We start from the raw sequence: 144,179 nt of genomic DNA on the forward strand, positions 1-144,179 counted from the left end.
TAGCACTAGCGTGCCCATGGTGATGTGCTTGGCCTAATGAACCCTTTATCTGTTGGGTTCCTAGCACTAACTCAAATAAGAACTCGATCTCCCGAGGTGGAGGTAGTCTGGGTAATTCTTCCAAAAACACGTCCTCATATTCTTGTACCACTCGCAACTCATTGAGCTTCGGTACCTCTTTCTCTTCCAACTAAACATAAGTTATGTATCCATGAGTTCCTCGACTCAACAACCTTGCTGCATTCATTGCCGAAATCATTTTGCCAACCTTAAGGTCGCCCTGCCCCCGAAATATGACCTACCATCTCTCTAGTTTTCTTATGATCAATATTTTCCCTCGGCAATCTATATTAGCATCATACTTGGATAGGAAATCCATCCCTATAATTATGTCAAAGTCATATAGTTCTAACAAAATCAAATCAACCTGAAATCAATCATTACTCAGACCAACTTCGCATCCCCTTATCAATTCTTAGGACTTCATATTCTTACCCATAGGTGTTGAAATCCCCATCAGACACCTCATAAGCTCGATTTCTACTCTCAAACTCCCAACCAATGCATGCGATATAAAAGAATGAATAGACCCTGGATCTATCAATGCATGCACATGAGTATCCAAAATGAAGAGAGTACCTTGGATAACTGTAGGATTCGCCTCTACGTCCTCCTTGGTCAAATTATAGACTCGCCTCTGCCAGGTCCCCTTCCCTTTTCGATCTTTAGCTACTGCTCTTTCTCCTTCAGGCCAATTCCTCGAGATGTGCCCATGCTGGTTGAAATTGTAGCAGATCACGCCCTCTGGTGTTGCCGCTATGACCTTGTCCACTTAGATCGTGCCCTTCGGGTAATTTCTAGAAATATATCTAGGTTGTCCATAAATGTAACAAACAATGCTTTGGCCATCGCACCTTTTGCACGGGTGCCTCTTTTTGCATCTAGAGCATGCCTTGCAATTTTTTAGAGTTCTTCCATCCCGAGGTCCTGAGTTCGGGTTTGATTTCTTCGTCTGCCCTCCACTTTGAGCTGTTATGGCCTTTAGCTTTGCCACTCGCATCACATTCTCCTCGGCCATCATAGCCATGAAAACTATGTATGCGTAAGACTTCACGTGGACCAGGCTCATCAGTTGTTGGTATTCAATTCGCAAGCCTTGCAAGAATTTTCGTCCTTTCTCCACATCGTCCATTTGCGTCATATATATTTGATTAACCTCAAAAATTCAGTTTCTTATTGGGCCATAGACAAATTTGGCCCTTGAAGTAGGCTCATAAACTCTCGAGCTTTAGTCAATTTCACACAAGTGGGAAATAATTTTCCATTAAACAACTCCTTAAACCGATCCCATGACGTCTGGGGTAACTCCCCCAATTCTACGTCTGTTGTTGACCCCTGAGATCCTGCCAGGTTGGTATCGACTACTACATAGTCTTCCACTATTGGGCCACTTCCTTTTCTAGCATATAGGTCGCACACTTGACCTTGTCCTCATTCAATATTCTCAACCTATGTAGGATCTTCACGGTTTGATCCAACCAGTATTCACTGATTGCGGGGTTGTCTGCCAGTTTTCCTCGAAACACCGGTGGATTTTCTCTCAGATACCTCTCCAAAGCATCTACTCTTCTTTGCTCGGGTTGCAACTCCAAGATTAGCCCAGCCATTCCTTTTAGGACCCTCTCAATCCTATCCATTCGACCTTTACCGAGGTCAGTACTTGCATTTCTTTTCCCTCCCACACAACTTCCTGGGTGGGGGTTGGTGTTGTTTTCTTTGCCGTTGCCTCTCTCGCGCTTATTTCTTCTTGTATTCACCATCTAGTAAGAAGACAGGGCGAATTATTAAATCACCAAGTTATGGCACGATTCAAATTAAATAAGTAACTAGAGTATGCCACTAAATATTTCAAAAATCCTGACCTAATTCTCAAAGTTTACGATGGCTTTGCTCATCTAGCCACATGCGAACTTTTCGTTAGGTTCGCTCTAATACCAACTGTAACACCCTTGATTTCCTGGGTGTTAAATAGCTTACAAGAGGTTTACCTTAAGATTTTGGAAAAGCTTACAAGAGTGCAATCACTAAATCTTAGTACAACATACCACCCACATACCGATGAACAGTCAGAGAGAACTATTCAGATACTTAAGAACATGTTAAGGTCTTGTACCCTAGACTTCAAGGGTAGCTGGGAAGAACACATGTAATTGGTGGAGTTTGCTCATAATAACAACTATCACAGTAGTATAGGAATGGTACCTTACGAGGCTCTATACGGGAGGAAATGTCGCTCGCCTATTTGCTGGACTGAAGTAGTAGAGAGAAAAATATTGGGGCCCGAGCTAGTGCAGTAAACTACGCAAAAGATTTGGCAGATTTGAGAGAGAATCCGAATTGCGCAAAGTCAACAGAAGTCTTATGCGGACAAAAGCAGACGGGATTTGGAATTTGAGGTGGGAGATCATATGTAGCTAAAAGTGTCACCTTAGCACTTGGCAACTCAAGGAAAGAAAAAAGGGTAAATTGAGACCTTGATTTATAGAACCCTATATGGTAATTAGGTGAGTTGGACAATTAGTTTATCGTCTAGAACTTCCTCTAAGCCTGTCCAACATCCACGATGTTTTCCATGTGTCTGAACTTCGAAGGCATATATCAGACCCAACCCAAGAAATTTAAGTAGAAGTAATCAAGCTAAGAGATAATTTGACTTATCTAGAGTTGCCTGAACGGATCTTGGATAGTCGCAACCAAGCTTTGAGGAATAAAGTCATTATGTTGGTAAAGATTCAATGGAGAAATCACATCGAGGAAGAAGCTACGTGGGAGCTTGATGATACAATTAGGAAAAAACATCCCCAATTGTTCGAAGAAATGGTAATAGAATAGCAAATTTTTGTGGTTTTCTAAGAAATGTTACCAGAAATTTTGTGAAATGAAAAGGTGATTATGAATAAAGTATTTATTTTGAAAATGATATAAACTATTCTTGGTGCATGTGACCGATTGGTAAAAGCTACAATGAGAAATTCTAGGAAAGATACAACATGTCTAATAGGTATTTCTCATATAATGATGCGAATTTGGGTGATTACTAAGTACATTAGAAATAAATGTATGGCTAAGTTATTAGGGTAATTATAGTTGCAAGTTGTTCGCCAAATATGGATAAATTAGTCGGGTAAAGCAAAAATTTTGAGGATAAAATTTTCTTAAGGGGAGAGAATGAAATACCCAAAACTTTTGAGTTACTTTTGAAATAAGTGTATGGTAAGAAATACGTAGTTTCAAAGGAATCAGTATCAAAATAGCCGAATAATATGACCGAATCAGCCAAGGGAATGCCTGGGAGCTTAAATACCTAAATAAATAGGTATGTCCCTAATGAACATATTGAGATATGATTTTTGACATTGAAAGAAATCAGATTAGAGACAGTTTTCGGAACAGTTTCGGATCAGGCTGAAAAATCAAATTATCATAATGGCTTCCGAAAAGTCAACGGAACCCTTAAAAGAATCAAATTTGGCTTGATAAAGAACCCTTAAGTGGTTTCAGGATAAAACAAGGGGTTTCAATATCAAGGCATAATTCCGAGTCGAAGTGTAATTTTTAAAATTTCCCAAGGGAGGTCGAAATGACGTTATTTCTGAAACTTTAGGGGTCAAATGAGAAGTTTAGAACGTGAGGGTCTAAATGGAAGTGATGAAAAGACAAGGGGCTTCTTGGAAAGGGATGAAAGGGAATTTTTAATCTTGAGGCAAGGCAAAAGTGAGATTTTTGCAAAGCTTGGGCAACCATGGTCGACCAAGCTTCCGGCCACACATCTCATCACCGAATTCGGCCATTGGACACTCGAGGAAGTAGGCTAAGGGACCTTAAGGCTAGGACTAGGTAGACAATCGGTCATGGTGGCCACGGAAATGGCCAAACCTTCAGCCAAAAGTGGCCAAAATTTTGGGTCATTATAATGAGATTTTTAGGGCTCTCTTTGAGGTCTAGGACCGACCTAGGGCAAATGGGTGCTTTAGTGGCCTTGGATTAAGCGAGATTCGACGTTTGGAGGGTCAATTTTGAGTATAAAAGGAGATCAAAGTGGTCAAAATGTTTCAAGGTTGAAGCTTGAAATCGAGCACATTAGAAGCCAAATCTAGCAACAAGGATAAAGGGCTTTTAATCCTTGAGAGTTGTACAGTGTTTCTGGAAGTTTTGGAGAGCTTTCGTGTAGTGCGGAGTGAGAATCGGAGCCTTGCTGGAAAGCGAGGTAGTGGGTTTGGCTGAGGCTTTAAACCTCTAATTGAGGCACCTCCAATCAACGTTTCAAGTATCTAAGCACACCATTAGGATCGACTAAGGCTGTAGATCATCCGGGAGCAAAAATTCGGGAATGTCGGTGTAATACCCCAGATTTTTAAACTCAAATATGATGTGATACATGAGGTTATTAGGTTCTAATACTTGAGGAAATAGGTTATTTCAAGGAATTAAGGAAGCCTTGAGGGAAAAATTCAGTTTTTGAACCAGTGGCAAAATCGTAAATATTGAAGTCGGGTAAAAGTGTAATTTATTTAAAATCTTGGGGTGCTAAGTGTAATTTATCCATTTTCCAGGGACCAAAAAGGGCAGTTAAAAATGGCCAAGGGACCAAGTTGCAAGGGTCTAAGTGTAATTTCGTGAAAAGTTCGGGCTAAAGTATCGATTCTTGAAACTTTAAAAATATCTTGGATTTCAAACTCAAATCAAATGTAGTTTTGGGTAAAGTCCAAGTCCTAAGTCTTTTGCTTAGCCTCCAAGTTGCTTAGCCTCCAAGTGGGACACATGGCACATTTTGGTGATGCACATGGGAGAAATGATGAGCCTTATCCCTTCGCGACACATGGCGGATTTTGATTCGTTGGGAAACTCTATAAATATAAGGCCTTTGTAGCCTTCATTTAGACATTATTCAAGAGGGGAAAGAAGAGATTTTGGAGAGGTGAAATGCTACAAAAATAGAGGGAAGGTTCTGCCAAAATCGGGGGAGAAAATTAGAGAAAAAATGAGGCTTATGAGAAAGTTCAAATCTCTACTGTAAAGCATTCCATAAATCCTCAAAACTGCAAGGTAAGTTTGATTTCTTTCCATAATCTAGTATAGGGATGAAAGAGGAGCATGTAGGAAAAAATGGGGGTCAAATCGGAGTTAAAATGAGAAAGTTATGGGCGAAATACCAAAAGGAGGCGAAGTTGGGATTTTCCGAAGAGTGGTGTGTCAGCCACCTTCTGAAGGCGCATGAGGGCGCGTCCAGTCTCCGTTTGACCTGAAATTTTCACCATTATTCACCTATTTTAAGTATCTACAACTCTATATAAGAATATTTGAGGTTTGGTTCACTTTAACGCTTGATTTCTATAGAAACAGCCCTTAGTACTTGAAATCATGTTGTAAATAGTGCTATCAAAGGGAAAGCAATCAAGGTGAGTGATTCCTGCATTTTTTGTGACACTTTGAGCATTTGTTGCTTCACCTGTTTGTGGATGTTGGTGTAACGACCCATTAGAGGGTTTAGATTTTATTTAGAAATTTCTGAATTTCTTAATTAGTATTGTTTGGAGGATTTTTGCCAATTAATTGTTAATATGGCAATCTAGAGATTTTAATTGAGAAAATAGCTTTTAAATAGCATTAATTCTTTTTATTTATGAGAAATTAAATGCAAGGACTTGAGGGTCATTTGAGGATTTGATGTTAGTATTTAATTAGTACATAGAATTGTTGTGATTAAGGGATTGAAGAATCCATCCGTGAGACGATTGGGTTAGAAGACTCCTAGTTATAATAGGAGAATGAGTTATGGCGTTAGGGCTTCTTAGATCAGTGTATATATAGTTTCATAAGCCATATGTTCTTCACGCCGCAAGAACAGAGAGCCAAGAAGCAATCAGTGAGTTCAAGGATTTGCATAGAAGGCTCTCGGGAGATCATTGATTTGATTAAGGAGATCGTAAGGCAAGTTATTCTCCCTGTAAACCTTTCTTACAGGATCATATATTAGCATTCGATCATCAGTTTCAGCGGCTCTTTGTTTAAGTTTTAGATTTATGTTACAGTCAGTGTATATATATATATGCACGAGCAGTGAGTTCAAGGTTTGCATAGGAGGCTCTCGGGAGATTATTGAGTCAATCAAGAAGATCATAAGGCAAGTATCCTTCCCCTGTAATCCTTTCTTACAGGTCTTGATTGAGTTTGATATCAGATTCCCAGAATTGAATCAGTTCCAGTGCATGTATATATATATGTGCGTTATAGTGAGTTATATCAGTTCAGTGTATGTTATATATATATTTACATGCGTACAGTGAGTTCACAGCAGGCATGCATAATTTCTTTCAGCGATTCTCATCAATATTGTTGTTGAATCATTCTCAAGTTTGTTTGGAATCAGTTGGGATTTGTTTTCTCAAGTTTTCTTTCGGAATGGTGTAGTAATGTTAAGTTTGTAAATCAAGATATCATCTCTGTTCGTGAGTTATGTTTGATAAGATTCCACTCATTCGAATGAGTCTTGTGTCATTCGAATGAGTTCCAAAGCATCTGAATAAGTTTCAGTGTTATCGTAAGCTTTTCCCTTATAATATTCCAGTCATTCGAATGAGTTTTTTTGGTCATTCGAATGAGTCGTGTGATATCATATCATTCGTATTTGTTTTTGGTTTGTCATTCGAATGAGCTTCCTTGTCATTCGAATGAGTCCTTGAAGATGTGAGTAAGCTGTTGCTTTGTATAGTCTAGCATTCGAATGATCCATAAATTGATTCGAATAAATTAACTGTTGCATTCGAATGAGTCAGTTTTTGCCAGTTCAAAAGTTAAAAAATTCCAAAATCGATTCGAATGAATTTGGAAGTCATTCGAATGAGTCCTTGATCAGATCCGAATAGCCTTTGTTATACATCGTATATCATTCAAATAATGCCTCTGTCATTCGAATGAGCCTTTGTCATTCGAATGAGCCTTCTGCCATTCGAATGACCATGCTGTAATTCATTTTCTTCATTCGGATGAGCTGTTTCCCATTCCAATAGCTCCTTAGACTTTCTCAATCATCCCAAACAGTATCATATAGCATCCAAATAGCTTCCAATAAATTCTTGATTCAAGTCTCAAATTAAATATAAATATTCAATTATTCAAATATTGAATTTTTATGCCAAGATATGATAAAATCCAATATGCCATGCCTATACTTAGAAATTTTAGAATATTTGAATCTCAATATAGTTGATAAAAATCATATACCATGTTTAGCAGTTAATTATGACATAATCAGCATTATTTTGTGAGATTATGTGCATATATATTTGCTTGAGCATTGAGCATGACTTTATGTGGAGCACTACATATCGTGTGCCAGCATTTATATGAGCATTGCATTATGCGCGCCAGGCGGCTTATCCGCAGGGATCCTACTAGTATCAGTTCAATTAAATCTCAGTTATGAGTTGCTCGCCTGATGTCGACCAGGGAGCTAGGGGCATATTTCTCAAAGTATGTGCTTACAATTTTTATGTTTGTAGGACTCAGATCAGTCAAGTATGTGTTACAGTTATGTGGGCCTATGGGCCAAAGTTACATACCTGTATTTAGTTACAGTTATGTTCATTATATCTTATAAATGCCATTCAGTGATTATTATATCTCTCAGTACAAGTTCAGTAAGTATTTTTATCAGTATCGATATTCTTCGATTCAGCTTCAGTTATTCTTTCCAGTTTATTACTTGCTGAGCTTTGTAGCTCACCTTGTACTCTTCACCATTCCAGGTCCTAGTGGGGGAGTACTAGATATGGGGCCTAGCAGCAGTGTCCGGTAGTGTGTGTACGTGGAGCCGCTCAAGACTAAAGATGTCTGGGAGTTGTTAGTTTATTAGTTAGTGCTTGATCAGTTTAGATTTGTTTTATATTCCAGTTTAGGGATTTTCCCTTAGATGTAATTTATGGTTTCAGATATTGATTTAGAGTTTCATTTCAGTTGATTGAGATGTTCATTTTGGTATCAGATTTCAGTTTATCAGTTAATTTATTTTATTATCTCCAGTAGCACCTCTTCTCGGGCAGTTCTAAGAAAGGGGGTGTTATAGTTGGCTTGCATATCATGCCTTTGTGGCTTACATGTCTTATTTTCCCTTGGCTATGCCTATTCCTTCTGCTTTGTCATATATCATGTTTGTGTTGGTGACTGTGGTTAGTTGTTGGGCCATCATGGAAGAACTCATGCTCTTACGGTGAGTCAAGGAGTAACTATGATGACCACGGGGGGTGATTGCAACACCCTGGCATTGCTACCACAAGGGTGGATTTCATAATGGCATTATTGCATTTGTACGCACATACCTTTTCTTTTTTGAGTCACTCACTTAAATGTAATAATCTAACTCGGGTGTTTCATACCCCTGGGATATTCAACATCTCAGGTATATCAGACGTGTCAAGTGATCTAGGTTCCAGTTTGAGCAAGGGCAGAGAGGCGGTGCTGGACTAGCTTTGGGTTTTGCATCCAGCTTTGCCTTTATTTCATTATGTACCCTTGTAAGCCACAATGATGTATTGTAATAGCAGATAGGGTACTCAAGGTTGTAAAACGTGTGTGTGTGTGAGTGTCCTACAGTTGTTGTATTTATAGTGATGTGTTGTGTTTTTTTTAGAGTATTGAAAGTCGTATGCATTTCTTACGCTTGTAAAGGAAATCTAGTGGAAACCCCTTTATTAAGCTTTGATTAAGCTTGCAAGTTCGGTCCAACGCTTTCGTTGATTAAAGGTTTCCAATAACGCCCATAGGTGATGTTTTCTTATATTTCACATTGTTATGTATTTGAAAAAGTGGGGCGTTACAGTTGGTATCAGAGCTAGAATAAATGGTTCTTATTTAAGTGTGATTGATTAATTTTGAGGATATTATGGGTTGTGGTGGCTTTGCAATTTGAGTTGACTAACTTTGAGGATGTTTTGATTTAGGGCAGGTATAGATCCGAAACCAAGGAAGAATTATTTCTTATTTTGTGAGACAAAGGATTGTATGTAGATGTACCCGAAAGGACAAAATAGTGAAATGAGAAGTCTATATACGTGTACAAATGCGAATAAATGTAAATAGCATTGTATGATATTTTTTATTACTGATATTCGTGTTTTGATGACAGGATAGGCTACTCATTGTTCAAGGTTATCCCTAATTAGAACAACAGGATTTGGTGAGCACGAAAGTTGGATAAGATGCAAGTAAGTATTTGGTTATTTGGTAAATCTTGGGAGAGACTAATTAAATTACTAAAGGAAGATAAAACCCTTTATATGGGAGTTTATTTGAGGTCTATTGGGTGCAAAGGAGATCGTTTGATCATTTTGGGAGATAAGAAATTTTTATTAACAAATATTTTGCAGAAACTTGGTGAACCTAGGTCTCAAGGATTTCGAGATGTTATTTTGTAAGTCAAATTATTTATGAGAATTCTTGAAACTCGAGGAATGTATGGAATTAAGGCCATTAAGACCCTATGTCAAATTGAGGATCTTAGGGAACTATCTTCTTTCCTATAGAAATTTCGGGATTCAACAGATATATTTGATGTTACTAACTTTTACAGACTTTTGGATTTCAGGATAGGTCATGGGGCTACTTTTAGGGATTAAAAAGGATAAAGTAGCAACATGAGATGTCTATAATATGAGGGCGATGGGGTTCATTGTTACTAATCTTTAAGTTGTTTGGTGACAGGATATGTTACGTGACATTTGAGGTTGTTCCCGACGACTATGGTTAGTCCAACGGGTAAGTAAGCAAGGGAGGAAGTACAAGTATTTCTATTATAGTGGACTAAGACCCCATGCTATAATCTTGGGTAATGCACGAGATGTTTTGAAACATTTCCATAAATGGTTTGTTAGAATTTCTTATCAACAACTGTTTGTAGGAAATTGACGGATTTGAGGTCTCGGAAAACTAATTGTATTTGTAAGTATTCCCATATATGATTCATTAGAGTCTCATACTAATGGTTAGTTTGCAGGAGTTGATGAATTTGAAATCTCGAGGATTCTAAGTAATAATCGTTTAGGAGATGCCAATTGTCTTACAAGATGGGACTTAGATGAGTAAGTATTCTAGTCATTTGGCAAAATTAACCTATGCCAGAAAATCTTGAATGACTTACTAGATTTTTGGGGACATTTCCATATATGATTCTTTATCTACAACTTTTTGTAGAGGGTTGATAAGTTCGAAGCCTTGGGAGACTAACCAAGTTTGGTGGTTATTTTTGTAAATGGTTTATCAAAATCCAGTACTAAAAAAAAAAAAAAAAAAACTATTTTACCGGAACTTGATACATTTGGGAATCTTGAGGATTCTAAGAATTTTGGACTTTGGAATCAATGATTACGGAGTTGAGGTAAGTCTAGTTCATGGAATTCTCATGTCCATCTCGAGGATATTTGGGTAATGGGATCGATGGTCTACCCATTCACATCATCTAAGGTATGATGATAAATGTATCAACCTATAATTTGGCAAAAGAAGGGATGCCAAGTAGTAAGTTATGTAGTTGTGAGTTAATGAGTGTTAATTGTAACTTTGAGTATGATTTGTGGCTTTAAGGAATGTAATTGAGGATTAAAAGGAAGGCATGGCACGGTTGCTTTAGATCCTGCTATCAATTATTATGTCTGGTGATGATGTTTGAGTTAACCAACCTTTATGAATTTAACGAATCAATGGTTCAAACTATAAAATTGTGCTTGTATTTGTGGACTTATATCTAACTTGTTCTTCCAGGAAGATTCGAGAATAAGGAACTGGCAGTATTAGGGGTATGACTATTATATAGTATGTTGTGTGGGCTTGGGAATTCAGGGGCGATGGAATGGTAATTGCATATGTGGGTCGGGGTTAGTTGTAACTATGAGTGGTATATTTTCCCGATGTGGGCATATGATGTGTTGTGAACTTGTTTAGGAAATGTGTTTTCTTGTAATAGCAAGCAAAGGGATTGTGGTTCCCATACTTGGCCTTTAGGGAAGGGAAATTTTATTCCGGTTATCGACTTGACCTTCGGTTTGGTATGCAAATTGTTGTACACCCCAAAAATTGTGATCAATTGGCTCTGATTTGATTATCCTGAACTCTGCCCTTGTTGATGTGGATATTGATGCGGTAGTGAGTGTGCTATGGCAGCGCTATGTGAAAAGTTTGAGGTCTTCATGATTGCTTCAGGTGCATGTTCTATCAGAGGGATTCGAATGCAGGGTAACGCCAGTGGATAGAGTTTTTGAAGGGTTGTGGTTGTGTGATCCAGTACCATCCCGGGAAGATGAAGCTGGTGGCTAATGAGCCTGCTCTAATAGCCTGTTCTAGGTGAACGTGGTGGCTAATGCGGGAATGAGCCTGTTCTATTAACTCGAGAGTGGGATTGGATGTGATTCTTGATGGAACATCTATTTACGTCACTAGCCTGGCAAGCTATTCTAGAATACTCGAAGGTATGGTCATGAGTTGACAATCGGGAAAGGGTCGAAAACCTTGATACCGATTTTGGTACGAAACATTTCGATTTCTGAGTTAAAAATATGTGCCTTAGGCCATGAGTTAAGGCAAACCATATTGATCGGGGCATGCCAAGAAAGTGTTCGAGAGATACCATGATTTTGAGGAATTTGCTTCGGGAAATAGATTCTGAGGGAGCTATAAAGAAAAATTTTGAGGACGAAATTCTTTTAAAGGGGGAGGATGTAATACCCCAGATTCTTAAACTCAAATATGAGGTGATACCTGAGATTATTAGGTTCTAATACTTAAGGAAATAAGTCATTTCAAGGAATTAAGAAGGCCTTGAGGGAAAAATTCAGTTTCTGAACTAGTGGCAAAATCGTAAATATTAAAGTCGGGTAAAAGTGTAATTTATCTAAAATCTTAGGGTGCTAAGTGTAATTTATCCATTTTTTAGGGACCAAAAAGTGCAGTTAAAAATGGCCTAAGGACCAAGTCACAAAGGTCTAAGCACAATTTTGTGAAAAGATCGGGCTAAAGTATCGATTCTTGAAACTTTAAAAATATCTTGGATTTCAAACTCAAATCAAATGTAGTTTTGGGTAAAGTCCAAGTTCAAAGTCTTTTGCTTAGCCTCCAAGTGGGACATATGGCACATTTTGGTTGGATGCACATGGGAGAAATGATGAGCCTTATCCCTTCGCGACACGTGGCGAATTTTGATTCATCAGGAAACTCTATAAATATAAGGCCTTTGTAGCCTTCATTTAGACATTATTCAAGAGGGGAAATAAGAGATTTTGGAGAAGGGAAATGCTACAAAAATAGAGGGAAGGTTATGCCAAAATCGGGGGAGAAAATTGGAGAAGAAATGAAGCAAAGTTCGAATCTCTATTGTAAATCATGCCAAACGTCTGCAAAACTGCAAGGTAAGTTTGATTTCTTTCCATAATCTAGTAGGAAAAAACGGGGGTCAAATCAGAGTAAAACGAGAAAGTTATGGTCGAAATACCAAAAGGAGGCGAAGCTGGGATTTTTTGAAGGATGGCGCGTCAGACACCTTCTGAAGGCGTGTAAGGGCGCGTCCAGCTTTCGTTTGACCTGAAATTTTCACCATTATTCACCTATTTTAAGTATCTACAACCCCATATAAGAATATTTGAGGTTTGGTTCACTTGAACGTGTTATTTCTGCAGAAACAGCCCTTAGTACTCGAAATCGTGCTGTAAACAGTGCTATCAAAGGGAAAGCAATCAAGGTGAGTGATTCCTGCTTATTTTGTGACACTTTGAGCATTTGTTGCTTCACTTGTGTGTAGATGTTGGCTTACATATCATGCCTTTATGGCTTACATGTCTTATTTTCCCTTAGCTATGCATATTCCTTCTGCTTTATCATATATCATGTTTGTGTTGGTAACTGTGGCTAGTTATTGGGCCATCATGAAAGAACTCGTGCTCTTACGGTGAGCCAAGGAGTGACTATGATAACTGCGGGGGTGATTGCAACACCCTGGCATTGCTACCACAGGGGTGGATTTCATAATGGCATTATTCTTTTTGCACGCACATACCTTTCCTTTTCTGAGTCACTCACTTAGATGTAATAATCTAACTCGGGTGTTTCATACCCCTGGGATATTCAACATCCCAGGTATATCAGACGTGTCAACTAATACAGGTTCTAGTTTGAGCAGGGGCAGAGAAGCGGTGCTGGACTAGCTTTGGGTTTTGCAACTAGCTTTGCCTTTATTTCATTATGTACCCTTGTAAGCCACAATAATGTATTGTAATAGCAGCTAGGGTACTCAAGGTTGTAAAACTTGTGTGTGTGTGTGTGTGAGTGTCCAACAGTTGTTGTACCTATAGTGATATATTGTGTTTTTTTGGAGTATTGAAAGTCGTATGCATTTCTTACGCTTGTAAAAGAAATCTAATGGAAACCCCTTTATTAAGCTTTGATTAAGCTTACAGGTTCAATCCAATGCTTCCGTTGATTAAGGGTTTCCAATAATACCCATAGGTGATGTTTTCTTATATTTCATATTGTTATGTATTTGAAAAAGTGGGGCATTACAGCCGGTGTGCCGAAGCATGGGAAGAAAGCCGGAGCGTGGGCCACACGTACTGGCTTTACGTGCATAGGTGACACATGGCACTGAGGTATTTTCTGATTTTTTTTTAAATTCTTGGAAAATTATTTTAGGAATTTTGGTGTAAAAATATTTGGTGAAAGATTTGTGTAGGTATTTATTTTGGGATTTTTGAAAGAGAAAAATATGAAATAAATAAATAAATAATGTGAAGAAATTATGAAAAAATTAGGTCTAGTATTTATTGAGTAATAATGCTGTTTGGGGTGCCTTAAGGCCTAAGATTGGGTGTTAGTGCGATTTTCAAGGCTTTGCATGAAATTTGAGATGGTGCACGATTTTCGAGGAAATTCGAGTTTGTATCTAAAGGTGAGTGGTTTTTCCCAAAAGCATATATAAATATGGTATAATTGCTTATATTGAGCATGATAGTCACGAAAGTGACTAAATTATATGAGAATTTTGTTATATCTATGCATGTGTTGTTGCATCATTATTGTGATACTTTATTCGGCATGATATCATTGGCATATCGATACTTGTGTCGGGACGGGATGTCGCCCTAATAGTGTTGCCAAAATTCCCCAAGGGCAATTGATGGAACAATGTTGGCGTACCCTGTAAGCAGGTCGGGATTACTGCCTAGGGTTTCATACCGGGCTGGTGGATCAGAGAAGTTACACTGGGGTATATATTTGTTCATGTCCATGCATTACTCATTCATGATTATTTTAACCCTTTCTTAGAAGATTCATCTTCTAATGTTGGACATCTGTCCTTGGAATATTCCATGTTCCAGGTGAGACTAGTGGCCAACAGGGAAAAGGGGTGATCGAGGCATGAGTATGATGGAGGTTTTGTGGGCCCTATGCCGAGGCTAGGACCATGTATCAGATGGTTTTGTATTTAGTTTGCACCTATTGTCGTATGATTTTTAACTCTTATTGTAATATCATGTTGGGCAAACAATATGTATGAACTTATGTATGTTATGATTTTCGAGGCTTCTAAGGTTCTAATCTTGTTTCTGCTTATGCTTAAGTATATAATTTCCTTAGTTCCACTTTGGGAGTGTTATTCTTATAAGATATGTTGAAGATTTTAGCACGGTTCGTACATATAAAAAAAAATCCTATCATATATGAAATACAACGCCCTGGAGAGGCAGAGCATTACAATAATAATCTATAGCAAGGTCTAAGGCAACCTTACTACATCTTCTTTTTTAATCCTCAATGGGTTGTATCCTATCCCAAGACAATTTTCAAAGATATCCTTCATCGAGCCACCAATTCTTAGTAAATCATAAATTTGTTTTTTTTTTTTCACCAAAAGTTATATTTCACCCATAGTTGCCCACAACTTCCGAGTTTTCTACTAATAAACCATAGATAAACTATCACAAATCTCCAAATCCTCCGAACATTTGTAATTTCTAAATACAATAAGTTATCTCAACCGCTATGAATCCCCAAAATCATCCTAAATGGAAATACCACATATCTTTGTAGTCCCATAATAACCACAAGGGAATAATTAATCATCTTAACTACCTAATCCATCATTGGACATTCCATTTCCTGTCAAATTATAAGTTGACACGTCATATCATCATTTTTCAATAAAACTCATCAGCTCAAGGAAATTTTCTTTCTGGATTGCTAGGACATTTTTCTTATTCATAAATGTAGCAATTTTAATTATGTAACAATTTTAATTTCCCTTAGCTTCCTCAAACTACTAAATCCCTAAAATTTATTAGCAATTCATACCTTAAATACATAATTGCATAAATTTATTGACCATCATTTGTTCGTCCCGTTTTGAATGATTTTTTCCCCCCTTGCGGGGCAATCCCTAGAGAGATGGCCAATCTGTTGGCAATTAAAACACATGAGCCAGTTTGGACAATCTCGGGCCAAATGGTTTTTCCCCCCACAAGTGTAGCATTTTTGGCTTATCTTTTCACAAGGTTTTTCGATATGGGACTTCTGACATCTAAGACTACCTTTTAGCTTGAACTCTCTTGCTTGTGCTCCCAAGTCATATCCTTGGTTTCTTTCATTTAGCTGATTGACTTTCCCTTTCTGTGGACAGTCCTTAGAGAAGTGGTTGATCTGTTGGCATTTGAAGCACCTGGGTCCTTTCGGACAGTCTCGTGTGATGTGGTCACCCATCCCACAAGTGTAACATCCTTGGATTCTTTTCTCACATGGTTTCCCAGGGTGAAATTTCTAACATTTGGGGCAAGATCTTTTTGGCTTAAAATTTCTTCCTCAAACCCCCAAATCATGTTTCCTCCCAAAACTTTGAGAACGTCGAGTATTTTTCATCTGGAATAGCCACACTCAAAATCATAAGGTTAACAAGTAAACCTTAGCAATAAAATAATTCCAAAACATTCGTAACCAACTAATAAAAACTCAAAAATCTTAAATTTTCCAACTTCCACTACTCATGTGGGCCTAGCTGGTCACCAATTAACAAATTTCAAACATCTATATCCAAATTTTGTATGCGGATTTCATGAACTAAGTGCCTACTAGACCTTTATTAGGTTTCTAACCTTGATTCTAATAATTTTTCAAATTCCACAATCCCTGCAAAACAATTTGACAACAAAATAATCTCCCAAGCATTTATTGTTTAAAATCCTCAAAAATCTAATTGGTCTCCAAAATCTCACCTACAGGATTCCTCTTCCTAGATACTTACAAATCACATATCTCCCAAACGACTGATAGAGCGCATATTTTCATATTATTTAACCCTAATACTTAGTCTTTTTGCACGTTAGTTGTGTCATTTTATTCATCTTGATTTTGTTTTATTTTATTTTATAGGAATTGGGATTCATACTATTTTATTTTATTTTGGACAGATTAGGACTTCCTGGGTCATAAGGAATTTTGATGGCAAGAAGGGAAACAAGGAGATTGGAGACAAAGAAGCAAAAGTGCGCTGACAAATTTGATCTTCTGTGCTTCTTTCAAATTTTTGGCCAAATTTGATCTTCTGTGCTTCTTGGGATTTCTGGAATGGTATGGTTTGTCCAAATCAGAGTTCGTTTGGGCCTCCAAACATCGCTTCAAAGTCGGGACCAGATAGCTGGGTTAAATTAGGAAAGCTGCACAGACACTAATTCTTTAAAAGGCCATAACTTGGGCGTCCGATATCCAAATCAAGTGATTAAAAATTCCAAATTCATCTACTCTTCCTTATCTACAATTTTTATGAAGGGGCCAAATCCCATAACACAAGTTATCCTATTCAAAATCGGCTGTTAATTTTCGGTAACCTAGGGTTTCCTCCCTAAGCTCTATTGAAGCACATTAAGAGGCCATTAGGGCAAAACAATTCTTTTTCTCACGTGAACAGTAGCCAATTTTCCTTTTTCTCCATTGTTCTTGTCAAGATGGAAGGCTAAGGATTTTGTAACCGGTTGTATGCCATACTCCTTACCTAGTTTGAATCTTTGGACGTTTTTGTATATTTGTTTTCATCTTTAATCTTATGGTTTTGTTTCTTTGCTTCTTCTCAAGTGTGTATGTATTTTATGCGATCGTATGAATGCATGCATGATGCTTGGGCAGATTTGACTAATAGGCTTGATTGGGGTATTGGTTGCAAGAAATAAAATAAACTTAGTGGGCGATTGTTCATGTCGGTTTCAGATCCGTGTGCTAAAAGAAATTGAAACTTGTATATTGATCAACGACTACTGCCTAGAATCCTCAAGATTCCAAAATTCATTGAACTCCTACAGCATACTTGTTAGTACGAGGCCCCAGTAAACCATGTCTAGAAGTGTTGATAAACTCATTCGTCTTCCATATATGAGAATGTTTCCAAAGATCTCATGCGTTACTCAAGATTTTGGCTAAGGGTTTAATCTCACCAAATAATGAGAATACATTCAAATTCAATTAGTATCTCGAGAATTCAAATTCGACAAATTTCCTTACTCTACCTATACCTAAATTCTGCTAACAGTCGTCCATAAATTTGTCTCATGTCCTATCTTAACACCAAGGAGCTCAAAAGTTAGTAACACTACTCATCATCATCACGTGTCACTGTCTTTTGTTCTATGATCCCAAAATTTTAAGTCCCTCGTCATCTGCAAACATTTAACAATCCTCAAACAAAAGTACTTACTCGTACCATATTCCAACTTACTTACTCATCAGATTTTGTTGACGCTCGTATCTTCCAAAATTGCTACACGACTTATCCTGTCACGAAACAACTTAAAGATTAGTAACATTAATTAAAACATTTCATTTTACTATTTTACCTTCTAGGATCCCCAAAATAACCATATAATCTATCATGTAATCACGAAACCCCAAAGTTAGTAGCATTGGATAGACATCATATCTCACTAACTTATCCCTTTTGTACACATACGTTCATGTATATAGACTCTTTATTTCACTATTTTGTCCATTCGAGTACATCTACATACAATCCTTTGTCTCGCAAACCAAAAATCATTCTTCCTTGGTTTCAAATCTATTCCTACCATAGATCAAAACGTCCTCAAAGTTAGTCAAATCAAATCTAAATCAAAACCACAAAGCCGTCACAACCCAAAATATCTTTAAAATTAATCATTCACTTAGAAAACCATATATTCTAACTCTAATACCAACTATAACGCCCCCAATCCAAACCAGGACATGCAGTACAAAATAAATATAATATTTACATTCGTGTTATAGAAATCCCATATAATGGAACTAGGATTGTAACTTGAAGCATGTTAGGACTTCCACCAAACATTCATTAGCACACATGATTATTTGATTTAGCTTTTAGCTATTACAACTGAGTCCTCACACAACCAGATAACATGAAGTTGAAAGTTAAATACATCACTTGGTAAATTAATACAAACTTGAAAAGACAGTACAATAAAGTAACTAAACTTGTGTAGCCTTTCCCCTTTCTTTCGAGCTTGTACCTGACATACTAGACAAATCTGAAACATTTGAATATTCCAAGGGTATGAAACACCAAGGTTAGATTGTTAAATCCAAGTGAGGGTTCAATATTAATTTCATGAGTGTAAATGCAAAATGCAAAGATGCATGCTCCAGGTGGATGTGACGCCAGGGTGTTGCAATCACCCATGCCCAACAATATCATGTAACATAGCCTAAGAACATGGCCAAGTAAAGACTCCCTTCACCCATGATAATCACAGCCATACATAGTGATGCATGAAAATACAGGAAAGAAACATGCATACCAAATAAAAGAACGTGATATGCACATGCAAACACCCTCAACGTGATCAACAATATGCTCAACATGCAAGAAAGATATTTTAGGAAACTACTCATATTTGGGTTCACCGGAAACTACTGTTTACATGCAAATCGAGGTTGTTTACTGCCAAAACACGAGTTTTCGTAAGGTAAATATCAAATATTTTTACATGAGAGTGTGGGGATTGAAGTATGGGCCATTATTGCAAATTTTCAAGGAAAAACGAGGCTACATACGCCCTCACCTGCCCCGATAAGGGACCTCATGCACAGCCCCCTCTCGGCGCGTGAAGCTCATGCGTCGTCCCTTGTTTTCTGGCCAGCTTCCGTTTTTCCCACCCTTTTGGCTATAACTCGGCCATTTTAACTCCGATTTAATTCTCGTTTTTTGCTATAGATCATTTTTTTCAGTTCTCTATAGGATTATGAACTTAAATCATACTTACCTTATAGTTTAATTGCGCTTTGGCATATTCTATGATGTTGGCTCGGGAAACCCGGCGAGGCAATTTCTTCTTGGTCTTTGGGCAGAACTTCCTCCTATTTTTTGCAGAATTTCTCTCTCAAATGTCCTTCATCCTCTCTCTTTTGATATAGCCAAATTCTTCCCCTAATGATGTAAAATATTTAGACAGAGTTAACCATTTGGATAATATATCCAAATGCATTCCTTCATGATTGAAAGGAATTCCTATAGATCCAACAAACAAAGTAAATAGGGCCAATATAAGTAGAGGAAATAACATAGTATTATCTGATTCATAAGGATATGAATAAGTATTCTTATTGCCAAAATGAGTAATAGTAATAGAAGGTCGTTTCATCTTTTTTACATTCTTATCCATTTGATATGTCTTCTTTTTCAAAGAAGAAGTACTTTCATTATTATTCATTCTTAATAAGGTTAATAAATGAACAATTTTTTAATTGTTTTCTACCATTCTTTACCCCATAGAGAGATTCAATAGAACAAGGTACTTTTTTTGCCACTATAATTTTGAAAATGAATATTTAAATGTCTCCCAAAAGTAAGTAAATAGATCCGAAACATATAAATTGCAGTTAATCCCACTATAATGTGCTCAGCCAACCCTGTTTCGCCATGTGTCGCTTTTAATCATAACTCATCATTACTCTTGCCATCCTTTGCCACGTGTTGCCACAAGATTAGGCCACTTGGTCTTGAGATTTGAGCCACATGATTGCTTTTCCATGTGGCTCATTCTCATGGTATTAAGTGTTATATAGAGATTAGGCTTCATCATTGCTTATGTCACTTGTCATTACTTGATAAGCCCACTTAGATCTTGAAAATTTTGTTGTAATCATTACTCATCATTGCTCCACTATGTGGCACATCTCCAAGATGCCAAGTGTCTCAAAATCATGACTCATCATTACTCCACCATGTGGCACATCCCCAAGGTGCCAAGTGTCTCATCCTTATCGAATGGCCGGTTCGTTCAGTTTGGATAACCTAATTCCTTAGTTACGAGTTTTAAGAATTTCCACTTCATCCCTACTTCTTTCATTATTTATGCATTCCCTTCCTAGGAAACCCTTAGGGCCTGTTCTCTTTAGCATTTTCGGTCCGTTTTCTGTTTTCAATTTTTCAAAACACTGAAAACGTGTTCTCTTTGTTATTTTCAAAAACGTGTTTTCAAAAACAAGAAAATTTTTTGTACAGAAAATCCAAAACAGCAAAAAATCGTTTTGGCTGTTTTCAGCCAAAACATAGCTAAAAAATCAAAACGCGGAAAACGGTTGCTGCTTTTTCTCTCTCCCGCTGCTTCTTCTCTCTCCCTTCTCTCTTATAGATTCGACGACCTCCCTCCCTTCTCTCACCTCTCTTGCTGGCTCTTCTCTCTCCCTTCTCTCTTCCTTGCTTCCTCCATCTCTTGCTTCTTGGCCGGTGACGCACCTGCCACGGTCATCTCCGCCGCGGTCTCGCTTTTCCTTTTCTCTTCCAGATCAGTCCTCTGTCTCTTCCTCTCTCTCTATCTCTCTCCCTTGTTGGCCAGCGATGCGCCTGCCATGGCCTTCACAGCCGCGATCCGTCACCGCCGCGACCAGCAAACCAGATCCGCCTCACCTCGCCTTCGTCGTTTCAGCAACTCCGCCGTGCCTCGCCTTCGCCTATGCCCGTCGTTGCAGCAACCCAAATCCGCCGTTCGTCTACGCCGTCGATCACCTCCTCCTACGGCTACCCTCTGCCATTTCTTCCTTTCGCCACCGTCTCTGCCATTTCTTCTTTCCTTCACCGCCTCACACGCCCACTGCCATTTCTTCTCTCTTCCTTCCTTCACCGCCCCATACGCCCAAATGTCATATAATATTTTTATTAATTTTTTCTTTTTAAAGATATTTTTATAATTTTGAATAAATTAATGATATTTTATGATTTATAATTTTTTTAATATTTATGTTGTTGTAATTTAAATGTGAAGATAAAAAGAATTTATTACAAAATTAATAGTTGAGTCAAATTAAAAATGATTTTAGAAAGTAATTTGTAATTTTAATACATTATATAAGATTAAATTTATAACTTATTAATAAATATTTATAATTTATTTTGAATTAAATTTTTTAAATAAAATATTATAAAATAATATTTTACAAAATTTTAAAGTAAACGCGTTTTTCAGTTTTCTATTTTGAGAAACAATTTTTCAGAATAACAAAAAGAACACGTTTTTAAAAATCTCAAAACAAACACTCAAAACACAAAACTGAAAATGAATTCAAAACTCAAAATTGAAAATTGAAACACAAAGAGAACACTACCTTAATTTCCCAAATACCTCTCAAGGAGAAAGCACCTTGTACCCTGACCCTAAGTTTTCTAATGGTCATGCTAGTTTTAGGCTTAAAACTTCAGATTATATGCTATCGAGTCTATAAACATCGTGTATCTTTCAAAATAAACTAATCTCATAAGGATTTGGGATATTACATATGTATAACATACAATTCCTAAAAATCCCAATATCACCTTCTCAGCCTATCAAACCCAACGATCAACGAGCTAAGACAGGGGTTTTCATTACTATTATGGGTATTTCACACTACTTCTTATGGCCTGAACTCAACCCAGCAGGCCGGCCCAATCACCAAAAGCCTAGTAGGCCCCAAGCTGAGTTCGTCGGAGCAAGCTCACACATCGCTGGAGCTTGAGCTCAGATCGCGGGACTGAGCGGGCGTCAAACGAGCGAGCTCTCGACGAGACTTCAGCAAGCTCCCAACAATACTTCGAGCGAGCTCCCAGCGATACTTCTGGCGAGCTCCCAGCGACGCTTCCAACTCGCTGGCCTAACTTATCAGCTCCCGTAACAAGAAGGCTGCAGAGTAACCAAAGAACAATTGTAGGCCAGGGATTATTCTAGTTGGGCAGCTCAGGCCCAACTTGGCGCTCCTTCTTGGCCTATCTTTCAAGCCCATGCCGGTCCCATCCTGGCCCTATACCAGCCTACAACAACATCATTTTAGCCACTTCTGGATTTTCGTGCACTCGCCTCAGATCCCATCCTCATTAATGGTAGATCCCATCCTTATTAATGGCATATCCCATCCATATTAATGAGGGTCCCGTCAGTACCATGCCACCACCTGGGCGCCTCCACAGATGTATGGCACACGCAGGAGGACATCTTTTCCTCCTATATATCAATCAACTATCCCTAGATCCTAGGTATGCTCTCTCTGGCAACGTGTTGATACTCTGCATCTTTTTACTAGCTTACTTGCTTGAGCGTCGAAGTATTTTTGCAGGGACCAATCGGCCGACAGATGAACAAAAACCAGATCGCATCTTTCACCCTTTCGAATTCATTGCATCAGTGCGGATCAATGAATCACGATCGACCAATTCCGAACGTCAACAATTACAAATGCGGAAGTTAGATCGAACTTGATATAGTATATAACCATAATGCTTTATTTATCATATGAGAAATCATTCAAGACGTCTACAAAACGAATTACATAGATATCATCTGTCGAAGACAATAATCGAACGTCTCAAACATAACTAAAAACACACTAACGTTTGCATAGGTTTCGTACATAAGTAAAGACGTACTAATACATGTTAAAACATGCTACAAACAACAAAGTGAGCTTATTCTTTAGTTATCTCATTCCCCTTAGAGCCGGTTGTCAAACCTGAAATGTTTGAATATTCCAGGAACATAATCTAATTAGAAGATGAATCTTCTAGTGAGAACTCCAAAACAATTTATATAAATGCATGAACATGTATAAAACGTATGAGGAAACAACGAGAACTACTCTGAAATACCTTGTGAATTTTTAACCTCCTATAACGAGAGCTTTCTCAATGGTGATAGAAAAATGCCTCTCGGGAGGTCCATAACCATGTCACCTCGGTCCGACCTCTTAGAACTCATGCAAACACTACATCTGTTGTCCCTTAGACACACGGTTTTCCCCACAAGAGCTTTCTCGATGGCGCACGTATAGCGCATCTCGAGAGATATCCAAACTTTTGCCCTCGGGCAACAACATATAGGTGCAACAGTAGGGCCACACGGATTTTATAAATACAACAGTTGAAAGTCAAGAGCATATATTTCTAGGAAAACACATTTCATATATGCAATATAATTTCGTGCAAGAGAACAACAAGAGTTTGCGTATAGGAACGTTACACAAAACACGTTTCATGCAATAGAAGTCTCTCATAAGAGAAAAATACATGATTTGAAGTTTAGCAGCCTTACCTTGAACTAAATTCAAGATTCCTCAAAATTTGTGTCTGACCTCGATTCTCGTGCCAAGCAGACTTTTGCTCAATCTCGAGCCTCAACGATCCCTAGCCATCATATTTATTCAAGGAAATATGAACATCTATTTTTCCTAATTTTTCTCTTTTTTTCTCCTTAATTTTCCCTCGATAATTCCAAAATAAATATCTTCTCAAGAATTTTTCTGAATTTTCCACTAACATAAATCATAAAATATTTTCTAAAAAAATTTCGAGAAAATACCTAAACCTGTGCATGTGATACATGCGCCGGTCATCTTCTTCTTTTTTTCGGTCGCCGACGATTGCTTAAATCACTAAACTTTTGCACCACCTCATAGCCTATCTCAAGTTGATCATGGTGGCATGCTCTTTGTCCAGAAACTACCACCGAAAAGCCCCCAAACAGAGCAAAAATAGTCCAACTCAAGCCATCATCGCACTTTTTCGGCCACCTTCAAAACCCTCTTAAACTATCACGAAAATCCTCCAAAATTCCCAAAAATGATCCCCAAGAGCTCTTGAGAAATAGCCATCTATCAAATCTCTCAAAAATACTCTTAAATGCTCGGATTTGATGCTTCAAATTTGGTCGAAACACTTGCCTATTTATAGGCGAAATTCGGCCATTCTTTGGCCAATCATTGGCCATAGCTTTGCTCACACGCTTCCTACGCCCATGCTTGGCCACTCCCTGGAGAGATCAGATTGTCCCATTACCGGACTTGGCTCTCTCGTGCGATGGCAGTTCGGCCATGCTGTGTGCACAACATTTTTGAAAATTGCACTTTTAGCCCCCAAAGAGGCGCTATGTGTGCGTAAACCCTTTTGTTTCATCTCAAAACATCTTAAGGGTTGTTTTAATCACAAAATTAAAGCCTCTACATGGTTCTTTGGATTTCCTGGAAGCGCTTTACCATCATTCGTCTTTCGGGCTATAACTTAGTTATATAAAAAATCGTCCCGGATTAAATTTCTTTCGGCGTCATAAATCCCGTCTCCAGATGGTCGTCGATGTCTTACCCTTATCTTTAGACATCTAAGTTCCGAGACATTCCCTGCCAAAACCACTAAGGGGTTGTTCTAATCACAAGATTAGAGCATCTACAGGGTTCCATGGATTTCCCGGAAGTGGCTTACCATCATTTGGTCTGTTAGGTTATAACTTAGTTGTACCAAAAATCGTCACGGATTTTATTTCTTTTGGCATCATAAATCCCGTCTCGAGACGTTCGTCGATGTCATACCCTTATCTTTAGACATATAAGTTCCGAGGCACTTCCTGTCATCCAGTCGACGATTTTTTTTACTGTCAAACCAATTTTTTGGTATTTTAAACTCATCTAAATTACATGGTGACCTTATGAAAATATGGTGTATTACACTATCTCATTGCTATGTGTGCAAATTAGCTCGGCTCAGCTCGACAAATTTTATCACATGCTCAAGCTCGAACTCAAGCTCAAGTTTGAGTGGAGCCTGGAAGCTTGGCTCGAGCTCGATTAGCATAGCCTGAGCTCAAGCTCGACTCAGGCTCGGCTTGGGCTCGGCTCGTTAATTTGATAGACGAGCCAAGCTCAAGCTTAGGCTCAAGCGAGCCCTGTAACACCCCGCCTTCCAGGGCATTAAATTATGTTAGGATTTCTTTTTTTTTTTTTTCATCAAACATAAACTGGTAATAAATCCTCAACATGACTTTTATTTAATAACACTCCCAAATATAGTAAAGGAATGATACACTTTAAGCATAGCGGAAGCAATATCAGAATCTGTAAGGAACCTTGAAAACATAGCATTTGTGGGTACATACATATCGTTCACCCAACATAACATTACAAACGAAATTAAAATCTAAATAATACATCCAAATAAAATAGACAGTTCTAGTCCCACATGGGACCCACAAAATTTCCACCACGATCATGCCTCAATCACTTCCTTGCCCTTCCGGCTACTTGGCTCGCCTAGAACGTGGAATATTCCAGGGACATAATCCAATATCAGAAGATGAAATCTTCTAAGTGAGGGTTAGATAAATATGAATGAATGATGCATGATGCATGGACAATTATAAACATATACCCACAATGTAACTTCCCAGGCCCGCCACCCCGGCACGGAATCCTAGGCAGAATCCCGAACCTCTTGCCGGATAAGCCTAACGTTGTTCCATTAATTGCCCTAGGGGAATTTCGGCTACACTCTTAGGGTAACATCCCAACCCCATGCACGAGTTTCAATATGACAAAAATATCTTGTCGTGCATATATCACGTTTTCCCATGCAACAATATATGAACGAAAATGATCATAACATGTGAAAATATTATGCATAGCAAGGAAATCATATCATATATGAGTTATAGGGATAAAACCACTGACCTTTCACAAAAATCAGGATGCCTCGAAAAATGGGCAAATTGCCTCGATTTGCGTGCCAAATTTTGAAATTTGCACCAAATGGTTCAACTCAAGTCCAAAAGCACCCTAGGCACGATGTTTATTCAAAAAAATCAATAAACACTATTTTTGCTCTATTTTCTTGCCTTTTTCTATATTTTTCTTCAATTTTTCTTCACTAATGTTCCAAAATAAATACCTATACCTATTTTTCCCCAAATATTTTTACATAGGAAATTCTAAAATAATTTTCTAAGTTATTTAAAAAAAATTTCATGAAAAACCAAGCTCGCACGCGCTGGCGCGTGCTAGGGCGAGTGAGACTGGCGCGTGAGGCCCACGCGCCAATCATCTTCTCCGGCAACGGCTAGCCGGAAAATTTCAAACACTATACCAAATGAAAGCTTATGAAGAGTCAATCCTAGGGGTACCTGAATGGGCTCCAAAGGAGGTCCAGAAGCCGGCCAACGGAGGCCTTGAACTCTCGGCCAGCGGACCGCCTAGGTTTCCGGCGAGCTTCGATTTCTCCTTCAAATCACCACCAAAATGCTTGAAATTCTCTAGAAATGACGTTTAGGCCATGGGAAACAAAAGCCCTATGATTTAAACTCCCAATTTGTTCATTTTCACCCTTGATTTGAAGCTCCAAGTTTGACAATTTTCGGCTACAAAGGGCTCTATTTATAGGCAAACACGGAGCTTGAAATGGCCTTGGCCCTCTTACCCAACACCTTAAGCATCTTGCCCTCCCCTGGATGAACCTGGAAACACCCTCCCCGACCGAAAAAAAGCGAGTTGCAGGATTCCATTTTCGGCCAGCTTTCATGGCCAAATTTCTCGAAATTCTGGCCACTTTGATGGCCATTGTCGCCTCATGATGGTTCCTACGAGATCCCCAACCATCCCTCGTGCTAGCCCATTACCTGAAAGGGAAGGCCAGAGCTGGTGCACCACTGTCAGAAGCCATGGCTATGGAGTTTCTGAAATTACAATTTCGCCCCCCTCAGCTTCGATTTTTCCATTTTGGCCTCTTTCCTCTCTACCCCTACACTTTCCTCAATTTCCATTGATCCCCTTAAGTTCCAATATTTCAATTTCCTCTTTGCCACTTTTGCAAAAAATGACATTGACCCTCCTCGAGCAACTTTGAAAAATTACACTTAGGCCCATTTCTCCGTTTAGGCTTTAAACCTGCTCTTTTCTTCCTAAAACCTCTGAAGGGTTGCTCTACTCAAAAAACCGAAGCTGCCCATAGCTTTCGTTATCATTTCGGGAGTCTCCTACGAGAATTCAGTTTTTTAGCTTAAATAGCGGTTGGATTTTTTCTGTACCAAAAATCGTTCCTGATTGCACTTTTTTCGGTCCTAAAAATCATGCCTCGAGATGCTCGTTAGAGGCATTCCTATTTCCTTAGACATTTAAGCTTTAGGGTACTCCCTTCGATCAATTCGATAAATTTTTCAGACTTTTCAGATACCTAATTTTCCCGAATCTCTATTTTTCGTCTAAAACAATGACCCAAAGTTCTTGGGTATTACATTCTCTCCCCTTAAAGAAATTTCATCCTCGAAATTTTCGTATTCTTACCTTCTAAGACATCAATAGTAGGCTTACTTCTTATAAAAGCAACAACTTTTATCTCTTAGTTGAGCATTATCATTGATCATTTCGTAAACCCATCAATTGTATTTCTTACACAAATAACGCCTATCGAGTATATTGGGTTTTTGTACAGAATATCCTGTTGTAGCTTTCTACCATCGGTCACATACATCAAAAATAGTTGATAGAGTCACCAATGTAAATGTACTATTCATAACCATCCATTTATTTCACAACATCTTTGATAACATTATATAGAAAATCTCAAAATTTACTACTTTCATCCTACTTCCTCGAACAACAGGGGATATTTTTCCCTAATCGTGTCCTCGAGCTCCCATGTAGCTTCTTCCTCAGTATGATTTCTCCACTGAATCTTTACCAGCGGGATGACTTTATTCCTCAGGGCTTGGTCGCGCCGATCTAGGATTCGCTCGGGCGACTCTGGATAAGTCAAATCATCTCTTAGCTCGATTACTTCCACTCGAATTTCCTGGGTTGGATCCTATATATGCCTTCGAAGTTGGGATACATGGAAGACATCATGGATGTTGGACAGGCTAATAGGAAGTTCTAGGTGATAAGCCAACGGTCCAACTCGTCCTTTGATTGGATATGGTCCAATAAATTGGGGTCTTAGCTTACCTTTCTTCTTTCCCGCGTTCCCAAATGTTGAGGCAATACCTTCAAGTATACGTGATCTCGTTCCTCGAATTCCAAATCTCGCCTTCTTTTGTCCGCATAGGATTTTTGACGACTTTGCGGCCCGGATTCTCTCCTGGATCTTTCGAATCTTTTCTGTAGTTTGCTGAACCAACTCAGGTCCTAATATTTGTCTCTTTCCTACCTCGGTCTAACAGATAGGCGATCAACATTTTCTTCCATATAGAGCCTCATAGGGTGCCATTCCTATACTACTATGGTAACTGTTGTTATAAGCGAACTCTACTAAGGGCAGATGTTCTTCCCAATTACCCTTAAAATCCAAGGCACATGATTTTAGCATATCTTCTAATGTTTGAATGGTCCTTTCAGACTGTCCATCGGTTTGTGAGTGATAAGCCGTACTAAGGTTCAATTGCATCCCCATGCACTCTTGCAAGCTTCCCCAAAATCTTGAGATAAACCTCGGATCCCGATCGGAGACTATACTTACTGGCGTGCCATGAAGTCTAATTATCTCCCCAACATACTGCTCTGCAAATTTTCGTACTGGCCTATCCATCCGTGTAGGCAAGAAGTGTGCTGACTTTGTTAGCCTATCTACGATGTCCCAAATCGCATTGTTGCCTTTCTGACTCCTGGGAAACCCCGTCACGAAATCCATTGTGATGTGCTCCCACTTCCACTCCGGGATGTCCAATGGCTTCATGAGCCCTGCTGGTCTTTGGTGCTCTATCTTCACTCTTTAGCACGTATCGCATTGCGCCACTTTTCTTACCACACTTGTTTTCATTCCCAGCCACCAATAGACCTCTCGGAGATCTCTATACATTTTTGTGGCCCCTGGGTGTACTGTATAATGAGTTCTGTGGGCTTCATTCAGGACTCTTTGTCTCAAATCTTTTAAATTTGGCACGTAAATCCTTCCCCGAAACCTCAGTATGCCATTATGCATTTCAAAATCAGATCTCTTAGGCTGGTCATGCTCGTCCACCCATAGATGTATCAGTTTATCATCCACATATGCCTCCCGTATTTCGTTCACCAAATCCAGCTGAACTACCATGCCAACGATGAGGACGGATGATTCCTTCAACACTACACTCACCATCAGATGGCTAAAAGCCTCCAACATTTGCCACTCACAGGCCATCATTCCAGCCATAGAGATGGGCACATTCCTACTCAGTGCATCAGCCACCACATTGGCATGCCCTGGATGATATCGTATGGTGCAGTCATAGTCCTTTAGAAATTCCATCCACCGTCGCTGCCTAAGGTTCAGCTCTTTTTGCGAGAACGCGTACTTCAGGCTCTTGTGGTCTGTGAACACTTCAAAGGTTTCACCATACAGGTAATGTCTCCATAGCTTCAGAGCATATATTATGGCCGCTAATTCCAGATCATGTGTCGGGTACTTTTCTTCGTGCCTCTTCAGTTGTCGCGACCCATATGCGAATCCTTGGTCGTGTTGCATTAACACGCAACCTAGACCTATCTTAGAGGCATCCGTATACACAATGAATCCCTGATAGCATGCATATTTATACTATATTTTGGCATTTCACCTCAGTCTTATTAGGCCATTTGAAGTAATTTTTGCTGATCTTTCATTGTTTCTATTTTATTATACTTCAAATCGTCCTTACATTATTTTCTATCTTACTTCTATGGATCCAGGCTTTAGGGAATATTGGATGGGCTAGAGAAGTGGCTCAACTAAAGGAGCTTGGGCTCACTTTCAAGGAGCAGACTTGGGCTGCTCAATTTTGCTATTTTTGGGCTCACTTTTTTTCTGTTGGGCTAGGCCCAACCCTAGCCTTCCTAGCTCTTCATTTCTTAGCCATGTATTTAAGGCCTCTTAGCACTTATTTCATAGGAGCGAGGAAGAGAAAAGAGAGAGGATTCTCTGGCCGTTTTTGTTATTGTAGCATTTTTTCTGTTTTCTTCATTTTGTTCCATTTTGTCTTCCTTGCTGTAATGATAGGCTAGAGCATTTGTAATCGGTTGTGTATCTTGAATCCATGTGGAATCTGAGTCCCGGATGAGCTACAAAAACCTGGTTTGTTGTTTGTTTCTTATTCATTTCCATTTGGTTTAGTTTGAGCAGATTTGTGAATGCATGGAGTTCATAGCAGGTTTGTGTGAATTTGCATGGTTTCATTTTCTGTTAAATGCTTAAGAGAACAGAATGTTATAGCCGGTTGGTATAACATATTGGAAATGAATATTATGTGCTTGAACGGTTGTTCTTACATAGGTCTGGATAGGTTGAATAGAGAGTGGATGGTTGCATTTTGTTTATAAGAGGTTTCTGTATTCATTTTGTTATTCCAATCATTCTAATCCTTGGACGGTTGTTGGGGATGCTTTAAATTTGATATCCAGATATTAAAACATCTAACAAGCTAAGATTTATAGATTGGACGAGGAAGATTTCATAGAGGGGACAAATACACAGCTGGTTGCATTTCTTTTACTGATTTTTCATCCATCCTTGTCTTTCTGTTTTGTTAATTAGTTTTCTGTCGAAACCCTCCCCCTAAACAAACTGTTCTTTATATTGGTTCTCCTTGTTCGTAGAGGAAAGTGAGGCTCCTTGTGAGAGATGACCTAGGGTGCACTTTGCTGCAAACTAGAGAAGAGATACATACATAGATCTCTAATTCTAGAGTGGTTCGACAGCCGATCAATCCCCCATGTCCATCTGGCATTGCTAAAACAGGTGCTGAGGTTAATCTGTTTTTGAGCTCTTGAAAACTTTCCTCACACCTGGCAGTCCATTCGAACTTAACATCTTTTCGAATGAGCTTTGTCATTGATGAGGCTATTTTTGAAAATCCCTTCACGAATCTTCGATAGTAGCCTGCTAATCCTAAAAAGCTTCGCACCTCTATCACATTCGTTGGCTGCTTCCACCCCTAAACTGCCTCAATTTTTGCCAGATCTACTGAGATTCCCTCGGCAGAGATTACGTGTCCAAGAAACGCGACTTGGGGTAGCCAGAACTCGCACTTCGAGAACTTGGTGTATAACTGGTGTTTCCTGAGAGTTCCTAGCACCACCCTCAAGTGCTCTTCATGATCATTTTCGTTTGAGGAATATATTAATATATCATCTATGAACATGATCACGAACTGATCTAGATAGGGTCTGAACACTCTATTCATGAGATCCATAAATGCCGCTGGAGCATTCGTTAACCCAAATGGCATCACGAAATACTCAAAATGGTCGTACCTTGATCGAAAAGCTGTTTTCGAAATATCTTCAGGCTTAATCCTTAATTGGTAGTATCTCAACTTTAAGTCAATCTTTGAAAATATCTTTACTCCTTGTAATTGATCGAACAGCTCATCAATTCTCGAAAATGGATACTTATTCTTTACCGTAGCTTTATTCAACTAACGGTAGTCAATACACATCCTCAAGCTTTCATCCTTCTTCTTTACAAATAGCACTGGCGCGCCCCACGGCGATGTGCTCGGCCTAATAAATCCCTTATCGGTCAATTCCTGTAACTAGCTCTGTAATTCCCTCATTTCTGCCGAGGCCATTTGATATGGAGGAATAGATATCGGTTTAGTTCCTGGTACTAGCTCAACTGAGAACTTGATTTCTCGAGGTGGCGGTAGTCCTGGCAGATCTTCTGGAAATACATCTTCATACTCTCGTACTATCCGAAATACATCTTCATACTCTCGTACTATCCGTACCTCATTGAGCTTTGGTACCTCTTTCTCCTCCAAACGAGCATAGGCTATACATCCATGAGATCCCTGGCTTATCAACTTTTCTGCCTTCCTGGTCGAAATCATTTTTCCATTCCTAGGGTCACCCTGTCCTCGAAATTTGACCCATTCCCCTTCGGGTTTCTTTATGGTCATTACCTTTCTTCGACAATCTATGCTAGCGTCGTATTTGGACAAGAAATCCATTCCTAAGATTATGTCGAAGTCATACACTTCTAGCAAGATTAGATCAACTTGAAATCAAGCATCACTTAAACTAATTTCGCATTCTTCTATCACCTTTGAGGACCTTGTACTTTTACCCATGAGCATCGAGATTATTATCGGAGATTCCATATATTTAGTTTCTACCCCTAAACTTGTAGCCAAAGCATATGACATAAATGAATGTGTTGACTCAGGGTCTATCAATGCATGAACAGGGGTATCCGATATGAAGAGCGTACCTTGCACGACTGCTGGATTTGTCCCCACATCTTTCTTGGTGAGGTTATAGACACGTCCCTGACGAGTCCCACGAGCCTCTCCCGCCTTTTCAGTTGGCCCATCTGCTTGTCCGAGTCTTGGCTTCTTCGAGCAGTTACTTGAATAGTGCCCTAGCTGATTGCACTGGAAACACACCACATTCAACATGTCTTTAACTGGAGGTGTTTCCTTTCTTTTCTGGCAATTCCCACTTATGTGCCCTTGCTTTCCGCAGGAATAGCAGATAGATGTTCCTACTAAGCATTTCCTCCCCGGATGGTTCTTTTTGCACTTGGAGCATTGCTTGCTGCCCTGAGGATTTTTATTTCCGTCGTCAAAGCTTTACTTAAATCTTCCTCATATGATTCGATCGACCATGTGCTCAAGGCCTGGAGTAGATCCACCCGAAGTCCTGACATAAACTTTTGTGCTTTCTGCCACTCATCGGTATCATACATTGGCACGTACTTAATGAGCTGATTGAATTTGGTGTCGTATTGAGCAACCGACATTTCTCTAGTTTGCTTCAGGTTCGCAAACTCCCAGCTCTTCTCCTACCTCCAGCTAAGCGGGAAGTACTTATCATTGAAGGCCTTCTTGAATGCCTCCCAAACTGATACTGGGGTCTCATCAGTTTCAGACCCTTGCCTCGAGCGGGATCTTTGCAACGTTTGCTCTGTAGTCTGCCACCACTTCCCAGCTTCTTCCTCCAACATGAAAGTGGCACAATTTACTTTGTCCTCGTCGTTGAATTGGAGATGTCGAAGCAACTTCTCTGATTGCTCTAACCAGTACTTAGCCATGCTGGGGTCATCAGGGGGCTTCCCCTTAAACGTTAGTGGTCGCTGCCGTCGGTACTATTCCAGCACATTTTCAGTGTGCCTAGGTGGTCCTTCTCTGGTTGCGTGGGTCAAAAGATTCTCTATAACCCTTTCGATGCGATCCAAGCGTCCTTCAGGAGTTGATGATACCGTCTCTGGTTCTCCCGTTTGGATGCTACTGCTGTAGCGGGGATTCCCACTGCTTCTTACATCTTATATCCCCCGATTGGGGCTGATAGGGGTCATATTCTTTTGCTGTCTTGTGATTACCATCTGAAAGACAAGACAATGTCTCATTCCACGAGAATTTCTTTAAAAAGAAAATTTTATTTCATAATATTGTATATAACATTGATTACGAGAAACATAAGGCATACACCCAAAATACTAGTAAACGAGAACATAAGATCTTCCACGATTCTTTTCTATGGGCTGGCAGATTTCCAGACCCAAACATCATCGCTTATCGTGTCGTCCTCAGACTCGACCTCGGGTCCTTCGAGATCGTCGTGCACCGTCACTCCTTCTTCTTCATCGTCCGAGCTAAGGTAGCCGGCACCCATCATGTTGGCATCGGCTACCACCATGTCTTCCCAATTTTCATCGGGGTCGAACATTTCTTCTTCCTCCAGTTCATCTCCCTCGTACATGTTGAGGGCATGGTCGCGAAACTGCTGGCAGTAGAAGAACAAGGATGCATAGTTGCCTTGGAGGTAAAGTCCTTCTGCTAGGTCTCTCCATACTCCTTCCATATGATTTATCAGAAAATTGACTTGGGCAGTCATTAGAGTTGGCCGCACGAAACTGCTCGGCGGGACATCTCTTAGAATTCCTTCGAGGAGGTCCAGGCGACCGAAGACATCCACCACAATTGGCTCGTTATCTGCCCATCGGCTGATCCAGTGGGTCACCCAGAACTGCTTGAGATAATCGTTTTCCATGCTGCCATTTAAAAATCAATTAGCTTTTCTACTATTCACCGAGAACAGTAGCCATTTAGCGTTTTGTACATGAATAGTGCACCAGGTAAGTTCCCAGGTAAGAGAGGTGGGTCACAATGGATACACTTAAGTACCAAATCTTGCCTTAGCTAGAACTTTCCTAGACATGCACATTTCAGTACAACACACTTAAGTTCGCAACCTTTAAACTTCGATCATCAGTCTCTTAATCTATAGATAAGGATTTCTTAATCTACATTTTCTAAACATCGAGTTCATATATCCCTAAAGATCTATCCTGATTCTTCAAATAAAACTTTGGCTCTGATACCAACTGTAACATTCCGCCTTCTAAGGCATTAAATTATGTTAGGATTTTTTTTTTTTTTTTCATCAAACCTAAACTGGTAATAAATCCTCAACATGACTTTTATTTAATAACACTCCCAAATATAGTAAAGGAATGATACACTTTAAGCATAGCGGAAGCAAGATCAGAATCTGTAAGGAACCTTGAAAACATAGCATATGTGGATACATACATATCGTTCACCCAACATAACATTACAAACGAAATTAAAATCTAAACAATACATCCGAAAAAAATAGATAGTTCTAGTCCCACATGGGACCCATAAAATTTCCACCACGATCATGCCTCAATCACTTCCTTGCCCTTCTGGTTACTTGGCTCGCCTAGAACGTGGAATATTCCAGGGACATAATCCAATATCAGAAGATGAATTCTTCTAAGTGAGGGTTAGATAAATATGAATGAATGATGCATGATGCATGGACAATTATAAACATATACCTACAATGTAACTTCCAGGCCCGCCAGCCCGGCACGGAACCCTAGGCAGAATCCCGAACCTCTTGCAGGATAAGCCTAACGTTGTTCCATTAATTGCCCTAGGGGAATTTTGGCTACACTCTTAGGGTAACATCCCAACCCCATGCACGAGTTTCAATATGACAAAAATATCGTGTCGTGCATATATCACGTTTTCTCATGCAACAATATATGAACGAAAATGATCATAACATGTGAAAATATTATGCATAGCAAGGAAATCATATCATATATGAGTTATAGGGATAAAACCACTCACCTTTCACAAAAATCGGGATGCCTAAAAAAACGTGCAAATTGCCTCGATTTGCGTGCCAAATTTTGAAATTTGCACCAAATAGTTCAACTCAAGTCCAAAAGCACCCTAAGCAAGATGTTTATTCAAAAAAATCAATAAACACTATTTTTCCTCTATTTTCTTACCTCTTTCTCTATTTTGCTTCAATTTTTCTTCACTAATGTTCCAAAATAAATACCTACACCTATTTTTCTCCAAATATTTTTACATAGGAAATTCTAAAATATTTTTCTAAATTATTTAAAAAAAATTGCACGAAAAACCAAGCCCGCACGCGCTGGCGCGTGCTAAGGCGAGTGAGACTGGCACGTGGGGCCCACGCGCCGGTCATCTTCTCCGGTAACGGCTAGCCGAAAAATTTCAAAAGCTATACCAAATGAAAGCTTATGAAGAGTCGATCCTAGGGGTACCTGAATGAGCTCCAAAGGAGGTCCAGAAGCCGGCCAACGGAGGCCTCAAACTCTCGGCCAGCGGACCGCCTAGGTTTCCGGCGAGCTTCGATTTCTCCTTCAAATCACCACCAAAATGCTTGAAATTCTCCAGAAATGACGTTTAGGCCATGGGAAACAAAAGCCCTATGATTTAAACTCACAATTTGTTCGTTTTCACCCTCGATTTGAAGCTCCAAGTTTGACAATTTTCGGCTACAAAGGGCTCTATTTATAGGCAAACACGGAGCTTGAAATGGCCTTAGCCCTCTTACCTAACACCTTAAGCATCTTGCCCTCCCCTGGATGGACCTGGAAACACCCTCTCAGACCAAAAAAAATCAAGTTGCAGGTTGCCATTTTCGGCCAGCTTTCATGGCCGAATTTCTCAAAATTCCGGCCACTTTGATGGCCATTGTCGGCTCATGATGGTTCCTACGAGATCCCTGACCATCCCTCGTGCTAGCCCATTGCCTGAAAGGGCCGGCCAGAGCTGGTGCGCCACTATCAGAAGCCATGGCTATGGAGTTTCTGAAATTATAGTTTCGCCCCCCTCAGCTTCGATTTTTCCAATTTGGCCCTTTTCCTCACAACCCCTACACTTTCCTCAATTTCCATTGAGCCCCTTAAGTTCCAATCTTTCAATTTCCTCTTTACCACTTTTGTAAAAAATGACATTGACCATCCTCAGGCAACTTTGAAAAATTACACTTAGGCCCGTTTCTCCGTTTAGGCTTTAAACCTACTCGTTTCTTCCTGAAACCTCTAAAGGGTTGCTCTACTCGACAAACCGAAGCTTCCCATAGCTTTCGTTATCATTTCGGGAGTCTCTTACGAGAATTCAGTTTTTCAGCTTAAATGGCGGTTGCATTTTTATTGTACCAAAAATCGTTCCTGATTGCATTTCTTTCGGTCCTAAAAATCATGTATCGAGATGCTCGTTAGAGGCATTCCTATTTCCTTAGACATTCAAGCTTTAGGGTACTCTCTTTGGTCAATTTTTCAAGCTTTTCAGATACCTAATTTTCCCGAATCTCTATTTTTCGTCTAAAACAATGACCCAAAGTTCTTGGGTATTACAAGCGACAACTTGAGCTTGGCTCGACCTCGGGCTGAAATATATCAAAGTTTTATTTAAAAAAACCTAATAAAGTAATGTACAATAAAAATAAATATCAATTAGATAATCAACAAATATACGTAAATGAACCCAACCTAATAATCAACAAATATAACATCGACATATTAAATAATAATAATTTCACAAATTACAATAAGCATAATATCATTTACAGTATAAAAAGATAATCAAATTACTTGTCTAGTTATTTTCAAAATACAAACATAATTAAAATTACAACACAACAAATATATTTTCAATTCAACTTGAAATTAGCTACTCTAAATATCAATATGGAATTTGAAATTGTAATATTAATCAGTAATCATAATTATATATCAAATCACATATATCAACCTACAAAATACCAACATATCAAAATCTTCCAAGAATCACATACCTTGTTTTGTTTCATGTGGCAGAAGAATCTCAGTGATGTTATCCTATATATAAAAACATAAAATTAATAATTTTTACTAATATCAACTAACAAGGTGCTCACGAGCCTATAAACGAGTTAGCTCGCGAAATTTTATTCGAGATAGCTCACAAGCCTATAATCGATTTAGCTCATGAGCCTCTATTCGAGACAACTTGTGAGCTAATAAGTCGAACTTTACTGAGTTTAAACTCAATTCGTTTACAAATTGAACTTCAAAGTTAGGCTCAAGGTTGTTTCGTTTACCTTAACAAACGAACTCGAATGAGCTTTTATCCAGTCGAACATCAAGCCGAGCCTGAATGGCTTGGCTCATTTGCATTCTTACTCATTACCACGAAGGCCAATATAATAAATTCCATATCAACCTGATGATTGTTGTCCTTTCACGCTCTGGACGCATACCAGGCGAGCATCAGGGGTCGAAGCCCTACACTCATTTACTACCTTTAGTGGGCATCACAAACCATATCTCACACGGACCGACTACCTCAGGAGAGCATCGCGGGTCGAAGCCCTACATGTACTAGATTACTTTAGGCAAGCATCATCCACATGCATTAGTTGGCAGGCTAGGATATCCTCTAGTTTCCCGTTGACACGTCGCTACATAAGATACACAGACACACTGCCCTAGTGATATGTGAACACACTGCTTTTTAGGATACGTGGACACACCGCCTTAGTGATACGCGGACACACTACCTTTTAAAATACACAGACACACCGCCATTTAAGATATTAGGTGTACACATACACCCACCTATACACAACAATTATCACCAATTTCTCTTATATCAACAACTTTATCATATCATTAGAACCAACGTCCTACCATGCACCGGAATCACACCAGGTGAGCATCATGAGCCATAGCTTTGCGTGCAACCGTCATAACACCATACTTGAGCATAATAACCATAGTTATACACTTCTTTGCACATGGTCACTCCTTTAAATGATTCTTTCAAGCCAACCCCCCTTATAGTGACACATATATTAACGTGCTATAACACCCTTATGTATAGGCTCGTCATAAGCACATTCTCTCTAGCAACATCCCAAGCCAATACTCATCTTAGACACATAGGTATTATCACCCTCAAATACATAACTGTAACCTTTTATACCCTTATAAATCAACCATAATATAAAAGCCAATAGAAACATATGAATATATAACAATAATGTAAAAGGTGCCCAACCATATTGCACTAATTCCCCATTGAAAACATACATATAGACAGCTACTAGCTCCGTTATGGGACCAAGCCGTATTATTACTCACACCGTACTATAAAGACTATTAATGGCATACATTAACACATTGTGGATTCCCTACTCATACATATGCGGAAAAGAGTGACCAAGTCATACACACCACAATCATGTAATCACACGCACTCATAACATGCTAGGATCAAGCCAAGAATGAACACACATAAAGAACAATGTGCACGCCACAAAATTAATCAAATCAAGGGATCAAAACCCAATCGAGGTTGTGGCTTAATGCTGTAAAGGATAGATTCCACTGGACCTAGTCCACAACACACTTTGGACTCCACATATTTCCCAACCCATCCCATGAATAAGCCCCATTAACATGCCCCACAAACCTATGCATAACACTACCCACCAATATAATGCACAATGCCAAACATAATGTCATAATTATGATCAACATACGTAAAGCATGCCCAGGAATAAGGAAATATGATCTAAAAGGAAAAGAGGCGCATCGAGGGTTAATGAGAACATTTGCACAGAAAAAATCCAAACTTTAGTCAATAGTTTCATAAGTATCGGTTAATAGATGTCCTCAATCTGTCAACTAAAGGCATCATCTGTCAATAGATTACCCCAATCTGTTAACAGATAGAAACCCAAAACACATCGAGACTCAACTCCTCACCCTTGAACCATTGGCAAGATGGATTAAAACCTTGCCAACTCTTCATCTTATCAAACCAAACATCATTCCCAACAAAAGTAGGGAGAACAATCCCTATTGGAACCATTCACAAGGAATTTAACCAAAAGAAATAAGGGATTTTTCAAACATACAACTCTTTTCAACAACTCAACCAAGAGTTTCCTAAAGATTAGTTTAAGCCTGAGATTTAAGACTTCCAACCAATAGAAAAGAAGAAAACTTGCCTCTTAAACAAAAGAAAGAGGAAGTAGAACTTGCCTTTCTATGCTCCACTTTCACTCCAAGCTTGAAGAAAACTTCCATATGACCCCAACCTAGAAAAACCTACTCAAGGGATGAAGAAGATGATGGAAATTAGCCACCACTCCCTCAAAATCCCTTCTTGAACACCAAAACTAAAGGAGAAAAAGAGAAGAAGAAATAAGAAAGAATGAGAAGAACTCACCGCATCTCAGTTTTCTCCAACCTTCCACAAGCTTTTACAAGTTTCCCCAACTTCTCTTCCCACCGACTTATATACAAAACGACCTAGAAAATCAAGCACAACCACAATCGATCTATATTTTCAAAGGCATCTATCGACTACCAGAGACCGACCTACATAATCTGTCGATAGATCTGCTCCAATCTGTCAACAAATTTATGTTTCTCCTTGCAATCTATCGACAAATCTCTATCATTTGTCAATAAATTCTTCCCTTGCACCAATCTGTCGACAATTTTGCTCCACCTGTCGACTATTATAAGCCATTTCTTCTTTGATTTTAGCTTCCAACATTTTACTTAGCTAGCCCTCCTATAGCTAGCAAGCTGTACTTAAAACCAACATGGAGCCATTTAGCTTATTCCTTTGCACTTATTCTTCATTTCCTCAAAATACTAAGACGTTACATATATATCATAATAATTTTATCATATTCAAGTTGCATTACATATTTACATACAATAAGAATAATCAATATAGTATAGAATGTATTTGTATAATAGTATAATTAGTATTCTTATTATATATTAATATTATATTTATGAGTTATGAATGTAACTAATATTTATAATATATAAATTATAGAATAAATATATATCAAATAGTAAAATATATATAATGATACTTATTGGGGGTTTTAGGGGAAGAGGGATATTGTCAGTGGAGATATGTTTTTTTATTTGTTTTTTGAATTTTTCTTTATTGTTTTTGACTAAATCTAGATATAATACAGTTTGATTAGGGTTAATTAGATTATTTTAATTTAATTAGGGATTAAATGATGGAGTTAATAATACAGGACGTCTAAAAACAATTAAATTATAAAAATATCTGGAGCTATTTCAAAAATACGAAAACTTTATATAGAAATAACTCAAATTATAGTAGCTAAGTGCAATTTTCCCTTAACCTTATTACTGTCATGTTCGAGGAGGGTTTAAGGTGCGGTTCGGACGCCGTTCCAACTCTGTACCAACTGCGAACTGAAGCGAACGGGTCGGGTCCCGCCATGTCGTGACGACGATGCAGCTTTCTGCCTGGCTGCTTTCTTTTACTGCATATACATTCAACTTCAAGGTTGTATCCATATTCTATTGAATCCTCGCTCTGAGAGCTGACCAGAAAGCATGGACGATGTTGTGGAACTCGAATTTCGGGCACCTGCTATCAAAGCTCTTGGCTCTCTCTTCAAGCTCACCCAAGTTTTCCTCTGGCAAGTTCTCTGTCTCTGTCTGTCTCTCTCCCTCTCTCCATATATGTATGCGTGTGCATAAGATGTCTATATGTTATTCCTGTTGAAGTGTTGAACGATCGCACTAGAAAATTAGGGCTCTTAAAGGATGAGTCTTTAGGTAACTCAAAAGCTTGTTTGCTTGACAGGTATGGTGCTTCAGCAGAGACCCGGGAGGAAGGAATGTCTTTCACCGTGAGTTTTTGCCTGTCGATTTGTGTTTGTTGTCCCTAGTGAAGATTCCTCATTTTACAGTGCGATTAGAGTTGAGAAAACAGCTGAACATTGCATTCTCAGTAACTCGTTCAAAGTTCAATTGATTTGTTATAATCTGTATGCAGGATACTCTTCATGATGACGGGACTAACTCGGACACCGTTTTTGTTAATGAGGGTAACTCTTCCGGGCCTGTCAGCTTTTTTTTTGGGTTATTTAAGATTATTGGTTTATGTGTGGGTGAAATGGGTTTTAGAATCTGTTGAGCCTTGCTCTAGTTTACGTTTGTGCGAGAGAGATGTCTCAATGGATCTCAATTTCTCTTGGACTTTGCCAGATGACAGAGAACTTGCCACTCAGATGAGTTTGTTAGGGCTTCCCCTTTCCTTCCAAACAAATAAAGAAGTAAGTTTTCCATTCCTTATCCTAGTTTTTTAGTTGGCAGTGTACACCTTTTGTTTGTAATGTTTGCAAAGCCCTATTCACATGCATTTTGAGTGATGGGTACAGGGTACCTAATGCATAATTCTTATTGGGTTTGCATCAACTTCTCTTGGAGATGGATCGGTGCCATTATATAACATATGAAAAAAGAATTTGTTACTCATTTTGCATGTTTGGGTCTGTAAATAGAGAATTGGTTTGAAATTTATTAGAGCAATAGGAGATGTGTTAAAAAACCAAATTTCATGGTGAGGATCTAGACTTATAGGGTAGTGGATCTATCCTAGTATTGCTCCATTGTCAATGGTTCATGAAAAAGCTAGAAAAGCTTTAGTTCCGGATGGTAATGAAGAGGCCGTGTTTTATGTTCACTAAAGGCACTCCCACCTCAATTTAGCTAAAATCATTTTTGGCACATGGGCTGACCATATGGATTATGTTATGTTATTCTATTCTATCAAGGAGTATAATCTTTGCTAAAATACATTAATCTTATGTTCTTTTATTTTTGTCTCCTTGCCCTCACTTTTGTCACAACACATAATATTTTATCTAATATGGATGCTTAACGTGTGTATTTTTGTGGATAATTGAGTTGGTGGAGCATGATTATGCATGGAAAGATGGAATTGGAATGTATAGAGGCTGGGAGAGTGCATGATTGAACTAATAGTTGACTACATAGTCAACTAAAGCTTGAAGGACTGATAGTCAAACAAGTAGTCAATTGAGGCATTGACTATAGGAAATAAAATAGTTTAGAGATCACCTATCTAGGGGATAATCGATAAGGATGGACTTAGATTGAAGAGGGAATAGTCAAATTGTAGCGAATACAGTAAAACTTAATGTTTTAGAGTTCAACTATCGAAGTTATAGTCGACTACTAACTATAACTATTAGGTGAATTTTGCAGAATGAGCCCGAAGCAAGTTTAGAGATCCATTTCATGGACCTTATGAATGAGATTAAACACATATTTAAACATGTTGTTGGCCACATTATGGAGAGTAAATAATTGTGATTAAATTCATGTGTATAGCTTGGGCATGTTGAAAGTTCACTTGAGATTGTGATTAGAATTCTCGTGATGCATTTGATTTATTTACTATGACAAAAATGCAACTTTTTTTGAGGCTATGTGCATGTTACCAATGCTTTTGTGAAGCTTTCTTAACAAGTTGGTCATAAAGCCAAGAATGTTGTCTCAGGGGGTTTGACAACCACAGGAAGGAGCAAGTGTTGCCTTATGGCCATTTAGGACCAAATTTTTGTGACAATTGTTTTGATGCATTGGTACACCTTGTGTGTGCATATGATCTTATTGAGCTCTTGTAACTTTTTTTTTATGCAATTCACATTCCATAGATTGCTCAGGTAATGGAGAATGCTTGAGATATTTATGTACTTGCCAATGCGAGGGTGTATAACTATCTAGAGTATGGATTGATATTGTGTTTTGATCTGCTATTTTGATGCAACCTGCTATATTTTGGGTTAAGGAGGCTGTAACATTGATTGTGGATATGTATACTTTGGCTCATGATGTATGTAAGGTCTATGATTAAGCTAGGATGAGATCATGTATTTTGAGGTTTTGGGTATTTATGTTCATTATTTGGTGAATGGTTATATGGTTTCTTGTAATATATGGCTATTGATGCTTGGTCGATTATGTTTAGGGCAATGGTGCATTCTTTGATCTATACAATTGAAAGTATGAGAAATAAGCCCCCAATGAAAGATCACAAAACCTTAAAAATGAATTTAAGGTACTAAAGGGCCATCAGAACCCATGTTGAATCAAGTAAATAATGAAGTGATAGTGTCCAATAGTTGATATAACATTTTCTCTGAATTTTGGAGTGTTAAATTATGAGTAAAATCATCAAAATAAGCTTGATTGACAAATAAATTAGAAATTTTGATACTATTGAGATTGCCAAAATTATTTAGGATTTTGGAGTATTCATTTTTAGGGGAAAAATTATTAAATGAATGATCTAATAATTTATATGGAAAATGGGTGCTAGTGTAATTATCAAATTTTACGAAAATTTTGGAGAATTAATTTTCGAGGAAAAATTGTTAAATGGGCTTGATTGATGATTAGTCAAAAATATCAAAATATTAGTATGATTATTCAAAATTTTGACTTTTGAGTGGTTTGGGGAAGTAAATATGCTGGTGATTGATTTTGAGAATTTTTCTCCAAGTAAAGGTTGTAAAAATTGGGTCCAAGATAAATTTGATTAGTAATTGAATAGTACTGTACATTACGAAAAAGTGAGACTTGAAAATTTACTTGATTTAGTGAATAAGTATAAAATTAAATTGGTATTGGATATAGTAATGTATTTGACTAAGGTAGTGGTTGAATATATAGATATATAAATAAATATATTTGAAATTAAAAAGTGGTATACTTGGGAAATTGGTCAAAAAGGTGAGTATATATACATACGTATATACATACATACATATGTGGAGAAGATAACAAATGTGAAATATATATATATTGATAAAGAAAAGAGAGATATATTTATATTAGAGGTGTCACGAGTCAGGTTGCTTGTGGGTCGGCTTGGCTTGATTGTCTAGTAGCTTGGTTTGGCTCGACCCACTATTGTAGCAAGCAGTTATCGTGCTAGACTAGGAGTATGTGACCTATGGCTTGACATGACACGACTTGTCAATTTGGCATTATCAAACATGACCCTTTAGCTTGGCATGACATGCCCGTGGCATAACCCAACACGAACCATTTGGCCTGTTGTCACATCCCTAGGGTTTACCTAGGGGTTAGAATGGAATTTGGAAGAGATGGAGGGGGAAATCAGACATAATGGAGAGAGAAACCGAACAAAAAGACAAAGAGAATTAGGGAAGAACAGAGGAGATCGGGAGAGAGAAAACAAAATTTAGTTTATCATTTTACCATGACTAATTCTCTAGGATTCAACCTATTTATAGGCTTTCTAGGTAAGGGTACAAACCAGAAAAGCAGTAAGGTACAACAACTAGCTAATACATGTAATATAGTATGCCTAATAAACCCTTGGGGTCGTGACAATCCCCCCTCCTTGAGAGATTTCTTGTCCTCAAGAAACTTGTTACAATTGAGCTGCTATTTCTCCATCTAATCCCTACCTTCACGGTCTGATTTATTCTTCTTTCTTTCTCCTTCTAGGCCTCTTCGTCTTCGCTCTTATTGTAACGCCCCACTTTTCAAATATATAATGAAGCTAAGTATAAGCTAATATTCACAAGGGCGTTATGGAAATGCTTACCAACAAAAGTGAAGGATCGAACCTGATAGCTAGCAATGCTAGATAAAAAGGATTTCCAATAATAAAACCTTTAACATAGTACACTGTAATACGAGACTTCCCAAATTCGTCAAATAACTCTTACCACAATCATAGTACATAGTAATTACGATTTACAACTTTAATAGCATAATAAGTAAATCCAAGCCTTACGTAACCCCTGTTTATACAACTGTGATACACAACTTTCAAAACAAACCCAAAGATTACATAAGAACCATAAAACATGAGTAACAAAAAGTTAAACTAAACTTTGGCCTCCTCGTAGCCCCTTTTTTTCTTGCTTATCTTCGAGTACCTGGCATGACTGATATACTTGGGACGTTGAATATCCAGGGGTATGAAACACCCGAGTTAGATTTTTACATCTAAGTGAGTGGTACAAGGAAAGGAAACTATGCATGCAAGAGCAATATGTAGTTATGCCAAGAAATAGGCAGAGATAAGCATAAATCTCTCAAGATCATGTCAATATAAAACTTCCCATGTGGTAACAAGGTCAGGGGGTTGCAATCACCCTTGCAGTCATCATGGTAGCTCACCGCAAGAGCATGAGATCATGGCTCACCGCAAGAGCATGAGATCCCCCGTGATGTCCTGCAATCATCATGGTAGCTCACCGCAAGAGCACGAGATCCCCCGTGATGTCTTAACAACCAATCATAGATACAAATACCGAGATGCGTATAAAATAGGCAAGATATGCTCAAAAGCAGTAAAACATGAGATATAAGCCATCAATCATGACATGTTGTATGAAAAAGCAGAAAGAGTATGATATGCAAGCCACAAACAACGCACGAAAGCTGTTATGGTCAAACTCGATGCAACAAAGTAGAAAGGATATGCTCGAAACAAAGGGAACATAAGACGTAAGCAACAAACCATCCACAAGTGAAACAAAGAGTGATCAAGAGGAAACAAGAAGCATGCATAACCATTTATAAATGAAACCAAGAATGATCAAGAGGAAGCATGCACAAGAACCACTCACAACCTTCGGGTACACCAGAAAGTATCGTTCACGCCAAGCGAGACTGTTTGCTGCCAAAACATGAGTTTTGATAAGGTAAATGTCAAATATTTTTATATAGAGTTATAGGGAATTAAAATGGGAGCATGCCATAAAAATTTCATGGAAAAAGAATGCTCCATGTGCCCCGAGAAGGGGCCTAACGTGCTGCCCCTATTTTCGGCCAACTTCGCGTAGTTTCTCCCCTTTTATAAGCTGCTTACCCCCTTGATTTAGTGGCCAAAAATCAATCCCAAAGCATGTTTATATAGAACCTTTAAACCCATAAGATTGAGACACTTGGCTTTCTTAAGATGGTGACACTTGGCATTGAGATTTGCACCATAATCATTGCTTTCTTCCCCTTGCGACAAGTGGCCCTAGAGATTTTGGTCTAATCATGACATATTAAACCCTTCAACGAATAATTTTTTGCCACGTGATATGGAGATTTTAGCCATCATCATTACTTTTATCCTACGACATCACATGTACCTTGAGATTTGGTCCGTCATCATTACTCTCATCTTATGGTGCCAAGTGTCCCTTGGGATTTGGCCACCATCATTGCTTGCATGTGTTTCCATCCAAATGGTGCCATGTGTCCCATATAATCATTACTTTCATGAATTTCCATCCAAATGGTGCCATAATTTCCCATATAATTATTACTTCCATGCGTTTCCATTCAAATGGTGTCATGTGTCTCATACCATCATCACTTCTATGTGATTCCATCAAAATGGTGACATGTGTCCCATATAATCATTACTTCCATGTGTTTCAAATAAAAGCTTGCTACATGTCTCAACCTTGGAGACTAAGTAATCTTGGAGGCTAAGCAAGGACTTGGAGAAGACTTGGGAAAGACTTTGAGAAGACTTGGACTTGGACTTCAAAAATGATCCAAAGTTACATTTGATTGAAGTTTGAAATCAAAGATATTTTGAAGTTCATATCTTTTACACTAATTCCCAAGATTTTTGGTTAATTGCACTTATACTCGAACTTCCATAATTATGACTTTGCCCTTAGCTCAGAAAATGAGCTTTTGTCTCAGGCATTACTTCATATTTGATTCTGAAAAATCTCGGGTATTACACTAACTCTCCCTTGTGTCTTCTTCCCTTTTCCCCCAATTATCTCTATTCCTGTTTTGTCTTTCCTTCCCTTTATGTTCTCTCTTTCCCGCGTTCTTACCAAATTCCTTTTTGAACCCTAGGGTTGTCACAAGGACTTGAACAATATTACTACTGCTTTGAGTGTTTTTGATCTTGGACAATATACAGTCTTGCTATCATTTCAAGTGGTGTAGACCAGTTACTAGCAGAAACAAAGCAATTGAAACTGACTGCACAGAAGAATAGCCATATGGTTCGGAAGATGATGGGAAAGAAAGTTATTGCCATATGGTTTGGGAGCTTTGACATGGAGATCCTCGAGGTCTACATTTTATGTTTGCAAGGAAAGCAAAAACAAAGGAACATAAGTGTAATACCTGAGATTTTTTAGAATCAAATATGAAGTAATGCCTGAGACAAAAGTTCATTTTCTGAGTTAGGGGCAAAGTCGTAATTATGGAAGTTCGGGTACAAGTGCAATTAACCAAAAATCTTGGAAATTAGTGTAAAAGATATAAACTTCAAAATATCTTTGGATTTCAAGCTTCAATCAAATGTAACTTTGGATCATTTTTGAAGTCCAAGTCTAAGTCTTCTCAAAATCTTTCCCAAGTCTTCTCCAAGTTTTTGCTTAGTCTCCAAGATTACTTAACCTCCAAGGTTGGGACATAGGGCAAGCTTTTATTTGAAACACATGGAAGTAATGATTATATGGGACACATGTCACCATTTGGATGGAATCACATAGAAGTAATGATGGTATGGGACATATGACACGATTTGAATGGAAACGCATGGAAGTAATAATTATATAAGAAACTATGACACCATTTGGATGGAAATTCATGAAAGTAATGATTATATGGGACACATGGCACCATTTGGATGGAAACACATGCAAGCAATGATGGTGGCCAAATCCCAAGGGACACTTGGCACCATAAGATGAGAGTAATGATGACAGACCAAATCTCGAGGGACACGTGACGTCGTAGGATAAAAGTAATGATGATGGCTCAAATCTCCATGTCATGTGGCAAAAAACTATTTGTCGAAGGGTTTAATATGTCATGATTAGACCCAAATCTCTAGGGCCACTTGTCGCAAGAGGAAGAAAGCAATGATTATAGTGCAAATCTCAATGCCAAGTGTCACCATCGTAAGAAAGCCAAGTGTCTCAATCTTATGGGTTTAAAGGTTCTATATAAACATGCTTTGGGCTTGATTTTTGGCCACTAAATCAAGGGGGTAAGCAGCTTATAAAAGGGGAAAAATTCTGCTCCAAAGAGGGGAGGAAGCTTTACCCAAGTGGAAGTCGAAATTAGGCCGCCGAAAGATACGAGTCATCTTGAAGTTCGTGCAAAACAATAACCCAAATTTCGAGGTAAGCTCAATTTCTTTCTGTAATCATGTAGAGGGGCGAAATAGGAGTTCGTAGGTTCAAGCGGGGGTTGAATCGGAGTTAAAATGAGGGAGATACGGCTGAAATACAGAAACTGCGCGAAGTTGGCCGAAAATAGGGGCAGCGCGTGAGGCCCCTTCCCGGGGTGCGTGGAGCCTTCTTTTTCCATGAAATTTTATAGCATGCTCCCATTTTAATTCCCTACAACTCTATATAAAAATATTTGACATTTACCTTATCAAAACTCATGTTTTGGCAACAAACAATCTCGCTTGGCGTGAACGATACTTTCTGGTGTACCCGAAAGTGAGTGGTTCTTGTGCATGCTTTCTCTTGATCATTCTTGGTTTCATTTATGAATGGTTATGCATGCTTCTTGTTTTCTCTTGATCACTCTTTGTTTCTTTGTGGATGGTTTGTTGCTTACGTCTTATGTTCCCTTTGTTTTGAGCATATCCTTTCTACTTTGTTGCATCGGGTCTGACCATGACAGCTTTCATGCGTGGCTTGTGGCTTGCATATCATATTCCTTCTGCTTTTTCATACAACATGTCATGGTTGATGGTTTACATCTCATGTTTTACTATTTTTGAGCATATCTTGCCTATTTTATACGCATCTCGGTATTTGTATCTATGGTTGGTTGTTAGGACATCACGGGGGATCTCGTGCTCTTGCGGTGAGTCATGATCTCATGCTCTTGCGGTGAGCTACCATGATGACTGCAAGGGTGATTGCACCCCCCTGACCTTGTTATCACATGAGAAGTTTTATATTGACACGATCTTGAGAGATTTATGCTTATCTCTGCCTATTTCCTGGCATAACTGCATATTGCTCTTGCATGCATAGTTTTCTTTCCTTGTACTATTCACTTAGATGTAACAATCTAATTCGGGTGTTTCATACCCCTTTGAAGTTAAGTCTTGTCCTCGCCTTTAACAACCTGACTTGCCTCCAACACTGCTACTTGAATTTGTTGGAAATGATGTGCAACTTTTGAAGCAAACTTGTGCTTCACAATTCTGAAACCGGCTTTTGATAACCGAATTGTCACGGTCGGTCTTTGATTCCTTTGGAATTGGGTCGGAAATGATTGCCTATCAAGCCGAGAATCACCGACGGAATTTATTTCCATTGACCGATTTGTTTTGCTCGGAATCTGGCTTTGATTCCTTCAAAATCAAATCAAAATAACTAAGTTTATACTTTTAAAAGTTTACTTTCAAAATGGTTGGAAATTTATTTAAATTTGTAAACAGATAAAAATATATTTGAAATATTCTTTATTTATATTTTGTAACAAATTTTGTATTTTAAAATAATTGCAAAATAGTTTCTAAATGATGATTTTTTATTTTTTTTAAATTTACATGGACTGACCCATTTGGTCCACTAGGACTAAAGGTGACTTGATGCATGGGCACGACCTGTTTCTGAAAAGGGCCAAACTTGGCCTGACCTACCAAAAGAAAGGGCTAAGTGGGGCAAGTCGGGCTGGCTTGGCCTAGCCCTACCTATTTGAAACCTCTAATATATATATATATATATTGAGGTTGAGGGAGAGAGAGAAGATGAAACAAAAAAATAATAATAATAAATTGAACATGGTTGCAGCCCCAATGCATGCCAATTAGGGTGGAGTGTGACATATATTGTCGCAGGGCCAAATAGTTAATATATGTATATATATAATTATATGCATTCATATATATTAGCATAGGTACAATCAAAATATATGCTTAAAAATAGAAAATACATGTACCTCTTTTTTTTTTTTGACAAACCATTACACCTATTTTTTTCCATAGTGTAAGATATTGGGGGGTCGTCTTTACAAAAACTATAAATAAATTCTAAATGTCACATGAAAAACCATAGTAACAACAACAACAACATATCCAGCCTTTATCCCACTATGTAGGGTCGACTACATGAATTCTAGACTTCCATATATTTCTATCTTTTGTCATATCTTCATTGAGATCCATACACTTCATATCAAACTTTAATATCTCCCTCAAAGTCTTCTTAGGTCTGCCTCTACCTCTTTTCTTGATTAATTGTTCCATTTCATCAACTCTCCTCACATGAGCGTCTCTTGATCTCCTTCTCACATGACCAAATCATCTTAGTCTAGTCTCTCTCATCTTCTCCTCTATTGGCACTACTCCTATCTTATTACGAATAACTTCATTTCTAATTTTATCTTTTCTTGTATGGTCGCACATCCATCTTAACATCCTCATTTCCGCTACACTCGTCTTTTGCTCATGTTGGTATTTGACTGCCCAACATTCTGAGCCGTACAACAAAACTGGTTTTATAGCTGTTCTATAGAATTTTCCTTTCAATTTTAATGGGATTTTATCATCACATAACACCCTCGATGCATTTCTCCATTTTAGCCAACCTACCTTAATTCTATGTGTGACATCCTCGTGAATTTCTCCATCTTTTTGAATCACTGATCCCAAATATCGAAAATGGTCTTTTCTTTGTAAGATTTGGTCTTCCAATTTTATTATAACATCCTCCATTCTTGCATTCTTACTGAATTTACATTCCATATATTCTGTTTTCTTTCTGCTTAATTTAAATCCCTTAGATTCTAAATTGTTTCTCCATAACTCAAGCTTAGTGTTCACTCCTTCTTTTGTTTCATCCACTAACACTATGTCGTCTGCAAATAGCATACACCATGGCACATCTGTCTGAATATCTTTAGTGAGTTCGTCCATTACTAAAGCAAATAAGTATGGACTTAGTGCAGAACCTTGATGCAATCCTATTGTAATTTTAAACGGTTCAGTATCCCCTCCGCATGTTCTGACCCTTGTCTTTGCACCATGATACATGTCTTTAAGGGCTTGTATATAGGCTATTCGGATTCCTTTTTTCTCTAAAACCCTCCATAATACTTCTCTAGGGACCCTATCATAGGCCTTTTCTAGATCTATAAACACTATATGTAGGTCCTTCTGATGATCCCGATATCTTTCCATTAGGCGCCTCAGTAGGTATATAGCTTCCATTGTTGACCTATCGGGCATGAAACCAAACTGATTTTCTGAGACCTCTGTTTCTTTTCTGAGCCTCTGCTCTATTACTCTCTCCCAGAGTTTTATGGTATGGCTCATTAACTTAATTCCTCTGTAATTTTCACAGTTTTGAACATCTCCTTTGTTCTTATATATAGGGACCAAAGTACTCTTCCTTCACTCATCTGACATCTTTTTTGATTTAAGAATCGTGTTAAATAATTTCGTTAGCCAGGAGATATCTTCTTCTCCCATGCATTTCCATGCTTCTATTGGTATATTATCCGGTTCCACCGCCTTATGATTTTTCATCTTTTTTAATGCTTGCCTTATTTCATTTGGACTTATGCGTCGATAAAATGTATAGCTCACGTTCCCTTCGGAGTTACTAAGATGTCCCAACCTAACTCTTGTGTCGCCATCATCATTGAATAATTTTGTGAAATACTCCTTCCATCTCTCCTTAATCGCTCCCTCATTCACTAATACATTTTGATTTTCATCTTTTATGCATTTCACTTGATTTAAATCTCTTGTTTTTCTTTCTCTTGCTTTAGCTAATTTATATATATCCCTTTCTCCATCTTTTGTATCAAGTCATTTATATAGATTCTCGTATGTTTTTGACCTTGCTTCACTAACAGCTTTTTTTGCTGCCTTTTTTGATTCTTTATAATTTTTTTGATTTTCTTCATTGTTGCACTGATATACAGCCTTATAGCAATTTTTCTTATTTTTAATTTTCAATTGCACTTCTTCATTCCACCACCAAGACTCCTTAAGGTTAGGGGCTCTACCATTTGTCTCTCCAAGCACTACCTTTGCTGTGTTTCTCAGGGCATTAGCCATTTCTCTCCACATTTGGTTTGTCTATCCTTCTCCATTCCATTCTCTTCTACCCCTTAATTTTTCTTTGAAGATTAGTTGTTTCTCCCCTTTTAAATCCCACCACCTGATTCTTGGATTTTGTTTTATGTGATTTTTTTTCTTCCAATTTCTTACTTGGACGTCAAGTACTAGAAGTCTATGTTGAGTAGTCAAACACTCTCCTGGTATCACCTTACAATCCCTACAACATACCTGGTTCTCTTGTCTCATGAGGAAGTAATCTATTTGGGTGCTTGATGTGACATTTTTATATGTGATTAAGTGTTCGTCCCGTTTTTTGAACCTAGTATTGGTTATGATAAGCCCATATGCCATTGCAAAATCTAGAATAGACTTACCCTCATTATTAATTTCCCCGAATCCATACCCTCCATGTACCTCTCTATAGCCGTTTCCGTCTCTACCCACGTGACCATTTAAGTCACCTCCTATAATCACTTTCTCTCATCTTGGTATCATTTGTATGAGTCCCTCTAGGTCCTCCCAGAATTTTGCTTTTATCTCCTCACCTAACCCCGCCTGTGATGCATATGTACTAAAGATATTCATAGTTATTCTTCTTAGAATAACCTTCACCATAATAATCCTATCCCCTATTCTCTTTACATCCACTACCTCATCTACTAAGCTTTTATCCATAATGATCCCCATTCCATTTTTTGCTCGATCATTTCCTGTGTACCATATTTTATATCCATTTTCTGACAAAGTTTTTGCTTTTTTCCCTACCCATCTCGTCTCTTGAAGGCACATAATATTAATCTTTCTCCTAATCATCACATCTACCACTTCCATAGCTTTGCCTGTTAATGTTCCTATGTTTCATGACCTAATCCTTAATCTCTGATTTTGTTTTTGGCTTTGACTTTGAATTTGATTTTGTTTTTGATTTTGATTTTGTTTTTGGTTTTGGTTTTGATTTTGATTTTGTTTTTGGTTTTGATTTTGATTTTGATGTTGGACTAACTTCTTTACCCACATCCGTCCAAGCAAATGCGGGAACCCTTGCTCATTTGTCACTACATCCGGGCGTCGATGCAGCGGTCCTAGCTCATTTGACACTACACGCGAGCAGTGTAGCGCGTCGCTATAAGAATGTGGTATAAGGAGGGATGTGGTATATGAAAAAAATTTGAAATGTATAAGGGGGTAAATGAAAAAATCACGAAAGATACAGCAGGAAAATAAAAAAATTCTTGAAAGTTAAGGGGGCAAATGAAAAAATCTTGAAAATTAAGGGGTAAATGAAAATAAATAAAAGTTATGGGGGATATGGCCCCCTCACCTTGTTAAAGTTATGCCCCACAAGCCAATTATATTTTTATGTAATTGATCATACTTTATATTGGGATTCTTTATATTCAATCAATTGTTATTGCAAGGCATTATGTTTTATTTGTCATTGATGGTTGTCATCTTTTTATTACAATCCATACTTGACAAAGTCCATAAATCAAATAGACTTATGGAATATGGTCGTGCATAGAGATGACGATCATGAAACATATTCTTTAAAAGTCTTGATTTTAAGTGTTCCTAGTCATAAAGTTATTAGAAATGGACACTAATAACTCAGATAGACTAGCACATATGATGCATGCTCAATTAGAAGAATGTCTTGTTTAATGGACATTGGTGTGAGGACACCAGTGCATATATGTGGGTGTTTATTATAAGAATAAATACACTGAACTGATTTGCTACAGAATTCCTAATGGTTATTTTTAATATCGAATTGGAATTCCTGTGTTGCAATTATGCAGATTGATCCTTAGACTTGAGACTTCCTAGTAGTTTTATATTTGACTGGTTACGCCTTGGTGCTTTTTGGATTTTAATGGAGTCGTTAACAAACTGTCATTGGGCGTGGCCTTGTTACATATGAAGGTTTGTGAATGTTGAAATAGAATTCATCACTTATCGTCAAGATGAGAGGATGTCCTATGTATTCTGATGATTTCATGATTGAGGAAATCCTTGGTCAAGGTGAGGTGAGAATCAAAAGGTGTTTTGATTTCATCTATCAAGTCATGAATCTGGAATGGATACATAGTTATTGAATGATTTGGGTTTTGTCATAAAACCATACACTAAATTCAATCGGAACATAGATCGATGAAAGGATTTTACTGCACGGTAATTGCAATTGAAAAGGTCCGTGTTTTTTTTTTCATCATTGGCTAGGTATTCATGGCATGTTGCTAGACGTTAACCATGATATGTAGGGTATTAGAATTAATTTGATTAATTCTAAAATTATTAATTAAAGAGTTTAATTAATAAGCTCATGAAATGAGTTTAATTAAACCAATGAGTTGGGCCTTGATGTGGCCCAAATAGAATTGGCCCTACATCTAGTCTAATGGTGGACCTAAGGGGTCGCACACTTAGATTGAACCCATTCCACAATTAAAAAAGGAGAGAGAGCCGGCTCAATGAAATTAAGGGCCGGGCCTAAAGTGTTTAGTGTTTTCTATGACGTGACTAGGGTTCTTGAACTCTATTTATATGCTGCTTAAGAAGTTGAAAACAAGAGAAGTAATTTCGGATTCTCTTAAAGCCGTCTAGGGTTGCTAGCACGACCAAAGACGAAGTGGAAGGATCAGTTGTGTGGACTGACTTGGAGGAGATCGTGTTTGTGTCTCTACGGATAGAAATCGGACGGAATCGAAGCCTACACGGTCGTGGTTCCTAACACACCCCAATGAGGCTCCGCCTCTAATGTCAATAGTCATGCTGATGGCATGCGCTGGTGGTGCCACCACTGTGTACAAGCTTTACTAAAAAATCAAACATATACATTTATAGATACAAAAAGGTCGTGCGCAACCCCTTTCTCCTCCTTTTCTCCTAATTTCCCATTGAAATCCTCTTATCCTAAAGGACTCTATTTTAAACTAAAGTGAGTTATTTCATCAAAATGGAAGGCCTTAATGAAATTTTTTTCAATTTTATTGGTTTCCCAATAGGGGAAATTAGGGCAACATGATGGGTTTATATACAGGAGGAAGAATGGTGGTTTCCACTATATTTGAAAATACTCAAGTGTGAGAGAGTGTGAGTTTGAGAAGAGGGATCGATCAAGCTAAAATGAGAACAAAAGAGAGGAGAGAAAGCTAGAAAAGAGAGAAGAAAGAGGAGGAGGAGGAGGTGGGCAGCTCAATCGTGACATCTCTTTGTTGGGTATTCCTTTTCAAAGCTTGTAAACTAAAGGTGAGGGTTTATTGTTTATCTTTAAACTTCATTTGGCATGCCAAATGTATTGTTGAATATATTGTGGATCAAGGCATGAAATGCATGAATTTATGATTCTTGAAACTTGCATATGGAAGGAATGGATTTTTCTTTGCATGGCATACTGCAATGGCCGTAGGATTGACATAGTGCTATGGGAAGTGGTATATCATTTGCCATGGGTGAATTGTTGGGTTGCACTTGGTACCAATCTTGTGAGTTGGTTGACTTAAGGTTTTAAAGTATATCCTCTGTAGGTCACTAAAATGTCAAAGGGAAATGTTTATGCATATAACATGAATCATGCATGAAAATGTGCAACATGGACCAAATTAGACCAAGGTCAAGGAGAAGATTCTTAAATGAAAGAACAAAGTGATTTTTGGATTATGAAGCATATTTAGTTTGATATTTTGTTTAGCTTTGGCTTCACATCCCAATTTGTGTACTTCTAAATTTTAAACTATGTAGGTTTCATTTTGCCAATGATTTGTATGATAATGGATTGTTCCGTAGTGATATATAGATGGTCGGGATATTGGGTTGCAAGGCAACTTGTTATGGATGTTGGGAAATTTTAAACTATGTTGGCACATCCCCCGTGCCGGGGGGGGGGTTGAACTGGGTTTGTAAATAAGAAATTTATAAAACAAAAACCATGCCAAAGCATCTATAACCGAAGGCCAAGGCATACCCCATACCACAAGAAAACCATCAGAAAAAACACAAGAACAAACTGCTAGCTATCCCACTAACTTGCTAGCACTTCCTGTTAAGAAACTCTTATAAAGAAGAATAAGAAATATAACACTTAACACAAGAATCTCAACATAAGATCTTGTTACAACAAGGCTAAAATAATTTTATAGAATAAGAACAAACCTTGAAGAAGAAAAGATTGAAACAATGAAGCTCAAAAGTAATTTGAAGATCTAATCTTTAAAATATGCAAGCCCACTCTTTCAACTGCTGGTTTGATCTTCTAAATGACTTTTATTTATAGCCTTGAATGTCCCCTATAGATTTCTAGTTGTTGGAGATCAAAATGGCAAATATTAGTGTCGTGTACCCAAGGGGGTATAATTGTAATAAACAGTAGAATCTGGTATGGATTTGTAATTGTGAAGAATCGAGACTGTTTACATGTGGAAGTGGCAACCGTTTTTGGCGCCAACTTCTGCTAGGGCCGAGTACATATACGCTCAGCCTATCGCATTGAGGGCATCGAATATCATTTGACAATTTTCTGTTCTATTTCCCTCTCTCCTTCTCATTTTATTTTCTAATTTCCCCCCCTCCTTCTCTAATTCACCTCTTCCCCTACATAATTCCCACCAAGTTCTCTCTACAAACGAGAGAACATCTTGTTGAATCCAAAGGATTCAACAATTGGTATTAGAGCACCGATCTTGGCCCCTGAACTTTGACAAGCTTCATCAATTGCGGACGACACTCGTATGAAGCAGATGGAACTACAGCTTCAGCAGGTGACGACCACGGTGATGGACGTGCAGGCTAGAGTCGAATCGATAGAGGACTTGATTGGAGTGGTGGTTGACCGAAGGATGGAGGAAGCCTTAGAATGATTATGTGGGGATATGCGCAATTAGATTAGAGATGAGATGAGATGAGAGAACAGAGCAATATGTTGCATGATCAGATGCAGCAGTTCATGCTCATGTTTTTGAGCCAAGCGCAGATGAGGATGTCTTTAGATTTCCCCTTGCGAGAGAGATCGGAACCGATATTGCCAGGAGCTAGCACTGGACAGAGGATGGTGGGATCATCGGAGGTGGAGATTGATCCAGTGGCAATGGAGAACAATGGCGCGGTTAGGAGACATGAGATCTAGGTCAATTCTAACCCCACAACTTTCCAGTTTCGAAATTGGAACTTCCAGTGTTTGACAAATCCAAGCCACGGTGGTGGATCCGACGATGTGAAAAATTGTTCGAAATACATCAAGTGGCCGAGGAGTAGAAGATTAATCTGGCGGTGGCTTACTTGAATGACATAGGAGACGTATGATATTAAGGATGGTCGAGAGTGAGAGAAGAATGTAGCTGGAACGACTTCGTGAAGGGTTTATGTGAGAAGTTCGGTGAGAAGAGGACTATGGATATAGTTGAGGAGTTCAACAAAATGAAACAAAGTGGATTGGTGCAGGAGTATCAGTTCCGGTTTGAGGAGCTAAAATCGATGATGCTCAGTAGGAATCCATGCTTGACCGAAGACTATTTCGTGTCAAGTTTCATCAGCGGGCTGGGTGAGGAACTTTGATCTGTAGTCAAGATGACAAGGCCTAGGACGGTCCAAGAAGCAGTGGAGAGTGCTCTGCTTCAGGAGTTAAATGTGGAGGCATTGATAAAGAAACAGAGGAGTCAGATTAGGGGAAACGGCTTGGGTTCCTCACTGCCAGGAAGGGAAATGTATAGGGCTAGGACCATGCCAAAGCCACCACTACCACCTAATAACCTGGGGCAATAAGGAAGCAGAGGGAATGAATAGAGGAGACCCTCGGGGGCTTGTTACAGATGCGAGGATAAGTACTTCCCCGGACACCAATGCAAGAGGCAATTGCTCCTGTTGGAAGGAGGGGAGATTGAAGAAGACGCAGGAGAAGAAGCGATGGCGGTAAGGGATGATTGGGAGGAGGAAGACAATGGCACGATATCCCTCCATGCCATAAAAGGAGTGGCGAGTAACAAGATTATCAAAGGGGAAGGAGCGGTGCAAGAAGGAATACTCATGGTCCTAATTGACAGTGGGAGTACCCACAGCTTTATTGACGAAGGGACAGCTAAAAAATTGAAATGTGAGTTATCTAACACTCAACCTTTAGTAGTGACGGTGGTTAATGAAAGTATGGTGTTAAGCAGATCAGCTTGCATGGGGTTCTATTGGACAATGCAAGGAGAATTGTTTGAAGCCAACCTGAGATTGCTAAAGCTGTTGATTGGATGAGAGGGGTCAATTCTATCAGTTTTGACTTTAATAAGATGGAGGTTACGCTGGAAAAGGGAGGCAGGAGAGTTACATTTCATGGGAATATGGAAACAGGGTCCTGCAAGCTGATCAAGGGAAAGAGGCTGTAGAAATTGCTCAAGTGTAAGTTTTCCCAAGTGGCTCAATTATTTTTGATCTAGACCAGTGAGAATACGAAGGAACAAGGAGAACAAGAGGGTCAATGCCTAACAGCTAACAACAAGCCAACCACAGACCTATGGCAGGTACATGAGTTGGCCTCCCTCGATGCATTACTTATTGAGTTTTGTTTAGGGATCTATTTGTAGAACCTAAGGACCTACCACCTCAAAGACCATTTGATTATTCTATCCCTTTACAACCAAATGCTTAACTTGTTAATATAAGATCCTACAGGTACCCACCAAAGCTCAAAACCAAAATTGAAAAATTAGTAAGGGAAATGCTGGACAACTCTATAATTCGAGCCAGCAAAAGCCCATTTGCATCTCTCGTCCTTTTAGTTAAAAAAAAGGATGGAACATGGCATTTTTGTGTCGACTACCGCCAACTTAACCATATCACAATCAAAGATAAATTTCCCATTCCCATCATTGAAGACCTCCTAGATGAACTACACCATGCAACTATTTTCTCTAAACTCGACCTAAGATCCGGTTATCATCAAATCCAGATGAACTCAACTGATATACCCAAAACAACCTTTAGAACCCACCAAGGGCATTATGAGTTTACAGCAATGCCCTACAGCAATGCCCTTCAGATTAACTAATGCACTAGCAACATTTCAAGCCCTAATGAACCACATTCGTGAGCCTTATCTTCGAAAGTTTGTGTTAGTATTCTTCGATGATATATTGATCTACAACCCAACTTTTTCTAAACACCTAGAACACCTTAGAATTGCATTTAGCATCCTTAAACTCAATCGGTTATGCATCAAAAGGTCCAAATGTGACTTCGCCCAGAAACAAGTGGAGTATTTGGGCATGTGATTTCCAGTGTTGGAGTTAGCACTGATCCCAAGAAGATTTCAGCTATGGTAGCATGGCCTAAACCCGCGAACATCAAGTCCTTGAGGGGATTCTTGGGGCTAACGGGTTATTGTAGGCGTTTTGTGAAGAATTATGGGGTGATAAGCAAGCCTCTAACAGAATTATTAAAAATGGATAACTTCAAATGGAATGAAGAGGCAGAAAATGCATTTGGACAGTTGAAGCAAGCCATGTGCGAAGTACCAGTGTTGGGTATTCCTGATTTTAGTAAGCTGTTTTTCTTGGAGACCGATGCATGTGGAACCAGGGTAGGAGCTGTGTTATCTCAAGAGGGCCGACCCTTAGCCTTCATGAGTCAAGCTTCAGCCCCAAGACATCAAGGGCTTAGGCTCAACACACATGATAAAGAGTTGTTGGCTGTGTTGATGGTAGTGGAAAAATGGAGGCACTATTTGGAAGGGGGGCAATTTATAATTCGAACAGATTATGAGAGCCTTAAGTTCCTTACTCAACAAAAGTTGCACACTAACTTGCAGAAGAAGGGGATGGTCAAGCTGATGGGGTTGGATTTTGTGATTTAGTATAGAAGAGGGAAAGAAAATGTGGCTGTTGACGCTTTATCCAGGCATTATGAGGAGGGAGATTGTGCAACCATTACAACCTTGGTACCAGATTGGTACTAAGAGGTGACAGCGAGCTATGCTAAAGGAGCTTGGATAAGGGAGTTACTGGAACAACTGAGTCTAGACAACAACAGCAGGCAGGGGTACACTATATGTAATGACAGCCAAACTGAGAGAGTTAACCAGTGCCTCGAGATCTACCTAAGGTGTTTCTGCTTTATGCAGCCCAAGGAGTGGCACAAGTGGTTATCCTTAGCGCAATGGTGGTACAATTCCAGCAACCATTGGTCCATTGGGATGACTCCATTTGAAGCATTATATGGATACAAGCTCAGCCTACTACCACCTATGGGGGAGCCAACGTTGGTGGCAGTCGCGGATACCTATCTACAAAACAGGCAGGAGATCCTACACACCTTGAAAATTGAATTGGCCAAAGCTGAAAACTGGATGAAGCAACAAACGGATAAAAAGAGGAGTGAGCGAACATTTGAGGTAGGAGAAAAAGTCTACCTCAAACTCAGTCAGCCCCATCTGAAAACTCTATTGAGGCAGCCTGTCACTAAACTAAGCCCCAAGTTTTTTGGACCGTATGCCATTATTAGCAAGGTGGGACCACTTGCTTACAAGCTACAACTGCCCGAGGGAACACGCATTCACCCCGTGTTCCACGTGTCCTTACTCGAGAGCAATTGGGAACCAAGTGGCCAGTCAAACCATTCCTATTCCAATCAGGGAAGAAGAACCAGCCATCACCCTAGTAGCCATCCTGGACAAAGGAGTGATTTTTCAGCAAGGAGCCCCAATCACCCAAGTGCTGGTGCAGTGGTCCTCATTGCACTACGACAATAATACTTGGAAGTATCTACTAGAGTTCCTCCAACAGTTCCCAAACACAGCCAGCTTGCTCAGCATTCTTGAGAACAAGAATTAGCTTAAGGGAAAGGGAACTGTCGTGTACCCAAGGGGGTATAATTGTAATAAACAGTAGAATCTGGTAGGGATTTGTAATTGTGAAGAATCGAGACTGTTTACATGCGAAAGTGGCAACCGTTTTTGGCGCCAACTTCCGCTAGGGCCGAGTACATATACACTCGGCCTACTGCATTGAGGGCATCGAATATCATTTGACAATTTTCTGTTCTATTTCCCTCTCAATTCCCTCTCTCCTTCTGATTTCATTTTCTAATTTCCTCCCCTCCTTCTCTAATTCACCTCTTCCCCTACATAATTCTCACCAAGTTCTCTCTACAAACGAGAGAACACCTTGCTGAATCCAAAGGATTCAACAATCAGTTTGCAGAAAACTAGCCGTTAGTAATTTTCCAAACAGAAACTGTCGATAGTTTCAATAGGCAGTTGATAGTTTATTTTGAAATTTGAAAAAGCAGTCAACAATTTATTTCAAATTTGAAAAACAATCAACTATTTAATTTTGAAACATTGATCCATAAGGTATGCACTAAAATCAGTCAACTTAGAAGCAGTTGACAATTTAGCTTAACTAGTTGATAGTCTTGAAAAAGAAGTCGATAGTTTATGTTTACTTTGAAGAACCAGTTGACAGTCTTAGAAAATAGGTCGACAATTTTATCATTGGATTCAATGTTTAAATGATTTTTCTTCTATTCTGGAGCAATTTTCTTTGCTTTGACAATATTTCAGACTTCACAAGATTTCATTGATTTAAAAGACAAGTTCAAAACCATTTCAAGAATCATTCAAAATGGTTTAAGTTCAAAACCTTTAAGACCAAATCAATTATTTCAACATCATTTAAGTGGCATTTATTAAAGTTTTGTGTTTAAGATACTCATCATCAAAATTAGATCAACAGAGTAGCGGACTATTCTAAAGAGTAACATGCTATTCCACCCAAGTGAGGTAAGAGGCATGATTATAAGTCCATACTTGTCCTAAGTATAATTTATTGGCTGGATTGTGGGGATTGCAGGTGTACTTGGTATGTTTTTTGTTGTGCCATCATCCATAGGGGATGACATTGAGCTAATGTATGATAATGATAAATGAGGTTTGAGGAGTAATAGATAATTTAAAGAAAAAAAATTTCAATCTTGTAATTTGGTTAGTAATTCGTCAATAAAAGAGTTGGTTAGTTGCATCCTTAGAACTACCTCAATAGTAATACTATCGTTCTTTGTAGTAGGGTTAGCTAGTGGTCTTGTTTGGTTATTCTATAGATGTCACGTTTATCATCTTATAACTTTGTTCATGCCTTACCATATTTCCCTTAGTCTTACCATAGGTATCTTAGTATTTTCATCTCGCCTACATTTGTTATAAAATATTGCTTGATAGTGTAACATGTTGGCTTTCGAGGAACGAAATGCAGCATAAATTGCATAAAAATTATTTGATCAACCAAACTCTTTGGCTGGTCGTGAAACCCAAAAGGGAACAGATCTAGTTTGCATATATATAATCTTTTCAAAATTAAAAACAAATAATGAAAGCCAAACTTTTGGTTATTCGACGCGAGAAAGTTTGGATTTTCGTCCCATGAGGTGTCACCCACCCTTTACAAGTGATCCACACCAAAGAGAAGCTTTATGAATGTTAGCGAGCACGCCTCTTCGATCTTCTTCCAACAAGAACGCAAGATCTAACCTAATTTTTCATTAAAATTGGGTTTTTTTCCCTTTAGTTTTCTCAAAAGTAATTTTTCCTGTAAGAGGCAAAGGCTATAAGAGGCCTTTTATAGGTGGTGAGGGCAAACCCTAGTCATACTAGGGTAAAACACAAAGTCCCAACACATTCTGTACGTGCTGGGCTGCGGCCAGCCCAGCAATGGGTTGGTCCCCTGTGCGCCGGGCCACCCGCCCGCGTGCAAGCGCCTTGCCACGTGTTGGGTCGCGCACAGGCTGGCCCTAAGCCATGCCAAACATGGCCTGTTGCCTCTTTTTACCTCATTTCTCATTTTTGCTTAACTTTTGACATCCCGTGGATTTTCCCGCAAGTGCTAGCTCGCCCCCAAAACCCATGAATTCATCTGGGCTCGAAACACTTTTCGGTCCCACTGAATTTATCACAAAATTTCTCTTTGTTTGTGTGCGACCTTATAGGTTCACTATGAAGATGGCAAAGGGTAATTTATAGAATCCTACTCCTAATCAAACTCTTTGATTATGATTCATAATTTATGTCGTCACATGACAAAATCACCATTTTGCCCTTAGACCAAGATTGACGTCTAGCAACGTATCATGGCCCCCATATCATAATGAAATGCAAATAACACTTTAGATGAACCTTTTCGTGACGAGTTCCAGTGCTATTTGATCCCTCTATCATAATGCCCAGGTATGGTCTAGAAGTATGGTGAAATGTCAAACCTCTAATAACCAACACTATGTATACGAATGCTAAGTCCACAACTCATATAGTTGAATTAATAACTCTTATTAATTCTCAACTATCCACGTTGGCCAACGACTTTTTGAGTTGTGACTTCATCATTCACATGGGGCATATACCTTTTAAGATTCTTACTAAGGTCAATAGATTCTATCTTGCATACTCACCTACCTTCGTATGATTTGGACCATACCCAATAACCATTCTATTAGAGACCCATCTTACTGGACCCCGTATAGTGGCATCAAAGCATGATGCTCGTCATATAAGATAACCGTGATACCTTAGGAATAGAGATTACTAGCACCTGCCACTACAGAGAACTCCCAATTGACATTTAGTAAGAGTTACCATTTGGGTATTCTCGAGTTAGGTTATTTAGTGAACTCATTCACCAATGAGCACCTACACACTTGCATTAGTGTCACCACACAAGTAGTCAATGATATCAACTACCCTCCTTACGAGCATGCATAGTGTGTACCGTCTTGACGGTATCATAAAGGCTCCACTCTATAGTCCTATGACCAGAAATAGTTTAAGAATGAAGTATCAGTCATTTGGTCTCATTTGTATGATCTCATCATAACTCGAATGACATTGCTACACTTTTTGGGCTTCATCGAAATAGGAAAACATAAAGATGAATGTATTGCCAAGTATTAAAAAGAAAAATATTTTTATTAATCAAAATATGTTTGAGATTTATAATAGACGCAGCCAACTCACAACTCTTATGATTGAGTCCCAAGTTACAACTCTTATCACAACACTCCATGGTATAAAGGATAGTATATTAGAATATACATGAATTTGTATTATTATATGAGTGAATTCCAAAGCGATATCTCTTTTCCTTATGTATGGTTGATGTTAATATTATAATTGTTCATTATTTGATATTCTCTATTCTTTAATTCTAACTTCATATATTTACTAAAATTGAATACGATAGAAAGTGATGCATGGCTAATAAGTATGTACCACTTCTGTTGGAGATGAAACAATGGCATTGGTGCCTAAAACGGAAGAAAAAAAAAAAGAATAAAATCCATAAGTAACTTTTACGTGTTAGTTTCCATCAATGTAGTTTTAGCATGAAAATTGTTGATGAAAGGCTAAAGCATTGCAGGCACGTTGATGGAGATCAATGCTTATATTTTATTTAGGAAGCTTAGAAAACTACAATTTTAGTATTTTAGATTTTGTTTCCTACTTGAATTTTGTTGTGGTCTGATCGTGATTGGTTTGCTCTCCTAATTTCGATGTGAATTAGGAAGGTGTAAGAACAGAACAAGAACATAGAGAAGAGAGAAAGAGACGGAAGAGAGAAGGGAGAAATGAGAGAGTTGAGAGAATTTGGAAGAAAATTCAGAATTCAATTCTTCGATAATCCCCCAAGAGAGCCCGGGAGAGAATATACAATCAATTGGGATGATAGACACTGCCACAACAGATTCTATTCTCCTCCTTCTGTTGTAACCAACCTTTTTGTCCTATTTCAGCCCTTACACGTGGTCCCTATAGGTTTAACTAACTCTAATAGAAAATGACAACAGGAAGAAATAGCAAGTTACAACAGTAAAAAAATAGCAAAAAATTATAGCCATAAAAGGAATTAAAAATTTAGTAATCTAGGCACTTCTCATGACAATTTTCCCCCCTTAACAAATTTCTTGTCCTCAAGAAATCCTAAAGAGGTTGGCAGATCTCGGGAACTGTTTAAGTAGATTAGGTAGGTACTCCCAGGTGTTGATTCTTGTTGATTCCTCCTTCCACTTTACTAACACTTGTAGGAGTCATGAGTGGGACTCCCCGACTATAAACCACTCTCCTGTCCAGTATAGCCTTTGGCTCTTCCACCTTACCCCCCTTTTGAGGGAGTGAGGGCAATGTTGGATTTACCTACTCTGTGCCCACTGACCTCTTTAGGAGGGAGACCTGAAAAACGGGGTGAATCTGGGATTCTTTAGGGAGTTGCAACTAGTAAGCTACCTTTCCTACCTTAGCCACTATAGCAAAGGGCCCATAATACCTGGGATTGAATTTAGATACCTGCCCTTAAGTGATCGATTTCAGATGGGAATGTTTCAGCCTTAGATACACCTTTTCCCCCACTACAAACTCCCTATCACTCATTTTCCGATCAGCAACTTGTTTCATTCGGTTATGAGCTAATGCCAACTCTTGTTTCAGCTGTTGTAATACCCTTCTCCTCTGTTGCAAATACTCCTCAATTTGAGGCTACAAAGGTGTGTTCCCCTATAGCTAGTAAGAGAGGGGGTTTGTACCCAAGGAGAGCCTCAAATGGGGACATTTTCAGAGAAGAGTGGTGGTTAGAGTTATACCACCTATGCCAACCTTTAGGTTGCAGGATATAGACACACTTCAAATATGTTTCTAGACTTTGATTCACCCTCTCAATTTGCCCATCTGATTGAGGGTGATAAGCTGTGGACATATTTAGCTTAGTTCCCAGTGCCTTCATGAGTTTCTACCACAAGATGTTGTGAAAATCTTATCTCGATCCGATATTATTGACTTAGGAACCCCATGTAAGGCCACCACCTAATCCAAAAAAACCCTGGCCACCTCTTGGGCTGTGTAGGGATGGGCAAACCCTAGAAAATGGGCAAACTTAGTTAATCTGTCAATGATTACCAAGATGCTGCCCTTCCCTTCTGACTTCGGCAACCCTTCAATAAAATCCATTGACACACTAGACCAAGCTTGGTCGGGTATTGGTGGAGGTTGTAAGAGCCCAAGGTAAGTCACATTTTCATGCTTGCACCTCTTACAAGTGTCTCAAGCTAACACAAACCCTTTTACTTCTATCTTAAGCCTGACCAATGGAATAGTTGTCTCACTCGAAGATATGTGTTTTGAATCCTAGAATGTTCCCCTATTGGAGATTCATGCAGGGCTTGCAAGATCTTTCTCTTAAGGCATGCACAATTACCAATCACAATCCTGCCATCATATCTCAGTAATCCATCCACCAATGTGTACCCCTCCATTTCCTCAGGTTCCACAGCCAATTTTTCCAACATTTCCTGCACTTTTTCATCTCCCTCATAATTGTGTATTACCTCCAAACACCATTCTGGAATTACAACAGTCATAGCTGCATTACCTTCCTTTACATGGCAGCTAGAAAGTGCATCCGCTGCTCTATTTTCCTTACCCTTCTTATTAAGTATTGAGTAATCCAAACCCATCAGTTTGGCCATCCCCTTCCTTTGCAACTGAGTTTGAAGTTTCTGTTGCAGTAGAAACTTCAAACTTTCGTGGTCAGTCTTGATCACAAATCTGCCTCCTCATAGGTAATGTCTCCATCTATCAACTGCCATTAACATAGCTATGAATTCCTTCTCATATATAGTGAGCCCCGAATGTTTAGGGCTCAAGACCTGACTTAGGAACGCCAGTGGTCTTCCCTCCTGCAACAAGACTGCCCCAATACTAGTCCCACTCGTGTCTGTTTCCAGCACAAAGGGTTTCTTAAAATCTGGTAGTCCTGATACCGATACCCTACTCATGGCTTCTTTCAGCCTCTTGAAGGCCTCTTCTACTTCAGGGCCCCAGCTAAACCCCCCTTTCTTCAGCAAATCGGTTAAGGGTTTTCTAATGGCTCCATAGTTCTTTACAAACTGGCGATAGTATCCAGTTAGTCCTAAGAATCCCCTTAGGGCCCTCACAATGGTAGGCCTTGGCCAAGTCATCGTGGCCTCTACCTTTCTTGGGTTGGTACTAACTCCTTCATTTGATATGATATGCCCCAAATATTCCACTTGTCCTTGACCAAATGCACATTTAGATTTCTTAATAAAAAACTGGTTAGATTTGAGGATATCAAGAATGGTTCTAAGATGAATCAAGTGTTGGTCAAAGGTAAGGCTATAGATGAGTATGCCATCAAAGAGTACAATTTTAAATTTTCGAAGATGGGGTTCAAAAATTTTTTTCATGAGGGATTGAAAAGTGGTAGGGGCATTGGTGAGCCCAAATGGTATCACCAAGAATTCAAAGTGCTCATGGTGAATCCTAAAAGCTGTTTTGTGGATATCCTTAGGTTTCATCCTAATTTGGTGATAACTCGATCATAAATCAAGCTTAGAAAATAATTGGGCATGATGAAGTTCATCCAAAAGATCTTCCACCAAAGGTATAGGAAATTTATCCTTGATGGTCATGGCATTAAGTCGGTGATAATTCATATAAAATCGCCATGATCCATCATTTTTTTTTTTTACTAATAGGACTGGAGATGCAAAAGGGCTTTGGCTATGTTTGATGATGGATTGTTGGAGAATGTCCCTAACCATCTTCTCAATCTCGTTCTTTTGAATTTGGGGGTAACGATAGGATTTAATGTTAACAGGCACTGTATTTTGTTTTAGATGGATTGAGTGGTCAAATAATCTAGTTGGGGGTAGGGATTTAGGTTCAAGGAAAAGATCCTCTTACTCTACCAGCAATTTATTAATGAGTTCTAAGTGTTGTACCTGATCTGGAATTCCCTGGGGTGTGTTGACTGTTAAGCAGATCTCACCTTGTATCATCTGATCGCCCTGTCCTTCCTCTATGGCCACAATTGAAAAGAGGTGTGCCAACTGATTCCACTTTCCCTTAAATACTCTCCGCAGCCTTTTCCCAAAGATCATTTTACATGTTCCAGTCTCCTTTTCCCCAGATAAGGTCATCCTCCTTCCTTCTCTCTCAAAGGATACCTCAATTCGGTTAAAATCAAAGCTAATGGGGCTTACCCCCTTCATCCAATCCACTTAGAGAACCATATCACAACCCCCCAATTGCAACAATCTCAAGTCTACCTCAAATTTCTCCCCTTGCATCTCCTAGCAAAAGCCATTGCAGGTTGACTTACTTAGCACCCTTTGGCCATTGGCCACTGTCACACTCAAGGGAGGTGTCCCTGCGAGTGCACACTTCAACTTTTTGGCCGTGCTTTCGTCAAGAAAGTTGTGGGTACTCCCACTGTCTATTAGAATCATGAGGTTGCAACCCTTGACTTGCCTTTCCACCTTAATGATTTTGTTGTTAGCTACTCCCTTCAAAGTGTGAATGGATATCTCTCCATTATCTTCCTCCTCTATAACCTCACAGTCCACTTCCTCTACCTCCCGTAATTCATTCTCTTCATCCCTTTCTAGCAATAGAATCTGCCTTTTGCACTGATGACCAGGGTGGCATTTGTCCCCACAACGAAAACAGAGGCCAGCTAGCCTCCTCTGTTCCCTCAATTGCTCCCTAAAAGGTACTGAACTTGAGCCCGCCCCATTCTTATTCCCACTGTTTATCTTCATCGATTCCCAACTATATCCTTTTCCCCCCAAGTTAGAGGCTCTTGCAACCATTCCCCTTGTTTGCTGTCTTTGTATTTTTGATAGAGCCTCCACCACCAGTTCCCATAAACGAGCACTCTCTTCTGCTTGTTCTACAATTTGAGGTCTCAACACCTTCACCATAGGCCTAAGCTTATCATTGAGTCCACTCAAATAACTAGACACGAAATAAGTTTCTGATAGATGAGGGTTATATTGGATCATGAGAGACTATAGCTCCTCAAAACGCATCTGATCGAACTCTACTCTCGGTCTGTTTGAGTTTATTGAACTCTTCTATAATATCCACCATGCTCCTCTCCCCAAATTTTTCACACAATTTCTCCTCAACCTTAAACACCCTTGATACCAGGGCATCCACCACTTCATTGAAGTAGGCTAACGCTAATGATACCCTCTGTCTCTCGGGAATGTTATACCAATTAAACATTCTTTCACATTTTTTTAGCCACCACCGAGGATTAACTCCCTCGAATGTGGGAATTTCCATCCGAGGCATGGGAAACCCCGGGTGGTGGGGATTAATTGGACCATCCCTTCCCCGGTCTAGTAATCCTTCCAACTATTCTGGGTTAACCTCAATCTTTGAGGTGGCTTGTCCCCTATCCCTCCTAATACCCTTGTAGAATTGGTTATGTTCTCTCTCTAGGGGTGAAATCGGGAGACAAACTTACCCTATTCTGGCAAGCAAATATTACCATAAACTACTGCATTTGGGCTCCCAGATCTTCTCTCACCCTTGCTATGGAGCCTTCCAATCTTTGCTCCAAACCCTCCATGGAACTCTCTACCTTGCGATCCAATGCCACGATCACTTCTTGACTCCAGGTAGCTCCTAACTCCAATTGCTCAATCCGATTCTGGGTATCGGCCGTAGTCGAGCTGAACTATTGCAGTTGCCACTCTTAAGGTTTTCATGCGAGTTCCCTTCACCATTTCCTTTATCCCAGTGTACCAGCCAAGGATGGTGGCTTTGATACCAAATTTGTCACGGTCAGACCGTGATTGGTTTGCTCTCCTAATTCCGATTTGAATTAGGAAGGTGCAGGAATAGAACAAGAATAGAGAGAAGAGAGAAAGAGAGAAAGAGAGAAAAGAGATGGAAGAGAGTAGGGAGAAATGAGAGAGTTGAGAGAATTTGGAAGAAAACTCAGAATTCAATTCTTTGATAATCCCCCAAGAGAGCCTTGGAGAGAATATACAATTAATTGGGATGATAGACGCTCCCACAACAGATTCTATTCTCCCCCTTCTGTTGTAACCAACCTTTTTTGTCCTATTCCAGTCCTTACATGTGGGCCCCTATAGGTTTAATTAACTCTAATAGAAAATGACAGCGGTAAGAAATAACAAGTTACAATAGTAAAGAAATATAAAAAAATTACAGCCATAAAAGAAATTAAAAGTTCAGTAATCGTGGCACTTCTCATGACAAATTTGTACTCCTAATTTGATTGTGTGCAAGTATATAAATATTGTAGAAGTATAAAAATCATTTACTTTTGGAATAATTAATTAAATACAGAAAATTGAACTTTCTTGCCCTTCCTATTGATTCCTCTCTCTAGTTTTTCTACCTTTTTGCTCCTCATTCTTTATTCTTCTCCTATTTTACAATGGATTTTGCAATCATATAAGACAAGACAAAATTAATGTGGTCATACTAATAAGTTTGGAGTGGTCTCTAGATAAGATGCACGTGTCACTATTAAAATGGTTTGGACATATGAGAAGAAAGACAATACAAGCTCTTGTGAGGTAAGTGGATGAAATGGAGGGAGTTTATAGCAATAGAGAGGAAGCTGAAAATTAAAGAAACCTTGGTGGGAACGTGATGGAGATCACAAAGAGAAATATTTTGGGAAACAATATCTTAGGCCTAAAAGTAGAAATTAATATTGTTTTATTAATTTCTTTGTTTTAATTTGTTTCCTAGTTTCTTTTAATTTCTTTTATGTCCTAGAATCCTAATTAGATTAGGATTACCTTTATTAGCTTAATTACTAAATAATCCTAGTTAGAAAGGAATCCTCGTTAGAATGACTATCTATTAATTGTTTATAAATAATCTTTTAGTGTACTGAAGGACATATTTTGATGAATAATATTGAATATTGCTATTGGCGTTGAGTAATCGGAATTACTCTTGTTTCTTTTAGTCTGGGTTTTGCATCAGAACTCTAGACATGACATAGGATATAATAATCTCACACAAGGTGTGACCATGGATGGAGATCTTTGGAGGTTTAGAATTCGTGTTACCACCCCACCTCGTGGGATTTATGCTTGGGATTGTTGTTCCCCTGTCTTGTGCTTCCTTTGCTCCTCCTCCTAGTCTTTTTTCTCGTCTTGTTAGTCCTACACCACTTGTTCACAAGCAAGGTTTCCTATAGAAGAAGTTGAAAAACTTAAGCCACTTGACAAGATAGTGGATCCATCTAATTTCATGAATATAATTATTCATAAACTTGGAAAAGTGCCAATGACATCTTGATTCCTTCTCCAAGATATAGGGCTATTGATTTTCATTTGTTCGTAGAGTTCACTCTTTCCTTTCTTTGTGGTCATTGTTCTATTAAGGTGTTCACAGAAAAAAATTTCCTTAGACCAAGAAATGTTGATTGTTGGTCCAGTTGTGTTGATACTATAAAAAATATAGGTCCAATTCTATTACTAAGGCGTTTCACTTTGTTTCTTTGTCTTAATTAATGTGTTATTATTAATTTATTTGTTTTCTAGTTTTTGGAACTCTAGAGGGTTGAGACAAGAGAATCCTTTTGTCACTTTTTTATTTGTCTTTCTTTCTTCTTCATTTGTCATAGATAGAGACCATTGGTGAGCTAGAATCTATGTCATGGACTCCACCTAATGAGATTAATGCTTAGGATTTTGTTGTTGCCTTCTTCTTAGAACAAAAGGCCAAGGCCGTCTCATTGGGTTTGGGTTGGCAATTGGGAGAGAGATTTTATATTCCTTGAAAGTATTCTGTTGTTTTTTGAGGTTTTGTGTTGTTTAAGAATCAATTTAGTTAGGAGTTGTCTTGTACCAACGAAGTAGGGGAAAGATACAACAATTGGAATGTAATCGAAAGGGGGAAGTAGTATATTAGCAAGTATGCTGTAAGGGGTTTGACACAGCGTGTAGCGCTTGTGTGAAGAAAACACACCAAAATAAATCCTTGAAAGAACAAACTTCAATGGCCGAAGCTTAGCTTTTAAGAAGATGCAAAAACAAGACTGTTTGCAAACGTTGAGGTTGCTGAGACAACATAATCTTCGAAATCAAGTTCCAAACTCATCGAAAAGCCATTCTTTAGTTTATACTCATTGTTTCCCCAATGGTTGTGTTGCTATTCCTGCTAACCTTTTTACCACTAGGGTTGGCTATCATATGACCAAGATCATCCTCATCGTCGCTATCATCCATCATTGGTCTTCTAGGATTAATGAGGACAGGATTAATGGCTGGTCTTCCCGGTTTGACATAGCCGGCTTGATTCACACCATTAGTCCGGTTCCGATTATTCTTAACTCGTTGTAAAATGCCCAATTGGTTGCGAATTCACTCTAATTGTTGCTCCATTGTACGAGTTATTTTCCGTTGTTCTTCGATTGCTCTCTAAACCGCGGGCAGCCCCCGATCACCGTCACGAGGCTAGTTGCTACCGTTGCCTTCAAGATTGGCCATCTGATTGATTGATGAACCGCTTTGATACCACCTGACGCAGCGTGTAGCGCGTGTGTGAAGAAAACACACCAAAATAAACCCTTGAAAGAACAAACTTCAATGGCCGAAGCTTGGCTTTCAAGAAGACGCAAAAACAAGACTGTTTTGCTAAGAAAACCTAAATAGGTTGTTGAAATTTGATTAAGAAAAACTTGATTACAAACTCTAGATCATAGGCATATTTATAGTATTTGGCTAATCCAAATTCATCTAATATTTGTAAACAAAATCCAACTAGAATTCTAATAAAAATAAAACCCTAATCAAACATGAAGTAGAATCCTAAATCAAGTAGAAATATGAAATAGAATCCTAAATCAAGTAGAAATATAAAGTAAAATCCTAAATCAAGTAGAATTCTAAAACTTAAGAAGTATTAAAATAACATTATGACACTACTATTTTGGTGATACTGTTCTGGTTTGGTTGGGTCGGCCTTGGGCCGAGTTTTGATTGGTGACCGCATCAGGATTGTACTAAGTTTGTTGCTACATTGACAGCTTATACATTCCCAGTGCATGTAAGCGATTACCTGCACATGGGGGGAGGTTAGGATCAGCTATAAATAGCTAATCCCTTCCCACAGAGATATATGAAAATTCACGATAATTTTTTATTTTCTCTCTATATTCTCTCTTTCTCCCTCATGTCTATCTCTTTCTCTCCCTAAATTCTCTCTCTTTCCCTCTCAATCCTTCTACTGATTGAGAATTACTCGTTAGATCCTTAGGGAGCTAATAGGAGTGACATCATTCTTGTGGGATTGGTCAACTATAGCCATAGTTTGGATCAATATTTATTGTGTTGAACCTAGTGTTTTTCTCTCGTGCAGCACCCCACCCTTGGAGGTTGAGGGCCAGAGCCACCCTTATTGCTCGGGAGACAAGCAATAACCATCACAAATAAGCACCTTGGTAGCAACACCTATCTGCATCTACAATGGATATATATCAGCAACCTGTAGGAATCTAGGGACCACTCTTGATGTATGATTGCCTTTTGCACTGGGAGAGTCAGGTCGTGACATATAGTTTATCTTATTTGGTTGCAAAATATTGCCTTTACTGTTTATGTACTTAGGCCTTCAACTTAGGTGTCATGACCCTAGGGGTGAATCAGTAAATGGTCGTTAATAACTACTTGTATGTGCCATTAGTTGCTAGCTAGATGGGGGTTAAGTGGTTAGGGAATTAGCTTAATGTTTTGGTTGTTATGTTAGTTAGCTGTTATATTATTAGAATGTTATGGTTGCTGGAGGCTCTATAAGAGACCTACAACAGTATGAGGAAGTATCATTGGAGAATAATACAAAAGTCTTTCTTTCATTTCTGTCTTTCTCTCTCTCTCGTTCTCTCTTTCTCCCTCCCTCATTCTATCTGTCTTCCTACATTCATTTCTTTCTTGAAATTCACTCAATTGTCCAGCCCATAATCTAAGGGCTTGACATTAGGTTCCTCCCTTTAAGGTAAAGTTGGGGGGGATAGAGGGATTGAGAAACATGAAGACTCGCCTATTAGAAGTGAGTATTTATCAAAGGGTGGGATGATTTGGAGTACCCTTTCTAATTACCCACCTACTCCATGTCTCTATTCTCGATTCCTCCTTTTGCAATGAGGAAGCTGAAGGAATTACCCAGGAAATTCCTTTGGGATGCTTTAGGTCAGGCGTTCAAATATCATATGGTTAGTTGGGACTAGATTTGCCTTCCTTTATTGGGTGGGTAGCTTGGGGTTGAGAAACTAAAGGTTTTCTTTTTTCTTTATTTTTCCAAGTAAAAACTAAGGGTTTTCAGTAACACTTTCTTGGGTAAATGGTCTTCGAGGTTTGCATTGTCTTTGGGAAAAGTTCATGGTTCTAAAGTATAGTACTCAATGGAGGATTGGTCATCTTTAAGGGATTGTGGAGCAGATGGGGAGTATGCAGGTCTAGGCGATTATTTCTTTTGCGATAGGAAATGGAATTAGTGAGTATTGGATTGATGCTTAGTGCAGGGATCACCCTTTGCAAGACACAGTTACTTGATTTTTTAGGCTGCTAGAGACAGTTTTGCTAATGTGAATAGTTTTTCCCCATAATTAAGGAAAAATTTTCCAGTTAAAGGAATCAACTTGTTAACATCTTCCTTTGACATACTTTATACTTACTCAGTGACAAGGCAGGGGAAGACAAATGGTCTGCCATTTATTTTGTTCTTTCTATAAGGCTTTTTTGGCAAACAGGGAGATGAGGGTGGCTTGTGAGTGATTTGAGTGTATAATATGGATGGAGTGTGGTCAACCATTTACTCTTCCATTCAGTTCATCGTGGAATGGGTAATGGTATTTTGGAGATTTTTTTTTTTGTTGTTGTTGTTGTTGTTGCTGTTTTTTGGTGTGTTTCCATATTGTACTTGTTGGTTTTACCATGTCAACTAAGTGATGGAACACAACTATATCAATTATCTTCATTCACCACCATCTCATGAAACTTCTCCATATGAAGATGGTGTTGAAACTTCATTTCATCATTACTCCGCCAGGGGATATTATCCATTGTCGGTCCCAAGCCCGGATAAAGGAGGAGGGTTGCGTTAGGTAGCCGACAGCCAACGTAAAGCCTAATTGGATCCAAATATGAATTCTAAACAAACTATCTGTTGGGATGTAACCCACATAGAAGTCTAGAATTCATGTAGCCAACCCCACATAATGGGATAACGGTTGGATATGTTGTTGTTGTTGTTGCTGTTTTAACTCTTTTTGATGAATAGTGGGTGATGATGGTGCCCATGCTTAATTTTTTGTGTTCATGGAAGTTGGCTTGCCTGAAACAAAGCATAAGGGACCCCTTGGAGGGTCTCTTTTTGAGGGCAAGGGAGGCTAAATTCCTGCTCCTTGGAGCCCTTATTGCCTTTTAGATGATTTATCCTTGTAAATAGTTCATTGGTTTCTCTTTTCTATAGATTCACCCCCTTATGGCAGCTTTATCTTTATATGGTTGCTTATCAAAAAAATAAAAAGGTAATATCATGATCATGAATGAAATGGTGATGATATACTATATCTATGCAGCCTCTGATTTGGAAAAATTGGTGAGTTGCTGCTCTGAGATAGAGGGCAAGTTCATTTTTTTTTTTTTTAAATTCCACTCATTTTCTTTTCTTTCAGCATTGTTCTCTATGTTCAAAGGGTAGGTTTCCAAAACCAGGAAACATTCATATGCCAGTAGTTCTTTTAATTCCATAGTTAGTATGTCTTCACTAGAAAATGTGTTATCATCCCCTCTCTTATCATTATACTTTAGCTCATTGTTGATGTTGAAATTTTGTTGTAGAGGAGGAATGGCAGGACAATTGGTAAAAGAAAGGATACCAGGAAGAATCCATATAATTGTGAAGGGGATGATGATAGTTTACTGGATTTAACCAAAGTGAATGAGGGGGATCCTGCATCTTCCACCGCTTTTTGTGATAAAACAAGTGGTTCTTTTTGTTGCACGTCAATGCCCAGCCAAGGTGAATCTTGTTGCTTCCATGCTGCAGCTGATGCCAATAAAACTCAATACATTTTGGCTGAAGGAGAAGATTCAGCTAATTTGACTGCTAGGATTTCTTGTGCTGCCCAGGAACAGACACCCAATGGACTATCTAGCATTATATCAAATCATAGTCTGGATTCCAACCTGAAAACTGCATCTAGCCCAAACGATTTAGATCCTAGAGCTTCTGCAGGAAGCAGTATTTTACTTGATGATATTGAGCATTGTAAGAAAGAAAAGGATGGAAGATTAATTGAGTTTGCCTGTGGTCAGGATTCTGAAGATCAGAAGTTCTATAATGATATTTTTGTTGAGCACGTACAGGGCCCTGGTGTGGTTGCATGTTTCCAGCCTACAGAAGTGCCTGATGGTGGCAAAACTAACAGTAAACACAACGGGGACTTCAAAGAATGGACCTCACATTGGGACTCTTTCTACATGAGAAACTACTTCTATAGCACCAAAACTCATGAATCTACATGGGACACTCCTCTAGGGATGGAACACCTAGTGTCTGGTGAAGTCATTGAGAAACAAGACGAAATGAATGAGATTGCTGAAGTGAATTTTGACCTCATGGTTTCTTTTCCTTGTAACAAACCACTAGATTGTTGTGGTTTGCAGTGTGGTACCAATTTGCTTGGTGAATCCAAGAATGATGATGAATTACTGGATCAACTGCCACCTAGTGAGTCCTTACAAGGGTTTGAGCTTGCTGGTGAAAACTGTCATGAATTGATGACTGTACCTGCTCTAAGCTGCAGCTTTCAGCAATTGTATCAAAAGCAGCAGATCAACAAGAATTGTTGTGATGAAACTTCTTCACATGTCTTGTTGCAGCACATCGACAGGTACTGTTGTCTAACCCTTTTTTGTCATTTATTTTCAATGGATATACTACTAGCATTTATGGTTTCCCTCCTCCCATCCCCATGTTACCCTTCTTTGTTTGATCTTGACATTATTATCTGATTCTGTTCCTCAATCTTAAAATACTATTCAAACTTTTTAATCACAGATGGTGAAATGAAATCAGGCAATTAGGTTGTGTTGAGACTGCAATAGAGATTTGAATGGAATAAATACTCATGGCACTGAATAACTAGATTGGTATGGTCAAATAGGTAATTCTGACAAAATTATCTCATGTGGGTGAATCCAGTCAAAGGGTAGTGGTCAATGACTTTTTACCATCAGATAGCAGGAGTTGAGATCGGAGAGGTTTGGTCCTTGATGAAGGTGGTAGGAGCATCTTATGTGTTATTCCCTTTTCTAGTAAAACATTTGAACCAAAGATGAAGAGGAAGAGAGAAGAGACTAAGAAGAGAAGAAACAGAGAGAAGAACAAGCAATAGAAGAAGAGGGAAGAATTGGAGGAGAGAGAGAACTAGAGAGACAGATAGACAAATCAGGAGCAATTTTCCCATAATCTATTGCTGAAAATTCTGTATACTTGTGAGGTAATTTATAAAGTCAAATTCTTGTGAGGTAACCTAAGAAACCAAATTAGAGAAGGAACAAAAATCCTATTCCTAACTGAACTTAGAATTCAATTCATGGTGGGAAGAAAACTGAAATACTTGAATAATAATTCTATAAAGGGTAGAATTTAAGTTCTCTTATTACTTCTTGCGCTCGCCAGTCTTTTTACATTGGAATCTAAAACAATCTCCACTAGTGTGCTTTTTGAAGTTGACAACTAACAATCTCCTTGAGCTTCTTATTGCTAAATCCTTCCTAAGTTTGTTGTTCATTTTGGGTTGGCCTGAATTTTCTAAGTTAGCTACTCGGATTTTGGTGATTCCTTGCTTGGAGACCATTCTACTCTTGTCACTACTGAGACAAATCCCATCCTAGTCATGGAGATAATATGGGTGGTTGTTGTCGTGGTCATCCTCGACCCCACTACACCTACTACAATCATATGAGTCACAATCATGATACTTGTTATAGCTTGCATGGATGCCCATCTCGAGCGACTAATACTACTCAAGTAGTTGTTGGTAATTCATTGAGTCAGAATGCCATAACACCTGGTGGTCCATTGTTTGATAACCTTCTTGTTTGAATTTGTCTTAGGATCGGATGAATAATTGGCATGCAACATGAGTCTTCGACAACTATATTATTGTCTCAATCTGCTCCATATGCGTTTTGCACTATTGTCGCTTCACCCATACAGGTCCATTGTCAGTTAGGGCACCCATTTTTTTTAAGGGTGATGAAGATGGTCCTAGTTTATTAAGCCTTCCTACCATGGAGCGTGGGTTGTGTCAACTTGGAAACATAATTGTAGTTCATTCCCAAGTAGAGTCAATAATTGCCTTAATTTTCCTTTTTTAGTTGCTCATTTTGATGTGTGAGAGCTAGTAGTGTTAGCTCAAAACAAGCTCAAAACAAGGATGTCATTCTTTATAACTTTTATTAATGATTTATCATGAACTACTTGGTTATATTTAATGAAAAATCATGTGGTACTGTTTTATATTTTTAGTACCTTTTGTGTTGGAATTCAAACTCAGTTTAATGTGCCAATTTGTGTTCTTTGTAATGATAATGCGCTTGAGTACTTGTCTACACCATTTAAGACTTACATGGATTCTTCCCCAAATTTCTTGTCTCGGCACCCCCTAACAAAATGGGGTCGCTGAAAGGAAGAATAGTTAAAGCTATAGATGCCTTTTGGATGCCATGCAAGATTTTAAGGGTGTAGACAAATATTCGAGTGAATTACCACTACGAAGAATACAAATTTGCGCATTAAAATGAGTTTGAATTTCAGCATAAAAAAGGTAGTGAAATTAGAAAACCATTCTGAACAATTTTTCATTAAATATAATTGCACGATTCTAGAGAAATCATCAATAAAAGTTACAGAATAACGAAATCCTTGTTTTGAACTAACACGACTAGCACTCCATACATTAGAATGAACAATTGAAAAAGGAAAATTGACACGCTATTGACTCTATTCTAGAATAAACTATGACTATGTTTCCCAAGTCGACACGATTCATAAATGGAGCAGATTGAGATAGATAATATAATCCTCAACATTATGCGTCTGGCCAATCATCCACTTGGCCCTTTGATCTTACCAAAGGAAAAATCAGATAAAAAAGTTATGGAACAGTTAAGGTCACGAGTAAGTTAACTGGCAAAAAGTAAATTGAGGGGATATTGCGGTAAATGTGGAAAAAATGACAAGGGAAAAGGAGGAAGGGATTCTGCATGCCAAATACCCTTGATGGGGCTTGAGAACCATCAACCAATGTAAGCATTTATAGAGAATTATTACTAGACATGTGGTTAGTAGCAGCTGAGTAAAAAATCTATGGATCGATAGAAGATGAGAACTATGTAAAACAAGCAGCGGGATTGCCAGTGTGTGTAAAAGATGCTATAGATGAAGTGGCTTACTATGCTACTTGAAATTGGAGGAGTTGGGTGTACTCTCCAACTTACTGTAAATACTGGAGAAGACATGCTAGGGGTTATAACATCCTAGCTCAATGAATTATGGCAAGTATCTCGAGTGTGATCTATATGATTGCCATAGGTACAATGGGGCTAAGGATGACCATGACAACCACTTGTAGAATCTCAACAACTAGGATGGTGTCATGTTCCTAGAGCAATAGAGGGCAATATTGTAATAAAGATATAATACTTGTTAGGATTACAGTTGTATTGGACATGGGTGGTTGTATTGCACATGGGTGTAATGGCTGTGAGGCTATAAATAAGCCATTGCTGTAGGAGAAGGATCATGCTTGAATTGATAATTGAAATCTCTCATTTCCCTCTCTTGAATTCTCTCAATCTCCCTCCAATTTCTCTCTAATCACTCTCGTTCTCTCCTTCTCTGTTCTGTTCTTCCCTAACTTCCCCCATGTCTCTCATGATCTAATTTCCCCAATTCCTCCCCAATTACCTCCTAAACCTATTATGAACCCTAGGTTCATGACAATTGGTATTGGAGCCACCGTTCCTCGACGACTTTTTCTGTTGATTAATTTCTGATGGATTGGCGCTTGTTGTCCGGCAAAAGTTGATTTTCGGGATTAGAAGGCGAATTCAACTCCAGTGATTCCAACAAACCTTGGCAGTTAGGTTGAGATTTGAAGCTGCAATTTTTGACAATCCAAGCGTGAGACAGACGAACAAGGCTAGGTTAAGTAGTTGAGTGAACAACGATTTAGACGGAGGCGACGCGAACATAGGAGCGTTCGCAGTTGGTGTTCAGAGGTGAGCTGATAGTTTTTCTACTGGAACCGGGCATTTTCCTTGGCGATTATGTGAAGCAATTCAGGTGAAGTCTATAACCGAGCTGTGGTCGCAACCAGTGGACGGTGATTGGGAGGGTCACGGCTGTTGCAAGTCGAAAACAGCAGGCGGAGTAGGTTCCATAATCCATTACAACTTGAATATTGGAGGCAACGCTCCTCGGGGAAGAAGCAATGACTGAATTCGGAATTGAACTTGGATTTGGAAGGCGTAGCCGAGTAGAGCAAACTTGGATTTGTAAAGCAAAATCGAGCAAAGTCACTTCGGCTCGGAATTGAAGACGATGTAGGCTAGGAGAGGTCTTCAGTAATACCGAGTTGAATTTGGAGGCGAATCAGAGTGGTGCAGCGGTAGTTTCGTGGCTGGAAACGTTGCTAATCTCAGCCTAGATTTGAAGACGTGTGAAGGTGAAGCATACCTTGGTGCTGGTTGTTTGATCTTTAGGAGAACTAACTAGAGCAAGGTCCTTGGCCGTGATTTACGACAAGCTAGGCGAACTTCCTAACCGTGACAGCTCTTTGCTATGTTCTCGTGATCAAATTCTTGCTAGATTTCGGAATTTGATTCCGACGCAATAGGAGGTGAGTGTCGGTTAATACTTTGGGCTTGGAAATTGAAGGTGACGGGGCCAATTGGTTTCGATGGTGCTTTCAGAGACGCCTAGAGCAGTTCCGGTTGATCAGAACTTGCCGACGAATACAACCTCCTTGATTTCGACGGATGAATTCTTGGCTAATTAGCCTTGAGGCAGTTGATCATCCAACTACTGTGATGTGGATTGTGATTTTCAATTGAGAGTCAGACGTTCTAGGAGACTCTAGGAGGCCAATCAAGTTGCTGGAACTGTGCAACCCTAAAATAGGCTGGACTTGAAGTGGAACAACGCCTGAAATTGCCACCTCTTGGATCAATTTCAGAGGTGACTATTGTGAGACAAATTGAAGGGAAGTGTGGGATTCATCATGTATAGAACTCCTTCTAGTTGGACTTCGAAGTATACTGTTGGTGAAAAATCAGCCATGGAAAGTAGTGCACGCATGAGGCACTTGGAACCTCAATGGCAGCAGAAGAAGGCTGCAATTTCAGCTGTAAACAACGGGAAACGTGAGAAGGGGATCAACCAATGGGACAAGGGAACAAGAAGCGTGGTACATGAATCGAGCAAGGAATTCAGCCGAATGCTACACGAACAATTGCAAGAGTTTGCAATGATACTTACTAAGAAGTATCGTTACAGTTTTCCCGCTGAATTTTTCGAGGATTATCGTGGAAGTCTTAACAAATAATACTTCCTTAAAATTGAGTAGCCGAAGGAGAAAGCAAGAAGTCGAGAAGTGGATTCACTGCCTATTTTCAATGTGGAGTGGAGGAAGTATACCGGTTCCAACAAAATTATCAAGGAGGAATGCAACATTAGTAATGAATATGATATTGGTGGTGAATGGCATTATCCAAAGGGAATCTGTGATGAACAAATTAATAGGGCAGCAAAGGCAAATGAACAATCTGAAATTGTTAAAAGAGAAGTTCATATAGAGGGAAATTCCAACAAACACAAGGAAGGAGGAGTTGCTGAATTGTTTGTATGTAATTTGGAGATTCCGACTAAAACTTTAGCCAATATTAAGGGAGTTGGCACTGTAAATGAAGCGAACAAGTCAATGGAAACTCAGGATTCCGAAGATGAAAGAAGATTGGTGTGAACCACATTTTTCAAGGGCAGGAGGCTGATGACTTGGTTGAAAAACAAGTTATAAATCAGATTGGGAAAGGAACTGCTACGAAGATGGCTTCCTTGCAACTGATATTCCAGCCAGGGTTATTGTCTCATTAGATAACCTGATTATAAATCATGTTTGGGATGAAGGTTGTGATGGAGGCCTAGTTTCAGCCATTGAGGAACCTGTGGGACTTTCTCGTCACTTTCTATGCAACCAGTATGTCTAGATAGCAAGGGCAAGGAAATTTGAGTCCCTTACTATTTCTGGAAATGGTATGTTTGGAGGTATGTCTTTAGCTGGGATATCTTCTAATGTTGTGAAGGTGTGTGGATTTGATAAGGAAGTATGGGGACAACTTGTAATTGTAGGACAGCTACCGAAAAGAATTGATTCAAGCTGTATGGTCGGAAATGAGGTTTTGCATAAGTTGGACAATGCCGACTCTCAAGGAGGGTTACAGTGTTTTGCACCGATAAAGCAAAATACTATTTTGGAAATGCAAGAGAGCATGGCTTCAGCAAATAAATTCCTAACAAGATTTCAGCTAAGGAAAGCCAAGAGTTTTGCGGAGGAGAACAAAGCTCCTGTTGCTCTGTTCATTCTTGCTATAACTAGAATTGTTGCAGCAACTCCTGGATCTGACACTTCTACATTGTTGCATGTAAAGGCGATTGCGGATATCATCGCGAAGGGTGATGAAATATTCAAGGACACGAGAACCACTACAAATTTGTTATGTATACAAAGGTTTTTCAAAACTTCTCCATCCAAGCTGTGGAAGAGAAGGAAAAAGCATACTAGAAGCTGTGGAGGTTTGGCATTTTTTAGGGACAAGAAATGTTTCAAGGCGAGGGGAATTGTCATGTTCCTAGGGCAATAGAGGGCAATATTGTAATAAAGATATAATACTTGTTAGGATTACAGTTGTATTGCATATGGGTGGTTGTATTGCACATGGGTGCAATGGCTGTGAGGCTATAAATAAGCCACTGCTGTATGAGAAGGATCATGCTTGAATATATAATTGAAATCTCTCATTTGCCTTTCTTGATTTTTTTCAATCTCCCTCCAATTTCTCTCTAATCCCTCTCGTTCTTTCCTTCTCTGTCCTGTTCTTCCCTAACTTCCCCCATATCTCTTCTGATCTAATTTCCCCAATTCCTCCCCAATTACCTCCTAAACTTGTTATGAACCCTAGGTTCATGGCAGATGGGATCAGTTTGACAGTGGCAGTAGCAGAATGTTCTCCAGGCAGAGAATCTCCATGATTAACAATGGAAGAATAAGCTTGAGTAATCTGGAAAATACCTCCAAGTGCAGAAGAAAGGCACTTTCCATAATCTCTGTTTTGATGAGCTTGAGTTTTAGTTGAATCTCATGGAGGCAAAGAACAGTAAACATCTTATCCCTTTGCTCTTGTTGCTTTTTCACATTTGTATCAAAAGGCATAACTTCATTGAATTTAGTAATTGAGGCATGTAGCTTACCCAGATAGAGGTAGTCACGTTTAACTCATTCTGTCATAGATGGAATAATGCACCAATTGCATCATAGATACAAGTTGTGTCACTTGTATACAGCTTGCATAGATGATTCCATGCACAAAGAGGTCAAAAATAGGCATCAAACTCGGCTCAATTGTCTGCCACATCAAACATTGCAACTGTGCATCAACTCTCATCCAAATAGGTTGACTGCTTGTGGGAAAATTTGAAACAGTTTTTTAGTGATCCTTGGGCCTCTGACCATGGAATCGAATGTTTCTATAACTGAATACCAAATATAATAATTTTTCTCATTCAGTTTCTCGGTTGTGATAATTGGTATGCTAGAAAAATGAGGGGTAGTAACAGTTATTGATGAGGTCCTGAGGGCTGTTGATGAGGCTGGATCTGGGATGTTGTTGGTTGTGGCATACATCATTGGGATTTTGGAATGAAGGTTGCTCCAACAAGATGAAAGAGGAGAGCACACAAGAAGAGTTTAGATTTGAATGCAACTAGAAAATGGAAGTCTCACACAAAAGAGATTTGCGTTGGATCTGAGCAGTCGTGTCTGAACTGTAAGAAGGCTAATATGATTGAGGAAAAAGGCAGATTTGAGAATGTGAACATGAAGAGTTGTCAATCAGAGTTGGATTGCCGCATGTTGCATCAGCTCAATGGTTTTCCACATCAGATAGAACAATTGCGCATATACTCTCTACCAAGCAGGTTGATTGCTACAGTGATATTTGAAACCCCTGTCAAGTGGTCCTCAAGTCTGTGACCAAGGAACAAATTTCCAACTGAAGACCAAGCAGAATAATTTTTTCCATTTAGTTTCTCAGTTGTGATAATTAGTGTGCAGGAAAAATGAGGGATGGTAATGATTGTTGATGAAGTTGGATTTGGGATGCCTTTAGTTATGGATGACATTGTTGGTGGATTGAAGGTTGCTCTAACAAGATGAAAGAGAAGAGAGCACATGATGCAAAATCTGAACAAAAACACAAGAGTAATCTCTATTACTCAAATCAATTATCAATATTCGAATTCAATAATCAAAGTCTGCTTAATAATACACCTCTAAAGGGTTTATATAGACTAGAGACCCTAGCTAATTAGGAAACATATCAAAGATCAAATCATTTCCTAACCAGAACGGAAATATAATCTTCCTAAAACTACTTAGGAAAGAAATAAAAAAAGATATTTAAATAATAGAATGTCTTGATAATCTAATCTTAAATATCTTAAAAAATATTCCTGTCTTGTTTCCCATCAACGCAAATGCAAGCAGAGTTCAGATTTGAATGTTTCTGAATGCAACTAGAAAGGGGAAGTTGCACGCAAAAGAGATTCATGTCAAATATGATTGAGCTGGGAAAAGATGAGTCTGAATTGTTGGAAGGCTAATGAGATCGAGGAAAAAGGAAGATTTGAGAATGCAAATATGAAGTGTTGTCAATTGGAGTTGGGTTGCCTCGCATGGTATCGGGTTTGTCTACAAATATCTATTGGAGATGCAAGATGATGGAAGCACGAACAAACTCAAACAGACGGTTGCTGGGTTTGGAAGGGGGTGTGGTTGGAGAGAGGAGCATGACTAATGATTGCAACAAAAGCTATAGTTGATTGAAATTAGGGTTAGGGTTTCTAATTAAAAATTGGGTTAGGCTCTAATACCATGTAAAAGTAAGAGACTGTTGTAAAAGAATATAATGTTCTTTAATACAGTTGATTTAAATTAGGGTTAGGTTTCTAATTAAAAAAATAGGGTTAGGCTAATCCCATGTAAAAGTAAGAGAATGTTGAAAAGAATTCTGTATTATTTTACTAACATGTAATACACACACATATACAAGTGATATGGTATATACAAGAATTAGCAGAGTACCCTCACTTATAAACCTTAACAAACATAAGGGTTTGGAGTGAAACGAAAGAAGAAAAGTCGAAAAGCAAAGAGAGAATTTTGAGAATTATTACTGAATAGATTCAACCTCTGATTGCAAACAGAACTGAGGCTAGATTATATACTAGCCTTAACTGCTTCTTACAGCTTATACATCAGCATTTAAAATAATCTAATTCTCTACAACTACAAATATAAAATAGTAGTACAACAAACCAATAACAACATAAGAGATTACACAATAGTATTTTATAGCAATAACAACTATACTATGTCAACACAATCTCTTCTACATGCCCCTTCAATTTGGACTTCCCCAAGATAGTAGCTGAAGTTGCTGACTGCTGATATGGGAGGAATTTTAAGACCAAGTTTATCACACAAAAATAAGAATCTATCCTTAGGCAATCCTTTTGTGAATATATCAACAACTTGATGTAAGGAAGGAATATGTCTAATCTCAACTGCACCACCTTCAACCTTCTCTCTTACAAAGTGCACATCAATCTCTATGTGCTTGGTTCTTGAGTGAAAACTAGGATTTTCAGCTATACATTTTGCTACCATGTTGTCATACCAAAGAATAGGAGTATAGAGACATGAAAACTCAAGCTCATAAAAGAGCGATTTCAACCACAAGATTTTTGTTACTCCTTGAGCAACAACACAATACTCAGCCTCACCCATAGACCGTGCCACCACTGTTTGTTTCTTAAAACTCCAAACAAGTAGATTATTTCCAAGAAAACCACATAGACCACTAGTGGAACGTCTTGTGACCTTGCAGCCTGCATGGTCAGTATCAGTATACACATGTAGTGACAGATCAGGTGAAGACGGAGAAAAAACCAAACCCAGGCCAATGGTTCCTTTAAGATACCACAATAGTCTCTTACAGGCCAACCAATGTTGATCCTTATGGGAGGCTAAAAATTGACTTAGTTTGTTCACAACAAATGCTATATGAGGTCTGGTGTATGTTAGATATTAAAGAGAACCCACAATAGTTTGATAAAGAGAAGGATTAGAGAATAGATTTCCATCATCAGTTAAAGAAGTGGCTGCACTCATAGGAGTAGCACATGGTTTGCACTTAGACATTGCAGCCTTTTTCAGTAAGTCTAGGGTGTATTTAGATTGAGTCAAATAAAGGCCTGTAGAATTACGCTAAGCCTCAAACCCTAGAAAATAGTTCACTGCACTAAGTGTTTTTAGAGAAAATTGAGTATCTAATTCACGAATACAGTCATGTAAAGCAACATAATTCGATCTAGTGATCAAAATATCATCAACATACACCAATACAAACAACACAAACTTAGGAGTTATTTTGATGAATAAAGAAGCATCAGAAATTGCCCTCACAAAACCCCAATCCTGTAAGGCTGACCGCAACTTAGTATACCATGCTCTTAGAGCCTATTTTAGACCATATAGAGATTTCTTTAACCGACATACATGAGAAGGAAACGACTGATCAATGAATCCCTCTGGCTGCGTCATAAACACTGCCTCATTTAGATCGCTTTTTAAGAAGGCATTATTCATATCAACTTGCTAAATTTCCCAGCCAAAAGTGACAGCTAAAGAAAATAACACCCGAATGGTAGGAGCTTTGATGATTGGACTGAAGGTTTCAATGAAATCTATTCCTGGTGTTTGGAGAAATCCCTTTGCAACTAGACGAGTCTTGTATTTTAGGATAGAACCATCAGATTTATACTTCACTCAGAACACCCACTTACAATCAATAAGGTTCATATCCGAGGAAAAGGGAACAAGATCCCAAGTTTTGTTCCTTTTTAAAGCTGAGTATTCCTCCTCCATGGCTTTAATCCAATTGGAGTCTAAGAGAGCTTCTTAAATAGAATTGGGCTCTAGAGAACTCACTAAGGCATGAGGAGAAGTGAGGGAAAGCTGTTGAGCTTTAGCTCTAGTGAGCATGGGATGAACAGATGGTGCTGGAGCAGCCTGAGCTGAAATAGGATTAGATGTAGGAAATGATGAAGGAGTTGGTTCAATAGGAATAGAGGAGCAAGAAGATGAAGGCTGCTCAGGAACAATCAAATTAGAACTAGTGGCAGAAGAGACTAAGGAATTAGTTGGTGCTACTTGAGGTGAATGACTAAATTTGACTGAAAAAGGGAACAAATTCAAAATAGTAGTGGGCAAGCCTATGCTAGACACTGACTAGTTTGTATGAGTTTTTGAAAATAAATGTTGAAAAGGAAACTCCTTAGGATTAAAAATAACATGTCTTGACACATAAACTCTACTCGATGGATGCATACACTTGTATCTAGCTTGTAGATGGCTGTAACCAAGAAACACACACTTTGTTGAATGGAAATTGAACTTGTGCTTGTTATAGGGTTTGAGGAAGGAAAACATGCACAACCAAAATGATGGAATTGCATATAACTTGGCTAGTAACAAGTTTACAGTGTAAACGGTTGTTTGAAAAGCCTCTATCCATAATTTTAAGGGCATATTAGCTTGAGCTAAAAGAGTGAGTCCCATTTCAGCTATGTGTCGATGTTTTTTCTCTGCAACACCATTTTGTTAGTGTGTATAGGGACAAGTAAAATGAGGTTGAATGCCCCAGGTGTGCAAATAAGGTAAAAAGGCTTTAAACTCTCCACCATTGTCAATTTGAAGTGTCTTAAGTTTGAACTGATATTGGAACTCAGCAAACTTATGAAAGGTTTGAAAGATTGATAAGGCTTCAGATTTAAGTTTCATTGGATTCAACCATGTATATCTAGTAAAAGCATCCACAAACACAATGTAATATCTATAACCTTTAACAGAAAGAACAGGAGCAGGCCTCCCCAAATTTGAGTATACTAATTCCAAAGGATGTGTAGCTATGATTTGACAATTTGAAAAGGGAAGCTGATGCATCTTTCCCAATTTACACTAATCACAAAAAGAAAGATCAGTGAAGGAACAAGGAATGTTGATTTTATTTAGAAGAATATGCTGTAATACACGAAAGGAATGATGCCCCAACCTAGCATGCCACTGTTGACAGACCCTATCAATACAAGCTAATTGCATGCTAGGTTTATTAGAAGAATACAAAGCCTGTCTATTACAATTGTTCAGGCTAGTTACAAATGATTTAGAACATTTTGGTGAGGAAACAACAGAAGAAGAAATAGGAACAGTTGACGATGCAACATGCACAAATGCCGAAGCCAGCTAATAGAGGCCATTTTTAAGAGTTCCTCGTAGCAGCACCTTGCCCGAATCCTTATCCTAAATCAAGCAAAAATTGGAGTGAAATTCAGCAATGACATTATGATCATGCGTGAGTTGAAACACACTAATTAAATTCTTTGTCATGTTAGGAACATGAAGAACTCGAGGTAAAGAAATTACAGAGGTAGGATTAATTTGTAGAATCATTTTACTAAGGCCAACATTAGCAATAGGAAGCATCTTACCATTGCCTATTGCCACTTTATGATTGCCACCATAGGGAGTATGAAGAGAAAGATTATTCAAACTGGAGGTGATATGGTTTGTAGCGCCTGAGTCTACACACCAGGAGTTATCACCAGGCTGATAGGATGAAGAAGAAAATTGTGACTGATTGTCCAAAGATTGAGTGGAGTAACCATAATGAGCTTTTGGTGCAAACTCTTAGTCTGTCAAGAAAGCTCTATTAGCCTCATGAGAAGCCATCAAAGCTTGAGATTGAGAATCATTTCCACCTCTACTAAAGGAATTCCTCTGAAAATTTTTGTCAAACCTATGGTAGCATCTGTCAACAAGATGTCTAGGTTTCCCACACAATTGACGATAAACTCTTTTACCATAAGATCGACCTCGGCCTCTATTTCCTCTAGAACCGTTTCCTCGGAAATTACCACCACTCCTACTAGGAAAACCTCCTCGACCAGTGTTACCATTATTACCTCTATTTATTTGTGAGGCAAAGTTAACATTCATAGCAACATTATCAAAGGCATCAACAGACGACATATTAGCCACATTTTTTGTAGCTAATCTTTGCTCGTGCATCAAGAGCAGATACTGAACCTTTTCTAGGTTTATATCATCCATTTGATATGTAATTAAACTGACAATAACATCATAATCCTCATCTAATCCATGTAAAATAAACATCAACAGGTCCTTATCATTTATAGGTTCTCCAATTGCTGCTAGAGAATAACTTATAGTTTTGATCTTCAAATATAATCATTCACCGACATATCATGTTTCTTAATAGATCTAAGTTGTTTCAACTGAAAAGATCTAGCAACTGTTTGTCGAGAATAAAGACTTTCAAAACTAGTCCATACCTCAGCTGCTGACTCACAATGTATTATCTAGCCAAGAACCTTCTTGTCTATAGTAAAAAATAACCATCCTTGTAAGAGCTGATCAGACCTGATCCAATTTAGGAATTTCGAATTAACCACAGGCTTGTCATTTTCAGAAGAGATATACTTTGTTGGGACATCTGTCTTGTTGATAAAAGATAACAAATCAAAGGCTCTAATTGTGGCTAGAACTTGCGCCTTCCAATGTAAATAGTTGCTCGAATCTAGTTTTGTAGGAACGAAACTAAGATTCTTAGCAACTGAAGAAAAATCAGACAAGGATGTAGAGGACAACGAAGAAGAAGATGAGGTTGAATCACGAGAAGCCATGGATGTTAGTTGAGGCTCTGATACCATGAAACGAAAGAAGAAAAATCGAAGAGCAAAGAGAGAATTCTGAGAATTATTACTGAATAGATGCAACCTTTGATTGCAAACAGAACCAAGGCTAGATTATATACTAGCCTTAACCGCTTCTTACAGCTTATACATTAGCACTTAAAATAAATCTAATCCTCTACAACTACAAATATAAAATAGTAGTACAACCAGCCAATAACAACATAAGAGATTATACAAGAGTGTTGTATAGCAATAACAACTATACTATGCCAACACAATCTCTTCTAGATGGAGAGGGAAGAAAAAAAAAAAAATTGGAAAACACCTTTTTCTTGCTTCCCCCCCTATATTCAAAAGCTTTCAGAATTTTTAAAAACAAAAACAAGCTATAGAATGCTCTTTTTGTTATCGTTTTTCAAAACAATAAAATAAAAACAAGAAAGATAAAATGAATAGAGAACTGAGTGGGCTCTTAGATATAGATTATTAAAGACATGTATCATTAAGTGATGTGTATTAGGACTTGTGGGGAAGATATTGAGACTTTTCTAATTACAATTGAATTATATCAAGGAATCACATTGAATATTTACCTCTTTCTCTTGTGATGGATGATATCACAAAGCACATGCAAGGAAAGGTGCTTTGGTGTATATTATTTGTAAATGATACTATTTTGGTGAATGAGAGAAAAGAAGGCATGGACATAAGCTTGAATTACAGAGGAACAATTTAGAAGACTTCGAGTTAAGTAGGTTAAGAACTCAATATATGAAATGTAAGTTTTGGAAAAAATAGGGGGTTGTTTAATTGTGGAAAATGTTTTCCCATTTTTTGTGGAATTTTTTCATTCATTGTAGAAAACTAATTTCAATTTAGAAAATTGGAACATATATTAAAAAAATTGGGAGAGGTTTTCCTTTTTGTAACTTATTATAAAAGGAGATTGAGATGATTTAAGAAAATTTTTGTGGGGAACCACTTTTTTTGAATCCCCAAATTAGTAAGGAAAATTTAGAAGACTTATTTTAGGAGTTTTTGAAGTTCAGTTCAATTTTGGGGAACTGTGCTTTTTCAAATTTCCATTCTCTATTTAGAAAATTTTTGTATTTGAACAAGTGTTCTACTTTCCATTTTTTGTGGAGTAAGTTTCTAGAAAACTGACATTTTCCACAACAGGACGACCCTTGGGTAGTGGGACTTAAAGATTAAGTTATTCATAGGAAAGATTAATTTCATATGTTTGATTAATTATTCAAAAAGAAGGGGAGGTTATTGAAGATGTTACAGAATTAAGGTGGGATGGTTAAAGTGGATAAATTCGTCCAATATTTTATGCAATTATAAACGACGTTTGAAGTTAAAAGGAAAATTTTATAAGACAACTATATGATCATCTTTATTGTATGGCTCAAAATGTTAGACAGTTAAGTACCAAATGTAAAATATGAACATAACTTACATGATGATGTTTTGATAGATATAGGGCCATAGAAGTAAAGATAAAATTACTAGTGAGATTATTGGTCATAAGGTTGAAGCCTATTGAAGATAAAATGTGTGAGATGCAATTAAGATGGTTTGAATGTGGGAAGAAGACCAAAAAATGCACTTTTAAGGCAAGTGCATGAAATGAAAGAAGTTTATACCAAAAGAGATCGATGAAGATCAAAGTAAACATGCGATCAACTTTTACATATGACATGGGATATAATGGTTTTATAGAAAGATATGACCTTAGATATAGGTAATTAGAGGGTAGAATTCATGTTGTTGACACCACCTAATGGGATTAAATTTTGTGATGATAATAAGATTATTATTACTAATATAAGTTTTCTTCCTTTCAATTTGAATTCCTTGCTTATTTAGGAATAAGATTTTGTGCTTTTGTTTTCTTATTTGAATTCATTTCTTAGTATGGTAAGGATTTGTGAGTTTATAGATGCCACAGATGTATAAATTATTCAGATTTGGTTTATTGATATTATTATATTCAAATTATTGGAGTATTGCTCCCAATTTCTGTCTCTTCTCTGATTCTTCTATCTTCTACTTAGCTTGTTCTTCTTTCTGTTTGCATTCTCTTCTTCTTCTTCTTTGATTCTCTATCAACATGTTTTTGAGATGAGCTTCTAACCCGTTTCTCTTTTACCTTGAGTAGTGTGCCTACTAACACACTATCAGAGGGCAATTTGAATGATAACATGCTTGCAGGAGTTATTGATCCTGCAACTGTTCAGTTGGAAGCCCAGCCAAAACCTGTCACTAGAAAAGTGAAAAAGAAAGCAAGGAAGAAAAACCAAATCAACAGGAAATTATCTTGTGATTCCAGGGGTCTCTCTCTCTCATATCTTGGCTGTATCCATTTTTTAGTACTTAATATTTAATTTGTTTGGCAAATTTACCTGAAATCGGTTAACCAATGTGCTTGCTATGTCATGCATGGAGAGAACTCTGTAACTCACCCTAGAATCAGTAATATATCCTATTTCATGTTATCTGTCTATTCTTTTCCATCACTTGTTTCTGCATTAATGTTCTCTTAACCAGATCGTGACTATAATTCTATCCTATAAAAAGCATTTTGTTGTTGTCCATGTTTATGAAAAATCCCTTTCCAACTCCACCTCCTCTATACTGGAACCATCTGATAAAGCTTTTCAAGGAAGTGCGAGCAGTGTGATAAAGTAGTTGTATCTTAACAACAGCACTGGAGACACTGATTATGATAAAATTCACATGGCTGATATTAGCTACCACATGCATTTCATCAAGGATTTTAAGCTGTAGATTGTTTTGCTGCATAATTGTCATGTTCTCATAGTTGTCCTTGTCTATTTACAATTGTAAAAGCCTGTTACGTGTTGAGAAGGGTTTGAATATTATTACCTCATGATAAATTATCTAGCTTTTTACAGATCTTCAGCTCCAAGGATTTTTGGAGGACTTCTTCCCCAGTATTGGCAAATATTGGTGTCAAAGATACCTACTCTTCTCCAGATTTGATGATGGAATAAGAATGGATGAAGAAGGTTGGTTTTCTGTCACTCCTGAGCCTATAGCCAAACATCATGCATTACGTTGTGGTACTGGCATCATAGTTGATTGTTTTACTGGGGTTGGTGGGAATGCCATCCAATTTGCACAGAGGTGAGTGCTATCTTCTTCCAATGTTATGATAGTTCTTTTGTTATGCTACATGAGAAGTATGATGTTCATTTTGGGATAAACCAAATAGTTGTTGTAGTGCTTGATTTTGAAATAGTTGGAACATTACATGATCCTTCTGAGTATAGATGATTAATACTGAAGTCAATTAACCTATCTTTTACATGTTCTTTTACATTATATTTTTGGGTAATACTAGTGCAGTTCAAGTTGTGTTTCTATGTTGTACAGGTTAGTTCACAATATCAAATATGTGAGGGAACACAACCATATCGATTTTCTTCATTCACTGCCATCTCATTAAACTTTTCCATATGAAAATGGTGTTGGAACTTTATATCATCATTCTCTGGCTAGAGGTTTGCGTCAGGTAGGGCATCTTGCATAAAATATTTCAACATTGTTATTTTTGCACGGATTTGTATTGTCAATGTGACTTTTAGAAGTCATTTGACATTATGAATGTTGTGTCACCAACCCTAACTTGGTTAGGATAAGGTGCAGAGGAGTGATGATGACTAGTGCAGTTTTGGTATTTCATATTGTCTAAAAAGGATGTGGTGAACTGGATTACTGATGGAATCAACAGCTGTTTCCTATCAGCTCTTTTCGCTTATTTGTTTCTGGTCTCCATGTTTTAGGTTTAAGAGATGGATATTGTAATTTTGTTTTAGTAGGAAAATGGAGTATGATGCATTTTTTCTCATAAAAATATGTAAATCTTATTGCATATATCTAAGAGGAATAGTGATCTTACTGGTTCAAATTATTGTGCATGTTAACCGAGATAAAGGGTTGGTATATTCCCTGACCCTTTGTGATATTCTTTTTTCCCCCTCTTTTATGGGACTTATATTTTTCATTCCTATACGTCATTGGTGATGTCTTATGCAGATTATTGAAGTGGAAAGGACTAAGGAGACAAATCCCTTTATTAGTGGGGATTGGCTCCAATCTCTTGATTGATGGTCCAAATCTGTTTGATTGATTGATTCTAGTTTAGAATAAGAATATCCTATATATCTTGTAAATTATTTCCTAGTTTAATGATTTCCTAATTTGTTGTATCCTCCCTCTTGAAGAAAAAGAGGAGTCATGTTTTACAATTATGGTGAAATAGAAATCATTCTTCTCCTACCTTATATGGTATCAGAGTAGGAATTAAATCATAGTCATTCACAGTGAAACCCTAGGCAACCATTCAATCACAGCCGTTCACTGTGAAACCATAGGCAACCATACCCTCATCTCTCTACCATCACCCAAACATTGGCTGCCCCAGTCGGTGTCGCCCAACACTGGCCGCCACCGATCCTCAACTGCGGATTTGAAGTTAGCCTTAGCCCGCCCTTACGCTATCAAACCCTAGGCACGTTAGCCACCAATCTTCCATCCTTGGACTTGTCGCAAGGCCGTCAGTCTTCGCCACCACTATCGTTAGTCAACAACTGTCTTTCCTTCTCTGGTCGCAACCCTTTTCGACTTTGGCAAACCCCGATTTGACTCTGTTCGAGTTCTCTAATGCAATTTGCTATCAAAATCTAAGGGTGTAGTGGTACAACGCAACTCATCATCGTCTCCTCTCTCAAATCTGATGACACCCAACAACTCATCATTGTCTCCTTGTTAGTCGTAGGATCCTTAGATTTGCAAGCTACAACCACCATGATTGTTGTTTCTGATAAAAGCATTGCTTATGGTGGAGAAGACGCATAGGGTGGTTGTTGTTGGAGATTGCTGTTACTGCCTTTGGTGTCATCTCTGGATTCGCTATTTCCTTGTCCCATGGTTTGCAAACTGCTATTTTTGACGACTATTCCAGCGAACCCAACAAACTCAAGTTAAAAGGTGAAGGATCACCAAATCTACAATGTGCAGTCACACACTAGTCAATAGATCATCGGTCCCTACCACCACCATGTCAGACGTTTCCTCCACAGTAACTCAATCACAAACCAAATCTAGTTTCTTTAGCAAAGAGTAGTTCGATCAACTCTTGAGATTGTTACAGTCTAATTCGTCGCTAGGTACACTTGTCAAGTTTGGCCCATTTAGGTAGAACTTCTTTAGCCCTGTCAAGTTTCTTAAAATTTGCTCCATGGATCATTGATTCAGAGGCATTCGATCATATGACCAGTTTGTCCAATCTATTTGATTCATATTTTCCTTTTTAGTTAGTGAAAAAATAAGAATAGCAGACGACAGTTTTTCTCCTATTGTTGGTAAAGGTCTCATTAAAATCTATAAAAGTATTGATCTTTAATCAGTACTTCATGTTCATAAACTTGCTTGTAATCTCTTGTCTGTCTGTAAACTCTCGAAAGATTCTAACTGCCATGTTACCTTCTTTGATTCTTATTGCCTATTTCAGGATCAGAACTCGGGGAAGACAATTGGCAGTGCTAGAGAGATAAACACAGTTTACTACTTTAATAGGGATTTCTTCGGTAATAAAAAAGCTCATGGATTGAGTGGTAAGAGCTCAATTTCTGTTTTTGATCCAATAATGCAATGGCATCTTCAGTTAGGCCATCATAGTTTTCCTTATTTAAGACACGTGTTTCCTAAATTGTTTAAAGGAGTGGATTGTTCTATGTTTCAATGTGAAACTTGTCATTTGCCTAAAGATCATCGTGCTAAATTTGTTTCCAAACCTTACAGTTCTTCAAAACTATTTTATTTTATTCATAGTGATGTTTGAGGATCCTCAAAGGTTACCACTTTATCTGGAAAAAGATGGTTTGTAATTTTTATCGATGATCATACTAGACTGTGTTGCGTTTACTTGCTTAACAATAAATCCGAAGTGGTAAGAGTTTTCAAAGATTTCTTTTACATGATCGAAGCCCAATTTAAAACAAAAATTTGTATTCTTCGGTTTGATAATGGAACAAAGTATTTCAATGAATGTTTAGGGGAATTTTTGAAAGAAAAAGGTATTTTACATCAATCAACATGTCGTGAAACTCCCCAATAGAATGGCATAGTTGAGTAAAAAAATAGACATTTACTGGAGGTCACTAGGACTATTATGTTTTCTATGAATGTTCCAAAATACTTTTGTGGAGATGCTGTTTTAATTGCTTGCTATCTAATCAATAGAAATGCCAACTTGGGTCTTAAAACTTTGAGACACCTTTGAATTCTCTAAACAAAACATTTTCCTATGTGCTGGTTGTACTCTGAGCAACCTTTAAAATTTTTTTAATGCACTTGTTTTGTTTATATTCTACAAATTTTTCGATCCAAATTGGATCTAACGGCTGAAAAATGTGTTTTTGTTGGTCATGCTCCAAACAAAAAAGGTACAAGTGCTTTAATCTTTTGACAAAGAAAACTCACATAAGCATGGATGTGTCTTTCATGGAGAATCAACCCTATTTCACCAAAACCCATCTTCAGGGGGAGAATAATGTAGAAGAAGAAAATTTTTTGAAAATTTTTGAATCTCTTCCAAACATGATTGATATGATTGACACTCCACTCTACCTTGATAGACAATCCAAGGAAATTAGTGCCCAAAATAATAAAGAACAGGATGTGTCTAGTTCATAGGTGCCAAGCATAATGGAGTCGAAATCAGAGGGAGAATTACTACAAACGGTTCAAAGCAATCTGAAACCTGAGCTTCAGTTTTATATCAGAAGAAAATGTTAGAGAAAGGCTATTGATCCGAATGTCCCTCTAGTAATTGAATAGTTGGCATCTTCGAATGATGATCCTTCTCTCACTCAGAATAATTCTAAACTTACACCTTCAAATTCTCCCTCATTTGATTTGTCTAATCTTGATGTCCCCATTGCCACTAGAAAAGGAGTAAGATCTTGTATTAAACATTCTATTGCCAAATACCCATCATCCTAGAAACTGTCCAATAACCACAAGGGATTTTTTTCAAATATTTCTAATTTGCATGTACCAAGAACTATTCAAGGTGCCCTAGGTGATCCAGATTGGAAGTTAGTAGTAAAGGAGGAGATGAATGCTCTTGAAAATAATGAAACTTGGGAGATTGTGGAACTATCGAAAGGCAAGACAACTATAGGTTGTAAATGGGTATTCCTTGTAAAATGTAAGGCAGATGGGAGCATAGAGAGGTACAAGGCAAGACTTTGCCAAGGGGTTCACCCAAACTTACGGTATTGACTATCAAGAGACCTTTGCTCTAGTTGCAAAGATAAATTCAATTCGAGTACTCCTTTCTCTAGCTGTGAATTCCAATTGGCCTTTACACCAACTAGATGTAAAAAAATGCCTTTCTGAATGGAGATTTGGAGGAAGAAATGTTCATGGATCTTCCACCTAGATTTGAGAAGAACCTTGGTGCCAACAAGGTGTGCAGATTGAAAAAATCGTTGTATGGTTTGAAACAGTCATCAAGCACGTGGTTTGAAAGGTTTGGAAAGGCGGTGAAGAGCTATGGTTATGTTCAGAGTCAAGTTGACCACACAATGTTCTTTAAGCACTCTAGAGATGGTAAAATGACTATTTTGATTGTATATGTGGACGATATAATAATGACTGGTGATGATAGTGCAGAAATTGGAGAGCTTAAGAGAAAGCTAGCTCATGAATTTGAGATCAAGGATTTGCGGGCCCTAAAGTACTTCCTTGGGATGGAATTTGCAAGATTAAAATGGAGAATTTTCGTCAATCAACGTAAGTATGTTTTGGATTTGCTTAATGAAATAAGAATGCTTGGATGCAAGATAGCCAAAACTCCCACAGAACCCAATTTGAAGCTACAACTTGTCGAAGCCAAAGATGTGGTAAATAGAGAGAAATACCAAAGACTTGTGGGTAGACTCATCTATTTATCTCACACCCGATCTGATATAGCTTTCGCAGTGAGTGTTGTAAGTTGATTTATGCATTCGCTACATTCAAAGCATTTTGAAGTTGCCTATAGAATCCTAAGGTACCTAAAAGGGAACACCTGGAAACGGATTGCTCCTCAAAAAACGAGGACACCTACACATAGAGGCCTATACCAACGCAGATTGGGTAGGCATCATTACATATAAAAGATCTACTTTGGGCCATTGCACCTTGTCACTTGGAGGAGCAAGAAACAGAATGTGGTAGCTAAAAGTAGTGCTGAACCCGAATTCTGTTCAGTAGCCACGGGATTTGTGAGGTTATGTGGATAAAAAGATTATTAGAGGATTTGAAGGTTCCTATTTCCTTGCCGACAAAGGTTTACTGTGACAACAAAGCTGCGATCCCCAGTGCTCACAATTCGGTCCTTCATAACAAAACAAAATATGTAGATGTGGATAAGCATTTTATCAAAGAGAAACTTGACAATGGGTTAATTTGTATGCCTTACATTCCAACGATTGATTAAGTTGCTGATGTCCTCACAAAGGGGTTACATAAGAAATAATTTGAAAATCTAGTGAGCAAACTTGCCATGGAAGATATTTTCAAACTGGCTTGAGGAGGAGTGTAGAAGAAATGGAAAGGAGACAAATCCCTTGATCAGTTGGGATTGGCTCCAATCTCTTGATTGATTGTCCAAATCTCTTTGATTGATTGATTCTAGTTTAGAATAAGAATATCTTGTATATCTTGTAAATTATTTTCTAGTTTGATCATTTCCTAATTTGTTGTATCCTCCCTCTATAAGAAAAGAGGAGTCATGTTTTACAATTATGGTGAAATAAAAATCATTCTTCTCTTAGCTTATAAAGATAAAAGGCTTGGTCTTGATGCCTGCTATGCTTGTTCTTATGAAGTTTCTTCTACCAATTTTGATATCTATTCCTGATTTCTTTGTTGTTTGACATTTCAGGAGCATACATGTTGTTGCAATCGATATTGATCCAAAGAAGATTGATTATGCACAGCATAATGCAGCCATATATGGGGTTTGTGACCGTATTGAGTTCATAAGAGGGGACTCTTTCCTTTTGGCTCCTAGATTGAAGGTATTCAAGTCTTTGGCTACATATTTTAGTATAGCACAAAAGCAAACACTCTATTAAAGAGAAGTAAAAAGCTACATTCACTTTGGTAAGAGCCTTGGAAGGCCAAGGATTTAAAGAACTATAGAATGCTAGAGTAGAATAAATAATAATTGAAATTTTGGTGAAGTTAGGAAATATTTGAATGCTAAGGGGAAGGTACACATGCACACACACACACACATATATATATATATATAAAGTTTTAAGCCTATCAAGCTTGTCTCTAAGTGATATGGGATAAAAATTATAACAGACGAGTTTGATGCGACTTTGAATAGTCAACTCTTGATGATATTTTAGGCCTTTGTAATGTTAACTTTTGATTAGGATTTCAATCAAGTCTTGGCATGTGCTTCTTGTGTGTTATGGGATATTCTCAACCATATATCACACTCCTTGATTACATCTCTATGTTGTGAGGAATGAGGCTCCAAACTAGTCTCTATGGTCATGAAAACTATTTCTTTTTAGCCTTAGCTTGGTCAATTTTTTAATAAAATTTTCTTCCACTCGTTCGACATTAATCCATGAGAAAAACTTGCACTCAAGTTTAAATCAAGATATGTAGGACCTTTATCTGGATAATACTTATACAAGTTAGCATTATTGGAAGTCCTTGAGATTTCCCAATCATCTGGTAAATTATCGCATTTGCTATTTCATTGGTTTTCTTTAACATTTTGTAAGGGCCATACTCGCTTGGCTTCAACTTATAGGTGCTCTAGAAATCTCTCTTTCTTTAAATAAATCATGACCATATTCCCTTCCTTGAATACCTTATCTTTTATATTTGTGTGCCATTGCCTTTTAGTTTGCATCAGAGGCTTTTAGTCTCTTCTTCACTTCATCTTGGGTGGACTGTATCTGATCTACCATATTGTTGGTTGCCACATCTGAATCACTGATCTTTGATAAACAAACCAAATCTAGAGCATGCTTCAGGACTTTCTTGTAAATAATGGAAAATGGTGATGCTCCAGTTGAGCTATGAACTGCACTGTTTTATGCAAACTCTGCCCATGCAAGTGTGCAATTTCATTGTCTTGGTTTGTCACCATAAATATAATGAATTAAGTTGACTAAAGTTCTATTGGTTGCTTCCTTCTGTCTGCTGTTTCTGGATGAACTATAGTTGGATCTAACATATCTTCCAATTAGGCATTGGAAAGTGATACTTGATAATGGTTTTGTTGATGGCGCAACTATCTATGCACTTAAGACAATTTCCATCTTTCTTAAGTGTTAATAATGTTGAAACTGCACAGGAACTTATGCTTTTTTTAAAGTCTCATTTTCAATTCTTCCACTTTTTTTCTGTATCTTGGTCTCTTTTGGACTCATTTGGATAAGAGGTAGTAGACTCAGTAGAGTTGCTGAAGAAATCAAGTCAATATAATGCTGAATATCCTTCAATGGTGGTAATAATCTGGAAGCTCTTCAAAAGTTGCCTTTGAATTCTTCGAACAATGGTTTTATTTATTTATTTTTTTAGGGACTTTTACTCTATGGCACTTCTTCTCCTGTCATAATAACAGCTCAAACTTCTTTTGTTTTTTTCACACATGATGAATTCTTGTGGAAAACTGGCAACAGACAAGAAAGACTTTCTGTCTTCAGAAGTTCTGTACCCGTCTTCCCTTTTGCCGGTTCATTTATCCTCTCCACAAAAAGATGTAGATATTCTTCCCTAACCTCTCCACAAAGAGATGTAAATATTCTTCCCTCCTAGATGAGTTGCATCGGCATCAGGCATCATACTGCCACGGTTGCCTGAGAAAAATATGGCAAGCATCCATATCAATCACTTTGTAAACAGCCACATCCTTGTAAGATTTGTCAACAGAAATTGAAACTTTACACAATCATTTACCTTAACAAATTGCATGGTGTCGGATAAGCTTCTATTGTTACCTTCAATTGCTTTATCAATGCCCTTGACACAATGTTGTCAAAATTCCTGCTGTTAATAATTAGTTTGCAAAATTTTGTCATTGACATTGCATTGGAATGAAGCATGTTTGTTCATGCTGATGGATCTTTTCTTGGAGTGTTGAACATTTCTGAACAATGCAAATCAAACGCCCTCCTTTAAGAACTTGTCACCTTCAATTTCATAGAGTCTGTCATCAGCACCATCCTCTTCTTCATGGTCATGATCTGCTAGGTTGATGGTGTGTCCAGCAGCCCAGATCAGTTAAGAAGCATAGAAAGAGGGAAAAGAATTGGAGAAGAAAGGAAATTCTTGATTATTTGTCCCTCCTGGAGTACAATTGCCCAACTTAAATAACAAACACCCACTCCCACCAAAATAGAACAGAAATTGAGAGTGGAAATAGTGGAAAATTACAATGCATAAAAACAGGAACTAAATAACCGAAATAAAGATAATTAACTGAAACAAAAATAACTCCGTTGGCCCCAACGTGCAGAATTTCCTTTTAGAGCCTTGACCAAGTCTTGGCTCTTGTCCATGCCTGCAACCCCCACGTGAGCAGAGCAGTGGCCATGCATTCCCATCAGGTGACAGGTTGGTGAGTACACATTCATTGGAGTAATGGTCAGGTTCTCCACACATGAAACACTTTTCAACAGTAGGATTGGCATATGGATGGTCATAAGTTGTGGTAGCTGGAACCTTTTTTCCTTGTTTAATCATACCACTCGTGCTTATATTTTGAATTCCTGGTGTTGTCTCCCTTACAAATTTTTTCTCCCTGAGAGAGGCTGAAGGTGTTGATGGGGTAGAGACTTGTCTGTTGGCTGCAGATGATTGTGAAAGCAATATCTCAACCTTCAATTTGATGTTTTGTGCTACATCAGCTGTGCATATCAAAGTGAGTGGCATTCCATCTTTGATTGCAAAGTTCAAGCCATTATTATACTTTGACATTTGTTTTTCTGCAGTCTCCAATAAATTGCACCTTTCTGAGAGATGCAGGAACTTGTCACTGTATCCAGTAACTAATTGGGATCCTTAAGTGCAGTTCTGATATTATCAGAATAGGATCTGTCCATAACCTGGCGGAAGAATCTTCCTGTTAATATTTGCTTGATCCTTTGCAATGTTCATGCTAGTGCCTTCCCTATCCACTTTTTTGTTGTTTTGTAATGTATCTCATCAGGCTGCTGCAGCTCTGCAACCCTTAATTTGCTCAATCTCCATCACCATGCATGTTCTTGCTCCACCAAACCAATTATCTGGTATAATTCACATATTGAACGTCTGTAATTAGGGGAAAATTGCATGGGTTGTTCAAAGGTTGTATTTATGAGCACTTATATGAACTATTTGACTTATTTTCCTTTGTTTGAAATTTGAAATTTGAAATTTTATGCTTTCTCTAATTGAAGTCCCCTAAATGAGTTGCCAATTAGTTATCTATTTCCGTTTCTAATGTATTAATCTGATGTACAGCTATGTTGTTTTTGTTGGTAAATGAGCTATGTGGCTGACATATCATTAATGAATTTAGACAAGCCCTTCTGGCCTCTGGAAAATCTTAACTGAAGTTACTTTTACTTCATCAAAGTTAAACATTATACTCTCATAACTTAAAAGAAACAAAAAGTATGTACTAAGCCTTAATCCATTAGGTCTTATCGATTACATGAATTCTAGCTCGCTAATCATCTTTATCTATGGATATATCTTTTATAAACTCCTTATAATAAGTCATATCCTATCTAAGATTTTTACACTAATATTTTTTCTTTTCCTTTTTTCCTTTTTTGTTTTTTTCACCAATTTCATAGCGTCCATATTTATTTATGGCACCAATATTTTTTTTGTTTTCATTTATCTCTTTTGCTAAAGACTTCTTCCCTTTCATCTAGTCTCCTCTTATCAATTTTCTTCTCACGAGTAACCATCTTAATCATGTCTCGGACATCTTATTTTCAATATGAGTCACTTTGACCTTATTATGAATAACCTCATTTTTAATTCTATTCTTTTTCTTTTTTTTTTGGTATGGTTGTACATCCATCATACGATAACATCCTCATCTTCATTATGCTCATATTTTGCACATATTAGTGCTTTATTGCTCAATATTTCGTGCCATAAAACAAAGTTGGTCTTATAGCTATTGTACAACATTTTCCTTGTAGCTGTAATGAAATTGTACTCTCACATAAAATGCCAGATGGCAGGCACTTCTTCATTTTTAGCATCTTGCCTTTAGTTCCATGGGTAACATCTTTTTATTAATCTTTCAATCTCTTGGGGGATGATCCAAGATATCTAAATTGATAATTTCTTGGGATGACCTTATCTTCAAGTCTCACCGCAACATCATCGGCATTTAAATCTTTACTAAATTCATATTCTGGCGTGCAATCTGTTCAACTTAAAATCTTTGTCTATATCTTGAGTTTAGTATTCACTTTCTCGTTTGTTTCATTTACCAATACAATGTCATCTACAGTAGCAGACACCAAGGCTTTTCCACTTGGATGTGTTTAATGAGTTCGTCTATTACTAGGGTAAAGAGATGAGGGTTTAATGCAAATCCTTGATGCAATCCAATTCTAATTGAAATAACCTCAGTGTTTCCTCTCCATATTTTGACACGGGTTTTTTCTCCATGATACATGCCTTTAATAACTTGTATATAAGGAATTTTCGGACTCCTTTTTTCTCTATGACCCTTTATAACACTTCTCTATGCACTTTATCATAAGTCATCATACATGTAAACCATTTTGTTTATCTTTAGAACTTTCCATCATGCGACTCTTTAAGTATATAATTTCCATTGTTGACCTGCCTAGCATGAATTTTAATTGGTTTGTGGACACCTTGGTTTCTTTCCTTAATCTTGCTCAACACTCTCCCAAAGTTTCACATGGCTCATTAATTTGATTCCTCTCTAAATCACAATAAAGCACTCAATGATCAGTCTATCTTTTTATATATCATGTTTTACATTTTAGAATGAGTTGATGTGTCTTTTAAGTTATTCAGGATTTAAAGATATTTTCCCCCAAATGATTGAGTTGACACATACTTTATCAGGAAAGTTAGATATCTTCAGTAAATTTTATAATCTCTAAGATCCAAGGCAGTTAATGTGACAGTCTTTGTTTCATTTCCAATTCATGAGTCTGAAGACACTCAATACTTCTGATTTCTATGAGAGTCACAATCCTTAAGATCTCTTCCCTAGAACATACGTCATTCAGTTCTTGCAATCTTAACTGGCTTATTCTATTGTTTGTGAGCTCTAGATATGTAAAAAAGTTTACTTCTGCTTTTCAATTCTCTGTACTAGAGCGTCAGTGAACAATCTTTAATTGTTTTAGAGAATGTTGTCTTTTTCTGAGAAGTGGTTTTAGGTGAGACTGCTTGAGTTTGTCTTTCTTTCTTGTTTTTTTCCCATGATAAAACACTTGGAGTAAAGGTTCGTTAGCACCTCAAAGCTAGTGGTTTATATTCCAAGTGGAGGAATACTTAGGAGTGGACTTATGTGGATTGCTGAGGCCTCTTTAGTGTCACTACCTCTGTAAATGGTGGTCTTCCCGGCCTTCACCACACATGTTCATTGCCCTTGCTAAAACTCTGCTCCTCATTCTCTCTCTATTCTTGCTCCAGACTGCTCTGATCTCACTTTCTACTACTCTCTAGTCATCCTTGCCTGAACTAGTGATAGAATAAAAGCATTCTTTCAGAATGTTTTTATCATGCATTTCAGTTACAGAATTTATTGACTTTTCACTCTAATCAATATTCTCAGTTTCTTAAGTTTTAAAACTTTAAAGTTTTCTACACTGCAGGCAAACACGGTCTTCTTGTCACCTCCCTGGGGGGGTCCTGATTATGCTAAAGAAAAAACATATGACATCAAGACCATGCTCAAGCCGCATGACGGGTCTGGTTTCTGAACTAACAGATTTTCTCCTCATAATTTTTCCTGTAGTAAAAATATCCCCTGAACTCTATTCTTATTTGCTTATGCCAGGTATGTTCTCTTTAATGTTGCTCGGAGAATTGCTTCCAGAGTGGTGATGTTCCTTCCGAGAAATGTTGACTTCAACCAACTGGCAGAGTTATCTCTATCTGCCAATCCTCCATGGTCACTAGAGGTATTGCCATTTTCTTTCCCTAAAGCAACACCTAACTTTTTATTAGCCTTCCCAATCCAAAAAAAAAAAAAGGCACCCTGAAAAAAAGAGTAAGAACAGAATAAATAATGTTGTTTTCACTTCAACAGATGCAATGAATGATCTCAGTATTATCAGTTTCATATGAGAAATATGATCCTAAGTTACCTAATTTTTCTAGGTGGTTTGCATATCTTGCGCAAATGGATTGCTATTTTTATTATTGTTATTATTAGAATTAGAAGGTATTATAAGTTCATCTTACCAAACAAGTGATCACTGGAAATAAATAATTGTCCCATGTTCCTTTGACAAATATTGTAGTGATAGATCTATCATCTATGATCACTCTGGTATGGTTGTATCTTTTTTTTTTAACCATGAACGTCCAATAAACATTAAAATGATCAAAATTTATTGCCTTGCCACTCAATACGTAGTTGTGTTATTCATAAATTGTGAAAGGTCATGAGCTTGAGTTTTGGAAATAGCCTTTTCCCAAAGCAAGGGTAAGTTTGAGTGCAAAAATGACCCTTCCCTGACTCTTGCCAACCAGGGAGCTTTGTGCACTGGAGCCCTTGTAGCACTGAACTTCCTGTATTCTTTAGCATTTCTATTTGGGCTGATAATACCCATTTATTTTGGCAAGTTTATTTCTTCTTTCTTTTCTAATGCCAAATTGGACAGTAATTTATCCCCGCCCATTATTCTTTTGTGACCCCAATCTGTCCATGGCCTGTCTTGAGCAAAGGTTCAGTTTTTCTGTTCCATGTATTACTACAAATATGGGTTCTTGAAGCTTTCTTGTTTGTCTCGAGTACACTTTAATTTTAGTCCACATGGTCACAGGTGGAGAAGAACTTCTTAAATGGCAAGCTGAAGGCCGTAACTGCTTACTTCACTGATATGTCCGTGTAGAATACAGACTAGCTTTCTGAACTATTCCAATGTCAAAGGTTGTTTATACCAGCTACATTGCGACAAAATAGTTGCTGCCAAGGGTTCTACTGTGGCAGCTTGCATCTCACAACGCTTCTATAGATGTCTTGTTAGTATATTACATCATTATAAATTAGTGTGATTAGATACCAAGGTGACACTATCATGTTTGTACCAGAAGTAACGTGTCACAAGCAACAACAGACCATGACATTGAATTCCTGTCACAAACAAGCCATTTATAAACTCCTACAAGATTTTAGTTTTGCAGCATTTTCGAAATATTTGAATTCTGGAATTGAGTTTGATGAAACTTTATTGGCATTTCAACAACTGATGACTGGTTGCTGATATATGCTAATTCTGGCAAGTGCAAGGGCTGAGCTTTTACGGCCCTGTAGAATTATACGGACGGTGGCTGCCACCAGCAGATGGCGGTGGCGCTGTGGCGATGGTAATGGACCCCCCATTGGAAGGGGTGGTTGGGCTTCAGTTGAGATTTAGGAAGAAATTAATAAGAGGGTACCTAGAATTGCCCCACACTGCCTCTGGCAGGTTGGTTAGGCTTTACTAATGAAACAGAAAATAAGGTACATTGGTTCTGCCTGCTTGCCTCTCTGTATCACTTAATGTGTATGCATGCACTGTATGTATAATCTGTCCTTTGTTAGGTTTGGGTGGTCTCAACAGTTGGCTCTTCTCTTCTCCACCATCAGGGGCATGGGGGAAGAGAAACTAGGGTTTCTTGTCTCCAAAATTGATACTGCATCAATTGCTGAACCTTAGATCTCTGACATTACATATTGTTCCTCAATAAATTTGTATTTTGGGGGGGGGGTTGTTTGTTTTTGGGTGAAAATGTAAGTAGAAATGTCTTGGATTAATTGTTGGGAAAGGAGAGATGATTGAGGATGTTAACATAATCAAGTCAAAATAGATAAAAGTGGACGAGTGCCATCAACTTTTTATGCCATCTTAAGATTCCTTAAAGCTAAAATGTATATGATATAATTAGACAACCATAACACACCATTTGCCATGTGCTTTGGACCATTGGACAATCAAATATTCAAATATCAACATTATCGTAAATGAGATTAGGATATTACAATAGATAAAATTAAAAATAATAATATTTGTAATAAGATTGGATTTGACATGTTTTTAACATGTGATCTGATTTTACACTTCAAGAACTTGTTATATAGTCTTTACTCAAAAAGTTTCACAAAAGCCCTTGAAAGCATACACATGATCGTGGAGGATGAACATTATTGAGTTGGATTTATTTAAGATGATAATGTGTTTTGTGATGGTTGGACAATAAGTTCTTTATTTTTTTATATTAAAGTGTGTCCCGCCAATTTTATATTAAAATTTAATTTTATTTATTTTATATCACACGCATTGAGATAAATATGATTTTGTATTTTAATTCTGTGACTCATTGTAGAACAATTAAATAATATATAATAGCAGCAATCATCAGTAGAAATATGTTGATACTTTTTATTATAAACTTCTTGTTCAAATATAATAAACTTATTTATTTGGAAATTTGTCTTCTAAGCCTTGAGAATTTTGCAAAATTAAAACCAATATGAGATATTTTTTGCGTAAACACTCTAATATTTAAGTTAAATTTTTATTGTTAGAAGGGATGATAGAACTTTTTTATGGTAGAGGTGATTTATGTTTAAAGAATAAGGGTTCACATATTTATCATCGAGTTAAATCAGGAGATTTGTAACAATTATTCTTAATATTTTAAAATCAACTAGAATTTATCTTTATTCATTACACAATTTTTGTATAGGATTTCAAAGATTTCTGTTTGCATTTTTGACCTAAGAACACCTCATGAGAGACCACCTGAGAGAGTCTCTCTGACTTCTTGTTCTTTCTTAGCAAAAGAGGCTATCGAGGGAGTATCCTAGGGATCTCTTGGCCAAGAGGGTCTCTCATGACCCTTTTTTTTGGCATGATTTCCTTTATCTTATTTTTATGTTTTTGAGCTTTTAGGCTTAATCTTAGCGAGCTTGCTTGCTAATTGGGTGAATCCTTATACTCAAGTCTTTCTCCCCAGAGGGTCTTTCTCTAAGTCTAGGATCTATATACATATCAAAACTGTTCTCTTATTTTTATAAATCCAATTCTTTTCCACATGAATTGATGAAATTTGAGTGTGTATCCAAATTTGATCGTTTCATTGACTTTTCCCCATGGTGAAAAAGTTATTCAGTCAGAGTTTGAAAGGAATGTTTAAATTAAATATAAGATATTAAAAATTAATTATGAAATAATGAAAACATTATTAAAAACTAGTTAAGTTTGAAATGTATTCCTATTTTTCTGTAAAGTTTAAAAACTGACGATCTTTTAAGGACACAGACAAACTTTGCAGGATGAAAGAGGCAATGGCAGACAACTAAAAAGAAAAACAAAGGAAAGTGCATAATTAGTAAGGCAGAATGGCAATCAATACCCACCCCCCCAAGTTTCGGGCAATTTGGGTAAGAAATTATGATTTGGATTCCATTGGCTACTTACCGGGCTTTGGGGATTTTCAAGGAAACGTGACTGTCCTTTGTGGGGGGAAGAAGGGTAGATTTAGATCTAATAAAAGGCCCCCCAGATCCCAGATTTAGGGGATCCCAAGCAAAAGGAGCCAAGTAAGTAAGTGAGTCTAATGGTCTAATGCTCTCACCTTTGACTGCTAAAAGCCAAAGCCAAGCCTACGACCGCCCAAATCATTCATTCATTCATCTTGTGTGTCAAATGGCCTTTGTTATTGTTATGGTCATGTTCTTCAGCTTCTTAATTTTGCTTTTTTGCTGTCCCATCCATCCATCAGGAAGTTGGGTTTTGGGTTTGAAGGGATCTATGTTTGACTACTTTTGTGGGACACCGCCACTCAATGCATTATTTCACTGTGTTCGGCCCACAATTTCCCTACTTTCATATTTTTCCTTATTATTATTATTATTATAAACTATCATTTAGACATTTAAAAAAATATTATATATAATATTTTTATATTAATATATTATATACTTACATTAATTAAATACATAGTATAATGATTCAATGTAAGATGTGTATGAATAAGGTATTTGCTAGGAGATCGGACCAATTGGTATCAAAACTTGCATGTTCTAGGTTACCGGCAATTGTGGATGCACAAATGATATGCCAAACATGTCCGATGTGTCCTTAGTGACATTAAAAAGAAAATTATGAATTTGTCTTTCTTAGTCTATAGAATCTAATCAAGTGATTTGTGTTGTAATACAACCTTTCAAAGAAACCATAGGCCAAAGGAAGAAAACACCTTTCACAAATTTCTTAGTCTATAGAATCTAATCAAGTGATTTGTGTTGTAATACAACCTTTCAAAGAAACCATAGGCCAAAGGAAGAAAACACCTTTCACAAATATCGGGAGGGCTGACAATCCCCAAGACCCCCTGAAGACCTTTTGAGAAAACCTCCTCTGAAGGGCCCTTAAAAACCCTTCGGGGGTACCTCGGTTGAAGGCCCCCACAAACCTACATCCACATCTTCGAGGCTTCTACACCTTGAATAGTATCTTCCAGTCCTTTGATCCTAACTTAGGGGACCCAAAAGCTCATGCCTTTTGCCTAAAAGGTCTTGCCATGTGCCTTCCATGCATGCCACGTGTCCTAGTCTTTCACCTACTATAAATAGGCTCTAGTCCCATACCTTCGAGATCTGGATCCCACCCCCAAAGATCTAGAACTAAGAAAGATCCAATACCCCAAATCCACCAGTCAAACCCTTCTAAAGAGTCTTCACCCTTCTGAAGAAACTGAGACATACCTTACATCTCATTTGCACACCTCCTTCCCTATGAATATGACATCTGACTTAGGTATTGGAAGGCCCATATAGGAGAGATCCATGCATGCTTTCTAACCCTTCATGTGTTGTAGACCTTGAAAACCCTATCGAGTGCATCCTAAGGAGTTCCTAGCACCTCCCGAAGACAAGCCTAGCTTTCTTGGAGCTGAACACTTGGGACCTCAATTGAAGACCATTTGGGGACCTGCTAGTAGCTGCCAATCCTTTCGTATCCGGAGACCCTTCTAGGTCCGTCGACCTCCGAAGACCGTTCGAGTCCCAACTAACCTGAAGATATCTCAGGTTACCCTCGTTGTCCAGAAGACTGCCCTAAGTGTGCAGAGGTAGGACATAAAGAGAAGGCTTGTGCTGGTGTCGAATGATCAATCGACTAGCCTTGCTTCGATAAATACGGCTAGTTGGCATCCTTGCTCCCCTGCCTCTTCTGTGAAGAACTTGAAAGGCAGCGACATAAAGCGTGCCAAAAACACAAACTTAGTGTGGATCTATTCAAGGGTTTTATTTTAATGCATTTTTTATCAAAACAATAACACAGCAAAAGCATAAAACATACATGGCGAAAACCAAAATCGACCTTGCAAGACTTGATATTCATCATCCATATTCAACAAATGAAAAACCAATGCCAGAGGGGGTTTAGGAATATCTTTCGAAGAAAGATCTAGTGCCGATTATCGATGTGGTGATTGCCTCATCGCTGACCAACAAGCTTCTAGCGATCTTCTCGTATATGCCTTGTTTTTGCAAGCACCCCGGGTGACCAACTCACATCCACAAGTGTAGAGGATATAGTCAATCCACACCCAAGCTGCTACAAAACCCTTAAATGGAACCATGCTAGGACCCTCTCGATGGAGGTGACTTGAAGCTGTGTGTGATCCCTTCTTCAATTGCTTGGTGGTTGTCCAACAATCTCTCCATGAGGAAAAGAGTGATGAAGAATCTATCTTAGTCAAGCTCAAAGCAAGAACGAGGAAGACCATAGCTCAAGCAAGGAAGAAGAAGAAGCGAACAACAAGCAGAGAAGGAAAGAACAACAATGGTAGAAGAAGAACTAGGAAGAAGAAGAAGATGCATAGAGAAGAGCTACCCAAGAAACTCTTCAAATCCTCTCAATCAATCTCTTTTTTCCAACAACCCTTTCTACCAAGCCCATCCCCTCTTGTAGTCCACGGCTTAACGTGCTTCCCATGACTCACCCATCACTTGCATGAAATCATTTAATGCTCTAATGTGACAAAGCCAAGACGCAAAAATAATAGAAGTGGTCGATATCATGAGACACATGATCGACCATTTTTAGGCAACTAACTTTCCTTATGGACCAGTCGACCAAACAAGACCAATCGACAGCATGCGAGCACCAAACGGTCAACTGCTCCATGTACTTATCAACTGATTCTATCTGTCAAACTCCAACTTTGTCCAAATGCCATTAAGGCCCTGCTATCAGATAACAACCTCCCATAACCATAGATCTACGAGTCCCACACACACAAGCAACCAACATCACTAAATAACAACGATGAGGAAAGCACTATCATGAATGGATCACTAATTCGCTACATTACTCGGTATGCGTGTGACTTTCTAAGTTCACAACCATGTAACAATCAAAACACGCTAACTCCTGGACATTAGTTGATTTCCATCGATCTACTAAGAGAATCTCTTCAAGTCCCTAGAGCACCCTGAAAGATTTCGAGTATTCTTTAGTCAAGACTTAGGACGAACCTAATGGAAATGAAAGTCGAACTTCATATGAACTTATTAAGGCTCTTCAATTATTGTGCACTATAGTCTGTCCACTAACTAAAATACCGACTGAGTGAGAGTCATGAACTGATTAAACTCACAGGATTTGGTAACTATGATAGATCCAGTATGGTGTGATTGAGGTAGCATGTCAGAGCCAATCTGACATTGAAACTCTTTCTAATCTCATGCTCACCCTGGCCATTTCCAATCACAATCACCTATATAGATTATATAGGATGTTCGCCCCCAACAAATGGAGGTTAATGGATCCCATTAACTAACATCTGTCTCCATAAACCACTATACAGAGACCGGAAAGAGAGCATTCCCACCTCTTACACTAGATGGTTCTGCCCAATGACAAATCCCTGACACTAGTGCATAAAACACTATGTCACCTCTAGTCAAAGGATCAGATACACAATTAAGAACTAGCGATAGATCATTAATCCTCAAGCCATGTGATTTGTTGCAGGCGTCACATTCAATGGATGTTCTCCAACACCCACCCACATGTCTACTATATGCGTCCCATGCAATGTGGCGTGTGACTCATCACCCTATCGCATTAGCATCTCCATGCTAAACAATGGTAGTAGCCTATGTGCCAATCCATTAATCGACTAATCATAGTCCTATTCTGATAAGTCTAAGGATTGAGAATACTTTTAAGAAATCCTGAACTAGAAATCCAAGTCACACAGTCTCAACACCTTGAGAGTTGGAAGTCTACTATGAAGTTTAAGAACTCATTCATAGAAATGAGATGGAAAGATATGAATGAAGATATGACATTTATCATCAAGAATAATCAACAATGTTGTTCATTTACATCTCAAAATGTAAATCTAACATCTAGGACACTATCATTAACAGAGCTTACCACGAGACCTAACGTGCACAAACTTAGGGAGAGAATAGAAAAGAATGGGATAGCAGACAGATTGCGTGGATTCGAAAATCAGAAGGGAATGGCGGGTATGATTGGGATTCTAGATGCTACTCTAGATTGCTTAGTCATGGATATGATGATCATTGTAGGGCTAGAGGTACTTTGGAGGTGACAATGACAGAATCTTTGGCAATTGTCGATGGTGCGGGCAGAGACTGTGTGGGGCAATCCCAACATATCCATAATCAAGATCAAGATGGTGCAGGCAGTTTGAATCTTGTGGTGACGGTTTCTCCTTCTGTTACAAACGTCAGTCAAGGTGGGACCTACTATTAGTGTTGGTGCCCTAATGCTAGATTTAGATGGCATCTGACATTTATAATTATGGAACTAATGATATAATTCTTGCAATATATAATAAAATATATTTTTATATTTTAAGCCCACATCTTCATTTATAGCTCCCCAATCATTATATATGAATGAGTTTTTAGATTTCTTATTGAATATCTTATTCTTAAGTGTTAAGAATATATGACAAATGATATTTATGATAAGGATATCTTAATGATAATTTTCAGTCCTTAGATTTCTCAGAAGGGGACTATGATTAGTCGATTATGAACTAGCACATGGGATACTACCTTTGATTAGTATGAGATGTTAATGATGAAGGATGGTGAGTCGCATGTCATAATCCATGAGATGAATATAATATACATATGGGTAGGTGTTAGTGGAACACTTGCTAAATGTGACCCACGTGATAGATCACATGGATGAGAGGATCTATGGTCTATCACGAGTTACAATTGTGTTATTGGTCCTTAAATTGAAGGCAACACGATTGTCTTGTATGTTGGTATCAAGTATTTGTCGTTGCTAAGAACCATTCGATTACCGTGTGGGAGATACACTGTGTGGTCACTATGTAGTGGCACATAGAGGTAGATAATTTCTAATGGGATCCATCGACCTCCAGCGTGAGGTGAATATCCTATGCAATCAATGGTGGTCTTGATTGTAGAAACCCCTGCCTAGGGTACACTTGATTGGAAAGAGTTCCGATATGTCATCTCAATCTCACCACACTAATTTTGGCATAGTCATCGAGTTAGTGATTTTGATCAATCCATGACTCTCACTCGATTGGGATGATAACTAATGGAGGGATTATAGTACATGGGAATCAAAAATCCAAATAGGTTCTATTTTGAAGTAAGACTTCATTACTGGTAGGATGACATAATATTAGTTGTCACTTAGGATCTTTCGGGGTACATCGAGGAGATGGAGAGATCCTCGTTGTAGACTAAAATGTTTGGTCAACGTCAAAGAATTGATGTGTCTTAATTGTTACTTAGTAGTGAACCTAGAAGGTCACATGCATATCCGAATATGATGGTTGACTAAGTGATTAAAACTGAAACTATCATTAAGAGTTAATGACATTTACCATTAAGAGTTAAGAGGTTAGGTTTAAATGATTAATAATAAGGAGCAATCGTCAAGAGTTGACAGGCATGCCGTTAAGAGTTAACAAGGACCTTAATTTCATCATGAGATGATGAAAGTGTCATTAAATGTTAATGGCGGGGCCTAGATGTAATTTTTGGAAAGTTGACATAAAGGGCAGCAAATTATCAACAGTTTCTGGGAAACTATCGACAATTCATTTCAAACTGTCGATAGTTTTTGTTCCAGAAGCTTGCGAATTACATGACATTTTGTCATTTCATGCAACAGAAAAGCTAGGACACGTGGCAATGGTGGACGATGGAAGGACGAGGGAGGTTGGCGTGCGTCCTTAACGCATCTCTTTCTCTCTCCCTTATCCCCTTGTCGTTTTTCCAAATTAGTGTGCCCTAGGGTTTCCATTTTGGGGATATATATGTTTAGTTTTCAGTGCTGAAGAAGAGAAACGGCTGGAGCCCTTTTGTGATTGTTTTCTCTCATGACCAATACCTTTTCTTCATCCTCCAGAAACCCTAGCTCCCCAATTCATTGCTTTTTTTGATTCTCTCTTAGCTATTGAAGCACATAGCTCTTGATAGTAAGACTATCAAGCTTGAGAGTTCTTCTTCTTTTAGAACCCATTTCATTTTAGCTATAATCTCCCTTACTCTCTTTGCTAGCACAAAGAGAGAGTAGTGGGATTCACTCTCTCACCATAAAGTGGACCTAATAGGACCTTCGTAGCTTCGAGGGATGGTTTCGGTCTAATCAAAAATAATTTCAGGAGCTGTCTTTTGGAGCAAGTGTTGCTGCCTCGGGTGGATTTCAACCCTACATCAGTCTTCAACAGTTGAAAGGTAAAATAACTAAATTCCCTATGGCATGGTTTGGTTTTGATATGCATATGGACATTGGAAACGGGTTTTGCAAGGTGTTTTTCGTTCTTGTTTCCGTTGTTATCTTTAATGTTTTCGAAAATTATTTTTGAAAATGGCTTAAACCCTTGCATTGGTACACCTATTAATGACGTTCCTCATCACCTACCATGTGGCTACTACTGGGCTCTCGACTGCTAGGATGCATGGGAAAGCTTTAGGTAGCACATCGAGTTCTAGAGGAATTGGGTCAGGTGTGGATGGTCGATCTCCTGTTGCCCATGTTCTTAATGCACGCACCTTTTAGAGCTGATCAAAGGCTAAGAATTATGGCTTTAAAATAAGCCTATCTCATCACGATGCTGAGCATAGTGAGGTCGACAATGGCCCACTACATGGCAGATTTGCTGCTGAGGGCTTGGATCGAGATGAAATGGTCGACCGTTTCTCCCCTCGTGGTACCCAAGCGGTAGATTGTTTTTTAGACTGTCCACCGTGTCTCCCACTGGAAGAAAACGGCTTACAATCTCCAAAATTAGTCGACCAATTTTCTAGGTCTCTCAAAGCGGTCGACAGATCCCTAAGAGATATCTAGCTAGTTTGCCTTGACTAGTAGTTTCATGTCTGGCCACTTGCACGCTTTCTTTCTCATGGCGGTAATGTGCCAGAACCGAGGTGCCTTCCAACTCAACGGAGGCCTCACAACTAACCACCAGGTTTCGAAGCCATCCACTTTCTGTGGTGCCTCCTAGAACAACGAGACCTTAGCAGATGACTTTTGCAATGTCACAAACTCTTTCTCCCTTCTCATCATTCGAACATGATGAAAACATCCAAACAAATTGATGGTAGAAGTTACCCTACGTTCCTTGCACAAAATAAAAAATCCTACCAACACTGCCTAGCCATTTAGGTGCAGTTGGGTTGGTGTTAATATTTTCTCATCCAAAAAATTCATCCCAAATGGGTGAAGTGGTAGTCTAAGTTATGCCCAACGTGGATTACCACAACAACCCCTTTAATAGAGGTAGTAAACTTTCTCTTGTTTGGTTTTCTTGGTAACCAAGAAGTAGGGATGTCGAACGCATGTGCATATTCTTTTATGTCTCTACTCCTTAAAACTAACGGTTGTAACCTCGGGGATATGATCACCTTAAAAGCCTTAGACTTACCCTCTCGTAATACGGGAGTAGGCTTACCCATAACTAATTGCCTTTAGTATTTCTCGTGAAAGGGTCATTCGAGAAGAGAATGAGGGGAATAATCTTTCGAAAGAGGCTTCGAAAACATTGTGAAACACAGAAGGGTCTTCAATAAGCAAGTGAAAAATTTGGATGGTCTAGAAGACATGGAAGACTCTTTGGGAGGAAGTTTAGGTTTTTTTCTCTCCAAACCTTCGAAACTCAAATAGTTAAGTAACAATTACGCACATGCGACCCCTTGCGTATCTGGAGACCCCTTCAGATCTTTCAATGCCCTTAACATAAAATACCCAAAAAGCCCTTAAAACCGACAAATTTACACGCTTACCTTCAGGAACAAAACTCCAAAAATAAGATTCAGATTCTTCCCTTCGGCTTTTAGCCGAAGACAAGAGTAGGGAGTCATTATTGTAACATAACCTTTCGAAGGAACCATAGGTCCAAGGCGAAATATACCTTTCGCAAATATCAAAAGAGTTGGCAAATCCCCGAACACCCCCCAAAGACCATTTGGGCTTACCCCGATCAAAGGTTCCCACAAACCTACCTCCACATCTTCGAGGCTTTCACACCTCGAAGAGTTTCTTCTGGGCCTTCATTCCTAACTTAGTGACCTGAAGGCATGCCTTTCCCCTAAAGGGTTTTGCCACGTGCCTTCGTGCTTGTATGCCATGTGTCCCAGTATTTTGCCTACTATAAATAGCCCTTGGTCCCATACCTTCGAGACCCAAATCCAACCCTCGAAGACCTAGTCCTAAGAAAGATCCAGTACCCCAAAGCCACTAGTCAAACCCTTTTAAAGACTCTTCACCCTTCCGTATACTCAAACCCCTTTTGAAGACACCGAAGCATACCTTATATGTAATATGCACACCTCTTTTCGCATCAATATGACTTATGACTTAGGCATTAAAGGGCCCACGCGGGAGAGATCCCCGCATGCCTTCTGAACCATCATGTGCCACAAACCTTGAAGACCATAAAGACCCTTCCGAGTGCATCCTAAGGAGTTCCTAGCATCTCTCGGAGACATGCCCAGCTTTCTCAGAGCTGAACACTTGGGACCTCAACCGAAGACCCTTCGAGTCTCGCCTTTCCCAAAGACCCTTTTGGGGACTTGCTAGCAGTTGCCAATCCTTCTGTAGCCAAAGACCCTTCTAGGTCTGCCGAGCTCCAAAGACCCTTTGGGTCCCAACTCACACGAAGATACCTTAGGTTACCCTCTATGGAAATTGACCGGGGCTTCACTCCTACTCTCCCGGACAACGGATCGAGCTACCTCCCGGGCTATCGCCAACACTAATTGGCCCAGCCTCAAATCTCTCTTCTCCTATTCTCTCACCAAGCTCTAATGATTTGTCTTTGAGCTCCTTTGAGACTAACAAATTTTGATTGTTGTATTTTGTTAATAACAATTCAGTATCCAACTCATTATTTTTGTAAGTAATCTAATAGTAATAAACTACTCTTGAGTACAAGTAAAACTGGTAGCATTGACAATGGGAGCCCTAGGGCAGGGTATGATGTTTAGTAAGTGGGGAGATAGAACGCAATATTTTCCAATCTCTTTAATCCCTATGAATTCCTTGATATAAGATGACTTTGATTCTCATTTCTATCATTTTTCATAAATAAAATGCAAAAATCTTCTTACAAGTTCAAGATTCGATGCTTATCTCGCTTAAGACTCCAACAATTCTAAGTTATAATACTGAGAACTCTTTGACTTGCAATATTGTTAGTGAGACCTTAGTAGAATATGGTGTTATAGGTAGATATAATGGCGCGCAAATCAAAATATTTTTAGCCTATAAGAGTTCTCTAACAAAGGAGTTTCGGAGGCACATTTATACCATTCTATGTAAAAATAATAATTAAAAAAAAGAATGCAAACATCAGACTTGAAATAAAATGACGCAAATATTGACTCATTTTGGTCTCTACATTTTACATGACACAAACAAACCAATGATTTATAGGTGGGGGAGAGGAGGGGAAGGGGCAAGTCAAGGACAATTTTTCCAGCTACTCTCTCCTCTCTTAAATGCCGATCCATTGCCATTGACATTGCCACCAGCATCAGCAGCACTGCAGCCAGGTCGAGGTGGGTTCCTGTACACCGCCTAAAAGCCTTCTGCCTCTATCTACCCTCTTAACAGTAACCCACGCCCACATCCACACCTGCTTGCTACTGTATTGTTGTATTTTTTAACTACATTAACGTAAAGTTGTTTTCAACTACAAGCAGGGGACTATGCTTCTGCTAAAAGACAAAATCCTTTGTAAAACTAATTTCACAATATGAAAACACAACATTATTAATAATACAAACTATATCTTACTTTTATCTCATCCACATTATTTGACGTATTAATTATATATCCTCTTAAGTCTTAAGTAGGATATATTGATGTTTTCTCACAAAACAAAGCTTGAGCATGAGTCCGGATTCATAATGTATTGTATCGTAGTACAAGTACAATTTTTTTCACTCCCATTAATTTTCGGGAGTGGATCTTTCTCTCCAATAAATTTATCCACCTATTTCTCTCCCTCTTCTATTCCTTTTCTCGAACATCTCTCTTTCTTCTTTCTCTTCTTTTCTTGTTCTAAAAATTACTTCTCGCTATTGATCCTCTTGCCACCTTATTTTTTCACTCGTTTCCTTGTCTCTCATGTGTGACCACCCTTGCATCTTTCTTGTCATGGAGAGAAAAGATATAACACCGGTTGATACACAAGAGACGCGGCAACGAGACATTAGACAGCGAGGCAGCAAGTGGCAAAAAGGGAGGTGGCTGCCATGAGAGGTGGAGAATACATAATGAAGAGAGAAATAAGGAAAAAAATTTACAGATCTCACAAAATTGACGGGGCTATGTTCATCCCCTCGAAGGGTGAACAAAATGGCAGTCCGTATCGTAGCCTTTTTAATGCTCACGTGCACTGCAGTAGGGTACGGTAATCGTCTCTCACTCCTCAGACCACACCAACTTTGACTGCTCCACTTTTAATCATCTTCTTACTTCTATCTATCTTCTAACCCACCCATCGCCCGGCCCTTCTTCAAGGATTGGATTCCCATCGATAGCAGCGCCGATCAGCATCCTCACCAACAGGAGCAATTGGCCAACGGTGTGCGGCGGCCTTCACCCGTCCACGACGGCAGCGTCGTTGTCGTTAGGGGGACCCATGCCTTTTGGAATCACTGGCCGCTTATGGGTGGGTTCCCGAACCCATCGCTTCGCAACTTCTTTATTTTTTAAAGATTAAAATTCTTTCATATTCTATAATTTAAGACACTTTTATTTTTATTGAGAACTTATTTGATATTATTTTTAGTAAAAAAAAAAAGATTTACATATAAAAAAATAAATAACTATAATACCCCGATTAATTTTAAATAATTATACACAATTATATTATTATAAATTAATTAAACATAAAAATACAAAATTTACCAAAAATGGTGTTGATTTTTAAAGAGAAAAATTGGAGAAAAAGAGTAAAGAAATGTAATCATATAAAAACTATGCTATTTTTTATTTTTTCTCTTATAAAAAATTTCATAAATCTCTTTCGATCCGCTTTTTATTTTCAATTCTATTATATATTATTTGTTTTCACTTTAAAAAATTTTGAAAAAAATTGAAAAACATAATAGAAACAATAAATAAATACTTAAAAGAAATAAAAAAATTGACTCTTAAATACTATGATTGCTTCAAACTTGATTTGTCACCGTGAATTTATAGTAATTTAATTTTTTGGGCACGGTTGTTGTGAAAAAAGCAAGAGAGTTTTCAACTCTTGAAATTAGAAGTACAAATATATTATCTAAAAATTCAATCTAAATGGTATTTATTTAGAAAAAAAGAAGTTATTTAATTAAAAACTGTATTTATTGAGAAAAATAAGAAATTTAATAAAAAAAATTAACTTTTAGGAGGTTACTTTGCTTTTGCACGACTCAAAGTTAAATTGAAAATTATGATTATTTTTATTTTTTACAAATGAATTGAAATGACTTGACTTTTACACTTCTTTAGAGATAAAATGTGATTTTGCTTTGGTTTGGAGTCTATGTAGGATTAGTGATTACATTTTCCCACTTTTTTTTTCTCTACTTTTCTCTCTCAAATCATCAATTAGCACTAATGTCTTCCACTTAAAAGACAGATTTGGTACTTTTAGTTTTTAATTGATTTGTGATAATAAAATTATGTGCAATTATTAAAACGAATTGGGGGCATTGTGGTCATTTTATTTTTCAGGTATGTGATTAATATAGTTTTTTGGCCAAAAAAACTATAAAAGAGTTAAGTGTCCCAAATTATAAACTTTTAAGTGGTTTAGTGAATTTTAACTTTTTTTTTTTTATATCTTTTTCAATCTAAGGCACTTTCAGGCCCAAAGACCAAAGTTATAATGGGCATTAAGAATATGAAACATTGTAAGTTAATTGGAGCAATTATCGGGTGAGGGTCAAAATTCAAAAAGAAATCACAGGTCACACTTGCATCATCAATCAATCATCATCATCATCATATAACTTAGGTGCCAATGGATATGGGCCCGCACCAGAAGAAGGGGAAAAAGCGAAATCCCACGCTTGTCTTCATCTCATCTTGCTGCTGCCCGTCTGCTACTCTTAGTCTCTCTTCCGATGCTTCCTAGGGAGCTTCGTTTCATCCCCCTTTTAATTAATTAATTAATTAATTCCCCTCCCCAGCCATTTTATTTATTTATACATCATTTCCCTCTGTTACCCGCCACGCCAACAGATTCTCTCTCTCTCTCTCTCTCTCTCTCTGTGCAGTGTGTGTCTCTGATTGCGAGGAGAAGAAGCAACCGGCGATGCGCGAGCTAGGGCTTGAGGATCAGCGTCGGCACTCCGGAGCTCGAGATCTAAGCCCCGACTCTGGCATCTTCACCCTCGAATCCAGTGTTAGCCTTTTCTCCTCCGCTTCCGCCAGCGTCGATCGCTGCTCTTTCGCCTCCGATGTTCATGACCGCGACTCTCTCGCCTCTGAAGTTTCTCAGGTCCGTTTTCTCCACTTCATTTTGTATTTTGGTTCCGTGGATACAAGCATTTCTTGCATGTGTATCGAGTTTGCGTTTTTCGGTGGATTTGTTTCTGGAACTGAATTTGTAAGTGTCTGCATTTTTTGATTGATTGTGCTATTCGCTCTGTTACGCTTCGCGCGAACATCACTATCGCATAGCTACACATGTATGAGGATTTTCATGCACTTCAATAGTGTTTTATTGAAGAACGAAGCGATATGAGTGAAAAAGAAGCGGTATATATGTAAAGATAATTGTTATTCCTGAAATGATCTATTGTCATACGGCGATGAATTGAGCTTCAACGCTGGGATTGGTATATGCCATTGTTTTTTTTGTTTTTGTTTTCTTTCTTCTTTTCTGCGAAAATTGCAAATCTAGTTCTTGAATGACATTCGCCTGTTTCGAAGAGTTAGTTAACAATCTTCGACACAAACCAGCATTTGGCAGGACGTGATCTGCATGAGACTTCGAGTGGTCCAGATTCAGATCCAAGCAGGTCCTCAGTACACAGATACAGTCGCCATGCCAGAAAAATAGAAAAAGCAAAAGGTACCCTACGCATGAACGCTCAGATCATTTGGCTTTCTATACGCAGGAAACAACGCCTTTTTTTATGTTTGTTTTTTTGTAAAATTTCAAATTTATATGGTTCTCTCTCCCTGTTTCTCACAACTCATCGTTGTCCTTCTATTATGTATATGCAGCTCTGAAAAAAGAGGTCAATGCAGAGATAGATGACGCCACTGAATCCCAAGATTCAGCTGGGAACTCCTTCTCTCAAGCTCTTAAAGGTAGTGCCAGGACCGTATAATCTCCAATTTCAAGTTGTAAGTTTATCTCTGTCTTTGACACTATTCTGGTGTTCTTGAATCAGAATGTCAAGACCGGAGATCTAGATCTGAAGCTCTACAGAAAAAGACTAACAGGCGAAGACCTGCTTCGCTAGATCTGAACAATCATATAATCAATGCCGCAAATTCCTCACCACGGTTTGGAGTAATGAAAAAGAGCTCTGTTGTAAGTCGGCCAACAGGGACGATTCTGAGTCCTGGAACACCTAATAATCGACACATTAGTGTTGGAATCCACAAAGGCTGGAGCTCTGAACGTGTGCCAACACATAACAATATGCACCAGAGGCACATTGGTTCTGCAATGTTGCCTTTCAACAATGGAAGGACACTTCCTTCCAAGTGGGAAGATGCTGAGAGGTGGATTTTCAGTCCAGTTTCTGGTGAAGGTGTTGTCAAACCTTCATCTCAGCAACTGCACAAACGTCCAAAGTCCAAGAGTGGACCTCTTGGGCCTCCTGGAATTGCATATTACTCATTATATTCACCAGCAGCACCCATGTTTGAAGGTGACACTGTTGAAAATTTAGTGGCAGGATCTCCATTTTCAGCTGGAGTAATAGCAGCGGGTCATTTATCAATGTGTCCTGGCACAGGCAACAATGGAGTTGGAACATGTCCTCCACCCATGGAGCCTTGCATGGCAAGGTCAGTTAGCATACACGGGTGTACTGAAATGCAGAACCATTTGTCATTACCAGGTCCCCAAGGTACAGCTACCTTTGAGCTTATTTCAATTCCAGCTATACAGTTTTTTGATAATCGAACAAAATTCTGCTAGAAGCCTTTATTGGAAATTGTTTTTGATGACCTCGCACCAGTTTTAGTGTATGAAAAAAAAAATTAAAAAGAAAGAACAAAAGAATTAAAAAGGATGGGTAGATCAATAGTTGATTATAATTTAAAATGATTTATTTCTGTTATATGCTCCTGTTTCTTACATCTGTGAAGAAATGAACTTATCATTGGATCAGTTAGCCACACATCCAGTGTAAAATTTTGCCACATTGTTCTTTTGCATGGATTTATATTTTCAATGTGACTTTTAGAAGTCAATTTACACTATGAATGTCATGCATTGACCCTTTGGATAAGGTACAATTGATGATGAGCAAGTGCACACACTGTGTTTCTTTCCTCAGTAGCATGCATAGGACAATAGCAAATCATGTAATGGTTGACATTATCATTGAAATTTGATTAGTTTAATGTCTCAGCAATATGATGCCTTAATTTGCTAACTCTCTGAGTTTATGGATGGCTGATGGAGCAAGGCTCCAGAATATGTAGGGTTTTTTTAGGTGATACCACTCCCAACAATTTTGTTTGATGAGCTACGATCTTAACATCCTTAAGAAGTGGTGGCAAGTATCATGTGATATTAGTCCACCCAGCATGGTTAGGAAGACTTGCTGCAATTTGAACAAACTGCCCAGGTTAATCCTCCAGCTAAGGCAACATTCGTCCTTAAGCTGATCAAATGTTTGGGTGAGTTGACATAGGGCATCATGTGTCACAACTTGTTCAACGTGCTTCTTTCAACTCTTGGAACCACTTTCTTTTTTTTATTCATATCATGTGATGACTGAAGCATCCATCTTTAAGCTATTTTCTGCTTAGAGCATTGGCATTTTCCAAGTTCCCCCATGTTAAAAGTAGTAATCTTTTTCAATTCTAGTTTTGGCCTGTTGTGATTTGATGATAACAACAGATGATAAACTTCAAGGTGATAAGGATGCAGCCATTGACATTTCCAGTGCTGTTTCAAGAAGGGATATGGCAACCCAGATGAGCCCACAGGCTAGCCTCCATTCATCTCCCGAGAGGAGGCTGTCTTTCTCACACTTGACTCCATCTGTGCTATCCATTTTGGAGTTGGAACATGTCCATTCCTCTAAAACAGAAGTCAGAGATGTGCAGGTTGATGAGCAGGTAACTTTGAGTAGGTGGTCCAAGAAACATAGAGCTCGATTTCTAGGAAAAGGCTCAGAAAATGCTGAGGACTGGAAAAATAAGGCTGTGGAGGCTCGACCTTCTGCTTGGGAAGTTGCAGAGGCAACAAAAAGCATTTCCAAGTGTGTAATATGCTCTCATCTGACTTGTGTTATTCCCTTTTTTAGTTTTTTTTTTTTAGTGCTCATAGAGGGCAGCTTCATAAAGAGTTAGGTCATTCATGATTTCCATTTTTTTAACAAGGTGAAAAGCACAAGAAATGGCACATAAACTAGAAATATACTTGGTTGAGGTGTTTAATTTGTTTTGTTCTAATAAAACACCTAGGTGATCTTGTTGGCTGAAATAGAATAAAAAGAGACTAGAGTGGTGCAATCTTAATTCAGTAAATGCTATGAAATCCCTTGGAACTAGGATTTCGTACTTATGCATATACTTTGGTGGATAATCTAACTAAAATATGATCTTTTTGACAAATATATACTGCTGCTCTTTTTGTTTTATAATCCAATTCCACTCATCCCCTCCTCTCCCAAAATAACCCCCCAGTCCCCCACCAAAAAAAAATAAATAAATAAAGTAAAAAAAAAAATGTTTCAATCCTGTCATTTCTTTCACTGGCTTTTCCTTTCCTTCGTTCCCCTCCTAGTTGCAATTACAAGTCAAACATTTACTACAAGGGCTTTATTATGAGCCATAAGACTGTATGATACATACTTCTGTGAAGATTTTGCGTGATAGTTATTTATATAAGTTATCATTCGTTCAACCTTAACAATTATATGGTATACTTGTTCAACCAAGTCAGAATTTTAGATGGAAGATCATAGTCATGTAATACTTATATAATTTCTTGCAATTATCTGTTTTTTTCTTCCTTTTTTGTGTTCAAACTCTATGAACTCAACCATTTCCCTTACTCTGTTATATTATGCTTTGCCGTATTTTTAAGTTTCTCACTGCTGGTTGTTCCTCAAAAACTCCAATAGTCTTATTTACTATTCTGGAATATTATAGTGATGATTAAAACATTTGTTGATGATTCAGAATGAAGAGGGAGGAAGCCAAAATCACCGCATGGGAGAACCTCCAGAAGGCAAAAGCTGAGGCAGCAATAAGGAAGCTTGAGGTTCTTGAAATATTTTCTTCTTATTGCGTATTTTCCTATTGTTTTTTGAGCAAGTATTTTATCATTCATCCAACCTATTTGCGTGATGCTTTCATCTACTTTTTAGGCATATTATAGCTAACAATCAGTTATGTTAAAGCATTTGAATGAAATTTTAGCATGATGTCCATGGCATATATCATTGAGGGTGCTCAAAGGGAACGATTAACTTTTCAGGATCTGCAATTTTTGAAACCTAAACAAAATTGCTGAAGATTTTGGTAGTTAGGATTACTGACGTAAAATCATATGATTCAGATGAAACTTGAAAAGAAGAGATCATCATCCATGGACAGGATTATGAAAAAACTGAGGTCAGCTCAAAAGAAGGCCCAAGAAATGCGGAGTTCAGCGTTAACCAATCAGTCCCATCAAGTTGCCAGGACTTCCAATAAGCTCATATCTTTCCGCCGGACCAGACAGATTAGTTCGTTGAGTGGGTGTTTCACCTGCCACGCTTTTTAGTGCCTCATTCAGCTGATTGTTCATTCTAATTGACCTCAACAACCAGGTAACCTTTGTTCTTGCTTGTCTCTGTTCAAAATCTTGAATTTAACTATGAAGTAAGTTACTTGAATGGTGGACAGGTTACCATAATTTGGTTATCTTCGGAGTATATGCAACTAATTTATGACATTATTTTCATCTGGAGCGCCATGATTACAAGAAATATACCAGAGACCCTAGTAGACTATTGATGTGGGATTCAAGCGTAACATTATTGTTCTACAAAAAAAAACTGCTAAAGATGCTATGCACATAAATGCAATGAGCTCATTTCATATTATGAAAATTATGAATGAAATGGTATCCTTCTTGTTAATTTACTGGTATTATTATAGCCTTCTAACCTAATATGAGTTCATTGAACTATTCCTAGAATGTGACAGGCAATGTAAGGAGCTGAAATAAATGTTGTGTGCTCGAGCTCAAATTCAAGTTTGACTTTGACGCTAGAATTGGGGTCACCTCACTTTTGCAGCTGTACAAGCGCCGCCAGTGTTACCCACATCTCTGATGATCCGTGAAGTAATGTCTGCAGTATTCTTAAGAATTCAGTCTGCGTTCATCCGATTTGAATAATAATGGTAGCAGCATCCATGTTTGCAAATCAACCCGTTGAATTGTGGGAAAACAGAAACAGCTATTTTCTGGTTAGCCCTCTTTTTCCTTGAGAGAGCGGTTTTAGGGATATTCCTTTTAATAGACAGCGTTTCAGCTGCTAAAGGAGCCCATTTTCCCTCACATGTTTCCCTTTCATATTTCGGTGGAAAAAAAAGAAAGAAAGAAAAAGCAAATAAAGAACTGTAGTGTTGATAAGTCAATGGTTGGATACAAATTTACATAATAGTAAATGGTTTGCGCTTTTGGAATATATTTCAATTACTCACTCATGTTAAAGGGCATATGACCTAACAATGGTATCAAATCTAGACTAAATTCAATGGAATCCTGATTCAATAACCAATTGTGATATGATTTGGTTCAACTTTATTTATATTTAGATTAGATATTACCAATTGGATTTAGTTTAAATCCATTTTTAAAACTTTTTTATTTGGCTTTTTACAATAAATGTATATGTAAATGAATACATATATGTGTCTAATTATAATAATTAAATTTATTTATTTTAAAAAATAGCTCAAGTAGAATTTAGACAAAAGTTCAAAATTCGGGACACCACAAGGGGTCTGGAAGAGCTAAGGGATCGTGATGGCTTTTGAAAGCCTTTGAATAACTAGTCTTTCGCAGAGTCTAAAGGGTCTTTGGAAAGGTAACACAGAAAGGGTCTGTAGCATAGAAATCGTTAGAAGGCACGCGGGATCTTCCACACATGAAGCCGCAGTCATTGGGCCAGTCGCTTCCCTGCTGTCGGCCCAGACCTCGATGAAGCCGCAGTGGCGTGATGGCCTTCAAAGGCACCAAGCTATTTAACACCCGTCAATGAATTGAAAAGTCTTAAGTAGTGTGTTAAATTAGGTTTGGGCTAAAGGTTGAAAGATCTAATGTAATGGATAGTTGAAAAAATTAAAGTAAGCCCATCTCTAATGGATTGGACTCCTATAATTACGTTAAACCCAAGTGTAAATGGTGCTGTATTTTATTTAACTTGAAAGAAATGGGTTGAGGACAAGTTGAAGAGTTAACCCATTGGGTCTAAAAATGAGTTGGCTATTGTTATGGATATTTTTCGGACCACCTTTCTTATGGGTTGGACTTGACCCAGCAGGCCGACCCAACCTTCTGAAGCCCAACAGGCCCAAGGTCGAGGTCGTCAAAGCAAGGTCGCACATCGCTGAAACCCGACCTCAGATCGCATAACCAAACGAGCTCCTAGCGATGCTGTCAGCTTGCTGGTCAAACCATTCAACTCGCATAACAACAAGGCGGTAGAATAATTAGAGGCGATTCCTACCTGTCTTATTCGAGACAAACTGGACCCCTGATAATGCGAGATCTACTCCCAATTTTATGGAATTGATAAGGACATCTTGTCTCCATAATATTATCCTTTTATTTTGGATTTTATGAAAATTGTAAACACCCCACATTATAAATAGGGGTCAACGATCATTGTAAAAGGGGATGGACAATAATGATATATTGTTACTTTGCTGTAATAACCAGAGAACAGTCATGGACTAGGCATCATTTTAGCCGAACCATGTAAAAACTTTCCTGCATACGATTTATTATTCGTTCTATTCGTTTCTCTTTTTTGCATTTGTGCTTGTTCTCTCATTGCGGGCTTACGAATCACTATCGACCAATTCTAAACGTCGACAGCTATTGATTTGGGCTTGAGCCCATGTACATGAGATGATGTGTTTTTATTAAATGAAAATGAAATGATAGAATGACTAAAGAGGGTTTGCCTTATATGTTGAGTGTGATAAAACTAAGGGTAAAATAGGTATTTTATATAAATAATTTGGTGTGTATTATTGGGTGAAAAGAAAATGGGAAAAGAAAAGAAAGAGACAAATGTCCAATATGGGTTTACTGAGGGCATTGTGTATGTTTTAGAGAGGAGGGAAAATTGGTAATTAGCCAAGGAGTGGTTAGTAAGCTAATGGTAGTCCATTCCTCTCCCATACCTTCTTTTTTTCTTATCTTCTCTTCCTCTCTCTCTTCCCTCCTCTCCCGATTGACTATTTCCTTCTCTTCCTTTTCTTATTCTTCTTCATCTCCTTCCCCATCTTCTTTTCTTCTTCCTCCATTGTTAATCTCTTGAAACTTCAAGTAGAGGGATTGCAATTGGTTGTTTCTTCTTCTCTCGGTTCAAGCATCATTAAGGCAAGTTCTTCTTGGATCTCTTTCTGGTTATGCAAGCTCTCTACTTATCTTCTCCATTGATCAAGTCTTCCTCCCTTGTTTCTCTTAAGAAGGCGTTTGGTACGGGAGAAGTTTTTAAATTCCTGGGATTCATGATTCTTGAAAGTGCTCTTGAAAATCTTTGATTCCCAAGATTTATGCAATTCTATGTTTGGTTAGATTTAAATATTCTCAAGAATGTTGAGTATTTTTTTCTGAGAATCTTACATTCATATGTTTGGTTTAAATATAACATTTTTGGAAATTCATGTTTTTTTTTCCAAAATTACCCTTATTTAATTTTTTATATAAAAATGATAAATTTTTTCTACTATATAAAATATTGGGACCCACAATATCTTTAGAAAGTCAAAAAAATATTATTTTTTATACATTATGTATATATATGCATGTGTATATATAATATATATACATAATATATATGTTTGTATGAATATGTATTTTAATATATATAATATTTTATAATAATATAAATATATTATAATATATTTTTATATTTAATATATAATATATAAATATATATACATATATATAATATATTTAATATAAATATATTACATATATATAATATATATAATATGTTTGTATGGGGTTATAAAAGGGTAAGGGGTGCTTTAGTTTTTTTATTTGTTAAAAACATTCCAAAGTCCATGGTAAACTTGGATTCCCAACCTCCCCATGGAAATCTTTTTGTGGGAAAGTTACTTAAAAATCATTCCCGAGAATCCTATTTCCCATGATTCTTTTTATAAAAAAATTGTACTAAACATGGGAATATTGATTCCCAACCTAACATTCTCAAGAATCTTAAAATTTCTCCTGTACCAAACGCCCCCTAAATGTAAGTTTTTTTATCTTCTTTTAATTTTTCATTTCAAGGGAAAACTCTTTTAAGCTCTTGAATTTATTTAAATCTCAAGTTTCACTTCTTTTAATCTTGATTGCTAAAAATGTCCCTTTGAATCTAAATGGGTCTTTTTTCATGTCTAGTAAATCCTTATGGGATTTTCTTGAGGAAAATGTTGGTTTTCTTTAAAAATTTAGTATGTCTCATTGGAAGTCTCAATAAGGTCTTGAATCATCCTATATGTTTTTCAAGGAATGACATTTGTTGAGTAAAAGCTATAAGGAAGCAAGATTTTGGCTTATCTTGCTTTGGGGGATTGAAAATTGTGCGTATGTCGTGTGTTTTTGGTGTTCCAGGTCTCTGTCTGTCGAATAAATTTTGCATTTGTCAACTAAGTGGATGTTTTGATTTCTATCTGTCGACTAAATCTTGCATATGTCAACTAAGTGGGTGTTTTAGCTTCTGTCTACCAGCTAAGTTATTTAGTCTGTCGACTAATTAAGTGTATCAAATCTGTTGATTAAATCCTTAATCTGTCAACTAAGTCCTTCCGATTTGTCAACTAACCCTTCTCTGTTTTGCTTTAAAACTTTTTAAATGCTTGTAATCTCTTCCCCAAACATTTTGTAGTGTTCAAATGAGCCTTAAAATGCTTCTTGATGATATGTGGGTATCTTAAAGAGGGGAAATTTATCATGTGTAATAAGAAAAGAAAACTACGATATTTTAATAATGAATTTATGCGATCAATTTGCTTGATATTGAGAAATAGAATGGAAATGGAACTCGATAAGAGATGTTAAATCATGTGGATGAAAATATCATTGGCTCATGGGAGAATATGATCTTGAAATGTCTAAGTGAACATGATGATCATGATGTGAACATCTTTAATAAATAAGCATGTATGAAATATTTACTTAAAACCTTCATTGCATTGCATGATGATGTTGGGCCATAGGTTGCATTCATTGGAGGGTATCATGTGTAATACCCCATATTGCATAGTGTTGAGTAAGTTCAAAGAATTAAAAATCGGTTTGAGAATTCAGTTAATTAATTGCCAAATCAATGGAATGGTGTATCTTGGAACGTAAATATGCTAGGAAAAAGGTATGTCATTGATGAGTGTGTTGAGACGAGATTTATGACATTGAAAACAATCAAAACAAAGACAATTTTCAGTATAGTTATGATTCAGTTTGAAAAATCGAATAATTGTAAGGGATTTATGAAAAGTTAACGGAACCCTGAGGGGATTCAAGTTTTGAATAAGGAACAAGCCTGAAGTGGTTTCAGGATAAAATAAAGGGATTCACGATTAAAACATGATCTTACATATATTTGGGCCTAAGTACAAATTATTAATCTTGGCCGATGGTGGTCAAAAAGATATTTTTTTCCAAATCTTCGAAGATGAAATGAAGAATTTGGAACTCATGAGTTTTAATGGAATTGTTGGAAAACTCAGGGGCTTCAAGGAAAGGGCCGAAATGCAATTGGGAAAAGCTGAAAGGGGTCAAAGTGTAATTTTCAGAAATTGCAAGTGTGAAACCTGCAACTTCACGTGGTCGTCGCCTATCGTCGGTGAAATTCAAGGATTCCAGCGATGAGACGGTCAGAATCTTGCTAGAGGTAGGTCCATCATGACCTATAATGCTTGGTGACCAAGTCTTGGCCGCTGATTAGCCGATGGATGATCATTTTTACCTATAAATAGCAAGGGTTTTAGCCCAAGATTAGCATTTGAGAGTGATTCGAGGAAAATCGATAAGGGGCTTTTGTTCTAAGAGTGGTGGGCATCATTTTTGGAGAATTTGGAAGGTTTTTATACAAGTTTGAGGGTGTTTTGAAACTTGGTCAGAAAGTTGATGATCGCTAGAAATTGAGGCTTTAAATGGCCGATTGGAAGCCTTCCAATGGTGTTTTCAGACCAAGGAGGTTACAATCGTGATTGGAATAGTCCATAAGCTAAGGTGGAGTAAGAAAATTGACCATCGAAGCAACTTCCAGTCGTCGGCGGCGAAGTGTTTACCGGAGGTACACGTACGATTCAATACGCACAAGGCGCGGCGCGTGAGGTATTGTTTTTAGTTATCAAAACCCTTAAGTACAATTAAGGAGAATTGGTGAAGTAAATGTGTAATTTGTGTGAATATATATACATTTATGCACATCAGGCTACCTAGGATTCTCTTCTTTAGAATTTAGATATGAAATTTGAGGCTGAGAGAGAACTGAGGCTGATAACTTGGCAAAGCATGGTCTAGAGATCGGGAAGTAGAGAGAGAGAGAGAGAGAGATCAGAACGAGTGAGAGAGGGGGAGATGGCCGATCGACCATGGCGGACACAGAGGGAGTACCACCGGCCATGGCTGGCCGCGATGGAAGCTAGGCAGATCGAGGATGGCTGGCAGCGAAGCTGGAGAAGCAGATTTGGCCGGAGACGGCCACGATGGTGGCCGAAGGCAACCAAAATTGGCCACATAGCTGCGGCAGCCATGGCCGCAAGCTCGCAGCTGTTGGCCGCGAATTAGGGGACGATTGCGGTGGTTTACGAGGCAGGCGATCAGCGGTGGGGGGTCGGGGAGGGGCCAGTGACAACGAGGCTAGCCGACGAAGGTCAGATGGTGGCAATGAGCAGGCGGGTGGGCGTGCGCAGGTAGCAAGGTGCGTAGGAAGGAGAAGGAAGAAGGTGGAGAAAAAGAGAAGAAAAAAAGAAAAAGAAAAAAAAAGAAAATAGAAGAAAAATTATGGAAAATTGGAGAAATTGTAGAAAAATCTAGGAATTAATTTGAGATTTGAGAAGCATGCCCAGAGCCAGGAAATTGATCTGGCACGCATTTCGAGATCAATGCACGTATATCGAGAAAAAACTGAGAGGCTAAGTTATGGTGAGTAAAATTTCTTAGAAAATTTCAGTAAATTAGGAAAGTCATTTTTTGAATTGTTATAGTAAAATATTGAAAAAATATTTGAGAAATACTTAGTTTGGATTTATTGAGAAAAAATAGGAAGAAATAAAGAGAAAATAAAGAAAATGCAAGAAATTATGAAAAAATAAGTTTTAATACTTATTTAAATAAATATGATGATTAAGGTGCTTTGAGGTTCAAGTTGAAATGATTTGTGCGAATTTTGAAGTTGGTATGCAAATCGAGATGATACACGTATTTCAAGGCAATGCACAAATATCGAGGTAGTCCGATAAGTTTGAGAAGATAAGTGGTACTATTTAATTGAATTTAGTTTGTGAAGAGAACCTATAAGTGGTTCTACCCAAAACTCGATTTTATATAAATTGTTTTATCATGTTGTCATGTCTTGATGTGAATATGTCATGTAAATTGCATTTACATGTATTGATGATGAAATATGTATATGTACACGATGATATCATTGATCATGCATTCGCATAAGAGTTTGAGAGTACGGGCCGGGACTGCTGCTATTCCAAAGGTGCACCCATACACTTCGCTTTGGTAAGGAGGCTGTGAAAATGAGGAGTAGTAATAAGGTACGGTCAGCTCAAATCGAAAGGAAATGAAAAATGACATTTTGCATGATTGCATCACAAGATATGTTTATTGTTCTCTTATTTAGATGATTCATCATCTAACTTGGGATTTGCTTTTAGAATATTCAAACGTTCAAGATGGAGATTGTAACAGAAATGAAGATGAATGAGGCATGAAATGATATTTAACAAAGTATATGATGAATTGAATGATGAATTGTATGTATGTTATGTATCCCATGTATTTAAGTTCTGATACTTTTAAATTCTGAAGGTTTTGAAAAATGATCATGTATAACCTTTTTTTATGATTAATGAGAATGTAAAAATTGATTTATGATTAATGTTAAGATATTAGATTCGATTCTATCTTCCGCATTTGATGTATATGATGATTATTCTTTGAGATATATATATGAAAATTCTGGGATGGATATAAGGAATGATATGTTTAGTTTTAAATAGAAAAAAATTTATTATCCCAGAATTATTCTAAGATATTACACAACCAAGAAGTGGGGTGTTACAGGCAGATTGTACATGCTAACACAAATTTTGTTGGTGATATGCCCTAATACTAGATGATTGCTTAAATTCTAGAAAATATATTATTTCGTATAAAGTAATACGATGGATATGAGTTCAAGTATTGATCCTTAGGGACTAACCTAATTAACTACTAAAATTATAAAATTTCTTATTTTAAGTTAAACTTATCAAATATTAAGAATTTTATTAAACTAATTAATTAAAACACATGTATGAACTAAATGAAAATGCATGAATTAAACTAATTAATATTAAGAATTTCTTATTAGGATGACAACTTAAACAAAAGAAATCAATAAATTTTAATAACTAAGAAACATTTATGAACCTAGTTTTGTTGTGCAAAATATGGATTTTTATATAAATGAATTAATAAATTGAGTATGCCACGGTAAAATTCTTTTAATGCATTCCTAACCTTATTTTTAGATTATAACGAATCTATTCTCATTTAATAACTTCTTATATCTTTTGAAAAGTTGAATTAAATGAAAATGCATTACAATTTATGAAATTCTTACCTTACAGTAAAACTTGTGAGTCACCTTATTGTGTGGACCTCCCTATGCCCTCTAACTCTTTTTTTCCTTGTAGACTCAACCGATTTGGCGACAACATTCCCAATTGATGTGTGATTTATACACAATTAATTTGGGCAAATGTACCATAGTCAAATATGCATATAGAAATAAAACAAATGTTGATCCCACAAGGATTATATCACAATACCAAAATAATTTTAATTAGTCTAAGTTGAACTAATTAATTAATCAAATAAATAAATAAATAATTGAATTCTTTATGAAAAAATTAATTAATGAATACACTAGGGTTTAGATTTCATTTAATTTAGGTTATGAAATTATCTATTCAACCCGATTCAAAATAAAAAATATCCTTACAATATTTATAATTATTTGCATAAGATGGTAGATTTTCCTCAATTAATTAATAAGCATTCTCAAGTTATATTAATCCTTTATTAATTCAATTTCACCATCAAATTTCTGAGCAAATGTCAAAAGAATAAATAAGCATTAAATTATTTAAAAATCTCTAATATTTGAAGGGGATTTGACTTACCAAGTTTTCTCGATTCCCACATATGATCTAATTATCTCTCGATATATCATAGTTAAAGATATGATTTATATTGCCTCTAGATCTAATTTATAGCAATTTTTTAGTCAATCATGCATAAATCATTAAAATATGACCAATCTTTTAAGACATTAAACACAATAATATAAATCTCTCGTACAAATAATAATTGAGTTTTGAATCAAACTAAACAAATAATCATATAATCCCAAAATTAAAATCCATCCAAACCCTAACTAAGATAATTTAGCAAGATATTATTAAAATAAAAATAAACACTGAAATTAAAAAGAGAATAGGAACTTCCAACCTAGTTCTAAAACAGATCTGGGCCAGACGGATGGATTGCTGCTGCTGTGCGTGAGGCATTTTTCGTGCGGCCTTCACTGTGCGCCTCTTCTGTCCAACTTCTTCCTGTGCGCGGCCTCGAAATTCTGCCTCCTCAAGTGCTCGGTCGCCGCTCCAATTCCATGTGATGTGCCCCATGGCCCCCATCTTCCTTTATATATTATCATATACATATATATATAAATATATATGCACACCTCGCCCTATTCTACACCTTCACGCCACTACATTAACCAATTATTATATATATTATTATTTATCTTTTTATAATATTATATATATAAGATAATATATATAAATATTATAATTTAATATTTAATATACTATTAATTATAATAACTTGAATTATATTATAATATTTATTTATTTATTATTTATATTATAATATTAATTTTAAAATTAACTTTATAATATATATATATATTTTTTTACGCTCAAAACTTCAAAATAATATGTTTTATTGTGTTCTTACCAAAAAAAATTAAAATAATATAAAATTCATATAAACATACATTTTAAGTAGGAAAAATAACACAAGATTAAGATAAAAATATGTATATAATTAAGTCCTATCACCAATCAAATAAATTCATTATTGTATCTCAATAACAAAAAAAATAATAAATAAAATAAAGAGTGTTTGTATTGATATCATTATTATTATTAATATGTTGATAAATATGTACAGGCCCATTACGGTTAAACCCATAGCCATTTTCTTCTCTCTCTCTCTCTCTCTCTCCAATTGTGGTCATATCCCTTATTTGGCAAGTCACCCATGTGTCACTTATAAACTCAATTTCTCTGAAATTTCAACCTATTTTTCTCATTTTTTTTTCAATTAAAAAATTCTTCAAATTTATTTATTTATTCTCATAATAGTAAATACAATTATAGAGGATCTACAAATTTATGTTAGGAGAAGCTAAAATTTTAAAAAATTAATGTAATAAAATTAATAGAGTAAGTTCTCTTTCTATATAAAGTGTTATACAGTTAGCAAGAAAATCATCCTCTATTTTGTTATGGAGTGGTTGAATTCCACTTAGCTGCTGCTGAGTTTATCTGCCGGTGCTAAATTAAATATGGAAGCTATTATTTGAGTTAGACTGTTATAAAATGTGGAAGCTATTAATTTTTTTACACTAAAAATTGAATCCGATAGTAAGCCGAGAGCAACTAACTAAATAGATCCGCCCTTCCCTCAGTATAGATCATTACAATCTCTAATAAGCAAGAGCAGGGAAAGGCTTTCCAAGTCGTGGCGTCTATTAAGAGTAGCGAGCACAAAGTAAGAAGAGTAACGAAAATGCCAGTGTAGTGGGGGAGCATCATGTAAACTGCACAGCAAGACAAGGGAGATATGTGGCGTAGCACACAGACCTCCCTAATCAATGATTGGATCCATATTGGAATATTGTAAGGCCACTAGGGCCAGTGTCCTTTGCAATGGGGCAGGCTGATGTGAAAAATAAAGAAAATCTCATAAATTAGAGAAATAAAAGATGGCCCTAATCCCATATTAATTAGAAGAGAAATATTAGAGAAACAAAAGATAGATGCAATCTTCAAGTGACAATTGCGATTAGAAACGGGAGGATATGATAATTCTGATATGACATGAGGGTCGAATGATATAATTATTTTGAGATGATCGTTTTTGTGCGACTTTTTATGTTCGTATTCTCAATCATGAGAGAAAATAAATCATAAGCGTAAGACTTTATAGGAAAGAGTTTGAATTTGTACTCCACCGAATTAATACTAATATAACACTCCTTGTTGCCAATTGAGTTATGTCGTGAGCAGCCATATAATTATCTTTAACAGATAAAAATAGTAGCTGTGAAATGAGTTTTGTACGTAAAAAGAGAGATTCTTTGACTTAATTAAACTACTAGCTATAGACTCAGAATTAAAGCCTAAGGGGGGGGCAAAAATGCATGTCCCCGGGGAATGGGCTGGCCCCTGATGAAATATACGTAAAATAGTCTTGGACAGTTAACAAAGATGGATTGTAGTAACTTACAAGGCAATGTAATCTTCAATAATCAATGATAGTATGCGTCCCATATCCACCAAGCGTGCCAGTTGCTTTACAAAAAGGCAGCTAATCCGATCAAGCACGTTCATTGATTATGCAATTCTTTAACTCAAAACAATAAACAAACACACACATGGCAGTTAATTAATCACAGTCAATTACCTGCAATGCAAATCACAGATCCGGTGGGTTCAGACTTCTGCTTTGTTTAATTAAGGTATCCCACGCGGCGATGCATCGAGGGGGAGAGAGAGAGAGAGAGCGAGGCGCTAAGCAGACTGCTGAGACTTTGACAAAGCAACTCATCGTCATCTTCTCCATTTCATTGCAGCGACGCCATGGCTAATTCCAATCAACATTTCTGCAAGGATTACTTGGTGTTGAAGCCAGAACAAGCCAGTATATTTGATCTCGTCCGGATCTTGTATTCATCCGACATAGAAAAGAGAGGATTTATCGAATGCATAGAACCTGGAAATCTGAGAGCTTTCCGGCGGAGATGGCTCCTCTTCGTCTCGGTCCTGGCGCAGAAACTTCTCCTCTACCTGGAAAAGCCCATGTCTTGGACGGGCTATATCGTTGAGATGTGGCTAAATCTTCTGTCGAGCAATGGAGGCCTCGGAATGCTTCTTTTGAATCTCTTAAAAGGTTTGCTTCGCTTTCTCAATATTGTCCATTCTCATACTGAAAATCTGCATTTTGAATAAGGTTACTGGAAGATGCTGTGTATGTGTGTGCGCCTGCACCAAAGCATGCAAGCATTTCCTTTGGGTACATTCCCGCAAATCGAATAATAAGTTGTTTGCATTTGATTTGGTAACCAAACAGTTGTTTTTTCTTAATATCTTGTTTTATTTGGGAAAGCTTGAGTATTTGACATTTTTTTGAGTTATGAGTTTGTCCAATCAAGAATAATATGCTCGGCCCTATAGTTTCTTGCTCCGCTTGTAACTTAGATTCAATATATATTACTGTTACACTTAACTTTATTAACAATTCACTCTTAAACTTGAGATAATCTCATAGAAGAAGGTGATTGAGATAATCTCATAGAAGAAGGTGATTGAGATAATCTCATAGAAGGTGATTGACGATTTCAGAATGATCACATAACAAAGGGGAACCCAATTTGGCAACAAAAAGTAAAGATAAACTACCCAAGAAGGCTCAAACATGAAACCATTCTCTAGCCAATTTAGTTATAGATTGAGCTTGAGTAAATTGATTTGTTTGGTGCTAGAGAAAAAAAAAAAAAAATATAAACAAAGAATAAAACTTGATGTGTTTGCATCTGAAGTTACAGATCTACAATCTAAGAAATTCATCAACAAAAAGTGTTTATTTTCTTCGATTGAACAAGTTATTTGTAGTTACTATCATAATTGTGACATAATGGTAGATGGCAGAGTTGATTTAACTCTAAATCTCAAGTTTAAATATTATAAATCTCAGTTGTTCTTCCATTAAATTCCAACTGGTAATCTATCGAAAACTATTTGTCACCTTCTCAGCCTCCATACAGTTACCCCTTCCTCTTCCTCACCATCACCTCTGCCGTCGTTGATTGGAGTTTCAGGGAGGAGCCCCAATACTCCAATTGGCAAATGATGGTGAAACACTGACCAAATCGATGGATCTTTTAACTCAGACAATAGATCCTCTTTTCAAATTTAGTACCAGATCTGAAGAAGAAGAAGAAGAAGAAGAAGAAGAAGAAGAAGAATATGATCAGCAACTTAAACCAGACTGCCAGAACAAATCACGATCACCAGCATAAGAAGTCATCAACGAGCGGTGACGGCATAGTCTTCTTAACTAATTACGGCGACAGGTGCAGATCCAGCGCCAGTGAGACCAAAGGCTAAGGATGGACTATCAAACATGGCCGGAAAGGAACTGCCGGCTTATTACTCTCCAAAGAAAGACATTGTGGTGATCATAATGGAGGTTGATGACTTGGAGACTCAACAAGCAATCTCTTCTTTGATCTTTCATTGGAGCTGATTCGACATGGCATGAAAGAAGCGCAGATTTGGAAGGGAGTTCTCTAGAATTTAGGATTTAAACAGTAAGAGTGCGTTTGATAGCATTTAAGTGCAAATGAAAGTATTTTCCAACTTACATAAAAAATAAAAACCATCTCTCTCCTAGATGAAATTTTCTATAGAAAATAGGCAAAAACATGTTTTAATGATTGTATCATGAAATTAAATTCCATGAAAAATATAGTGTCTCAAACACCAAAGATAAAATTTAATTCCTTAAATGAGACATTTTTCATGCATCTTCTATACTATCAATTACATCCTAACGAATTATAACGATAAGATCTAAAGTAACTTGCACGTGCTTAATTGTTTGCGTTCCAAATTCTCGTTCTTAACTCTTGAGGAATTTAAGATTACATAATGTGGCATTAAATATCTGTTAGGATCGGCGGCGAAGCCAGAGAGATCTTCGGCCGCGTTCAGGTCGATTATTGCAGCCATTGACACCCGACTGGCATTAGATGGAAGCATCAGCAACAGTGACAATAGATATGGTGCATCACTGTCCATGATGGCGGCCAAGTTGTCGTACGAGAACGAAGCTTTTGTTGAAGCTATTGTGGAACATCGTTGGAAGGTAACTATATCGATTCATTGGCAGACCCACCATGTAAAATCAATTAAATCCTTTCCTTTTAAGCTTCTAATGTATATGATTTTGCTGTGACATGAGCAACATTTTGGCGTTTTGTTCTGCTTTTGCAGATGCAGTTCTTGGGGTTCTTTAATTTCTGGAACGGTAAGAAGATTGCTTCTTCTTCATTTATAAATAAATCCAAACCCATCAAGAAAACTAAAATAAGATTAATTAAATTCAGTCTAATTATAACTGATGAAGGATTTTCGGAAGTGGTAGCCGCACGTTCCCTTCTTGTCTCTCTGAATGTACCTGCAATGGAGACGGGGCTTGCTCCCCCGGTCGATCTCCGATGATTAAGTTAGTTTTTTGATCTAGGGTTCCTTGTCCCTTTTAAACTATGTTAATTGATGGAAAAAATAAGGAGAATCCCCCACCTTCCTCGCTTACCTCTTCTCGGGATAGGAATCATGAGGGATCTTCGGGATCTTCCTCCCGCTTTCTTCGGGACTTTCCCGATAAGGGTTTCGCGATAGCCTCCGCCTCCGAGGAGTTCGGGATAACTGTTGCCTCCGTGATCTTCGGTGGGATAGCCTGTTCCTGAGATCTCGGGGGTTTCTCTATTGAGTGCTTATCTGATTGACGTGGCAATGCTTGTCTGCTGTGTATCTTTTGACCGCTGTTTAGGTATTCGTCTCGGCGTAATTATGGGACCGAGGGCGTTCCCCTCATCACTTGCCCCCCCACTCCTTGAGCTCTTCGGCTTGAAGGGCCCGAGGAGTAGTAAGGCCCCTGAGGCTCTTCACTTTAACTCCTTTTTTTTTTTTTTTTTTTTTTGCGTCTGGCAGACGCGAAAATCAATCGGTTTTGACGGCGGTATCCCTTCCCTATGCGCTGTCCGAGGCCGTTTCGTCTTTCGAGCTCTGTCAGTGCGGGGTGATCAATGCTCATTATTGCTCGTCCTTTGGTCTCTTATCCCCGCAGTTTAATCTTTTAAAATGGGAACCCTTCAGTCCCTCTACTTCTCTTTTCGTGTGACTTTCCTTCAGTTTTAGCTTTTCTTGTGCCCGCAAGTGTTTTCCTCCTCTTTCGCCTCTCTTTCTCCTAGCTTTTTGCCATGGCGATAATCGGTTCTGGAAGGTTTAATCCCGCTGGTGCAGAGCTTATTGAGTGGGAAAAACATCCTGCTGCGTCGATTCCATGTCAATGGATGAGCCAAGCGGAATGTCAACAGTTTAGAGAAAAGTACAACGTCCCCGAAGAGTGGGAGGTAGAGTTCAACAGCCATCTACGAGCATGTCATCCCGTCGCCGGCCGCCTTTGCATTTATAAGTGTGCTTTTGACAGGGGCTTTCGGCTCCCTTCCCGGAGAAGAGTGATGACCCTACTTCAACATCTTACTATCGCTCCCGCCCAACTGTCTCCCTTCGGATGGCGATACTTGATGGGGTTCCTCCTTATTTGTCATTCTGGCAAAATTGAGCCAACTGGAGACCTCTTCGACTATTTCTTCACGACCAACCGCGACCCCGGAGGGTGGATCTCCATCTCCCCTCGGATCGTGAAAGATAGCCGTCTTCTCGCCTGCAAGGGATACTCTAATCTTGAGATTTCTGCTTCGACTCTCATGCAATCCGGCGGGTCGAAAGATTCTGATGATTGGAAGGAGCGTTTTGTCTTCGTCCGCCCCAGGCCATCCGGCTCTTCTCAAGAGATCTGGTCTGTCAGTAATGAGTGGACTCTGGACACTAAGCATAAGCGTCCGAGTGTCGAGACCATTGAAGATTTCGCCTGCCGACTTATGAAGAACAGTCGGAACTGGGAAGAAGGATGGCTCTCCAATCCCAGCCTTTCCCAAGCGGGTTTGGACGGCGAGAACTGTGAGCTCTTTTTCCTTCATCTTCTTCTTTTTCTCTCTCTTTTTCCTTTGTCTGTATTTGATTTTCGTTGTTGTCTCTTTCTTAGATGAAGAGGTCTGGGAAATATCTTATTCTGCTATCACCAAAGGAATGATTTTGGACTTCCCTGGGAGTAAAGGCCCTTCGGCACCTTCCGGCAACCAGAGGGTGTTGGAGAGGACTGCGCCTTCCGAGCGAATTCCAAAGAGCAAGAAGAGTAACAAGAAGAGCTCATTACCGTCCAGGTCGCGAAGGGCGGTGGAGGAAGACCCCGGGACCTTCCAAGAGGCTTCCAAGGGGAGCATTGCTGGGGGTTCGGGGGACCCATCTTCCCCGCTTCTCCTTTCTCAAACCAGAGGCTCTCCGACCGCCCGGCGAGAAGCCTCCACCATGCCTGCGCGTTTGCCGATCTCTCCCGAAGACGATTCGGCGACCATCGCTCAGGTGCTTGCTGTAGCTCGCGCAGAGGCCCAGAAAAGGCAAACCATGGCAGGTACGGAGTCCAGTGCTACGCCTCCCAGCATCCCTATCAGTTCGATTTTTAAACGAATTTTTACGCTATTGGCACCAGCGGGGCGTTCGGAGCTGACGGGAGAGGCTTCGCTGGAGGAGGCTTCGGTGTTGTCGGCGAAGGAGATTTTAGCGCGTCGAACGAAGCGTCGCAGGGTGGAAACCGCCTCCCCAGCTGCTGCTCCCTCCGAGCCTTCGGCTCCTGAAGCCACCAATTCTCCTTCAACGGCCTTAGTCTTACCGGAGACTCTACGAACTCCGAACGAGATCGACTATTGCGCTGAAATTCTAAGGGTGCGACCGTACTCCTTCTTCTTTTGACTTTTCGCTTTTTCTATGCGAGTAGGTCTTAATCTGTACTCTGCTTTTACTTCCTCAGAACCTTACGGAGTTCCAAGGTTTGGTCTCTCGACGAGAGTCCGAACTTCAAACTCGGATCATCTCCCTGGAGTCTGAAGTGGAAAGGCTTCGAGGGTTGGAATCTCTTTCTTCCCAACTGTCGGGTTTCGAGCACCGTGTTCATATTTTAACCAAGTCTGTGGAGCTGGCGCAAGAAGATGCTCGACTTGCCAACGAAGCCGAAGCTCAAGCTCGAGAGGATTTGGAGTTGGTTCAGAAGAACATGCTTGAGGCTAACCAGGCCAATTCCCGACTTGGGGAGGAGCTGGATTCCATTAAGGTTGTTAATCGCCAGCTTCAGGAGGATATAAAAAGACTCACTCTAGAGCTGAAGGAGGCCAAGAAGGGACAGGTCGAAGCGTTGGAGTCTTATTCCCGGTGCAAAGAAGACCTTCGTACTGCTCATGCCCAACTTCAATCTGCCCTCAAGGATGCCCAAGTGGCTTTTCAGAATGGTCGAGAGGATTTCCGAAGCTCTGAAGCTTATGCCGCAGAATTAGAAGGAGTTCTTCGGGGTGGGTTTGAGCATATGAGAAAACTCATCAAAGAGCGCTTCCCGAACTTGGATGTAGACTCCATCCCCTTCGATGTTGTCGCCGCCTTGTCTTCTTTAGAGTAGTCATTTTTTGTATTAAAACCTGTTGTCGTAATAATAAAAGTGTTGGGATCAGGCTTGATTCTTCCTCTTTCCTTTCTTTTTTTTTTTTTTTTTACCCTTCCTGCTCATCGCAAGACTTGGTCTTCGTCGCTTGCTCAAAAGGAAAAGGGTTCGGCTCCGGCCCCCCAAGGATCGCGCCTGATCCACGCAATCTTAAGCCTTTCGAGGATTCGGGACCCTCCAAGGATCACATCTGATCTTTTGCTTTTGCCGGAGGTTCGGGCCTCCCAGGATCATATTTGATCCTTTGTTTTTGTCGGGATCATATTTGATCCCTTGTTTTTGTCGGGGGTTCGGGCCCCCCGAGGATCATATCTGATCCTTTGCTTTTGTCGGGGGTTCGGGCCCCCCGAGGATCATATCTGATCCTTTGTTTTTGTCGGGGGTTCGGGCCCCCCGAGGATCATATTTGATCCTTTTTTTGTCGGGATCATATTTGATCCCTTGTTTTTGTCGGGGCTTCGGGCCCCCCGAGGATCATATCTGATCCTTTGTTTTAGTTGAGGGGTCTAGCCCCGTTGAAGGTATGTCAATTCTTTCCCTTCGCGCTGATGTGCCTTCCCAGATCTTTGGAAATGATGAGTTTTTACGCATAGGAGAAAAAATGAATTTATTCCTGG

At 38.1% G+C, this 144,179-nt stretch overlaps 4 protein-coding genes across 11 annotated transcripts in view; 3 read left to right on the forward strand and 1 right to left on the reverse strand.

Annotated features, from left to right (window-relative positions):
* Positions 1-40,786: 40,786 nt before the first annotated feature.
* On the forward strand, positions 40,787-106,901 carry LOC127807589 (uncharacterized). Of its 4 annotated transcripts, XM_052345577.1 has the most exons (11): positions 40,788-41,070; positions 41,238-41,283; positions 41,430-41,481; positions 41,642-41,709; positions 76,155-77,209; positions 92,603-92,775; positions 93,360-93,591; positions 99,404-99,539; positions 105,354-105,448; positions 105,539-105,662; positions 106,530-106,901. In XM_052345577.1, exons 1-11 carry the CDS (start codon positions 40,985-40,987, stop codon positions 106,596-106,598), a joined length of 2,136 nt encoding a protein of 711 aa, XP_052201537.1. In that variant the 5' UTR covers positions 40,788-40,984; the 3' UTR covers positions 106,599-106,901. The 4 variants fall into 4 exon arrangements, 2 of the variants coding, with proteins under 2 accessions (XP_052201538.1, XP_052201537.1); XR_008024742.1 differs by lacking the exons at positions 105,539-105,662; positions 106,530-106,901 and adding an exon at positions 95,981-96,083 and having other exon boundaries at positions 40,787-41,070; positions 105,354-105,366; XM_052345578.1 differs by lacking the exons at positions 105,539-105,662; positions 106,530-106,901 and adding an exon at positions 102,345-102,412 and having other exon boundaries at positions 40,787-41,070; positions 105,354-105,437.
* A 14,368-nt stretch (positions 106,902-121,269) lies between these two features.
* On the forward strand, positions 121,270-127,049 carry LOC127808865 (uncharacterized). 5 transcript variants are annotated; one of them, XM_052347544.1, is made up of 8 exons: positions 121,270-121,725; positions 122,190-122,301; positions 122,457-122,543; positions 122,627-123,313; positions 124,282-124,678; positions 125,604-125,685; positions 125,983-126,235; positions 126,312-126,579. In XM_052347544.1, the coding sequence occupies exons 1-7, from the start codon at positions 121,540-121,542 to the stop codon at positions 126,187-126,189; spliced, it is 1,758 nt and encodes a 585-aa protein (XP_052203504.1). In that variant the 5' UTR covers positions 121,270-121,539; the 3' UTR covers positions 126,190-126,235; positions 126,312-126,579. The 5 variants fall into 5 exon arrangements, with proteins under 5 accessions (XP_052203504.1, XP_052203502.1, XP_052203503.1 ...); XM_052347542.1 differs by lacking the exon at positions 126,312-126,579 and adding an exon at positions 126,605-127,049 and having other exon boundaries at positions 121,271-121,725; XM_052347543.1 differs by lacking the exon at positions 126,312-126,579 and adding an exon at positions 126,615-127,049 and having other exon boundaries at positions 121,271-121,725.
* Positions 127,050-137,689: 10,640 nt separating this feature from the next.
* Positions 137,690-144,179, forward strand: part of LOC127807217 (triacylglycerol lipase OBL1-like) — a 13,777-nt gene continuing 7,287 nt past the window's right edge. The window contains exons 1-3 of the mRNA XM_052344894.1: positions 137,690-138,117; positions 139,901-140,094; positions 140,223-140,256. Coding sequence (XP_052200854.1) covers positions 137,808-138,117; positions 139,901-140,094; positions 140,223-140,256 — 538 coding nt within the window. The 5' untranslated portion in view covers positions 137,690-137,807. The remainder of the gene's footprint in view (positions 138,118-139,900; positions 140,095-140,222; positions 140,257-144,179) is intronic.
* Positions 141,473-143,050, reverse strand: LOC127807218 (uncharacterized). Its single transcript, XM_052344895.1, has 2 exons — positions 142,825-143,050; positions 141,473-142,008 (listed from the first exon to the last, which is right to left on the reverse strand). The coding sequence occupies exon 2, from the start codon at positions 141,992-141,994 to the stop codon at positions 141,479-141,481; it is 516 nt and encodes a 171-aa protein (XP_052200855.1). The 5' UTR covers positions 141,995-142,008; positions 142,825-143,050; the 3' UTR covers positions 141,473-141,478.

The sequence above is a fragment of the Diospyros lotus genome, chromosome 8, assembly GCF_014633365.1.
Source record: "Diospyros lotus cultivar Yz01 chromosome 8, ASM1463336v1, whole genome shotgun sequence".
Taxonomy (NCBI): Eukaryota; Viridiplantae; Streptophyta; class Magnoliopsida; order Ericales; family Ebenaceae; genus Diospyros; species Diospyros lotus.

Bases quoted from the DNA above. Each gene is read 5' to 3' on its own strand.
- LOC127807218 (XM_052344895.1), bottom strand. From the start codon at position 141,994: ATGAAGGAAAAAGAGCTCACAGTTCTCGCCGTCCAAACCCGCTTGGGA.
- LOC127807589 (XM_052345577.1), top strand. From the start codon at position 40,985: ATGGACGATGTTGTGGAACTCGAATTTCGGGCACCTGCTATCAAAGCT. The intron at 77,210-92,602 runs GTACTGTTGTCT...TACCTTGAGTAG, and splicing joins TTGTTGCAGCACATCGACAG to TGTGCCTACTAACACACTAT. The intron at 93,592-99,403 runs GTGAGTGCTATC...TTGACATTTCAG, and splicing joins GCCATCCAATTTGCACAGAG to GAGCATACATGTTGTTGCAA.
- LOC127808865 (XM_052347544.1), top strand. From the start codon at position 121,540: ATGCGCGAGCTAGGGCTTGAGGATCAGCGTCGGCACTCCGGAGCTCGA. The intron at 121,726-122,189 runs GTCCGTTTTCTC...GACACAAACCAG, and splicing joins TCGCCTCTGAAGTTTCTCAG to CATTTGGCAGGACGTGATCT. The intron at 123,314-124,281 runs GTACAGCTACCT...TTTCAATTCTAG, and splicing joins GTCATTACCAGGTCCCCAAG to TTTTGGCCTGTTGTGATTTG.